Source organism: Musa acuminata, chromosome BXJ3-9 (genome assembly GCF_036884655.1).
Source record: "Musa acuminata AAA Group cultivar baxijiao chromosome BXJ3-9, Cavendish_Baxijiao_AAA, whole genome shotgun sequence".
Taxonomy (NCBI): domain Eukaryota; kingdom Viridiplantae; phylum Streptophyta; class Magnoliopsida; order Zingiberales; family Musaceae; genus Musa; species Musa acuminata.
In genome coordinates, this window is record NC_088357.1 from 3,283,775 (window position 1) to 3,400,613 (window position 116,839).

The 116,839-nt window shown below is 38.5% G+C and overlaps 14 protein-coding genes and 2 long non-coding RNA genes across 26 annotated transcripts; 6 read left to right on the forward strand and 10 right to left on the reverse strand.

The window, feature by feature from the left end:
* Nucleotides 1-9,790: 9,790 nt before the first annotated feature.
* Nucleotides 9,791-11,603, forward strand: LOC135649488 (uncharacterized). Its single transcript, XR_010501280.1, has 2 exons — nt 9,791-10,815; nt 11,105-11,603. It is a non-coding gene; the product is annotated as an uncharacterized LOC135649488 (long non-coding RNA).
* On the reverse strand, nt 11,412-15,411 carry LOC135649489 (uncharacterized). The gene is made up of 3 exons (XR_010501281.1): nt 14,713-15,411; nt 11,684-14,186; nt 11,412-11,544 (listed from the first exon to the last, which is right to left on the reverse strand). It is a non-coding gene; the product is annotated as an uncharacterized LOC135649489 (long non-coding RNA).
* A 2,698-nt stretch (nt 15,412-18,109) lies between these two features.
* Nucleotides 18,110-25,835, forward strand: LOC135581940 (nitrate regulatory gene2 protein-like). Of its 2 annotated transcripts, none has more exons than XM_065168896.1 (7): nt 18,110-18,134; nt 18,209-18,292; nt 19,412-20,555; nt 20,720-20,794; nt 21,014-21,228; nt 22,219-22,442; nt 24,817-25,835. In XM_065168896.1, exons 3-7 carry the CDS (start codon nt 19,430-19,432, stop codon nt 25,496-25,498), a joined length of 2,322 nt encoding a protein of 773 aa, XP_065024968.1. In that variant the 5' UTR covers nt 18,110-18,134; nt 18,209-18,292; nt 19,412-19,429; the 3' UTR covers nt 25,499-25,835. The 2 variants fall into 2 exon arrangements, with proteins under 2 accessions (XP_065024968.1, XP_065024969.1); XM_065168897.1 differs by having other exon boundaries at nt 18,112-18,130.
* A 273-nt stretch (nt 25,836-26,108) lies between these two features.
* LOC135649924 (probable steroid-binding protein 3) lies at nt 26,109-28,652 on the reverse strand. Its single transcript, XM_065168898.1, has 2 exons — nt 28,141-28,652; nt 26,109-26,682 (listed from the first exon to the last, which is right to left on the reverse strand). Exons 1-2 carry the CDS (start codon nt 28,455-28,457, stop codon nt 26,421-26,423), a joined length of 579 nt encoding a protein of 192 aa, XP_065024970.1. The 5' UTR covers nt 28,458-28,652; the 3' UTR covers nt 26,109-26,420.
* Nucleotides 28,653-29,964: 1,312 nt separating this feature from the next.
* On the reverse strand, nt 29,965-38,066 carry LOC135649179 (guanylate kinase 2, chloroplastic/mitochondrial-like). Of its 2 annotated transcripts, none has more exons than XM_065167333.1 (5): nt 37,764-38,066; nt 33,655-33,786; nt 33,225-33,416; nt 31,015-31,369; nt 29,965-30,232 (listed from the first exon to the last, which is right to left on the reverse strand). In XM_065167333.1, the coding sequence occupies exons 1-4, from the start codon at nt 38,049-38,051 to the stop codon at nt 31,031-31,033; spliced, it is 951 nt and encodes a 316-aa protein (XP_065023405.1). In that variant the 5' UTR covers nt 38,052-38,066; the 3' UTR covers nt 29,965-30,232; nt 31,015-31,030. The 2 variants fall into 2 exon arrangements, with proteins under 2 accessions (XP_065023405.1, XP_065023404.1); XM_065167332.1 differs by having other exon boundaries at nt 29,965-30,266.
* Nucleotides 38,067-38,544: 478 nt separating this feature from the next.
* Nucleotides 38,545-47,703, reverse strand: LOC135649178 (uncharacterized). The gene is made up of 13 exons (XM_065167331.1): nt 47,502-47,703; nt 47,317-47,383; nt 46,203-46,313; nt 44,356-44,551; nt 43,614-43,699; nt 43,192-43,387; nt 42,389-42,500; nt 41,520-41,647; nt 41,171-41,377; nt 40,920-41,029; nt 40,569-40,698; nt 39,261-39,410; nt 38,545-38,986 (listed from the first exon to the last, which is right to left on the reverse strand). The coding sequence occupies exons 1-13, from the start codon at nt 47,590-47,592 to the stop codon at nt 38,765-38,767; spliced, it is 1,806 nt and encodes a 601-aa protein (XP_065023403.1). The 5' UTR covers nt 47,593-47,703; the 3' UTR covers nt 38,545-38,764.
* Nucleotides 47,704-52,854: 5,151 nt separating this feature from the next.
* LOC135649989 (calmodulin-binding protein 25-like) lies at nt 52,855-53,340 on the forward strand. The gene has a single exon (XM_065169013.1). The coding sequence runs from the start codon at nt 52,855-52,857 to the stop codon at nt 53,338-53,340; it is 486 nt and encodes a 161-aa protein (XP_065025085.1).
* A 1,286-nt stretch (nt 53,341-54,626) lies between these two features.
* Nucleotides 54,627-59,646, reverse strand: LOC135648285 (UDP-rhamnose/UDP-galactose transporter 6-like). The gene is made up of 6 exons (XM_065165784.1): nt 59,194-59,646; nt 57,735-57,928; nt 56,225-56,409; nt 55,934-56,134; nt 55,594-55,755; nt 54,627-55,270 (listed from the first exon to the last, which is right to left on the reverse strand). The coding sequence occupies exons 2-6, from the start codon at nt 57,862-57,864 to the stop codon at nt 54,941-54,943; spliced, it is 1,008 nt and encodes a 335-aa protein (XP_065021856.1). The 5' UTR covers nt 57,865-57,928; nt 59,194-59,646; the 3' UTR covers nt 54,627-54,940.
* Nucleotides 59,647-62,618: 2,972 nt separating this feature from the next.
* Nucleotides 62,619-65,638, reverse strand: LOC135581947 (ethylene-responsive transcription factor CRF1-like). Of its 3 annotated transcripts, none has more exons than XM_065167706.1 (4): nt 65,408-65,638; nt 65,043-65,301; nt 64,880-64,948; nt 62,619-63,785 (listed from the first exon to the last, which is right to left on the reverse strand). In XM_065167706.1, the coding sequence occupies exon 4, from the start codon at nt 63,685-63,687 to the stop codon at nt 62,806-62,808; it is 882 nt and encodes a 293-aa protein (XP_065023778.1). In that variant the 5' UTR covers nt 63,688-63,785; nt 64,880-64,948; nt 65,043-65,301; nt 65,408-65,638; the 3' UTR covers nt 62,619-62,805. The 3 variants fall into 3 exon arrangements, with proteins under 3 accessions (XP_065023778.1, XP_065023777.1, XP_065023776.1); XM_065167705.1 differs by having other exon boundaries at nt 62,619-63,860; XM_065167704.1 differs by having other exon boundaries at nt 62,619-64,948; nt 65,043-65,197.
* Nucleotides 65,639-65,783: 145 nt separating this feature from the next.
* On the reverse strand, nt 65,784-69,857 carry LOC135649401 (ubiquitin-conjugating enzyme E2-17 kDa-like). The gene is made up of 5 exons (XM_065167707.1): nt 69,725-69,857; nt 69,548-69,627; nt 68,562-68,689; nt 66,593-66,697; nt 65,784-66,172 (listed from the first exon to the last, which is right to left on the reverse strand). Exons 2-5 carry the CDS (start codon nt 69,615-69,617, stop codon nt 66,029-66,031), a joined length of 447 nt encoding a protein of 148 aa, XP_065023779.1. The 5' UTR covers nt 69,618-69,627; nt 69,725-69,857; the 3' UTR covers nt 65,784-66,028.
* A 77-nt stretch (nt 69,858-69,934) lies between these two features.
* On the forward strand, nt 69,935-74,043 carry LOC103997005 (exosome complex component RRP41 homolog). The gene is made up of 11 exons (XM_009418116.3): nt 69,935-70,130; nt 70,217-70,263; nt 70,379-70,439; nt 70,745-70,783; nt 70,876-70,943; nt 71,401-71,479; nt 71,557-71,593; nt 71,736-71,852; nt 71,949-72,034; nt 73,313-73,402; nt 73,650-74,043. Exons 1-11 carry the CDS (start codon nt 70,074-70,076, stop codon nt 73,695-73,697), a joined length of 729 nt encoding a protein of 242 aa, XP_009416391.2. The 5' UTR covers nt 69,935-70,073; the 3' UTR covers nt 73,698-74,043.
* A 1,168-nt stretch (nt 74,044-75,211) lies between these two features.
* On the reverse strand, nt 75,212-83,712 carry LOC135581952 (G-box-binding factor 3-like). Of its 3 annotated transcripts, XM_065169033.1 has the most exons (14): nt 83,569-83,711; nt 83,370-83,469; nt 81,181-81,257; nt 80,644-80,694; nt 80,488-80,565; nt 78,407-78,487; nt 78,140-78,205; nt 77,827-77,975; nt 77,636-77,693; nt 77,487-77,535; nt 76,946-77,208; nt 76,453-76,530; nt 76,226-76,351; nt 75,212-75,815 (listed from the first exon to the last, which is right to left on the reverse strand). In XM_065169033.1, the coding sequence occupies exons 3-14, from the start codon at nt 81,238-81,240 to the stop codon at nt 75,600-75,602; spliced, it is 1,275 nt and encodes a 424-aa protein (XP_065025105.1). In that variant the 5' UTR covers nt 81,241-81,257; nt 83,370-83,469; nt 83,569-83,711; the 3' UTR covers nt 75,212-75,599. The 3 variants fall into 3 exon arrangements, with proteins under 3 accessions (XP_065025105.1, XP_065025107.1, XP_065025106.1); XM_065169035.1 differs by lacking the exon at nt 83,370-83,469 and having other exon boundaries at nt 83,569-83,712; XM_065169034.1 differs by lacking the exons at nt 83,370-83,469; nt 83,569-83,711 and adding an exon at nt 82,751-83,340.
* A 4,106-nt stretch (nt 83,713-87,818) lies between these two features.
* Nucleotides 87,819-91,920, forward strand: LOC135648607 (cytochrome B5-like protein). 3 transcript variants are annotated; one of them, XM_065166445.1, is made up of 6 exons: nt 87,819-88,041; nt 88,910-89,002; nt 89,079-89,116; nt 90,332-90,409; nt 90,492-90,583; nt 91,518-91,920. In XM_065166445.1, exons 2-6 carry the CDS (start codon nt 88,924-88,926, stop codon nt 91,582-91,584), a joined length of 354 nt encoding a protein of 117 aa, XP_065022517.1. In that variant the 5' UTR covers nt 87,819-88,041; nt 88,910-88,923; the 3' UTR covers nt 91,585-91,920. The 3 variants fall into 3 exon arrangements, with proteins under 3 accessions (XP_065022517.1, XP_065022516.1, XP_065022515.1); XM_065166444.1 differs by having other exon boundaries at nt 88,924-89,002; XM_065166443.1 differs by having other exon boundaries at nt 87,821-88,041; nt 88,896-89,002.
* Nucleotides 91,921-93,722: 1,802 nt separating this feature from the next.
* On the reverse strand, nt 93,723-96,577 carry LOC103997008 (F-box/kelch-repeat protein At3g61590). The gene is made up of 2 exons (XM_009418124.3): nt 95,959-96,577; nt 93,723-95,189 (listed from the first exon to the last, which is right to left on the reverse strand). The coding sequence occupies exon 2, from the start codon at nt 95,153-95,155 to the stop codon at nt 93,947-93,949; it is 1,209 nt and encodes a 402-aa protein (XP_009416399.2). The 5' UTR covers nt 95,156-95,189; nt 95,959-96,577; the 3' UTR covers nt 93,723-93,946.
* A 1,091-nt stretch (nt 96,578-97,668) lies between these two features.
* Nucleotides 97,669-104,836, forward strand: LOC103997009 (protein SCO1 homolog 1, mitochondrial). Of its 3 annotated transcripts, XR_010501012.1 has the most exons (9): nt 97,669-97,821; nt 98,397-98,475; nt 99,382-99,558; nt 101,152-101,242; nt 101,952-102,164; nt 102,892-102,981; nt 103,180-103,312; nt 103,872-104,045; nt 104,593-104,836. XR_010501012.1 is itself a non-coding variant. In XM_065166442.1 (8 exons), exons 2-8 carry the CDS (start codon nt 98,413-98,415, stop codon nt 104,693-104,695), a joined length of 870 nt encoding a protein of 289 aa, XP_065022514.1. In that variant the 5' UTR covers nt 97,669-97,821; nt 98,397-98,412; the 3' UTR covers nt 104,696-104,836. The 3 variants fall into 3 exon arrangements, 2 of the variants coding, with proteins under 2 accessions (XP_065022514.1, XP_009416401.2); XM_065166442.1 differs by lacking the exon at nt 103,872-104,045; XM_009418126.3 differs by lacking the exons at nt 97,669-97,821; nt 103,872-104,045 and adding an exon at nt 97,848-97,900.
* Nucleotides 104,837-106,318: 1,482 nt separating this feature from the next.
* On the reverse strand, nt 106,319-115,519 carry LOC103997010 (uncharacterized). Its single transcript, XM_009418128.3, has 14 exons — nt 114,847-115,519; nt 114,653-114,739; nt 113,900-114,009; nt 113,736-113,786; nt 112,814-112,985; nt 112,372-112,692; nt 111,999-112,202; nt 111,413-111,898; nt 111,101-111,307; nt 110,442-110,630; nt 109,222-109,385; nt 108,900-109,052; nt 108,009-108,087; nt 106,319-106,981 (listed from the first exon to the last, which is right to left on the reverse strand). The coding sequence occupies exons 1-14, from the start codon at nt 115,240-115,242 to the stop codon at nt 106,544-106,546; spliced, it is 3,057 nt and encodes a 1,018-aa protein (XP_009416403.2). The 5' UTR covers nt 115,243-115,519; the 3' UTR covers nt 106,319-106,543.
* Between the last annotated feature and the right edge of the window lie 1,320 nt (nt 115,520-116,839).

A 116,839-nucleotide genomic window follows, 5' to 3' on the forward strand; every position in this document is an offset into this window, starting at 1 on the left:
AACATCACCAAGCAAGAAGTTTGATAAGTTGAAAAGAAAAGAAAATATTTATAGATTTTGAACACCGTGAGTAGAAAAACTTGAAAAGTTTGAAAGTTCACGTAAAAGTTTAAAAATAAAACACTTACCGATATTGAAAGATGATTATTCTTTTGAATTGTTTGGTTACAAATGGAGTCAATATCGTTTATATAGTGCAAAGGCCAAATACAAAGGGAATGAATCTATTAAATGCATTAAACGACATTCATATTTCAATTCATAAATGTAGCTCATTTATAAATATACCTTGAACTTATTTAAATGATTAAAAGTATATCATTCATTAATAAGTTCATAATTCCTAACATGATCTAACATTGTTAAATGATCTTTTTCTTCAAAATAGGTTAAAATTTGTCATTTTCTCAAGGCTGGACTTTCTCTTTATGATTTGGACTTATTTAAATCATGTTAACCATTTTAGGTTCTCATTGCATCCATAGAACCTTGATCAAGTCGTGACCAACTTGTTTCTTTCAAATGACTTCTAATAAATAAGTTAAGATTTTTTTCATCTTTTTAACCTTAGCTCTTATCATTAGTCCTCCATGAATAGTTAAAGGGTCTTTGACTGTGATCAATTTGTTGGTTCATATCATTCCCCATTTTCTCAAAATGATTCGTCCTCAAATCAACACCTTCATCACTTATATCAAACAAAAATAAATTTGAAACATTAAAGGTTCACACTAAAATTGTCATACTCACATGATAGTTCCAGTTTGTATGTATTGTCATTGATTTTTTTTTAAGGATACGAAATAAACGATCTCCTCTTGGCATTAGTTTAGACATCATTTGGTTAGGAAATCTTTCCTTCCTCAAGTATACCCAAACCCAATCATGAAGTTCAAATACTACTTGCCTGTCAATTGACCTTTACTATACTATCATTCAACCATTGTAACTTGTAAGATTTTTTATGTTTGATAGTAGGTAATTTTAGTTTCTCCACGAGCAAGGTATCTAATATATTTATACAACTTCCACTATCAATAATCACATTACATAACTTGTTAGCAATCAAACAATGAGTATGAAATAGTTTTTTATATTGTTCATCATGTTCATCATTTTTATTTTACAAACTAAGTATGCATTGAACAATTAACTTTTCAGTACTAGCATCCTCTGGAATGTCATCATCATCCTTTCTCTCACTTTCAGATTCCACAATCCCATCTCTCATGATCATCTATCTCTTATTAGGACAATCACGTGCCACATGTCCATGACTAAGGCACTTAAAATACATAATACCTCTAGTTTGATTATGTTGATTCTTACTTTTACCTTTACTGCTTAATTCATTTTTGCCTTTAGTTTCATCAATTTTAGGCTTAACAATGAGTTTATCATCCTTTTTACTCCAATTTGATTTTCAAAAGGTAGAACCCCAATAAGGTTTTGAATCGTACATTGTGCTTTTTCTTTTGAGTTGTCTCTCAATCTTCATGCCCACATTCACCATATCATCAATCTCCACATAGTGTTGCAACTTCATAAGATAAGCAATGTTTTTATTTAATCCACTCAAGAATCGAGCCATGGTGGCGTCACGATCTTCCTCCATATTAGTTCTTGTCATGACTATCTTTATCTCCTTGTGATATTCATCAACACTCATTGATGCAAATCCCTAAAGTAATGACTAGAGACAAATCTCCTTCTCATGATTTGTTTCATCTCCAACCAAGTCTCCATGTGCCTTCTATCATTTCTACACTTGTCTTCACACAATTGATCCCACCAAATAATAGCATAATCATAAAATTCAACTGTAGCTAATTTTACTTTTTTCTTTTCGGAGTAGTTGTAACATTCAAACATTAGCTTTACTTTTCGTTCCCACTCTGAATAAACATCTGGATTATTCTTCCCTTAAAAATGAGGAATTTTCATTTTGATGCTACCTATGTTTCTATCCACACTATTAAAACATCTTAACCAATTAGAGTAACTTAGGTTATCATCCAAGCCATTTGCACCATCATATTCATCATTGACAAAAGCTAGTTGTCTCTCATGCTGTGGTTCACCTTGCAATCTATTAATTGCATCATCATGCTTTTCTATATGATCTCTTACATCTCCTATCATTTTGAAAATACGTTCAACTCACTTATTTATCCTTAGACATGTTTAAAACCTGAAAAATAAAGTTAGAACAGCCTCACCAACACTCTCTCACATGTTTTATTCAAGATTTGATTCACTCCACTTGTGTTTCACACAATTTTTGACTTTTCTCGATACTAATCTCATCACTCTTGTCTTTTACCTCTCTTGTTTTATTCTTAGATTCTTAGATTAACTAAGGTACATAACAAATAATTCAAATTATGACAATCAAGGGTAATGAAATTTGGCAGGTCTAAAAGCAAACAAAAGGTAGGCCAGGCAAAGATTATAATTCAAATATCAAATGAATAAATAAAATTTTGTAGGATGAAAAAAGATTTTCAAACCAAAATAAAAATTCAAATAAATGAAGATAGAATTATGTAATTTATAAGAATTACAATCAGCAAATATATTTTTTAAATTATAATCTCTTTCTTTTTTTACCTTTGATTTTCTCTTTTTTGACTTTTTGATTTTTTTTTCTTTTCTTTTTATACTATAAAGTGTGAAAAAATAAAGAAAAATAATAATAATGCAAGAAGCACAACAATGAAAATGAAGGAAGAACAATAATTATAGATATGATACTAAAAAAAGAAAAAGAGGAGAAAAGGAAAAGCTAAAAGATAGCAAATAAATTGATAGGAAAACCTCAACCGAGCTTTGCTACCAAACGATGAAAATCATCGATTTAATAGCCATATACCTCGATAGCTAAAAAGCTATGATACATATGAAATGCAAATTGATACCCTCCAACAAATTGAAATAAAATGAATTGTTCAAGATTGAAGTAAGAGAAAATATTATAATTACTTTATTAATGGAACATCAATTAAATAATTAGAATAATACTTTGATTCTCTTAAAACGTCATAATTTAATAAGTTTGACAAGTTGAAAGGAAAATCAAAGATTTTTGAGTTTTGAACGTCATAAGTGAAAAGGTTTATAAATTTTAAAGTGCTAGTCATATTCGTCTTGCAAGCCAATCATGTAAATGATGACACGTGTGAGATGATATGCACTCTTTTTTACTTATTATATTTTTGAATATTTTATCATTGTATATTACTTGTTGCATATATATATATATATATATATATATATATATATATATATATATATATATATATATATATATATATATATATATATATATATATATATATATATATATATATATATATATATATATTCATGGATCAATATAGTATGAATCGGATCATGATGAGATCATGATAATGAGACCGATTCACCTTTAAACACAAACCTTAAATAATCTCAATAATAGGTTATTCGAGAGGGACATAAAGATAATCAAATAGATTAGTGTACTATACACTCGTCTATATAATGGAGGCGACTGGTCTCATAACTGCTCGTGTGGAGACACTATGGATATAGTACATGTGCTCATTAGAGATTGAGTTTACTAATTGATTCGCTCAAGGAATGCTCGATGGTTGATGATGCTTTATTGTCAAACAATGATTCTACCGTCCCAATGATGTATTTGGTCCTTAGACTTGAGACACCAGTGATGCTAGTCATAGGTGTCCTACAAGCCAATCACGTGAGTGATGACACGTGTGACACGACACACTCTTTTTATATATTATTATTATAGTATTTTTTTACTTTATAATTGTTGTTGTATATTTTAACATGCACTCTTTTTGCTTATTATTATTATTATGACATAGTGGCCTAGTAAATCCACATTCGATGAATCGAGTAAAATATTGTGGAGATTAATAATTCACTTCGTCAAAAAGCGTCATGATAGGTATGACTCATGACTAGCTCGATATTGGACCTAGAGGGTCACACACATATGATATGTGTTACAACAAGTAGAGGTTCAGATATGAGATATCCGTTAGAGCCCCTATCTTACTAGACATCCAATAAGCCCTTAAATTATTAGATCTTATGGATAAGATCAAATAAGAGCCAATGAGAGATTATTGGATAGAGATCCACTAATCTAAGATACTTGGGTAGTTAGATGGAGATCTAGTACCTAATATGGTAGGATCTATTAAGGTTATGTTGACAAGGGGCCTCTATAAATAGGAGGGAACCGAAGGATAGTCTTTTTGGCTGCCACCTCTTATTCTTCTCTCCCCTTCTCCTTTTCAGCCAACAGCTCCTATTTGTGGCATGTCAATATTTGGGTAGAGGAGCATCTTAACAACCCCTACGTGTGGATCACCACTAGAGAGGAGGAATATATGATCTCATAAGTGGTTTTTAGTTTTATAAGTTTTTGTGTATCAATCTTTACACGACGATAAAATCTTTTTGTGAAAATCTAAAATTTTTATTTTTTGTTCTTTTACTACATATGTGATGTTACCTCTAGATTTCCTTACATAAAATTCATGCAGAAATATAAAAATAAAACACTCACTAGTGTTGAAAGATGATTATATTTTTAAATTGTCTGGTTACAAAGGGAGTCAACCTTGTTTATATAGTATAAAGGGAATGAATCCATTAAATGATATTCATATTCTCAATTCATAAATGTAGATCAATTATGAATATACCTTAAACTTATTTGAATGGCGGAATATAAATTATTTATGAATAAGTCCATAAATTTTAATATGATCCAATATGATTAAATGACCTTTATTTTTCAAAATAGATTAAAATTCATCGTTCTCACAAGTTTGGACTTATTTAAATCATATTGATTATTTTATGCTCTTCTTGTATCCATATAACCCTAATTAAATCTTAACCAGCTTATTTCTTCTGAATGTCTTCCAATAAATAAATTAAGACTTATTTCATCTTTTAGCTTCAGCTCTTGTCATTCCTCTTCATGAATAATTGAAGGTTCTTTGACAGAAACTTATTTCATCATTCATACTAGAGGTGGACGCAGGCGAACCCCGAAGGAGAGAAAGAAGAGGAAGAAGAAGGTGATCTCTCACCGAGAATCGATATGCAAGCTCTCGAAGCCCTTCGGTAGGGACCAGGTGATCGAGCTCCTCAAGGAGGCCGCCCTCCTCTCTCGCATCGCCACATCTGCTAACTCCGACCTGATCCACTGCAACATCTTCATCCATGGCCTTGGTTGGGATGCCACCACCGAGGTCCTCTCCACTGCCTTTTCGCTCTATGGAGTCGACGAGTGCAAGGCCGTCACCAACTATGCCATTAGCAACTGTAAGGGCTATGGCTTCATCCTCTTCTAAACCTGTGCTGCTATAAAGCAGGAGCCCTAGAAGAAAGATCGACAACTGCATTACCTCCTACCAGCTTGCCTCTTTTGGCCCCCTGGGCTCCCAGGGTCCCATCACCGAGCTCACCGACCGTAAAATCTTCGTCAGCAACATCGACGACCACGGGGACTCAAAACATCTACATGTCTTCTTCACTACATTTGGGGAGATCAAGCGGCCTTTGGGGTACAACGAGACCACAAGCAAACCGCAAGAATACACAATATTCATCTACAAGACAATCGAAGGTTGCAAGAAGGTCCTGGAGGAGCCGAAGAAGTTTTTTTGAGCGGTGCGAGTTGGATTGCTAGAGGGCATTCAAGGGGTTCAGGCCAAAGAACCAGGTAGTGGGGATTGCTAATGTGGCAACGACGGTAGCAGGCGAATGATCTTACCATAACCTAAGCGATTCAATCTTTAATGGGACTCAATTCAGTGGCAGAATTAGTGGGGCACTATATCAACTTAATATTTTAAAAAATTATATTGATATTTCTTATAATTATTAAACTAAAATATTTAGATTCAATTATCCTAATATTATTGATTTTATCAATACAAAATAAAAATAATAAAAAAATAATTTTAATATTTTAATTGATGATGACGGACAATGATGTTGTTGGGAGACACGGGTGACTATTTTAGTTGAGGAGAATGACGACGAGAAGCGAGGGTCATCTTGCATTTATGTCGATGTCGACATAAAAGTAGAGCAACGAAAGGGTTCTTACCTTTTATTGTCGTTCTTTTTATCTACGATAGTCACCTATGGTTCCTAGCGACATCGTCGTTCGCCACCACTATATTAATCGAAATGTTAAATTTATCTTTTTATTATTTATTTTCGTATTTTCATTAATAAAACTAATGATATTATGATAAATAAATTTAGATGTTTTACTATAATATTTTTTTTTTAAATATAGAGATTAAGATAAATATAACTAATATGTAATTAGTTCGACAGAATGCTGGGATTAGAGTGCTAAACTAGGGTGCCAGTGGCTATAGAGATGTCACCATCTTTGAGCATGAGTTGGCCAACTCTACCAAATGAAGTTGGATCAGGGTTTGTTGGAGGCAAGTGTGGAGATAGATGAACAGCATCAGTCCCAGTGCGATTGGGAGCTATCAATCGCAAGCAGCTTTGCAAGGCTTGGGAGCTTATCAGAACAGTTATCTATGTCCATCAACAGGGATGAGTTCAGAGTCTGGCGGGGCGGTAGGTAAGATCTTCTCAATTCATGTGAAATTTGCTTGTTTTGTTTGATTAATTACGTATCTTTCACATTTGCAAATTCTTTATAAAATGTTTTTAAAAAAAATTAATTCTTTATAGAAAACCTCGGTAATGGTCAAGAATAATGGAAGAAAAGCAAAGATTTCTGAGATATAAAACGAGTGATACACCGAATCATCACCCACAGTGACATGAGTAAACCATTCTGTCGAGATAGATGGTGATTATGCTTTTGTCACCTGTATCTATCTATCTATCTATATAAACATACATATGTTGATCGAATACTACTAGATGGTGAGGAACGATGGGCACAGCTTTGTATACAAAGATGATAGGTATTGGATACTCGGGACCACAACTTCCCTTTATGAATGCCATTTATTAGTCATTTTGTGACTTTAGGATGCGTGTTCCGGTGAAACTAAAGTTCACGGGGCACACGAAGCTGGAGCCTCGTCATCGAAGAAGAGGTAACAGTTCAAGAAAAAGGTAACTCAATGCAAGCTGAGATAATATTATAACTATATTCTCTATAAGTCAATAGAATATTTAATCCTTTTCGAAAGGATGACTTGCTTGCTTGTTGCGTATGAAGAATCCAAGCTACTAGAGTAACTAGATAAGATACTAGTTCGTCTTATTCGGCAAATATGAAGTAGAACTTATCATAAATGATACTATTATATTCCTACTCTTGGTAGAAATTTCTTCTTTTATGATTTGTGTCATAAAACGATGGGATTAAGCTTGAGGAGTTGGATTTGTTGGAGAATTTTCACTGATGTGAAATACTTGCTGCATGAGTATGTCTCAGGATGACTAACAGTGGAGTTCAAATTTGTAGCTTGGGTTGGTCAGAGTTTATTGTGAGGCTGGCCAGAGCATTAAGACCTCGCGGCTGAAGCTTTATCTGACCTCAGAAGTCTCTGAGGGTGGCTCTAATTAAGGCCGCCATGGATGTTGGGCTTCGGAAGGTAAGCACCATCTGGAGGTACAAGTAAAGAAGGTGAAGAAGGAGAAGTTAGTCTTTGCAAAGATGGATTATTTAGGTGAAAGGTTGTATCGAGGAATTGGATGGATGGATGGTGGGTGGGGCCTTCCTACGTTTTCTATTATAAATAACCACAAAAATGGTTGACGAACCCACCGTATTTATCCCCAAAGTATGAACAGTAAGTCGACAACAGAACCACATAAAATGGTCCTCGAGAAATAAATAATTATGTCCTAACAAACACAAAATTATATATATATATATATATATATATATATATATATATATATATATATATATTCCCCAAAAACACCAGACGACCTTCTTAACCTGAACCAGCGAGGCAACCGAACAAGGCGGCGCGACGGAAGGGGAAAGAAGTCACCACATCCACCACTGAACATAAGAAAGCAGCACGGCGGCGGAGTCGTCCATGTCCTCATCGCCGTCCGCATCGTCGCCACCCTTGACGGCAGCCGGTTCGCGCTGTAGCAGGGTGTCCCGACACAGCGGGCACGTCGCCCGCCGGTGCACCAGCCAGCGGTCGAGGCAGCGCCGGTGGAACAGGTGCTTGCATCTTAGCTCCCTGATCTCTTCGCCCTCCTCGATGTCGGACAAGCAGAAGACGCACTCCGCCGGCTCCTTTTGCCCCTCCGACGGCCGCTCGTACCGCGCCGTCAGTAGGTTGATGTCGCAGGGGTGCAGAACCTGGTTATGGCCGGAGGGAATCCGGCGAAAGCGGGAGCCGGGCGGCCATGTAAAGTGAGCTCTCGCGTGGAGCTGAACGATGGGCGTGAGGAGGATCCTAGTGAGAGAGAGCAGCAGGTTGGAGAAGGGAATCGAGAGAACGGAGATCAGCAGACAGAGCAGCAGTCCCATGATCACATCCACTCGGGAGTTGGAGGGAATGCGAAGCACAGGCACCGAAACTGGTATTTATAGTCGAATCTCACCTTCATCTTTTACGCAAGTATGTATACACGTACGTATAAACGTACATTCTTTCCACGTACTTTTGGTAGCGGTTTCCTGTTACTAAGTCTCCAGTCAATATAAACTTCACATCACTTCATTAAACGAGATGTTGTTGCAGGTTCTGACTTGCATCGGATGACAAGTGTCGATGAAGTTTTGACTCGGGACGTACACATCAACCATTAAACCGGAGATGGAAACAAAGAGGAGTCGAATCCACTTACAACGCATCACAAAACGGGGAATCGACCGCACTTAAATGCAGGTCAAAGCCATTGGTAAGGCTTTTAAGATGCGGACGCAATGTTGACACCTGTGAACGTGAGTGACACTGTTCTTATTGAGATCCAAAGCTCACAGTGAAGTCTGAAGTCGGGATGAAACGAGGGAGTAATTTGAGGCGATGATGTACCGAGAAAAGGGTGCATTCAATTGTGTGATGTGACATTGGGCTGTGGCCTCATGCGTGAAATCTGCACTGTATTATGTGACGATGTATGTGAGAAACAAGAACGCGAGAGGTGGATGTGGACCAGTATAAATGAACATTATGTTGGTCAACATGCTAGCTAGGTGCCCAACAAAGACGAAACCTAGTCAATCGATTACTCGAATTCTTCTCTGAGTTTGAGTTGCGTGAGTGCTACAATAGGAATCGAACGTGTAGAACAATTCTGAGACTTGCTGCGAAACTGTGCGATTAGAATAGCACAAACAGTTTCGAATAGTGCCGATTGCGAACCCGTAGATTGGGGGGGGAGGAACCTTGCTTTGGTTTTAGTGTTGACCGTGAAGTCAAGCACTGTCTTAATAGTGCTTGTAATGTAGGAAAAAGGCTCCTTGTTTTGGTTTTTGTGTCGACCTTGAAGTCGAGCACTGCCTTTTACTTCTCTGTAAGCTAAAATAAACCCTTAGATTCCCATCATATTTAGTTACCATTTGAAATCTGATTCGATAGATTTTATATTAAGAACATTATTCAGATGAATAATTTGATTGATGTATAATTTCATGATTTTTTTTTTTTATCATCTACATATTCTTTAGTCTTCGCATTTACACAGTTGTTGTTGTTATTTTGCACAATGAATGGTTAAGAAGAATTACAAAAGCATTTCTATCTATTTAGTATTGTCGAACATACAGAACACAGACAAAGGGAAGGCGAGAGAGAGAAAGAGAATTTTAATGATGTATTTAGAAAGAAATGCCACCTTATTTCAAAGATCATGGTGGGACGTGTAGACCAAACTTGTTGTATGAACTAAGCAAGAACATGGGATTGCACGTAGTTGGATCTGGTCGAAGGTGCGAGGTGCGTTTGAATCATCACATCATTTGACCTTGGCAACAGCAAAAGCGTGCCCCCAACTCTCACCAACCAAAAGAAAGCACGGAGTCAAAATATACATATATTGAAAGGTCTTATTTCCGAACAGCATAAAGGAAAAAAAAAAAAAGAGTATTTAATCCTAAGCAGAAACTTCAAGCCTCAGAATAGTGTCCTTGTAAACCTGCTAAAAGACACCAAATCTTAATTGTCCTTTGGGTTTTAGCTGCAGCAGATGGCGTCAAGATTTAAGAGAGAGAGAGAGAGAGAGAGAGAGAGAGAGAGAGAGTTTGTGTTGCATGTAATCTCACAAAAAAAACTAAAAAAATTATCCTCAATTTCTCCTCCCATATGCTTTTATAGGTTGTAATCACCCGATTTTTTTATTACAGGACTTAAAGATCTCATCAGACGAATTTTTACGCCTAAAAAAAATAGTACGATAACAATTCACCTTAAATTGACGATTCAAATTCTTTAAAATGTCAGCATGGAATAACTAGTAAAGATGTTAATTCTTGATAAAAAAAAATCTTAAATAAAATCATTTATTTTTATAAAAAATAAAAAAATAATGAATCGGACAGATTGTCTATCCTCTACTCTAAGGATCATTAGGGGGTTAATTTTCTCTAATCCCAAATCATCGCTAGCCATGTTGCCTACTTCTAGAATTCAGAGGCTAATTCTGGTCTTCATTTTTGGCCTGTGATGATTCCCTGACCATTGACTTTGAAGCATATGACTTGTAGTTCCTATTCCTACAAATAGAGCCTCAGCTACATCAACTCCTAGTTTTGCCAGTTTCTCCATTAGGGACTCTTCCTGCTGTTAATTCTGTTTCAGCTGTAGGTTCCGATCCAAGGTAAGCAGATCCCCCCCTTAAATTCATGAAAACTGGCTTGATCTCAAAGACACAGATTGTTCTGATCATATAAAATTTGAGATTCTGATCAATCAACTTATTTGTGACACTGATTTTGCTATATTCCCTTCGAATCTGTAGTCCTCTTGTTAGCACAAGGCATAACCTACAGTACTTCCATCTCTTCTTGAAACTTCAGTAACTTATGATAAGCTCAAATCCAACATATATTACCAGTTGAAGACCTGCTAACAAGATTATTTTCCTTGTTTTTGTTCTCTTGAAACAGATACTAGGGAGAAGAGTAGACATGAGTACTCATTACCTTGTTGCAGAGGGAGATCAGCAGCAGGTATCCAGGCATGATCATTTTCAAAAGCAGCTCAGCTCCATGAAGAAATCATGGTCCATCGATTCTCTTGCAAGCCTTGCAGAAGGAGGCAAAACCTGCATCTGTGCACCGACGAAGCACGTGGGATCGTTCCGTTGCAGGCACCATCGCCACTCCTCGAGCATCAGCCTAAGCAGCCAAGCCCAGCCACCTGCACCTGCAAAACTTTCAAGCTCATTGGAAGTTAATGAAGCTAAGTAACAGATATAAAAGAGATGTTGATCCTTGTTATGGTTTTATACAGATTGAAGAAGATCGCTGAGATTGGTCTGTTAATATTACTTACTACTTTTGATGTGTGGATACCGGAGATTGTCAGTAAACTGTGATTGCCTTATCTGTGTAAGAATACATGCTTATGTCAAAAATAAAACAACACTCGTGTGTTAAGTTTGAATTACTTGGCCATGGCAACGCTATATCATTAATGTTTAGTAAATAGATGAATAGTACAATAGAACTGATACAATAAGTTACCTGAGCATGTGGTGGCCTCACAACATGACTTCAAATGCCAGCCATTTGGTATGTCACATGATCAACGCTAAGTGCAGTTTAAATCTGAACCTCAGCTGAAGCAGAAATATTTTACTCCACAAGCATACATGAACATCGTAGTACAATCAATTAAGCAGATGTAAAAATCTAAAAGATATTTTACTCCTCGTTTCAATATGGCAAAACTACAAAGCCTCTTGCACGACTTGAAGTTGGAAGAATTGCAATATCCTTGTCCTCGATGTTTCAACAGCTTTAGTTTTTCCAAAGCTACAAGCCATTCTCAAGGAAGCGCAAGGAGCAGTGTGAGCAAGCAATATAAACGTTCTTCAACTTCCATTATTCATGTGGAGCTAAGTCCATTGTCTGGATTGGGGGAGAGGCAACCTCAGAGAATGCCAGAGTAGGACTGAAGCCATTGGATCTCTCATAAATCTCTCTGCACTCTTGACAAATGGCACACAAGTGGCAGAACAAATATGTGGCCAAGTCACCACACAGTGCTTCCCGGAAAGAAAATCAAATTAGAAATTAGACTATATTGGAGAATAGTCATCTCAACACTTTAGAAGGAGTATCAAGTATAATTAAAATAGAAAGGGGCAAAATAGGTCATCTCAATAGTATTAGTTCATTGTTTGCAACAACACTCTAGATTTCATTTCTATACAACCAAATATCAGAAAAATGCAATGAAACTCTTAAAATCTGTTCAACTGTCAAATTTTCATGAAAAAATTAAGCCAAACAATAACCTCATAATGATTCAGTGACACATTCATGCCAAAAAAATCTGCATCAGAGCATATTATAAAAACCATGTATTGGTGTTATAGACTATATCCATTCTGGACCAAGAAGTACAAGGACAGCCTTATGAAATCACAAAGGAAGATATGAATTGATTAAAAAATCATTTCTATAGCAACTTTTTTGTTGTTGCTTTGTTAAGTAGTAGGATCACTAGAAAAATTAAGCAAACCCTGAGTCAAAAGTCACTCAGACAAAACAACTTGGGCCACACCACTTGCACTGAGATTTGCTACTGGAATGGGGTTGTGAAGAGATAGAGAAAGTATTTCATGTAACTTTTTGGTATACTCAATGGAGTAAATATACAAACTTATTCCACAAATGTTTTCAAGGCACTGGCACACCTGCAGATTATACTTTGTCTGTAGTGACTTGCGGTATCCACATGCATAACAAGCAACCATTGATCCTGGTACTCCCGCAAGTAGACCTCTGGTGAACAGACAGCAGAGACTATTGACAAGACCCCACAAAATAAAATGGGTTATGCATGACCCTGCCAGTGTTCCAGATCCCAGGAATTCTGCATTTTTCCCATACAGGAAGCATGGACATACAACACCAATACAACCTAAAAGAATCAAAAGATAAATAACTGAAACAACTTTTTGGCTACTTGTGAATAAGCAGCTCTTATCAAATGCAAAAAGAATCTTCCGATAATGGTAAAGAATCAAATAATATTATAGCTAATGTAGGTTGTATAAACAAACATACATAATGAAACATGATATATGTTCTCATAGGATGGAAAGCAAACCAATTTTGTTTTCCAGTACTTATAAATGACAAAATAAAACTATTTTTCTACGGAAAATAGTATGAAAGCTTGATGACATGCTTATTATCATAATAAGTAAGTGAAGACATACAATAAAGTTTTCCTAATTTTCAGAGGACTCATTCCAGGAATATTTTCTATGGAATAGCAAATGTGGTTTACAAACAATTTATCTAAAATCTAAAGCCTTTCAAATGAAAAGGTCACTCAATGTGCTTAAATAAAATTGAGAATGCTACAGTTTTAAATTTTTATTTTGTTCATATGATTGCTTGAAAATCAAATATTGTTTAAACTTTAGTCATTTTTTATTTAGAATATTTAAATTTATTAAGGTACAATTTGGCCATATCATCTATATATGATAATGGTGCACGGAAATAACCAAAATTTGTAGAGGTGAAGTAGCATGGATTGATACCTTCCAGAAATTATGTTTTCGTGAAGTGTCGTAGACAAGCCTTACTCCTGCATGCACATAGACAATAAAGAAAGACCCAACTGCTTGCATAACTAGCAATACAGCATAGTGGTAATTAATTTGAGCTGAGTCTAGAATCCCTATCTTCTCAAACAATTTCTTTTCAAGAGCTCTAGGAATACTATTATGTTGCATTAAATGAAAAAATTGCACCTTGAATTCTTTTTCTTCTGAAAATTAAGTCAGATGGCAGAAAGTAGCATACAGCTCTGCAAATCATCGAAGCAAACACAGATTCCAGAAGACCATTATGTCATGTCCTGTGTTACAGATAGGTGAGAAGAGGAACTTGCATTCACAGGGTTACTGTCAACTTCAGCATCCTACTGATGTAGAGGAATATATGGAGGTGGAATATAGCTGCCTTGCCCTTTCATATTCACTGAAGGATGATCACAAAATTGTTTCTGATACCGATATCAAATGAACATCATCAGAAGATTGGGAACACATTACTGAACTTAGATTAGCAGATTAGCTGTGTGATCCATATTTACATATATGACACAAAAATTAAACCAGAGAGTCTTTCTTTATTTCATAGTTTGTTTTCCTTTGGTAAGAAGAAGCTTAAAAGATTGAATCTGAAACATACTAAAGAACGGTCCAAAAAAGGGCGTCACTCTACCCCGCGCCCTATACACAGCCACATAAAAACCCCTTCTTTTGCCTCTGATGGAAAAGAAGTGAAGAAGGACGAGACATTAAATCCCCAAAAAGTAATCTTTAGCAAGAAACAAAAGCCGTCATATTTCCATAAAGTCAAAGAAGGAATATTCAGCTCAAATCCTAAAAGCGCGTCGGAGAACCAAAGCAAAATTATCGAATAGAAGTCGAAACCTACAACGATCCTTCGAACGACCCACGGCAATCCCAAAGATCTTAACAATGTGCTGATTTCTAAAGAAGCAAAGGCAGAAAGAGAATACTTACCGAAGAATTGATCAATTGGCGAGGGCTTCCACGAATTCAAAATGAAGCTTCAACTGGTCTCCTCCCCTCCGTTCCAAAAGCCGAACTTTTGTTTGGTTCTTATTTCCCCGATTAGAAGAGAGAGCAAAGAATCGAAGTGGTTATGCGGAGAAGGCGGCGGCTGAGATTACGTCGAGGTGTCGTATCTGAAGTCGCGCCGGAAATTACACGCAGACGCGACAAATTTCGCGGGCTGTTAGAACACATGCAAACACAAGAGGGCATATTCGTGGATATCCATCTTGTTAGGGGCGTACTCGTAAAGTACGAGCCCATTGCTGGCTTCGTCCGACCGACGGCACGACAGCTGCAAGCATTCTCCCTGCCCTCTGGTTCTAGGGTTCGACTTCGAGGAATACAACGGACTGGGCGGTGAGAGAGAAACCCTTTTGTATGATCGAGACCCATGAGCAGCTCTCCGAAGATTTAAAGTAAATCAAGAAAGACGCGAAGGGTTCATCCATATTGAGGTTGATTTCAGCGAACCCAACAAGAATCTGGTAAGTGTGATGGGAAAGAAAGATGATATTTTGAGTGAGAAAGAGATGTTTTGTTGGAAGCATTAGCCGTGGATTCGTGAGAACATTGACAAGATGTGATCTTTAGGCTACTGTACGTTTGGGATTCCTCTGAGTCTATTTGGCGAAGACTCATTGTTTATAAAAGGATTCCACCCGCCCCAAGCATGGCTTGAGCATCAGATGGGGCAGCTTTTAGTTGATTTCCTAATGTTCTAAGCATAAGAATAGTTTAACCTCTATGACTTGTGAAATCTTGGCAGTTTATATTATATTACATATCTATTGCAAATTCAGGTGTAGATAACTAAACGTCTATTTGCTTGAATTTGTTTGTGATTGATTTAGATGTTCCAATGTGATTATGATACCAAAACAAATTGCATCATCTATTTAAAGATCATTACCTTCGTATTCTCACTTGAACATTTAGATCAGAATGTGGAACCTGTTCTTATAAACGAACACATCCTCAATCATTGGTTCCAAGTGCACTCTGAATAGTGCAATGAGGACTATATAGGCTTGTCTCTTTTACTGCAAGGAACATATCCTCTTTATGCTGCAGGAAACAGGGGAGGGTTATGGTATAAGCATCAGCAATAAGGGTTGTTGTCCCTATGTTTGGGATTATGGATTGCCAGCAATACAATTTGAGATGTATAATTTACATTGTTTTTTGTTTATGAGGACATGCTAGCTTGCTAAATTTATGCAAATTAAAAAGTTTGTAGGGCATTGAACTCTCAATATGTGACATGTAGCATGAGACGCGAAGGTTAGATGGTATTATTATGCACGTCGATGACCACGTGCCTCCATTGAAACCATTTTTTATTATTTTGTTTATTTAATTGAACTTTTTGAAATCATCACTCCGCGAGAAGTTTCAGCTCCTGCACAGGGTTTATCATGTTCTTCCATGCGAATTTTCCTTTAATAAGCATACCCATGGTGATAATCTTGTTTCGCCTTTTTGCAGATTTTCCAGTCAAAAACATACAAATGACATGCAGTTGCCTGTAATTTTGAAGCTTTCAGGAGCTGGCTGCCTGTTGAACTTATCTAGAGGACTCGACACCATAAAAGATTTTGAGGTCCTTGGTGGTCTCATGCCAAATATATATTGTCAGGTGGGCCTTCGGTTGTTGAAGTAGGCATGCTTGTTGCGTAAGCAAATAGGAAAGGGAGAATTAATGCTTGATATGTTGGTGTATTCCATTGTAGAGCAAATCTTGCAAAAAAGGCTCCTGATGTTAATTTCAGCCACTGGAAGCCTCTTTTCCATAGACTCTGGCTGCTGTTGCTGTTGCTGTATCTGCTGCTGGTGACACTTAGTCGATGAAGTTATGGTATGGGCAATCTTTATTTCAACCACCAGGCTTCATGAGTAAGGTTTTTGATTTGAGAGCTCTCATTCTTGATCCAACAGCCCTCACAACCGCAGAAGTCGTAAACAACTCATAAGTGGATAAGGGAAGGGCTCTTAGGTAGCATGGACCACAGGTCATGCATACATCTGCAGATTCTTACAGAAAGATTCTTGGGTAAGCATGACTCTTGGACATGATGAGGATTAATAATTGGACATGCTTGCGTCGGCCCTCAATTGCACTTGAGCTACTTAGCATAAGGTTTGTCTTAAAGCCATTCTTTATCAGCAAATGTAGAGTTGACCATGCAACCTATCACTAGAGTGCAATGGAGCATTATATTCATCGTCATACTGTCATCATCATTGCTCATTACCTTCATATTTTCTCGATCAGGGGAAGCTGGGATTATGACACTAATGATGAGAATCCTGGTTAAGATGATCATCAGTATTATTCATTACAATTGTATCTCTCAGACCTGGGGAGACTTGGATTTGCCGTATGTCTGTCATCTTAAGACCAACATAGGAAGAGGTACATTGACTGGGTATAATCATGCAAACAATTTTTGTTATATGCTGTATTTCAAGTACATTATGGAGAGTGTACATAAGCAAAATTATATATCCTGTGGTTTACTTATCACCATCTTTCTGGCTGCTCGAGGATGATTGCAGGCATTGTTCAACTTCTGCTGCTGGACAAGTGGACCCAACCTAGATGGCATGAACAGATGTTAGTTTTTTTCACGAGAAACACATCATTCAGTTTGATTTGAAGACTGCTTAGATCTTTCTTATACTATGTTCTTGATCCCATGGGACCAAAACTTGTCTGGTTCTAGGAAGCAACTCGCATCATAAGATTACAAAAGGTCATGTATCAGTCAGTATCCATTAAAAAGAAGTGACCCATGTATCAGGATCTCTAGCTGCGGGACTCAGTGCCATGTCATTGTCTTCTTCCCCCACCAACTCTCTCCATCTCAGATCGTTGAACCTTTTACTGTCACAGACAGCATGAACGAAGAACAATGATAAAAAAAAAATGCAGGTGACTTGGAACTACATTCTGTTTTGACCCTACAGATTGCAAAGAAGGTATCAGGATCACCCACGTGGGTGTGAAGGCCTGTGAAACATTTTTGCGTTCTAGGGTTCATACCCATGACTCAGACTCCAAGATCACAGAGCTGAAGACAGCCAAGACGAAGGCCAGGTTTCAATGGTCTCATAATGAATGCACTTATTACATTGCCATTTTACATTTTCCATTAAATGGTACCATCTTTTAATGTGCATAAATGCCGTTAGTGAATATTCAAACTAATGATTTCAAGCAATAATTTATCTTTTTTTGATGGAAATTTCAATGGAAGAAAATTGTGGAGGGTAAATGTGGAATTTCACAGTGGCAAGTTATATAACCCCGATTGCTTTCTTTTTCTTCCTTTCTTGTACGACCGTATTAGAAGAAGGGTTAGCAGTGGGTTTCTCTCTCTCTCTCTCTCTCTTCCTTTCTCGGCCACTGAGATCCTCCTCTTTTTGCATGAATTCCAACCAGCCCGATCGCGAAGATTCTGCTTTCGTGGGATCCTGTAAAGATCGCTTCTTGAGCGCAACACGTAGCGTCTCCCTTTGGCCGCAGGTGGGCGTGATTTTCTTGACTGACTTCGATCATTGCCTGTTTCATGTGTTTTTCCTCTTCTTTCTATTCGGACGGTTGTCGGAGGCATTTTGGTGACCGATTTACAAAGAAGTTGGATTCTTGTAGTGTTAGCGTCGACCATTTCTTTCGTAATTTTGGATATCAGTTTGAAATTTGGTTACTTTCTATTAGGTTGTGCGAATTTGTCGTCGTTTTTACGTTTTAATCGCTCGGGGTCGAAGTCTTACTGTTGGTATTTTGGTTCTGAGACGCGCAAAAGGGTTAATTGTTCTTGAAAGTTGTAGGACTATTAATCGATTCTGTGCCCTGGATTTGAGTCAACGAATTATTAGGCTTGCTTTCGCGTTTCCATTGGAGTCAAAATCTATCTGTTTGTGAGAGGATGACCGTCGAATTGGTACTACATTTAGTTTTCATCGTTTAAGCTTTCTTCTTTATTTGTAATAAAATCATTCGAAAAATGTTTTTGTCTTTCTTTAATGTGAATAATACTTTAATTGCTTTATCTTACTCAATCTTTGGGTTCAGCCGTGCGCCTAACTCGGTGGTTGGCTGTTTATCCGAGTTGGATAGCTTCGGTTTTAACGAATTTACAAGCGAATTATAACTATGTTTTGATCGCATGCATTGTTCTTGTTTCCACTATGGTCATTTGTATTTCATTTAGTTGCTTTACTGGAGTCAATTATAACTATGTTTTTTGCTTTTCATACACTTCATTCGGTACCCAGTTTATGTCCAATCTGCTTGATTTCTCTTGTAACATGTTTCTGATTTAAGTGAAAAAATGTGACAAGGATTGAAATTTATCTTCTTTTGGCTTACATTAAGAGTCTTGAATGTGATGTTCCATGATGTAGCCATCAGAGAAAATGTTACTGGTGATGACTTGTGTATGGTCCGTTTCAGTAATAAATGTCAAATATCACCTTGATATTTGAAGTTCTTGTTTTATTTCATAGTACCTCTCCTTTCTATGCTACTGCTAGGGTTATTAGAGCATCTTTCTTTGTTACAGATGGATAGCCTTATACACAAGTATGCTATGTATGTATACTGTTGATTTGTTGCTAACTGTATGCTGGAAACTGGGTACAGTGTTGTGTTTTTTAATGAATGGGGGCTGCAAACTCAAAGAATGAAGAAGACAAAGCGCTTGTTCTTTGTAAAGAAAGGAAGCGGTTTGTTAGACGAGCTCTTGATGAAAGGTGCTCGCTTGCAGCTGCTCATGTTTCTTATGTTCAGTCTCTCAGAAATACTGGAATTGCACTTCGAAAATTTGTAGAGCCCGAAGCCCCTGCCGAGTCTTCCTTGTATACGTCAACATCTGCAACACCTGAGGCTTTTGCTTTTATTCATAAGCCTGTTTCCCACTTCTCGAACTCATCTCCATCTCTTTCACAGCATGTAGAGACAGCTGAATCATTTTCTCCAGTACCTTCTCCCCTCTCTTCTGGAGGCCTTCATGTAAATCATATGAAAGCCAGGAAAACTTCTTACATGACAGTTAAGGAGAAACTTCCAATTTCAGCAACAGCTACTCAACGAACCTCATCCACCACTCCGAAGCACCTAGTGTCGGGATTAGATGAAACTTCGTCCTCTGAATCTCCCTCGACGCCCCCGCAGGCACAACCATGGGATTATTTTGGTCTTTCTCATCCTATCGACAAAAAACTTTCCTTTCAGAACAACAGAGGATTGAACCATGGTTTTGATAATGCTGATGAAATTAGTTGTCTCGGGGAAGAGGAGGGAATACCAGAATTGGAAGATGAAGGAGACAGAAGAGCCTCCACGAATGAAAAGAGTGACTTGGACTCAGAAGATGATTTTGATGAACCATCAAATGAAACCTTGGTACGAATGTTTAAAAATCCAAATCTCATTTCAGAACGTCAATTACAAAGTGAGTATCCAACCAGACAATTTATGAAAGATATCATTTCTGAAGCTAAGCATCAGAATGGGGATAATATGAAGCTCATAAATGGTACCTCTGAGACCTGCGAAACTCCTGAAATGACACCAACAACAGTGGAACCTGATGAAGTTGCAGTTCCTATAAATGCAAAGGCCAAAGAATCTGATCCACAAATTAAACATGACTCTAGAGATTTTTTGTCCTGCATGAAAGAAATTGAAGAGCTATTTATGAAAGCTTCTGAATCTGGAAGAGAGGTTCCGAGGATGCTGGAGGCAAACAAAGTGCAATTCCGACCTTTATTTCCTGAAGAAAAAGGTAAGACAATAATGTTGATCTTTTAGTGCATTCTTTATCTTTGCACAAAATTAACAAACAGATTTACGGCACTAAATGTGTTGTTTTAGTTCCTCCTATATTTTATCACCTTCTTTGTTCCATTATAATTAAATAGATGATTTAATATCAAGTGTTTGATGCAGCTCACAGATCAAAGGCATCTGCTTTGTTCACAAACTGTCTTGCTTGTTGTAAAGAAGGAACATCTTATCCTCAGGGTAGATCTACCTTTCCCTTTATTTGAGCTTTGTTCTTTTCATCTATGACTGTCACAATCTAATGAGTCGATATCTTGCATCTCTCCACGATTGGACATCATTAATGAACTCTGGTTCTGATTGTGATTGTGGACTTTCATCATTTTTTTCCATTCTTTATGGGTTTGTTTTTAGTTTTTCTGATGTTTAAGCATTTAATATCTTGAGTTTATATTGCAGTATATGTTACAAATGAGATGAAGTACTTAACGTGGCATAGGTCAATGTCATCACTCTCATCATCATCCAGGAATTTTCTTGGCCCAACAGTAAAAGATGATACAGAGGACCTGAGCAGTAGTCTCTTTGGTAACATGTACATGAATTCAGGTAGCCATGCCTCAACATTGGATAGGCTATATGCATGGGAGAGAAAGCTTTATGATGAAGTTAAGGTTGGTAGTCGTTTAAACTTTATACACTGGTAAGAATTCATAATTTTATCTATTTGCATCTGTCTGGTATCCGTTGATTGTTTACTCGGAGGAAGCCATTTTAATTCACCATATAGGCATATAATTCAGAATACTAGGAATGAGTAGAAGGGAAAGAATTGCTGTTCCTGGTCATTGAAAAGGAAGTTGCATTACAGTTTAATACACGATCATCGAAACTGCACTTTTGACTGTCTATATTTACTAGTTAGTAATCAGGACACCATTTATGGTCAAGTTATATGTACATCTGGTTCTTTCATTTGCTATATCTTACTGAAAGTGGACTGGATGGGAGGCTTGTATTTTTGGTATTCTCTGTGGCTAACAATATCTTTTCCAGAAATTGAAGGGGGTCAATAACTAAATATTTTCTGGTTAGTGATATATTTCTGAACCTTAACAGTATTGGTTTCATAGACTGAGTCTACAAATTACTTCGTCAGTATTCTTTTTTAGTTCAACGCATGTAGGTTGACGTGGACGTACTTCAAATGCTTAACTATTTACTTGTGTTTGTTGACATATAAATTGTTTTTTATACGTTATGGTTCACGGAAATGGACTATCCAAGGATCCTGCTCAGAATTATGTATCTAAATTGGAGGTATATCTTGTGTTGTTTTATTTATTAAAATAATGGTTTACTAATCAATTAACTAATAATCGTTATCCATATATATAGAAGCAATTTTACTTCTTGTTGTTATTTCTATTTTTGGAAGATTGTTTTTTTACTTGATATTGTTAGTCCTTACAGATGTTCCAAGACCAACTTTTCATGCAGATCTGGCACTTTTCTCTTACAGAAACACCCTCTAATTGCCCTTTTCTATGACCTGTATAATGCTGCTCTTGAGTTCAATTTGCTTTGCTCTTGTAACTTCCTATATTGTCTAATCTATTGCTTTGGTGACTCATTTCTGAGTGTTCTATCTTTTTGCATTTCAGGCAAGTGGTATTATACGGAGGGAGTATGACATGAAGTGTAGGCTTCTACAGCATAAAGAGTCCATAGGTGAAAGCCGAATAAGTGTTGATAAAACCCGTGCTGTTGTTAAGGACCTTCATTCTAGAATTCGTGTTGCAATCCAGAGAATTGATTCAATATCAAAGAAAATAGAGGAGATAAGGGACAAGGAACTCCAACCACAGCTGGAGGAGTTAATAGGAGGGTATAATTTCTTCACCATCTCTTGTTATGACATTATAATCATTTTCTGCTAAAACACACGTAAACACTCAAACTATATATATTGGCATGTGCATGCCTATTTGCAATAGTATCATCCTGTTTCACCAGTATCAGCTATAATAAGCCCAAACATGTTAGAAGTGAATCAAGTTTTAGTTGGATCAGTTGATATGCAAAAAACCAGTCTTGGAAGACTCGTAATCAATAGGTGCAGATCGACTACAATATGCTTCTCCCAAACATACCAGCCGATATTTGCCAGTCAAAGCTCATACAGAGGGTGGCAGACTATCCAACTCCCTTTTCAGAAAATTATTTTGTTTGGATGAGTGGGGATCATGTGATTTGCTGGAAATAGGAAATTCTAAATTGGTCTGAAAGATGGTGAGATTTGATTGACCAAACCGGGCAGCAAGAGAGAGAATGTGAGTGCCACATATTCGATGCATCTCAATTCGATCTCAGATGATGTGTATGATTATGGACCATAATATCAAGTTGATTAAATAGGTAAGGTTATTTTGTTTTGTTATGACCAAAGTGGACAGTACAAGTCCAGTGATGTATATCATTTTGGGTCACAAATTAGTTCGTTGGCTCTATCATGTTATGAACCACAGGATAGAGGTGTTCCAAGATTAAGATGAATAATGGGTCATTCTTTGAATCAGAATTGTTCACTCCCCTCAAAGTCATGTTGATTCTACTGCATCTATTATACAAAAGTAGTGGGTTTTGGGGTTTTGATGCATACGTCCTACCTCCAGGAATAACCTGATAGTGAGGTCCTCTTGTAACCATACTTAGTACTAGCTCACATAAGTTGTGTCAAGATATCATTATATATGTTAGAATTACTTGGAGGTATTTACTACTGTAGTTGTTCTTATTATATTTTATTCTTTAGATTCTGAACTTTGTTGTGTTGATTGAATTACTTAGTGGCTGTATAGATGTTTTCCTAGCACCCATATAGTGCCTAGTACTATGGCTGCCTGTCTACTATCCCATCATTTTCTAAAACCTTGGCATACGACTACAAGGGCCAAAACACATTTTGAGAACCTTTATTGGTTATCAGTCATATAGATGGTAGTGGGTCGGGTTTATGCAAATCTCACCCACTCTATTTTGTCTTTTAGTTTGTTCTACATCATATTACTGGTTAGTTGCATGATGAGCTGTCAGTAACATGTACAATTGTTCATTATTTGTTTCTAAAAAAATACATTTATATAATTGGATTTAGATGAGTATCAGCAGGAGATTATATGAACAAGAAAATTGGTAATACATTGATAACCGTAGTTAGCTGAGTTCACATGCCCAAGATGATATTCTCTCAAGTATCTCTGAAAGTCCGTTTCTGCACTAACCACCAAATTGTGCTTCATACTGACTAGCAATTTGATTAGTTTGCTATTTAATTCCTCCACGAATTTTTTTGGAAAATTTAGCACACCATTCTTTCTAGAATGGCCATTTCATGATTCCCTAAAGCTTTGTGCTAGAAGCTTTAAGAGAGTGTACATCACCTCTTTTCCTGCTTCAGTGGTTTCCTGTGGAAGTGCGGCAGTATGGGGTTGGTAACTGAACCAAACCATTCATGAACATCTAGGGCATGGCTCGGTCCTAGGCTCAATTAAGCTCAGTTCCCATGGAGCACTACAGTTTCAATTTCTCTTGAAATGTCATTCTCATTATTCTTATTCATAGTACTTCAAATTTCGATGTAGTAGTACATTTTTGGTTCTAGTTGGCCAGAAGGCTGATGAGGGCCACATACTGGTAGCATGAGAGAAATTGCAATCTGTCAAAATCATTTTATTGCAGCATTCCCCTCTATTGTGCAAGTACGTAACTCTTGATAGATCTTGTGCTCTTCCGGCATCTTTCTGAACTCATAATTTGTATTTCTGGATTTTTTTTCCTTGTAAAAGGTTTTGCTTCTGTTTTTTCTTGTTGATCATGATAACCATGTTTTAAGAACAGTGATCTTTTTATATGGCAATAAAACTCTAATGTTGATGATTATGCTGTAAAACAATATCATGTGAAACAGAAAAAATAGGGGTCGCTGTTGACTTGGGTATATATGCATTGGCTTCTCTGCAGACTGTTTTAGTAATAAAGCAACTAGAACAAAAGAAATATTGAAAAGTTCTTTTACTTATTTGACTTGCATGTTTATCTAATTGTTTAGCACTATTACTTTCTGTACCTGTCATAATTTGCAAAATGCTTTAAAATGTTCATTGCATTGTCAAGTTCCATATTCACTTTTGCTGATTAGCCATGAACTTTTTGTTCCTCTTTTCATTTGGTTGAGTAATAGGCTCTCTCATTCATTGCAGCCTAACTAGAATGTGGAGAACGATGCTTAACTATCACAACCATCAATACAGCATTATCTTGTCGGCTAGCAACAATGGAAGCACTAAAGTTTCAGTTCGATCTCAATGGCAGCATCAGGCCACATTTCTCGAGTTAGAGTTGAATTCTCTGGGTTCAAATTTCACAGAATGGATGTCAGCACACAAATCCTACCTTGAAGCCATCAATGGGTGGCTTCTTAAGTGCATTGTCTTGTCACTAAAGTGGAACAAGTCATCGAGGAGGAAGCCCCCCCAACCGTTCTCCCCAAAGAGAGCCATAGCTCCCCCCATCTATGTTACTTGCCGAGATTGGTTGAATATACTAGACCAATTGCCAACGAAGGAAGTGGTTTCTTCCATAAAAGATCTGGTAAATGTGACGACCCATTTCTTTCCTTGCCAAGAGAAGGGTCATGCAACTTCAAAGTTGTCGTTCTCATTACCGCGGAAGGCAGAACAGAAAAAACTAGGAGAACATATTCAGAAAAATGATTCGTCTGTCGACTGCAGTCTGAACTATGACCACCTGCAATCGGCTCTCACGATCTTCCTTGATAGGCTAAGGAATTTTGCGGAGTCATCAGTTTCAAAGTATGAAGCTCTCCAAAAATCCATCGAAGAGGCTCAAGCCGCTTATGAGAGAAGTGAGTTGAGGACATGAAATCTACCTCTCTCCTGCTTGATACAATTCCCATCTCCAAGAAAAAGATCAAATTTTCCTAAATAAGTTAGTTGGTGGTATGGAGTATACGTAGCAGAGCTCCCTTTGTACATCTGTTTTGGGAATAAAGGAGCTCTTGATGGTGTTTAAGTAGGATTTAATCACACCATCAATGTAAAAGTGTAATGAAACCAAGTTTAGCTGGACATAGGAAAATGGAAGATGTTGCGTTAGTACTGTTCACATGATGTTCTCATGGGTGAAAAACTATCACAGTGAGATCACCAAGTGAAATCTGCAATGCTTAGTTTATCATCAACATGTTTGTGCTATGGAATTGCTTGTTTTGATGAGGTAAATATTGCGCAGGTTGTCCAAGATTGGGTTGTTCACCCTCATGGGTGGGCAACTGTACATATGTATGTTTATATATATATACACACACAAATACATATATATGAATATATGTACATGTATATATACATCAACTCCGATGAATAAACTAAGATGACAATAACAAGATTGTTCACATTCCTGTCTTCAGTATCTTATCGTTCAAGAAACACAAATGTCCAACAGTGAAAACCCATAAATTGCAGACAGAAAGCAGTAAAGGAAAGCTGTGTAAGAGTTTCTCCTATTCTCCAGAGGAGAAAAAACCCAGTCATTTGATCTACATGGAGGACAACTGTTGGTAATAAAGACACATAAGGAGAATGGTAAATGAGCATACATCCAGCATCAAGTATGTAACTTACAAACTATACCACACCCATACAAGAGCAGTTTATTGCAACCAGTATATACCATGGGAGTCCGTTGTGAGTTACTTCAAGTATTATACCTGCAAGGCCTGATTATTTTGTGCTTCTTATATTCCTGCTGGGATATAAGATTTAAGATAAACTCACCGCTTTCGTCGCTACTCATCCTGGTTCCTTTTGATTTGATCGCTGCTTTCATTATCGTCTCCAACTTTCGATTTTTCAGGGACAATTTGCCCGACCTTGACATATTTCTCCTTGAATTTCTCTTCCCAGTCATGTAGGACTTCAAGCTCGGCTTCACTCAGATCTTCCAGGTTACTGTTGATATCACTGGGATCAAAGGACATAAGAGCCAAGGCCCGACTTGTTTCTTTTCCTGCAAAGAAGGCATAAGGCCCGCCGGGTCCATAAAATAACCTGGAAGAATGAGGAAACAAACAGGTGTTAGTTAAAGGTGCATGCTAGTAAACTTTTAAAGAATATAGTAGGAAAATTCTAGTCACAGCTAAAAAAACAAGACAATACATGGTCAAAATCAATTAAAGAAAAATGGATTCCATAGAACTTATTTATTTTCTCCTTGCCGTGCCTTTGTCAGGAAAAATTATTAAAATGGCAAAAGAAGAAAGCCACAAAGAATGCCACTCTATTGATCTGGTGTATCTGAAAGTTGACCATGGTACATCATTTCATTCTCATCATGAATTCAGAACAAATGTCATGATCCAAATAGCATCCTCGAAAAGATGAGTCGACATCTATCTCTGAATATACACATCAAATTATTATCTAGGCTCAGAAAGTATCATTATTTATTCTCCAAGTAAGGCCACATCCTCATTATTAGCATCTTTTAGTTCCAACTTAAAGAAGGCCTAAAGATATGGATCACTCTTCAGATTTACCTCCAGATCATAATAATGTTGCAGATGCAATACAGACATGGAAAGCGATCAGGCTTAGCATAACTTCATAAAGCACCTTCATACCATGCAAGATAAGCTTCAACTTGATTTTTATTGACCGCCATTTCTTCACGTATTTAGCTAGAAAATCTGGGAACTAGGAGGTGCTAATGGCTTCATATAGAGTAAATTGTCCTTTGTAACATAAAAATCTCTGTCTGATACTCTGTCGCATAGTTGATGACTATTTGTTTAAGGCTCCATTCATACTCGGGACAAAAGTAAATAGAAGAACAGATCTCTTCAGAGTTTCATATGATTACTAACCAAGCCTTACCTCAAGCATTCTTCAGAGCGAGTTGAAACTTCCAAAGGCTAACTTAGTGTGGTAAATTTAGAACCATTATGAACTACATTTGAAGAAACAACAGTTCAAGTTCCAACATCGGTTAGGTTCAGTGAGGTCCAGGATGCACCAACCTAAAAAGTCTAGAATTCAGATATCGTGTGGCTTCGTGCTATAATCTTATCATGGGACAAACAATTTACTGAGTTGGATGGAAATAATTAAGAAGCAAAGTGAAACAGTGACATCGTGGTCATCTTTTAAGTCAGCATTGAAGATTGTTGGACCATAGATTAACATTGCACAGAATGTGTCGTGATATTATCAGACGACAGAATTAGATTTGAAGATTGGATCCAGAAAAGAAGCACTTGAAGAAACAGGGTAAATGCCTAAACCATCTTTTAAGGACTACTTAACATGCTTGATTACTTCAATTAAAACAAGCTTTTGAGTATCCGTCTGAATGCGAAAATGGAAATGAACCTTATCATAAACCATTACTAGATTTCTGTTTCAGTCTAAAAAGATTTAGTAATGGAAATTATGCAAGAAACTTAAAAGGAGAGAGAATTGAATCTTCAAGAGAGACTTGGCGGCAGCGTCGATCTTTGGAAATCGTACCTCCCCATGGAGACGTCGTAGACTTGACCCTTGATCGCCATCAAGAGGGGCTTATTGGGGTCGGATCCGTCGTACGCCTTCAGCTCCTCCAAAGTGATGTCCCCCATCTGGACCGGCTCGGGCGGAACAAACGGCTGCATCGCCGGCGGGGCCGGGGGCGGCGAGGTCTTCTCGGCGGCAGCGTCGTCGGGGTAGACGAAGAGGCTGGAGACGAGGCGGTAGACGCCGAACATGAGGGCGAGGATGGTGAAGAAGGCTGCGGGGGAGAGGCCCGTGTAGGCGTCGATCGCCGCCACGACCGTCGAGTAGAACGCCATGGCGAAGGGGAAGGAGGGAAGCTGCGATCCGGATCGAGACGGGGGTGGGGAGAGGTGGGAGATAGGGCTTGGGATCGAAGGGGTGGGTGGAGCTTGGAATGAGAGCAAAATCAAATGGAAGTTTCAAGCTTCGTTCATAGGTGAGTTGGTGAGAGAGGGGCGGCGTAAGAGGCGTGGGATTGACTCTTCGGAAGAGGAGTAGATGGCCAAGCATTTTGTGACGTTCGCGTAGCGGCTTTTGACAGTCAAACTATTACAGACGAATTGACCAAATACCTGACAATGTTTAGAATAAGACGGCTCGCTCCTATAAATACCGCTTAATTTTAAACCACTTATAATTCAAAAAGATTAATCGTTCCAATCCGACTCTGTTAATTCGGATGGGAAGAGCGAATTATATATATATATATATATATATATATATATATACATATATATAAATATATATATTTGTGGATCTCTATTGAGTTATTTAAGCTGAATTGTATTTCGCAGGAATACATATAAAGAAAAAAAAAAATGTTTGATTGGATCTGAAATAAATTTGATTATTTTTATCGTTAATCGATAGGACTAAATTTATGGGATCTATTTGTCGTCATTCATATGTACATACATGGGCTTACGAAAGGGAGGGAACGTTTTGATGGGTGATCACAACTCAAAAAAGTGTTCCCAAGAGTGGCTCCCACGTGTGTGACATCAAAGAAGGAACATAAAAAAGCGAATGCTTTTGTAGGTGGCAATCACTATCACTAGAATAGTTGTCATTGCACTCTGGTTTCTCAATTAGATACAAGGCTTTGGACTAAGAGTGCAGGGGCGATTTCATGTTTTGAGGACTCTAAATTCACCTCACCTCATGTAAAAGCTACTTCTTTGAGAAGAAATGCAGATGCCTCTCACCACTTGGATGCCTGTATGGTATATTAATTGAGACTAAGATTAGAATAGATTATTTTGATGGAGTCTTTGTAGGTTTCTACCTTCAAACCATTTGCGTCTGAGAATTTGCTTGTACTCGGAAGTGTATCTTTAAATTGGCCAAAACCAAATGTAGCTTTACCCCCTGCAAGCAGGGACATTACTTTTGAAAGACTATAATTTACCATTTATCTAAAATCAATTTCCTGATGCATAATTGATGATAATATTTGCAGCTAAGTTTCAGAATTTGAATTAAAGGCAGAACCTAAATATAAACTTTGCACAGTATATTTCTGCTCGACTATAATCAATTTTTATTTATCATTTCAATCATGTTGATATAGAGAGGTAATAGTGCCAAAATAGTAATATATTTCCCTTATCAGACACAAGGCATTTGGCACACACAGATACAGCATGTCCAGTGACAAACACACAAAGGATGGCAAATTTGCTTCCAAATTTTGTGTAATCCATAACGGTCATACGGATAATGAACTTGATTTGCAAATTTCTAATCAAAGAAATGAAATATTAAGCACCTGATGAAGCACAACACAAATTTAGGCATGAATGCTACATCCAAATATACTTTATTGGTGATCATAAGATTAGTATGGTCCTCCAAGATTACTTCTGAATGAAGATACAAGGTGATTATAGAGTGAAAATAAGGATCAATATCCACTACACAATCAAGCCAATTCAAACTGAAAATAAGCTAAATTCAAAGAAATGAAGTTTACATGTGAACAGATGTAATGTCATAAGTGTACCTCTTAGAAGAGATATTTTCTGAATTTCCAGCAACAGCATCCTCTCCTTCTTGAATCAGTGAATATGCACTGATTAAATGTTTACACAATGAGAATTCAAGATCTATAAAGAAATTTGAAATGTCAATCCTCCTATGCTAGTAAGTCGCTATCAAACAAAAGTTGTTTGAATGTAGATCAGATATTGGTGAAACAATATTCATTTGCATATGCACTCATAATCAGCAGACAGACATGGAAATCAAACAGACTCTAAACTCCATAACTGTATTTGTTCAAAATGAATATGTATATAAATCAGATACATAAGGGGAACGAATCTGAACCAGATTTAGGGTGGATGTGAATATAAATAGTGCATTATTTGATTGCACTAGCAACAACTATTACGGCAGTAATTCAAAACCGATCAAAGATACTTTTTTGATTAGAAGAGTACAAAACAAATGAAGAAAATTGTAACTACATAAATTTGTGTTACTTTCACATATACTTGGACATAAAAATTTAAATGTCCCAATGGATAGAACTCAACCCTACACATCCATGTTTTAAAAAGTTCAGATACCAGTATCACTATGGTGATCGACAGATTTAGGTTACAAAATCCAGGCTCCACTCAAGCAGAAAAACAAACTTGGATCAAAATTAGATGGAAATGTGTTAAATAAATAGTTCTCAAAGTATGTGCTTACATAACAGATTTAAATAGTCAGCTCTAGGTTAAAAAGCTTGAAAAAAAAAAAAAAAAAAAAGCTTATGAAAATTTATAAAGCATATTAAAAAATCAGAAGCTATGATCTTGCAGAAAGATACAATGCGTAGTGAAGATGAAAGGAAATATTGCATACCACTTGAATGATTGAATTAGATTTGAACTTTGCGCTGCCAGACTCTAGCCTTCTCTGCATCAATGATGGATTCCACAAGTTTAACTGCATTGTCAAGTTTCCCCTCCGCATTAACAACTACATAGTCAAATTTTCTCATGTGCTTGAACTCCTCCTTAGCTGTGGAAATTCTTACAAGAAGCATTTCAGGTGTTTCTGTATTACGAGCTACAAGCCTCTTCACAAGTGCTGCTTCACTCTCTGCAACCAGAAAGATAAAGACTGCTGAATCACCCAGTATTGACCTCAACGTGGCTGCACCTTGTATATCCACTCTCAACACAATGTCAAAATCTTTAGCCATGTAGTCACGAATCTGGAGACAAAGAAGAGGCAACCCATCAAATTAATGGACAAATATCATCACAAGGCATGAAAAATTGGAATCCATTGTCCATGTATGTGTGCTTATGTTGTGTGGTTAAGAGAGTTACTGTAATATTCATGTCATGATCAACGCACATAAATGAGTACTAACAAACTAAGTGTATGTATATCAGTCCATTGATTCATAGAAGAAAAATATGGATGCAATTTTGCCTAACTGGTAAAAAACATTATTTAAAAGAGAACTTTCTATACCTTCTATTGTTACATGGGAATCAGTGAAGCCAAAATGAAACAAAGAAAAAAGTATTTACTACATGTTAATACATGAAATCTACTTTAATGTCATATCAATCCCTCAAATCTTTGTATTTGTATACAATTTCAAATCCCAGGGTAACTTGTATAATTAAATTACTTTATTAATCTCATTTTCAGGAAGCAAGGTTTTTCAAAATTTATCTTCATCGCGCCTTGACCTAGGTCCTTTTTTTCTTCAATTCACTCTATCTCTAACCCATTTTGACATCCACCACCAGCAGGTGTAAGCAAAGGAACTGGTCAAACCGAGAACCTGAACCAAAGTGGTGCATTTTCTACAGTTTGGTTTAATAAAAAATATAGTTGCATCTTGAAGAATTATGCTCTATGTCATTACAATAATAATATCAATCATAATACTTGCAAGAAATTTGTACAGCTTTTTTAAAAGAATCAAACCATGTGAATCCCTACCATCAGCCGATTCCTCACAAACAGAAGATTTTTCATCCACCTGCAACCACCTTATGAAAGTGGCTCCCAAGAGCCAAAGGAAAAAAATCATATAGAAAGGTCATGAATTATGGGTAGATGAATACAGCGAAATCATATAATTACCAGGTACGAAGGGCATTATATGCCCTTCATATGAAATCTCTGCCTCATCACAGGTCTAATTGACCACAAGGGTTATCGGAGTGTTACGCATTTAGAAATGAGAAGAGATCAACATGTACAGATATAAGGAATCGAGATATTACTCTACAAAGACATTAATTCCAAACCCTAACTGCAAAAAAAAAATAAAGTAAAAAATTGAAGTTTCTGACCAAAGATTCAACTAAACTGTATTTCTTGGAATATAAGTAAAAATGGCTTTTGAACAAAAGAGGTATCAACAATGGCAGATGGATGAGAAAATGCATGACAATGACTTATAGTTCTGAATTTTCATATAGGAAAGTGGCATAATAGACAGTAGGTATATGCTACATTAGTCTTGATGGTTGATGTGCCATTACCCCATATAACTTGTAGTCCTGGATTACCATATAGAAAAGTGGCACAACAGAGTAAAGATATGCTACATTAGTCTTTTTGCTTGATGTGCACAAAGATGTCAGAAATGGAACACAAAACTTATGTTTCAGTTTTGAAATATTTTACAAACAACAAAAGAAATCAAATTTGGGGAGAAGTCCACATCAGACATGAGAAATAAACATCTCATAGACTTATCTTACAGATCCACCAAGGACCAAGCCAATCAAAATGTCATCCCCAATGATGACTTTTAGGTAGAACACGTTAGGCAAAGTGCATCATACATCTGTTAGCAAGCATCTGGTGCAACATACACTACTTTACACTACACACGTTAGATGGCTCCCTATTATCTGGAAATAAAGAGACCCAACCCTTCTGTCAAACCTAGTAGGAACCTATTATTGCCTAAGGGAAAAAAAAAGGATTTGCCCGTATAATTTATATGATTATGGTGACTCTTCTTGTTGGAGAGTAGATGAAAATTTACAATAGGATGTGAAGTCAGTATTCCATCAGATCAAAAAACTTTTGTGTACCTGCTGTTTGGGAATACCTTTATAGTCACCATAAACAAGAGCATATTCCAAAAGCTCACTCCTTTCAACCATCTTAAGAAACTCCTCTTTGGTAACAAAATAATAGTCCTTTCCATCGATTTCACCAGGTCGTTGTGGTCTGCTGGTCGCTGTCACGACAAAATGAATCCCTTCTCGAACTTCTAGCAGCCTCTGTTAAACAATACCAAGTAAGGATTGAAAAGAAAATCTTACACATTAGCCAAATAGCCCCAACAAAAGTTCTCTTAACAAAAAGTAATTTACATAAAAAAAAATAAAAGTCAAGTTCCAGCCCGACCCATAGTAACACAACAAAATCCTTGCCAGCCCAACTTAAAGGTAGACTCAATAAAATCATACGACTTTGGTATATACAAAAATTAAAATAAAAAATAAAAAGCTCTGTTACCTTGATAACTGCATCCTTGCCAACGCCACTTGGTCCACTAATAACAAGAACTATAGGATTTGGAGGTGGTGATAAAGGATCTGAACTGAAAGGTGTACCTAATGCTGCTTCAAGGCCCTTGTACATTTCAGCCTAACAAATACCAATAGATACGGCATTAGTTTCACATATCAACCAATACATAACTGCAGCAAGCATTGATACAAAATCTAAAACAACTATTTGCATTTTCCTAGATGGATTCAATTATATAGATAATGATGCATCTTGTCTCAAGAATGGAGACTGACGACGTCAGCGTCTTACGTACTAAAATCCATGGTTTGCAGTACCGGTCCGACAGGCTTCCGGTACGCGGACCGCCTGTTACCGGTCCGGTACTGCAGCAGTACTGTAGCACTGTAGCACTGCTACAGTGCTCGGCACGCCTGAATATACCGCTCGGTACACCTGGGTGTACCGAGCGGTATACCGTACCGTACCGGTACCAAGCCCAGGTCGAAACTCCGGTACAGTACGGTATTGCGAACCTTGCTAAAATCAATTATGTATTTATGTCAATGAATCTAATGGTGTGATCAACAATATCACCCAAGAAGAACCTAAACAGAGAAATCTTATCTCATATCATGCACGTCGTCACGTTTTATGTTCTAAAAGAAACTTGCGAAGACATGCAGCTGAAACCTAAAACGATGGAAGAAAACAGAAGCCGCGACGAGGACCAGAACCAGAACCCAGACAAGACCACAAATTTGGAAACAGGCTGATAAGACCCTAAAGTCTTATCATCGCTCTGATACCAAATGATAAGACCCTAAAGTCTTATCGTAAAAAAGAAGAAGAGAAAGGGGATGATCACTTCGAGGGGATCGGCCTCCTTGATCGCTTCGAGGGGATCGACCTCCTAGGGTTTGTCAAAAGACAGAATAGTATTTTTTATAGATCCCTGAAAAGAAGCAGTTACATCCCTATTTATAGAGTTCCACCCAGAGTCCATCAGGACTTGAACTCTAATAATAAGTAAATATTAAATAAACCTTTACTTGACTCTAATTGAACCAAACCGACTCAATAAATAACTGGATTAAACAGACTCAATAAACATTATTCAAAAGCTCAGAAAAAGGGTCATAACAGTTCCTCCCTCTTCAAATCAGCCTTGTCCTCAAGGCTGAGCAGCATCAATCTCGGGGAGCTTGTCTTTTAGCACTTCAGTCATAGGCTATCTGCAACGCATCACAACCCGTTGATCAAGTAAGTATGGTCTCCACTTTTTGACAGTATAAGCAATAGGTCGATCTTTCAGTGTAGTAATCGTTGTAAGAAATTCTTGGCCTCTGCTATCATAAGTTAAAATCCGTCCATCAGCTTCGAATATATCACATCTTTCAATGTGATGGGCTAATTGGGCTGCAACTTTCCTGTCCATAAAATTATTAGTGCTATCTGTATCAATCAAACTAGTGACAGGTTGATGCTTCAAAGTTCCTCCGATTTTCATAGTTTGTGGGTTAGTGTAGCCAGCCAATGCATGCATTGTATGTGTGATGGCTTCAATATCTTCATCAGTTTTCATACCTTTATGATCGGAGTCCAACTCTTTTACTTCTGGTTCCTCTCTAATTGGCTCAATCATCAGAAGTTGCCCTTGTTTACATCGGTGCCCCATACTCCACTTTTCATCATAGTACAAACCCTTTGTTGATCTTTCCTTAAGTTCTTCTTGGGTTAGTCTTCGGGTGTCAAGGCTTTGGTTGGGAATAGATAGGGCTGGTGGCTTACTGATCATCTCGTTATTGTCACTTCTGTTTCCATGATTTTCCCTGTTGATTTTTTTTTCATGTAGATATGCGAATGAAATAACAGCTATCATAGTGCGAGGTTGACGAGCCTTAACTTCACACCGGATCTCTGGAATAAAACCTTCAATAAATGTATCCAGAAGTTGTCGTTCCGACCAGTCTCTAGCTTGATTTGATAATCTTTCAAACCTACTCTGATATTCCAACACTGTAGAAGTCTGACAAATTTTTTAGAGTTGTCCATCCACCTTCATGTATGAGTAGATTGTGTTACAATCTTGGGGCCCTTTTCTAGTATTTCCAGATCTGTGCAATGTAGAACTTGAGCTCCCACCTTGTTGAAATTACTAAGGCTCACCAGTTAGTCCTTTTTGAAATCATTAAGTACTTCTTGTAACCGGTTCTCAATTCTAATTTCCAATGCTTCCATTTGTGCTTTCACTGAGTTATCGGTGGCCATTTCGTAAGACTACAAATCTGTAATCTCAACTCCTATTTTTGGTGTTGGTCAAGGGCATCAATCACTGTCCTATTTGGTGCTGCTGTTGTGACGCAGTCGGTGGCAATACTATGAGAATGAAGGGTTGCTGCGAGGATGCAGGGATGTAGCTGCGGTCGCCGCGTGAGAAGCAGCGATGCTTGTTGCGGTCGCTGCGTAGAGGGATCGCTATTGCTGAGGGCTTAGAGGCAGCGATGGTGGTGCGGCTAGGGCAGCACCGCCAAGGGCTCACCGCTGCGATGGCTGCGACGGTGCGGATGGAAGGCAGCGTTGCTCTGTTTCTATCACACTGCGGAAGGAGGCGCTGGTGAGAGGCAACGATGCTTGTTGCAGTCGCTGCATGGAGGGATCGCTGCTGCTGAGGGCTAGGAGGCAGCGATGGTGATGTGGTTGGGGGCAGCGCCGGCAAGGACTCGCCGCTGCGGTGGCTGCGATGGAGGAAGAGTTGCTGCCCTGTGTTTTTGTCACTGTGTGAGATGAGAGCGCCGAGGCTGAAAGGCGACGGTTGTGACTGCTGTGACCCAAGGAAGCAATCGCCGAGCAGCCGGGTTGAGGCTGCGGTGATGCCAACCAACAACTGCAGCAGCGGAGGCAGAACAAGAGGGAGGTGACGTTGAAGCGGCCGGGGTTGAGGCTGTAGTGGTGGCAACCGGCGGCTGTGGCAAAGATGCAAGGGGGCTGCAGCAACGGTGCAGATGAGGGGGTTGAGGTGAAGGCTGCGGTGGCTGGCAGCAGCAGTCGTGGCAGGCTGGGCGGCGCGCAGCGTCGTCGCTGGCTGGGCAGCAGTGGCGACGGTGGTGGCAACCGGCGTTCGCAGCAGCAAGAGGATTGCCCTGTTTCTCGGTCATAAGGGGGCAGAGCAAGGGGGAGTGGCGGCGGTCGTTCTCGCCCGAGCCAGGGGGAGCGGCGGCTGGGAGGCGAGCAGCGGTCGCCGCACAGTGGCTGGCAGTGGTGGTGGGTCGGCTGGAAGGCGACGGCGCTCGAGGCGTGGCTGCGATCGACGAGGGGCTGCGGCAACAGAGGAAGCTCTGTTTCTGCAACCGCTGCAAGGAGGGGCTGCGGTGCCGGCGGTCCTTCTCGCTCGAGCGAGATGGGGACGCGAGGAGAAGAGGTCGCTGGCCAAGTGATCGAGCGGCCGCGATGCGGCTGGGAAAAGTGGTGGTGACGCGGCTGGGAACAAGGGCAATCCGTGAGTTGCCCTGTTTCGGTCGCCGCGAGGGGGGCGACAATCGGCCGCTGCGGCTGCGACCCAAGGGGAGGCGGGCGGCGGTGGAGAGGCAGCGGTGGTGGCGCGGCTGGGAGCAGCGTCACCAACGATCGCCGAGGAGGAGAGGTCGAGCGGCTGCGCTGCGACGCAAGGGGAGGCGGGCGGCGGCAGTAGGGCTGGGATGGACGCTGGCAGCGTCGTCTCCTGGCCGGGGAACAGCGGCGGCGGCGGTCGCCGGCCGGGAAGCGGGGCGATGGTGGGCGCTGGCCGGAGAGCAGCAGCGGCGGGTGGGTTGGCCGGAAGCAGGGGTGGCTGCGGCTTCTTCTTCCTCTCGTGTTTCTTCTTTTCTTTTTTTTTTTCTTTCTTCTTTTTTATTTTTTGAACGAGATGGGGCAGCGAGGAGGTCGAGCGGTGGTCGAAGGTCGCTGGCCGGGGAAACAGCGACAACGGTGAAGAAAGAGTTGCCTTGTAGTGGTGGTGGGGAAGAAGGGAAGCAAAGGTTCCTTCTCGGTTGAGAAGGAACAACGTGCGGGGCTGCTGGCTTCACCCTTTCTCACAAAAATCAATAAATAGGCAAAGAAAAAAGGGCGACGCGGACCTTGTCGGAGGTAGGGGGAGGAAGAGGCGCGACAAGCGGCCGCCGACCATCGTCGGTCCTGGCAGCGGAGCCAAAGCCCACCCCTCGGAGGACGCCGAATCGCCGGTTGCAAGCGAAGAACCACGGAACAGTAGGATTGGCTACCGATCGGTTGAGGAGAGGCGGTGACATGGGGAGTTGGGATCGAGAGAGGGAGGCGAAGAGGCTTCGGAGGAACATCGGGGAGGAGGACGAGGAGGAGAACAGTAGCTCTTTATTGTTCGACTTCGAATCCTTTCCACTCGCCATCTTACGGGCTTTTAAAAGATGCCCCCGAGCAGACCACGTGATCTGCACGGGATGGCACCGTGAGTACTATGGTGCGGAAGCGGTCTTAAGCAGCTTTGTGTCGAGCTACTTACAAAGGACTTGATAGCTCCGTTATTTAGGCCACCAAATCAAGCATATTATTAACTAGCATAAACTGAGCAACCTATAAGCCGCCTAAAGTCATAAGCCCACACCACCACTCTACCAGGATATTAAAATGCAAAGAAACAGAATCTTGTTATTGGATTTAGGTTACTGATGTTTTACGTGTTTGTTGCATAAAAGAAATAGTTTTCCCTCAACAATCTGATGATTTATCATCCAATCAATTATTAATATATGTGAGAAGAGAAGAAACTACAGGGCTGAAGAGAAATCTTACTGTGAACACCACCTCATAGTGAAAGAAGCACAAATAACTGTGTCGAGAGATAACAGTTGGGCCTGTCGAATCCGACCTTGATCAGATACATCTGGAAGCAAAGCTTTATTATCGAACTTGTAGCAAAAAAGGTAAATTCTAAATGGAACTGTGCCATATCAATCCTCTGTCACGAAAACTCAAAGGACAAAAAAGAGAAGGGAAGCAGACTTTTAAATGTAGCAATTTTCTTTCTCCAGACGATCGGAAACAATAGGAGCAATGAAAATTTAACTGAGTGATGTCCTTTACCCATCTGCAGGAGAACAGCTTAACGCCATAACCTGCTGAATATACCTTTCTTGTCTTTCTTCATTCTGTTTTCAAGCGATGGGAACTCAATTGAGCTGTAAGCAATATCTAGAACAATGGGATTGCATGGAACTGCTTGGAATGGTGGTGGAAAACGCTCTATGCGTGGAACAACTTTGGAGTTGTGATCTCCAACCGCTGACTCGTAAACATCAAGCATTTCAAGAAGAACCTTATCTTCCTGCAATGAAGACAAGCCACCAAGATTGCAGAGTTTGAGCAAATATATGACAAGAAATAAACTTTGTGATATGTCTATGTCTACATGAATCAAATTTATCAACTGAGGATCTTCATTTGAGGGAGATATCTTTAGATGCATCTTACGATTTCATCTGTAGGTGGCCAAAACTCATTGCACTTAAAATTTAGTTCACCACAAAGAAATATCAAATTTGTCATAGTAAGTATTTTCTAAATCTGTTGTAAGCTTACGCATACAGTAAACTATATACCTTTTTCTCCTGCCCTGTCAATGAGATGGTTGAGACTCCTTTCGATAGCTTTTCTGGAATCTTCTCTTCCTCCATAATGCCAGCTGCGTGTTCTATACAACTATTTGATCTACAGTTGTCAGATAGGACCTTCAGATCTTTAATTAAAGTCTGTCAAAGAAAATGTTTAACAAGCAAAACATGCAGAGATTAGAAGAAACAAACATTCCTGGAGAAAACAATATCTAAGTTCAAAATTTTACTTTTGCTTAATGGAAGATTCTCTTTCAAATGTCATAAAATTGTGAATTTATATAATTTTATTGGTTTATATTAGACAATCAGAAGAAGAATTTCAATTCTGAAGCAAGCTAAACATATTTGGCGTGATGCATGGATTGGTACATCATTTAGGTCGGAGTATGATGGTATATAGGGTCAGATAGATTCGCTACAAAAACTTGATATCAAGTCAGTGTATATGGAGATTGGTCATGACAATTGATATCAAGGTGGACCTTGTATTATACATATGTGGTGAATAAGCCCATTCAAGACAAGGTTATCCATGAATGGCACAAGATAGAGCTAGCACTAGGCCATGTGCCTCGCCAACCGTTCAGTTAGTAGGTCCATTGACCATATTTTCATGTTACTTGCCGCAAATCACTTTTTCTGTTGAAATAGAAGCTTTACCACTAATTATGCAAAGTAAGAACAAACTAAGCACCAAGCATGCAATATGAAAATAACATTTTTGCCTTAAAGCACAATGCATCCTAGCATTTGTTGCATGTGTGCGAAGGAATAGAACAGCCATGGAAGCATGTTATAGTCCTGCACTTCTAGTGGTTCACACATTTTTTGCAGTTATCTTCAGTTTCAGCACAAGGTGTTGCTTTCTAGCATTTGTTGCATGTGTGGGAAGGAATAGAACAGCCATGGAAGCATGTTATAGTCCTGCACTTCTAGTGGTTCACTCATGTTAGCATTTGTTGCATGTGTGGGAAGGAATAGAACAGCCATGGAAGCATGTTATAGTCCTGCACTTCTAGTGGTTCACTCATGTTAAAGCACAATACATCCTAGCATTTGTTGCATGTGTGGGAAGGAATAGAACAGCCATGGAAGCATGTTATAGTCCTGCACTTCTAGTGGTTCACACATTTTTTGCAGTTATCTTCAGTTTCAGCACAAGGTGTTGCTTTCTAGTCTTAAAATCATTCTCACTATATAACAACAGAAATTTGTTTACTTATATAAAAGATGACATTACAGAAAAACTATAGTAGCAACACAAAAACATGTCACAATAACTAAGGGTCACACCTGATCAGGATTACTTGTCATTTGAAGCTTCTCTAGGGCAGTATCCCCAAGAGAACGTGCATGGCAAAACAACAAGTACGCTTCAGCCCTTTTACCAGCTGAACTGTAGGATTTGGCTAAATAAAAACACCTGGTATGTTCAATGAAATTAGTCTAAAAACAATTTAAAGGTAAGATTCATTTTCATGGCACTCACTAATAACATAATAAATAAAAAAGGTTGACAATAACATAGAGAAGGAGCTTGAGCAAAACAGATGGTTCTAATCTTATATAAATAGGTAACAAGTGATATATTTCATTGTCTATGAAAAATCACTAAAATCAATTACAAAGGTAATGACGACTAACCGCTCAGCTCGAAACACTGTACCCTTAATCACACATTCCTCCACAAGTGCGACTTCTTCTGGGTTCCTGTCCCTTCCAGAACTGACTAAATCAGATAAATCTAAGGTATTCTGCCGGTAAATAAAAGGAAAAATAACAGATGAGTTACACTTGCACAGTGAAAAGATCATTTAGAAAAAATTGATACAATGTTTAGGGGAAAAAATGGTACAACAAAGAGATCCCGCAGAAACTGAACCATGGAACCAAACCTGTATTAGAAGATCATATAAGCGAACAAGTTCCTCAGGTTTTGTTACTTTGTCACCCTTGTCATCACGTTGTTTAGTGAATTTACTTTTAGCAATGGCAACAAGCAACTGATTACGCTCTATTGTACGCTGTCCCAGCACAGCACTTACTGCTTTATCCAGACCATTTAAATCATCTTTTACATTCTCAGCGTTGCCTGCAGTAGCCTAAAATCAGAATAACGTAAGGTGCATTATTTATAGAACAACAAAAAGACCCTACCTCTTATATAGTTTGTGAATGGGTTACAAGAAGAAAGAGCAAACAAGAAGTTATCAAGTCAACAACAACTGCTACTAATTATCATACCAAGTCATTACGAATGCAGCTTCTAGCATCATGATATGCAGAAAAAATTTTGTCAAACATGGCAAGCTTCTTCTCAGCTGGAAGCGAATCTGATGCCGAACCATGTAGATCTTTCTCTAGCTCCTGAGCTGGTCGAATTTTTCAAGTAAGAAGAACTTCAACAAATTATCAAGATCATATGAAGTAAACAAAACAACAAAAGTAACCGGTATAGATTTTGTATACATTTCCAAAGAAATACAGTAATCTGTAACATCAAGCATGCTAATTTAGATATCCTTCTATATATATCCATGGCTCTACACTACACATCAGGCAAGCTTGCATGGGCCTCTGTAACAGCATAAGAAAATAAATACAGATATACATAATAGTAATTCATATGTATAGCTTAATTAAAAAAACATTAATTACACCTCAGGCATGCTTGTATGGGCCACTGTGACAGCATGAGGTAAAAAATACAAGTATTTATAACAGTACTTCATATGTATGACTTAATTAATAAAAACATTATATGCATAGATACCAGAGAATTAATAAATGCCACCATGGCAACTACATAGAAAATTAAAAATCACAAGGAGTGTTTACTATTTACCAACAAAATAGATAATGTTACCATCAAGAGATATGATTATATTTATCTCTATAATCTTGTTAATGAAAATTCTATATGATACTTAAGCCTGGATCACTGGAGCGACAGAAAATCAGTTAAGCAACAGAAAAATGTCACTAAACCATGAATCAGGGCATATATATGATCATGATAGAAAATATCAAGATACAATAAACGCAAACAACATGTTCCATCATCGTTTCTTCATCAATACCCCATTTCTTAAACAAAAGAAATAGTCACAAACCTTTCAAAATGGAGACACGAGTCTTAGCATTATTGACAGGGAACCTATGTCCAAGCCAGTAGAATTCTGTCATTGATGCTGCTTGTTGCGATCTTGCCTCAGCCATAACAGCCTAAAAGTTACAGAACATGTGAAGATACCTTCAGGAAGTTAAATCAAAGCTGATTATATTAGTGACTTGCTAGTATTGTAACATGCTCATTTAACAAAATGCTCTCTGTATAGAGAGTTTTCACTCAACTAACAATCTTCAAAGCAAATGGAAAAATGCCAAAATGATTAGAGAACTCCACAAGAATAAAGAAAATTTAAAAAAAAAAACTCAAGTTACATTGTGATACTATATTCATCATAGGTTCCATAGACTCAAACAATATTTTTACCTATTTTTAGATAAATTTAAGACTAGGAAAATGTCCACCTTCTCAAATATACTTCCACAAATTTCAGTCAAATGGATCATGTCATTCTACCTAGTCGAGGTGCCAATAACAAATATATAAAGTTATAAACTCATACAAGACATCATATCTATTAGATTACAAATGCATTTAATACAACTCAACAATTCACACCTCAGAAGCATCCTCCTATTAGATATACCAAGTAAATTCTATTACAATGACAAAGTGTTCCCACACTTGAAATCAATTGCAACTACATAACTGACAAATATAGAAAAAGTAAGGTTTTGGTTAGTTACGAGTGAAATTTCATACATTAACACACAATGTGCATGTACACACCAATAAAAGAGAGAATAAGTTTTAAATTATAAGCAGGACATAGGGGAAAAAGCCTACCTCTAACTTAGATTTGAAGAGATCTAAGGCGGGTCCTTCCAGTTCTCCGATGTCCATAAGCTCTGAAGTTTGCAAGTTTGATTCACCTACCTTGTGCAAACAATACCTGATGCTTGGTTCTAGTTCTTCAACACGTTCACGGCATAAAACTTGATTTTCTATGTTCCCATATTTTCCAAGCTCTTCATAGACAGCCCTTCACAGCAATAATTCATTAAAAGCTGCCAAAAAACTAATGCAACAAGAATAAAGAATTAAAAAAATCTATCATAACAGATCAACCCACACAAGCAGCAAACAACATTCAGCATAAACAGAGAAATAAACTGAGCTTAGTACCATCTGTCGCAACACAGCAGGTACCAAGATATCCCATAGTTCAGAGTAAAGGAAACTGATTGATATATTTGGTAATAACGCACCTTGCATTCTTGAAATTCATTAATGCACTTTGCCAATTTTGATCTTGTTCAAACAATAGAGACCCTTTCATATAAGAAGCATATGCCTGCAAGACAAAAACTCTGGCACTTTTAGATAGAACTTATCTTCATCCCACTGATTATAATTTAATAACTAGAATAAATAAGGTAATCTCTGTTGTCATGGAGTGTATTATTACATCCTTATAATACAAACTAATCTCTAATGAACCAAAACTCTACATCAGTAATATGTTATTATCAAAAGGGAACTAGAATGAATGCAAGCGAAAAAACACATAAGCATAGCAGGGGCAAGGTTTTAAGACCACCAATCCTGATCCTGGTTTTTAGAACAGATGATATGGCAACACTAAGTGGCCTAAAAAATCAGATTCTCTGTTTCGTTCCCTTTTTTCCATAACAGCTCAAGTGAAAAACAAAAACTTACAATAACACACTGCATTGGCAAGAAAAATATTAACACAAGAATCATCCTTTCATGACACAAGGCCACATGAGTACCTCTTTAGTATGATTTCATACCATGTCATACCAATTGGCAGCTATGGACACAAATTAGGCCAGCCATGAGTTAGAACAGCAAGCACAGCAGTCCATGACAGATATATAGATATGCATGTATAGATCTTGCTATTTCATAGCAAATATGCCTTCAAGTAGCAACAATATTTAAAAAAATGAAGCAATAATTAGACAATATAGTTGGTGGAAAACATACCTCTGCTTCAAGAGAAGTTCTAGAATCTCCTTTGGCAGCACAGAGTTGTGCAAAAAGTGTTGCCCATTTAACTGCTTTCCTTAATCTACCTAGCAAGTGAATGCGTTGGCGAGAATTTGGTCCATCAGGTAACTGTTTTTTCTCCATGGCATGGCTCCAAGCTCGCTCAGCCATATAGAGAACAATATGGAGAAACCTATTAAAATGACAAGTCACAGTTTTGTACATTTGCCATCCTGTATTTTCTAACAGCCCCAGATAAACTGAGCCAATGCTGATGTCATTTGATATTTCTAACAAGTACTGATTTAACTTAATTATCAAACAACAGTGACAATTGATTTAAAAGCCTCCTAAGTTACCAAGTGGTCTCAATGGCCAGGACAAATGTACTTAAAAGCTATTGAAGGGTGCCAATCAAAATGGTCTCCAAGAAGGCATGCACACACATATATACATAAATGTGGTATATGTGTGTGTATGGTATTCTACTATACATAAATGCATGCAAAAAATGGTTAAATCAGCTGTAATTCAGAACAACGCTAAGCAATTAAATCAACAGCCAACCTCAAGATTACTTAAAGTTTAAAAAAGAAACTCAGGCCACAAATTTTGGTGGTCATGATACGGCATACAAATTCTGATGGAAGATGGAAAGGTATATATAAGCTATCAGGAATTAGGAGTATATTTCTAATGTCTGTTCGATGCCACCAAAGACTAAATACTAATGAACAAACAAAGGATGTACTCTAACTAGCAATCTCTTTCATTACAGTGCCATAAGCTGATAATGCAATCACTATACTGAAGCAGTACATACTAATCACCTCAGGGATTAAGTCATGATACTTGGTGTTTGGAGTCAAATCGGAGATAATTTATTTGTTGACAATCAAATCAAGATACAAAAAAATTAACCTTGTTGACAATTACTTGGGAATAAGTTATGAAATATTGTTCAATGAAGTACTACTACATTAAATTTCTCTTTTGTTAAACAAGCACTCATATATTTCTTTGGCACATTATAAAAAGGCATTGAATAGTTTAAACTCTGCCATTACTTCCATAGAAAAGTGAACTCTGGTGTTATCTACGTAATCTAAAATTTTGACTTTCATATTGCAACTCTATTTCGTTCATTTTTCATGAAATTCACTTAAACTAGTTAACTAGTTAAAAAATCATCTCTGACAACATATTTTTGACCCTGCCTGGATACATGTTGATATAGACACATTAACTTACTGACAAAGATTTATTTCTGATAAAAACCTACATAAACAAGCACAATGCATCTAACCAACTAGTTAAAAAACCATTTGCGGTCAACCACACTTTGGACATGAACAGTTACATGTTGATGCAAAGACATTAACTTGCTGATATAAATTTAATTTCTTATGAAAACGTGCCCATACAAACAAAACAAATTAAAGCATAGTGTACTACACAGCAAGATAATAGAGAAATTCTAAATGGCAAGAAATTTTAGCCTAAGTATTAAAAAAAATAAACAGATATCGATTTATAATTTGTTTGATAATGGCTCTTCCCCCAATTTCAGATAACTTAATATATCACACACCATGAAGGACAATTCTGAGACACTTTTTGCATCACACCATACAAAATTTTAATTTATGTACCTTATCTAAAGAAAATGTATTAAACCTCAAACTGATAAGAGAATGTATTACATGATATTGATAGATCTCATAGTATGATAAATAAAGAAAGACCTTTATCAAAGAAAATAACATATCTAAAAATAAGTAAGAGAACAGAAATGTATTCTTCAACTGGAAGCATAAGATGCTTCTAAGACAAGCGATGCAAACCTCACGTCAGTGATAGTCGACTCTGTTATAGTCTTCCGGCTGTATTTACCACGACCATGTGTAAACTTCAATGACTTATACAGCCTTCTCAATCGTGCAGTACAATATCTCCTAAAAGACCAAAGATTCTTCTTAAAACAATGTATATACCAAAAATATATGGCTTTGACTGATATCATAAGAGACACATGAACAAGAGAAGAACAAAATAAAGGATGATTATAAATCCAGTGTGTCATACATTTATTAAGTCAAGATGAATATTACAGAATTTATAAAGTACAAAGTTACAAAGAATGTGCAAAATTCATGAGAAGCATTGATCTAAAATAACTCATATGTATGTTAGCTAGAGCTTTGAACAAAAAAACATATTATGTTTAAGTAAATAATTGGAGATTACAGAAAACTATTGAGAAGATAGAAGAACAGAATTGTAGCATGAAATGGAAGATATTCCTATTATTAAGATAAAAGAGAAGTTCAGATTAATTAGCATGATTGAAAACTAAGCATGAATTTAAGGCCTGCCATCTTTAAAAAAATCATGTTTTGGGTACATTTCACAGCAAGGATGTGGACAGTAAAATATCCAGGATATTAGCATCTTACCTTGAAGAAAAGCAAAACAAAACAAGCTGACAACATAAGAAAATATCATGGTCAAGGCTAAAAGTTATGAAGAACAATTAGACCGTGTAGACATTATTCTTACTCTTTTTTTCCTTTAATCCTTTAATATATCATCCCTACAGCAAATCTTTATTTTTTCTTTTATCATCTGAGCTTGTTATAAAGAGTAATGACTGCCATCTTGGCAGCTCGATTTGAATGTCGTTACAGTTTCAACCATATCTTATGGACAAAAACAAAAACTACAGAATAATGAGAATGAAAGTTAATAGGACACAGAATTGATCAATACGGATCTTAGATCATATTAACAATATGATAGAAATAATTCGCTTCATCCCATTTTAAGATTCTAATGACGTCCAGAGCAATTCGCTATGGTGAATCAAGATCCCTACATACATTAGATCAATCAAGAACACCGTAAACTGAGGGCGTAAAGAACTTGGTTTGCACTCATGTGCGACGAAAGAGAACGCACCTATAGCGAGTGTAATCTCTATGCCTCAAGCCGTGCTGCATCTGAGCGGATTTCACGAGCTGCAACACTGAGATCACAAAACAAGCACCCCAGTGACCAAAACTCATCGAGGAGCGACACCTCAAAACCGACAAATTATCACAGAAAGATCGCAGATCCAAGAAAGTAGGAGGACGAGTGCAAACCGTTGATGGGAAACTTGGTAATGATCTGCTCCGCAGCAGCCGACTTGTCGCCGTCGAGCTCCATCACCGTCGCCTCGTCCTTTTTCGCCATGTTTCGTCGAAGGGCCGACCGGATCAGCAGAGGGTTCCTCGAATATGAGTTAGGGTTGTGGGGAGATATGTTACGCGATCTGCCCGAATCTTTTAACCGACGCTATAACCTGCAAATCGGATCGGGTTTATCAGTAAATCCGACCATGACCACACCGTTAGATCGTAAACAGACGGTTAGATCTTTGAATGGGAGACGTGGTCATGATTTCTCTCGATCAAGGATCCGATCCACATCCGGTTCTAATAAATCGTGAAAATATCCCCCAAAAATTGTTCTTTAATCTAATTTTATTGTTTTGATTCGTAATCAATAAATCATGAAAAAATTCAAATAAATTTGTAATTATATCTAATTTTCATATTCATAATTGATAGTGATAGAGAATGTCAATTTGTAATCAATAAATCATGAAAAAAAAATCAAATAAATTTATAATTATATCTAATTTCCATATTCATAATTGATAGTGATAGAAAATATCATTGTTCATCATGCAAACATCACATAAGACTCGTGGGAGCAAAAGGTTCAGATCATCTGTCACTCGTTTGTCACATCAATAAGAGTCCAGGGATAGTTCAAAACAATTACAAACTATTTTTCCTTACGAAATATTCACGAGAATATTTCCTAAAAGTTCAAGGAACAATTTGGGATGGTTACAAATCACATCATCCATAAAAATATTTAAAAAATATTTTACCTTTCAAATATCAAATATAAAAATACATCCTCAATTCTAGATACAAACGTACTGAAATTAAGAATATAGATCTATAAAAGTTGACATCGGAACTTCATAGACACCTTGGTTACCACTTCGAATAATTTTACGCATATAGATCAAAACCACGTCAAGTAGACAAGGACATCAAAAATATTTTTTCTCAATAAATAGAACCATGAATCATTCTAATGCGACGGATAACTCTCCTCTTTGTGTTAGAAAGATACAATAACATAGTTATGAATGCACACATATATATATTCATATGTTTCTTTTATTTTTTCTCCATCCTTCCTTCTTGTAGATGGAGATGACTTGTTTGTAAATAATAAAAATGGCGTGCGAATCAAGAGAATCGTGACCGATAGCTATTAAACTCATGTGGTCTCATCAAGCACATTATTAGTTCCCCTCATGTGTTTCCTAAGCCATTCAATTCTGTACCTTGGCAATGCCACTATATTGGCGTTTATTAAAATGTGACATGTTTCTCACGTGACGAAGAGAAAAAGGTCGGTTGATATCTCGAATTCAATTTAGCTTGATCATATTGATTTAGGCTACAATAATTAAATCCCTTCGATGCAATTGCTTATTCGATGCTTTGTAGTCGGTGTATATCGTGTGATTAAGTATACCCTTTTTTTTTTTTTAGATGACACCTTTTACGATGGTTTTTAACTATATAAATACATATTATTGTAGTTATAAAAGATATTAATATATAAATAAAAACTATAATATATATATATTATGTATATATTGATATGATAGAAATGACGTGGCGAATACGTTAACCCCACGGGGGTAGTAGGTCTTGTTATTCGAAATCCAGAGGGAGATATTTATGAACACGTTCCCTGCTTCTTCATCATCAAGATAACTAATAATAAACCAGAGTAAGAAAATATATGACATGTTTAAAATTCAATAAAAGTAAAAGAATAAAAAGTTTAAAGGTCTATGGTTGTCAATCCAGTCAATGATGCGTAAGAAGCTCATGACCCCACCACCACCATGGCTTCATATTAAGTAGAAGTAAAATAGATGATAGATAACATCCCAACATTCAGCATTGAATAAGTCTCTCAAAAGGATAATACGACAGATCGATGCACTATTCAAAACTTGCTAAAGTGATCCCCTACATTTATCAAAAGGGGTCACCATAGAAATCCTAAATCAAACCAGCATTAACAAATGCCAAATAGCAACTATATCCGGAAATAATATGGATTGGAAGAATTATGAGATATCTAAATTCAATGAATTTGGTCTTTAGACTTGAGATACTAAGGATGTTCTGTATCAGTACTCTACTCTTTGATACCGAACTTATATGTTTGGAAGTTTCAAATCTAACATAGTCGATCATCATCGGGAGTGGTAGTCAATTTTAAAAGGGATATTGAGTGTCGATAGAGGATCATTCGCTCTCAGGAGGAATATCTCATTTATTCTTGCTCAGATAAATCCCTAGCTATGGTCATTCGGATTGAGAGAGAAAAAGTTATGTTGGAGAATCCGATTAGAGCGAGACTCGAAAAGAAATTGTATGAGCCTAACAGTACCATGCTCGGTATACGGTATCTGGGGTATTAGATGAATGATGGACTATAGCTTATATCGTTTAGGAACTACTACGTAGTGGCATAGTACGTCCGTAGTCGAGTAAATTATTATGAAAATAATAATTCACTAAGCCATAATGAGTTATGACAAATATGACTCACAACCAGCTTGATATTGGCCTAGCGGATCACACACATATGGTAGACATTGCGATGAGTAGAGGTTCGGATATATGATATCTGTCGGAGCCTCTATCTTATTGGATATCTAATAAGCCCCTAAATTATTGGATCATATGGATGAGATCTAATAAAAGCCAATGATAGATTATTGGATAGAGATCCAATAATCTAATAAACTTGGATAGTTGGATGGAGATCCAATATCCAATAGAGCAGGACCCATTAGAGTTAAGTTGGCAAGAGGTCTCTATAAACAGGATGTCTCTATAAATAAGAGGGAACCAAAGATTCATAGGCTAGAGCATCTTTTGGTTGCCAACTCCTATTCTCCTCTCCCCTTCTCCTCCTCGAATAGCAGGTTTAGAGATTTAAGGAGTGTCGTCGCAGCCTTGTTGTATGGATCACCACTAGAGAGGAGGACGCTTGACCTCCTTCATCCTCTTCTATAGATCTGTAGGGATTCAGGAATATACGATCTCCCTAGGTAAAACGTAATATTTCATATATGTAGTTTTCGGTTTTATAAATTTTGTGTATTAATCTTCACATGACGATGAATACAATTTATGCAAAATTTGAAGATTTTATTTTTTATTTTTCCATTACGCATGTGATGTCACTCCTAGATTTCCTTACATGAAGAATCATATATGTAAAAACAAACTAAAGGTCAGACAACTCAAATAAGACCTTGAAAACAAAATTCTAATTACTTACCTCGAGGAGTCGGGCTTAGTCCCGTATTGATGAGCCATTGCTTACTCATTTGGAGGATTGTAGTGGACTCGTATAGGGCTAGAGATAGTTGGTAAAATTTCTCTTTTTTTGACTTGTGCAATCTTAGAGCGATATTAAAAAATTTATGGATAGACTAATCTAAGTCGATTGGCTAACTGTTCCTCAAAGAAACAAAAAAAATATTTTTTCTTACAACACTCACAAGAAGTTGAAGCGCCCAAAACCATATAGTTGGGTTGAGCTGAGAGAAAATAAGTCAACCCCTTGAAACATAAGCTATAGCAGGCTAGTAGGAGGATTAACACCGGAATAATATAGAGCCTTTCATATCCCTCGATGATTGTTGTAATAAAGCACTATGAATTTCACACAATCTGGGTGAATGAGAACTTCAAGAAGTTGAAAGCCTCGATAAAAATGGGGTGGAGGGAAAAGCAAAGCCATGCCTCTAGTGCACCAATGCTCGTGCAAAACATATGACGCGATACGTAAGATCGATCATCCAACTAAGTAGGCACAAGCTCAAACTTGATCAATATATAATACACCCCTAGAGAATCTCCAGGTCGAGGGTCGATATTATCGAGTTAGAATCGAAGGGCTCTGCCATCGATAGTAAAACTGCACCACATGATGGATTCACCTCCGAGGGGACAATCTCCATCGGTATGACTAACTTGGCACCCTCCGAGGATAAGTATTTTGTCACCAATACCGAGGGTGTTGATGGAATCAGTGACATATTCAAGTCTGAGATGCTAGAAAAGGAAGAGGATGATATCTCGAACCTTTATTTGCCGGAAGAGAAGTGCTAAGTCTATTATCTGAGGATGTTCAAGCTGTAAGCAGAGGTGAAGAACAATAATAACCAAAGGCTCCTATTTATATGAGTCGAGAGCGACGATTTCACTACCAATTTGCTTGTTTAATTCTCAAATGTTTCGAAGAAAGTGGGAAACATAACTTCATCTAGTGTTGTTTGGGATGCATGGTGCAATCTGTGCAACTTAATGGTAATTCGAATTATTAGAAAGTTCATGTTGAATCTACTATGATCCATGTCAAAGACATAATGCACAATGTTTATGCCACATTAGCTTTACAATAGACGGGTACGATACATAATCAATTGTTAGATCACCGATCAGATCTATCTGATCCACTTGAGATTGGTTCCAACAAGAACCAAGTTGAATCCGATTTGATTTTCAAGTTAGACAATCATATATATATATATATATATATATATATATATATATATACATGAAAACACTAAGTATCCCACACAGTCATGAATACACTTCGTTCCAAAATTCCTATAAATTCAAAGCTCGAATATTATTCTTCCAATAAATTCTCAAACTAATGAAGAATAAAATCGACCATCCCGACGCACATCAAGGATTTACCAACTCACGGATCATTCCCAGAGCTGAAGGAAGCCAAACAAGTGGGCAAGTCTCAGCTGACACCCAACACCTCAAAGTCAAAAAACACGGCCTCGAGCTGCAACCATGGCCTCTGCCACAGGGATGCCCGAGAGAACAAGCCATGAAAGACACGCTGTACCTACTTCCTATGGTCATGAAGCACCGTTCGATGTAGCTAACGTGAAGCCGACGTCCTTTAGACACGTTGAATGAGCGATTAATTGCTGCAAACAAAAAGCAGGGATGAATGCCAAGTCAAACCGAAACGCCCGAGTTATGTCAACCTTCTCGTACGAAATGGGTCCCGGTGTGGGACGGAGGTAACTAATGGCTTACCGGGCTCGGAAGAACTCAGCCCCAGAAGTCAGCCACATGCTTGGGTACCCAGGATGTGACTGCGACTGCTGTCCTATGACAGCCAATCGATGAGAGGGTATAAGCAATTGGTTGGTTATTTCTTAAAAGGCCAAACATATCTGGGTCTTCACCACTCGTAACGCACAAGGCAGGATCTATATAACCCCCCTCGTTCCCACTCTCTGCACTCCTTCTCAGCTCCTCCTTCGTCTCACGCTTGGGAGGCTCGTCTCCGTCGTCTCAAGCTGTGGCCATGGCGGAGGACTGCTCGGTTCTCGATCCGTGGATGTACCGCCCCTACACCTGCAACTCCGAATCGGCCTTCGCCGGTGAGAACGACGCCCTCACCAAGGCCCTTCGGATCTCCCTCTTCTCGGAGTCCGCTTCCTTTGCCGCAGGCGACCCTTCTCGCCGACAGGATCCGCTCACCGGGCGGGTCTCCAAGAAGCGCAAGTCCCGGGCGTCGAAGCGCTCGCCCACCACCTACATCGCCGCCGACCCGGCCAACTTCCGCGAGCTGGTCCAGCGGATCACGGGGACGCCCACGGTCGAGCCAGCCGGGGAGCAGCAGCATCGGGCGGCGGCCGGGCAGGGGAGCCGCCTTCTTCCGTCGCGGGACATGTCATCGTTCTATTTCGACCGGGCCAGCTTGAGCCGGGGTGAGGTCGATGGCCCGGTGCTTCCCGAGTGCGACCCGTTCTCTCTTCTTCACCCGTTCGACTCGTGGGGGGTGATCTAAGAGAGATCAGAGACGATCTTTTGACAGACGTCTGATGGTCATCGGACGGCTTTGGACTATGTAGCTTATATAGTAGAGTAGTTCCATTAGTATCTCTCTTTCTCTGTTGTGGCTTTGCAGTGATGTTTGTTTACGAGAGAGCATAGACCACTTCAATTGAAACATATTTAGATATCTTGGTACTTTTTATGAACTCCTGCTGTGAATGTGGCCCTCAATATATAACAAAATCAATAGATATCGATTCGGGCAATGAAATAAGATTTATGCAGCTGGATAATTAATCGATAACTAAAAATAAATACGATATCAGTAAATTTAGGGGATGGCACTCAGCGTTGAGTGTCGGCGGAGCGGCCGACAAAAGCTTGGTAGCTGACCGGTACGAGGACGGGAGTAATTGCTGCTGCGGGGAGAGCGCCACATTGCAGCGTCAGGATGTGTGATCTGGTGGTGGTAGGCGACAGGGTGGACTTTGAAGGTCGAAGTCTCGATCCACAGATACCTACTTTGTCTTCAAAGGAAGAAGAAATGCCGGTGGAATAGCCGGCCGACATTTAAAATAAAAATAAAGAAAAAAAATGATATTAATTAGGCGGAGATAAAAATTGGAGGAAGTGGGGTCCTCCAAAGATGACCAGATCACAATCATTTGCGCTAAAAAATACTGACGTGACATGATGAGCATCAAAATTGAGTGATCGATCAAAATGACTAATATGTGTGATGTCGAGCGGGGAAGCCAACGATCGAATATCAAGGATGATAGAATGGAGGTCTCAATGGGCCACGCTATGGATTTGATGCAGAAAATCAGTAATCGGATATCAAGGATGATAGATTGGAGGTCCCCAGTGAATCACGCTAGTGGGGTTGACAAGACGAAGAGAACCGGAAGACTCCAAAATATAATTAAAATAACGGTGAGCCAGTTTCAGTCTCTCCCGTCATCAATTCTAAGGAGTGACAAGGAAAGCCCCCTTCCTAAATGACCGCCGTTGTAGACGAATCCACCGGCCGACATGCTACTTGAATAGAAAGCCCCCTCTCTTACTTGGTTGACTCAACTGTCCCGGAAGTGATGAGTTGATGTCTATCTCTGCAACTCCAAGCATGGGCACGACTTGACGATTAAGCAAAATCATCTATGGCAAGCATCCAATTAAAAGACCATTTTAAACAACACCACCTTAAGAGCACAAAGCATCACTTCTCTGAGCAGTCCAGCCATAACTCTGACGGTCTTTGAAACTCGTCGATGTTGTTTTACATGGCGGCACTGATGATGAAGTGGTGGTAAGTTGAATCTGCAACTTACCAAATACAAAAGCATATATGATGGAAGCATACATCTGTCACCAAATAGGGTATACATCCATCAGTTCTTTTCATAAACCAGAAGATGACCCAGTCAATAAATTAATATAGATGTGTAAAGAAGAAAACTATAGAGCCTCCGCCAGCATCACCTGAGGGGAATTCCTAAATTGGTAAAGAGACCAGGGAAATAAATCCCCAACTTCTTCCAAATTTTACTGCAACACAACTTAAATATTCAACCTGTGGGCAATGATGAAGATGGTGACAAGTGAAGGGTAGCTTAGACTTCGTCGTCACGGTCTCCTGTTTCTGAGAGGAGCCCATGCTTCTGAGATTTGTCGACGGGCAATGAATAAGTCCGTCGCTCTTTTCCACCTGGTTTTGATGATGCATTTCCATACCAGATCATGCCTAAAACTGCCAAGATCATTCCAGAGATCACGTGTAAATTGAGGCCCTCTCTTCCGAATAAGAAGAAACCCAAAGTTAGGACAAGGATTGTCTTCATGTGCCCAAGGACTTGAAATGACACTGCCGTGAATCTTCCAATACAGATGAACTGGCTAAGGTTGGTTCCCACAGCAATGGTGCATGACAGGACGATGAAGAACTGTGCCACACAAAAACATAAACAGTATATATATATATATAAAGGACGAAACGTAAGAGAAAAATCAACCAAAATGACATTTTTCTATGCAGTATTAGTTCACATGTAAAGCATGCAGCAAGGGCAATCAATCACACAAGCCAAATTACAATCACAATCAATCACACAAGCCAAATTACAATCGAGGAAATCAAAACACAGTACGAGTTGCTATCAAATGGGAAAAGCCAAGCTTCATAAACATCATGAATCTAATAGAAGAAAAAATATACACGAAGCCATAAATGAAATACTAAAGTTCAAAAACACCATCATAAACTTACCACGGCAGTCACACTGTAATCAAATTTGTCCACCCTTTTGTTTGTCAACCAATAATCAACAAAAGGCCCTAATATCAACAGCGATGCAGCCTGAACTGGAGCAGTATGCCCGAGAAGGTTGAACGATCCAAGTGAATATTTCTTTTGAAGAAAATGCACATACTACAAGAAACAAGTCACTACAGAGTTAGAACTTAAATGGAACTGTTTCTATTTACCTCAGAAGACAAGTGCCATTGGCTTGGAAGTAAATACAATGCAGCACCAATGAAGTATGAAACATTTTCTATTGAGCATGTCTAAAGAAATGCAAAACTCATATGTTTATCTATTTACTCACATATTGCTGTAAAGCTGTGCTCCAAACCGCTATGGTAGCAGCTATCAGCCCTCTAGCATTTACGCTCACATCAGTCACTGTACAAATAGCAACACCTGCCAGAACCACCACTATGCTGAGCTTTGTGGCCCTTGAGTAATGAATTTTGTCAAACACAACCTCGAGAAGACATGATACGGGAATCATAGACAGCTTTGCAATCTGTAATTGAATTACATAAATAAGTATGCCGATTTGTAAAATTATTTATCATACTCAAGACAATAATTATAGTCTGTGACCAGAACGAACCTGATAAAATCCGACGGAATTCCACATTAAACTAATATTCATCCCAACGATAGATAAGTTTGCAAAAAGGACAAATTTTATAAGGTTAGATAAAGGTAAATGAGAAGGCTGAATGTATCCAAGCCACCTAAATATAATAGTCAGGAGCGTGGTTGTCGCAAAATGCAAGCCCGTTAATGTAGTAGCTGCAACATAAAATATAATGCATCAGGTAAAACCAGCAACAAAAAGAAAACCTTAATGAGTTTATGGAAATCAAATAAATATATAAATTAGATATAGCCTATGGAGCCCATAAATCTGAATTTTTTTACTTTATATTTGCTTTGGATTTCATTTCAATGCCAACTATGAAAAACAATTCAAAACCAAAATTAATGGAAAAACCCATATGCATAAAATGGGTTTAGTATATTATAGCACTTAGCCACGTGATGGAGGATCTTAGAACCATAAATCAATATGAATTATAGAAGAATGTGATAGCAGAAGTAATGAATAATGCAGATTTTTGCAAGAGCATATATAGAAAGTTCACATGTTATCTGAGAACTGGGAGTGATCAACAAGTCCTGAAGCTAAGAATGCAGCAAAGCTTACATAATCTACAGGAATCTGTATCACTTAATGTACCACTGTTTTAAAGTTATATTTGATGGTACTTGCCTCACAATGATTTATTCTCAAAAACCTAGAGTAGAAAATAGCTATGATCAAAACCAATTAACAACTCACTAGAATTGGTCATAGCTGGAAAATAAATGTACAATTAAAATGCATGGGCAGAGAGGACATTTACCAACTTGAGGCAAGGGATAAGATATGACATATTTGGCAAATTAAGAGGAAATGTAAAAAATTCTTTTTTGATGAAGGTAATATTTACAGAATGCAATTCATGATGCATTACCCTCAAATAGTCTTTCACCAAATACCCAATGGAACAAGATCCAAGAAGTCAGCAGAAAATAAATGATTGTGGGCATCACTAACAAGTAGATGTCAGTACACAGGTAGACATCTTTGAGCGAAAAAAAAAAGAATGGAGGCACAACTTTTGTGGAGCTTCAGCAGACAACTTCAACTATCAAAATGCGCTGATGCAAAAAATAAATTAGCTACGGCCATGCCATGATAACCTTCTAATGATCAAAAGAAACCAAGTGGTAACTGATGTTCCACAAAACAAGCGAACAAAAGTACTTTAATACACTAAACCATTTGAGTTTGAGTGAGGAAGCAGGACAACCACGAGTTTTCCAATGCCAATGTCGGATAAACAAGTTGTTTCAATAATATTGTCAACATACATTCAAAATTGTTATAGAACACTACAAACAATCTGTCAAATCCAGTTGCAAAAGGTTCATCTTATGCCATTTGATACTAAGCCAAGTACTAGGTTTCCCCAAAGGAAAAAAGGAAACATTTGGAGTATATTAAATCAGAGATACATTAAAAACAGTAACAAAATAGTATTGACCATAAAATGAATTTATGATGGACTTACCAAATGTGAAGCGATGAGTAGCCATTAAGGCCTTATTGACCATAATAATTCCAACAGATGTCACAATATTGAACGTCCAAGCAGCTACATCTAATGCTGCCTTCCTATCAGCCTTACTTGCAGGTGCCATTTTTTTCGGGTTATGTCAACTTGTCACTGCACTTACTCTCTAAGAGTCCAGGTAACAGTTTGCACTGCAACAAGAATCCTTCTACATCAGAAACCAACAGCAAAAGCAATGAAAATTATCTTTTTGAAATTATAACAACATTGCAAAAGGTTTTTCGGGCATTAAACATGTGAATGTATAAATAAGAAATGTTTTGGCAGTGGGCTCAGCATATAGCATACCCGACCATGGTAACATTGTTAGATTGTTAGAACGTTTGAATTGCTAAAATTCAGTACATAGCTTCGATTTATCAATTGTTATTGCTTTTTCTACTAAGTGATAATTAAAAGAGAAAACGTGACACCTAGAATCTGCCTTATTCTTAATTTATGCATTCACAATACCCTGCAATCTTTTGTCTAGAAGAAGTTCTTTCAGTTGAGTTGGAACTGAGATGAAGTAGTCCAAATGCAGTGGGGTGACAGAAGCATCATCTCTTGTACTTCAGTGCCTTATCATGAAGGTTAATTTCTTAACAAAAATAGAAATATAAACTATTAAGAAGCAGTAACACTGAACCTCTAACATATGTCATTGACCACATATAACGGACAAAGAGTAATTAGCTTTCATGTACAAACAAAATAGTATTTTTAAATACTGGAAATTAGCATGGTACAACATTATGAAGTGAACGGATCTTAGTTTACATCCCCAGATACAACAACAGTTTAATCTTGACAATCCAAGTTGACAGAAACTTAAGGGCAAAAACTTAAAACCAACCTTCAAATGTCTGTCAACATTCTTGCGGTATTTATTAGTATAAAATCAGTAACTACCTACGACTATATGCATATTAGAAGGAAAAATCAATATAGTCAAAATGAATCGTCACTTATGAACTCATTGATATGCCCACGAAGTAAGAGCCCACCTATCAACATGCCCTGATAGTGACTGTTTAACTAGAAAAAATCCATTGGCTCGGTATAAAGACCTAAAAGTCGAATACTGATATCCCCTTTCTCCTCTTTTTCTCACTCATCTGAACTAACCCTTGGTGCCTTCAGATGCTCCACAAACCCCATCTCTTTCTTAGATCTACAAAAATAATCAATTCGGCGGATCTATCATGACGTCAAGAAAACAATTCAGATCAAAATGACTACATTCTAGAGAAAATTCAACTGCTCGAACATGTAAAAGCAAACTGAAACCTCTACAAAGATCGGCATCTAACCAGAGGAAACTGAAATGGTCCAACGCAACAGCCACACTGACTACGATTATACGCTATGGATCATTAGGACAAATATATCGGAAAATGCAATAGATCCAACTCACCGGACCGGCCAAGAAAGATGAAACCCTAGCTCAGGCAGATCGTAGATCCGAGCCACCAACACGGTCGCATCCGATTGGGAATGAAGCGGATCGAGCAACGGCACCAATGCTTCGCATATCACATGCAACGAATCGATAATACAAGCAGATCGGAGAAGACAGTAGATCCAAATCACGGGATCTGTCCAAGAAAGATCAAACCCTAGATAGGCAGATCACGGATCCGCGCCTACTAGACCGACGCACTCGATCCGAGATAGCCAGATCGAGAGCGAACCGACCGTTCCGATCCGGACCGGATCTGGGGTGCGTCGGAGCAGCGACCGTGAGGAAATGAAGGAAGAAGCCTTCTTCTGCTCGCTCCTGCTCCGTGGTTTCTTCTCTTTCCCTCTTCACTCCAAAATGGCCTCCGATACGAGGAGGAAACGCCGCTTGAAAGAGAGAGAGCGAGAGACAGTGAGGCCAATAAAAAAACGAACCGGAATATATAGAACACCTGGGCACGTGGCGGCACGTGACGACCTGTTTACCTCTCAAACTAGGGGAACGACTCGGCCACCTACCAGTGTCGAAGCACGGGGGCCCCACCGATCTGGCTGATGATCTTGACCATCGAATCTCTTGATATCGTGGCACGAACGAGGGTGTTATTAACGGGTAGTTACGAGTCGAGAAACAATTAGGGGGGTTATTGGGTTGGGTTTGAGTTGGATGCACCGACGATCCGAAAGAAGAAGCTTGTGGATCCAGAATAAGGATCCGCAATTGGCGCTTCTGATCGGTATGATTTATAGACAGGAACTGGATCCGGCCCGATAAGCTTATTCATAGAATGCAATGTGTCATGTCATGTAGCTCTCCCATCAACACGCCGAGACAACACACTGATGCAAGTCTTCACTACAAATGAGGACGTGGGTGAACATAACAAGTAGTGATATAAATATTAAATATAAAATAATATAAATATTAAATATAAAATAATAGCTGTCGATCATCTGAAAAAATAAATAAATTATATAAATATTAAATATAAAAAATAATATATATGAAATGATATAATGGATATGTAAGCTACCACATGATAACACATGACTAATATACTGATGGTTCGAAGTTCTTATCGATTAAATACGGTTGACATATGGTGATTCTATCCGAAGATGCGTGACCATCATGAATAGTACATAGTTGAATGATCCATCATTCAAACCTCGTGATTAGCTTAGATAGATAACATGGACTTCAGGAGCGATGAGTATCACACTATATCCTTGCTTATAATGTTGCACATTCCTCTCTTGGTTGACGATCTCAAGTGTAATTGTTCTTGAATCATGAGATCTGTACAACTTCTCTTTCGACGTCAATGACTAATCCAAATAATATGAACTCAAGAACTAATTTGATTGTCAGAAAGGTATTGATGAGAATACTCCCAACCTAATTCTTCAGGTCGATGTTTCGAAAAAAAATGACACCTGTGTACTTAGTTTACAAGCTAACACTTTTGAGGCTCAATCATCAAAGATTTATCTTTTCTAGTTATAACATATGAAGAACTAAACATCTAACTCATAAACTTAGCCAGAATTTGAATGGATGGAAAAGTCAAGAGAAATAAACTCAACTAGAAAATGAACCTTTGGATGCATGCTTTTAACCTTATGACAGCTCTGATTCCACTGGTTACCGATCTCTTTCAAAAGATGGGAAGTCACCAAGCATTGCTGGCCTTATCTGCTATAAAATATAACATGTTGATGATCAGCTCAGCAAAGTTAGATCCTTATGCATGCAGTGAAGAAGTTCAAATTTCAGAACAAGCTTTGGGTGCAGTGAAGAAAAAGGAACCTTTGGATGCACACTCACCATTTCTACGAATGCTCCTACATCTCTTTCAATAGATGGGAAGTCACCAAGCACATCAGCTTAGTAGAAACTTTCCAAGGTTGGCATGCATCAGTGGTGATCAAACATAGGTCTATGCATAATGACCAAAAGATAAAGATTTAATGTTTGCAGGAATTAGCAGATCAGTCTTGGACATAGGGGATCACAGAAAGAGAGATCATCGTGTCACTAAAGTGTTCTTTTCTTGAGGTTGCTGTATCTGGACATGTTACTGAAGGGTTGAGAACCATGGATGAATCTGATTCTATATCCTGGCTTCTGTCTCCAAAAGCCTGAAAAGAACTCATTGAACAAGCATCATCATTGCAATTGGTCCAAAGATGTGCATCATTTGATCTCATCATAAGGGTACCTAATTAGAGTTCTACTAGAAAATGTTTTCGACTATATTATCAATTGAACATCTCCTTTTGAAGAATTAAATTTGAGTAAATGCTATAATCTAAAGGATAATGATAGGAAAAGTACTAACACTATCAACTCATCCCATCATGTGGGCCGAGCAAGCCACGTAAATAAAAATATGAGAACTCTCACCAACTCCATGTAGTCGTCGACAGGGGATCAACCTATGATCCCTGCTTGTCCCAACTTCCCGAAGAAAGCTTGCAATGACCACTCCTTGCTAAAAGGGCCATACACCTGCCATACCACCCACCTCTCTTCCGGATGATTGAAGGAGGGATCACTCCTTGCCTAACTCAAAGAAGTAAAAAGCCTAACATGGAACATCATTTCAGGGGCCCTGTGTCGACACCAGCCTTGGGTCGACGCGTTGATAAGTTGTCTCCATTAATAAAACCCAATGAGCAGGATAGGGGGACTCTCACAAATCCCCGTTCTCATCATCAGGTGCCTAGATATAAAACCCAGGCCCCAGGCAGAACAAGAGTAAGCGGGTGAACACCACACTCTTCTGAATATAGCTAACTTATTCTTTCCCCATCTCTTTGACTTAAGCATCGAAAGGGCCACGTCGAGACCACCCCTGACGCTGACCTGTCATGTAGAATCCCTGACTTAGCTGAGGAGCCATTGCAAGATAACTCTCACGGACAAGACGAGCCATCTTCCCAAGATCAATTTGCCCCCTCTATAGACAGGAAGCTCTTTACGCTTGTGCCTCAGGCTAGCTCTCCACAACAGTCCTCCGTATTAGCTCCCCAAGAAAGACTTGCACTTTCGATATTGAACCGAGCTAAGTTTACTCGGCTTCAGTGTAATAACTGATACAAATGCTGGCACTCTGGAGATATGCTTATGTTGTTCTACCACATCACCGATAATATGGTGGTCTTGGCAAGGTTTTCTTGTAGATGACTGTGCTATTGGATCAAGCGTCACAGCCACAGTTTGCTGCTCAAACCTCGGCACTGAGAACTATCATCACAAGAAGAAATCAATGCTGAAGCTGACTGTAGTTTGCTGCTAAGACCTCGGCACCGAGAACTATCATCACAAGAAGGAACGAAGGTTGAAACTTGACAGCTTGGAACTAATTCAGTGTTCACTCGCAAGAAGAGCACAAAGCTTTCGACATGGATACTTTCTTGAATTCAAAGTTTCTGATACAAATTGAAAGGGAAACCACAGTGACGCACGATCTAAGAACACAACAAGGAGAAGATAAATGTCGACCGCTTCTTCCTTCCGTTAATAAAATCGGCGGCAAGATCGGCGACTTAAAAGAAATTTGACTCAGAATATGGCGGGGAGGGGTTCGAGCGGGAACAGATCGCCGATGTCGTGAAAATAGTCGTCGTCTTGCCACGTGACCGTCCCGAAACCCGCATCCGACGCCGAGGAGGACGCGAGCATGACCTCGTTCGACGTGTCAGCCGCCGAGGCGGAGAACCCGACCCGTGTCGTCCTCGCCTCGTGAACCCTCGGCTCCCACGATGAGAAACCCCATGAATCGTGATATAGCGGCGCTTCGTCGAACGGTACAAACTCCTCCACCCTGCACTCCGGAGACCAGAACTCTGCGTTGAAGTCACTCCCTTCCTTTGCCTCCTCCCCGGCTGGCCCTTCTTTGGCGCAGCATGAGGAGAACCCTCGGAGGACGGACGTCGGAGAGGACAGGCTGTGGGACTCATCGCCGGAGTCGTAGCCGCCGGAGACTAAGGTGGGCATGGCCTCCTCCTGGGTTCGAGCGGGGGCAGTGGAGATGGTGGACGAAGAGGGAATGGAGAAGTTGGTGGCGGCGCCGGGACCGCGGAGCTGGCGCGCCGCGCAGTCGTAGACCATGGCGGCCTCCTCGGCGGTGTCGAAGGTCCCGAGCCACAAGCGGACGCCGCGCCACGGGTCGCGGATCTCCGCTGCGTACTTCCCCCAAGGTCGCCGCCGGACGCCGCGGAACTTGGTGCTCCCCGTCTGCGCGGGAGCCATCTTGCCTCGTTCGGCGGAGGCCTTCTTCCTCGGCCTCTTCTGCTTGTCACCGAAGGAGTGGCAGGGCTCGAGCCCAATCTCCCTCACGAGCCGCCCGACGCGGCGGCCGGAGACGCCGCACTCCTCGTCTCCGGATGAGTCGGTGGCGTCAGGGTCGGTCCAGAAGATGCGCAAGGTCCGAGCTTTCGTCATGGTCGGGGTCCGTCGACGGCCGTCTCCACCGTAAGCGACGTAAAGGAGCAAGCATGAAGGCGTCTTCACCAAACCTTCTCTCCTTTCCGCCGAGCAGGCTAAAACCCAGCAGCATAAATCGAAATCCACTCAACGAAACAGAGCAGGAAGCGAGGCTAAAAGGAGGGATTCCACTGAGATTTTACAAGGGAATAAAGAGTTAAAGATGGTGTCTAAAGGAGCACACACAACCACAACGGTAAACAAAGATAAACCCAGGGGAGTACGGCCACTGGTAGAGAGAAGGGCAGAGAATCTTCGAGTGGTCGATGGGAGGAGGACGAAAGGCAAAATATGCGAACTTTCGAGGAAAGTAGGAGGGAGACCAAGCGGAATGCAGACTGGATGGGAAGCCGTGGTACTGCGGGAACCAACAGCAGAGGAACGAGAAGCAGAGCAGTCGCCAGCGCAAACGCTGTTGCTTTGTACTCTTCTGCCGCTGCTATCCCCATGGGAACAGAGACATAGGATGTGATGTTTTCCACGATGTTTTTGCAGGGAGGGAGAGAGAGAGAGAGAAAACTTTGGGTTCGGTGTTTTGGATGAGGTGGTGGTGTCCTCCGGCCGTCGGACCAGAAACGCCCGCCCGCCCGCCCGCCGGTATAAAGTGTCACATACAATTGCGTCCACTATACAACGGCTTATGAGTGGAGTCCATTCGGGGTGAATGGATGTTTGCTGTTCGTATCAGGTCGTGGGACCCTTTTCTTGGGACCAATGGGACAGCCTTTTAGACAAGGGACGGTACCCGAGAGAGGGGTCACGTGAGGGGGCCCGACCGGCAGGCACCTGTTTGCTCGCTCATCGCCAGGGTTAAAGAATTACGGTCAAATCACCGGGGTTAGCCACGTTGACCCCGCCATGCTGTCTTAGCTGTCCTTGTCACGGTGAAACCCTGACATAAGGCGGGCACACTCGGGGTACGGGAGTCTGTATCGGAAGACAAGTCGTGACTTATCTCCGTAGCTACCTAATCAAATCAATTTCGATTTTGACCAAACCCAGTAGTAAAAAAGAAGGTCCGATAAGCTTACTGGTATATCAACCGATCAACGGTTCATATGATTTGGGACAGAAGTATGCGGAAACGCGCACAGTAGTCGTGGAATAGAAAAGTCAAGGTCGATAATAACATCTTTAATACTAATCTTACCTCATCAAAGAGGAATCGGTCTATTTTGAGCTCCGTTCCGTTTCGGTGATCCGTAGACGTATTGCTTTGCTGGAACGAAAAAAATAAGGAAGGGTTTAGAAGGATTAATAAGTACTGCAACGAACTAAAAGATGCTAAGATTGATAGAGAACGGTGGGCTTACCAACGGTTACGTGGAGGAAGACTCGGGAGGTCCTTCGAAGCGGCGGCGAAGGAAACGACAAGACACGAACCGCGCCGGGCAGGCCTTGGTTTCCGCTGTGCCGCTCACGAAGGACCTGCCGTTGCAGCTCCAGCCTCAACAATGACTCTTCTGGTCTGTCTCGCAGGAGACAACGAATTGGTTACTGAAACTTGATTTGTTGCATAGACTATACACCGAGGAAGATTCAAATTTGGAAAAGGATGACCAATGCATCGAGCTAGAAAATTCAAGGTTAAACTAGATTGTAATATTGCATCGAAGCTTATATAATTCATGAACAAAAGTTGACTATATTGCCAACATTAAGCTGCATTAGTACGTACCAACAAATTGACTCTTGTTTCCGCACGTTGGCTTTATCCTGCAAATTATTGCATATAACATTACGGTAGTAAACAATATAAAGATTGTTGGTAGAGATACACCGTTCCCAGAAATTAGCCTCCATCGCATCCAAATCTGTTTTCACTGAATAATGCTCATCAACGAATAGTTTTCCTTGCATTCAAGTCTGCTTGATGTTATAGAGACAACACAAGTGTCACCGGATCATCAGCAAAGAATCGGTTAACTGGGTAAATGCAAAGAGGGTTGCTGTCAGCATTACTCACGCTATTTTTTATTTCTCTAAAATTAATATAAATAAATTACCAAGATCACAGCAATTGGATCCTCACCTACATGCCATTGAAAGATGCATGAAATAGAAGCGACCAAGTCTTTTACGATTGACGTACAAATTACCATATAAACAATTATGAAGACAATGTTCTCTGATGAGTTTGTTGAGGCTTTCCTCAGTCTTTTAGTTAACCAAAATCCAGCAGATGCAGATTACTTCAATCTTACAAATAAGTCTTTGCAAAAACAGACAGACAGAACACAGCCACTATAGATGACAAATAACCGAAAGCCCCACACACTCTTTCGTTCGCTCAATAATTTTAGCCCATTGCGTACCTCTGGGTCCAGCTCCTTGCCGTGGTCTCATACTTGGTCCTGTCTGTCTTGTACATATGGGCGATCTCTGGAACCAAAGGGTCATCTGGGTTTGGATCAGTCAACAGGGAGCAGATTGACAGCAGCACCTGTAAAGGCACAATAAACCAGTTCTTATGATCACGTTCTTCAAGCAAAAATAGGTAGGTACAACCATGAGGATTTTGGTACATGACTTACAAGATTTTTCTGCATAATGCAAAATAAAAGACAACCAATCTCAAAAGGATAGGATCTATATTCCATGAAGCAATCACTCAATCAACTAACAGGAAATTAGGCAGCACTAAGAATGGCTGGCAGCAAAGTTCTAACCAACTTCTGACATTCACAAATAAACCGAACCATTATTATGTTTATTCAGTCTGTGTCAAGCACATGGTCCTCTGTGGTTTTCTTTGTTATATTCATGAATTGTGGCTTGTCCTGATCTTACAGGGTATTACAAATCTTATTATAATAGAGTTAATAGATGTTAGCATGATCAATAGAAGGAAAAGAACTGTAACCTTGGAAATAGTTAATGCAGGGCTCCACTGCTCCTTTAAGATGTCCAGACAAATGCTTCCGTTGCTGTTAATATTTGGATGGAAAACCTTTGTCCTGAAAGCAACCTGCAGAAGGCAAACTCAATCAGTTGGAGTCTGTCATATAATGTTTATTAATTCACGAACAGTTCAATCGGAATTATAGTGTCATGATGTTCAACTAAAGCACATATTCTGCATAAATAAAAGAAGCGAAAATCATCCACAAAAGGTACACCGTGTCCTTTTATCTTCTCTATAAAACATTTTACTTGGAGACAAGTGAAGCTACAATAAATAGACGACTCTGTTTATCATCTGAAAATTCAAAATCCTTCATTCAGCCCCCAGTGGATCAAGCCTGCAGGTAAACATTTGATGTTCTCATTGATCCAGCATTCACACTATGGTTCTCTAGACATGTTGTCCTAGAGCTCCGACATAAGTTTTGCCCATAATTATAGGAGAAGGCTGTGCACTCTTGACCGGAGAAGTGGGTGGTAGTACATCTATCACGAGTCAAACTTTGAGCTTGCAATTAAAATTTGACCCCAAAGCTCCTAACATCTTATAAATTCTTGAACCTTTGCTCCAACATCATGTAGAGAGGTGCCTCCACTTCAAAACATTCTTGAACCTTTGCATGTGGGAAACAAGACAATCAAACTATTCAAGCAGACGATGAGACAAGTTTATTGTTGATTATACTAACAAATATCCTTTCTAGATTAGACATACAATTGCCAGAAACTTGGGTCTCAATCCTGAAGCCTGATATTTCGGTAGCCAATAATCATATCAACTGTTAAAACAAGATCCACTATGACTATTAAACTCTGAAGAGTATGCCACATATTATATCCTAAACAGAACTTAGGTTCTCATATATAGACTAGAAAAGACAAATTCAACAGCTTTAGTATGGCTTGTACTGTACAGTGGTGTTCAAGCTTCAGGTTTGGCTCAGGTTATGATCAACACAAGGAATCTAGAAAGAAGTTTGAACATGACCTAGCTTTCCAATGCTTGGAGCAACAACTTATCATGATCAAATGCACAAAGGATGAGTTTAATTATGGTTTTGTTTGGTACATTACGGAAGTATTTTCTCATAATATACCCCTCACAAGTTTATATTTTTGTACTTTCCCCACTACAACTAGTATTTGCATCAATATCCTCCTAAGCATATCATATTTGCATATATGCCCGTTCATACAAAAGTTCTTGTATGATATAGCATTAACCCATTCATGGTTCATTTTAAACTGGGCAATTATACAATACTGCCCCTGGCATGACGTTGATATTAAAATAATATTGTATTAAGGCATTAGAGCAAAAGTTCAAGCAATATGATTGTCCTTTTGCTAGTAGTAGTAACATGAAAACTCTACACTTAAAAATGGAAGGTTGTATGTAGGACATTCACACAAGAAGTGAGCACAAGTGTCTCTACATAACCTGGCTATATTTAGGGGTAAACTATATAATCAAACATCCCTAGGGGCTCCATCCTTGTCCCTCAACCCTAATAGACATAGTGTAGTAAAGGATTCTGTTCTAATTCTTCTTTTTCTCCAGGTTCCAACATGCAGATCAGTTCTTCTGGGGATTTCCCTACTCTGCTAACACTATGATCCGGTCAAGGATATGGATGTGGCCATTTACCACTTGTTATGGGAACATCAACAAACCAATAAGAATCCACAAAAGAAATACATATGTCAAGAAAATAAAAAATTCTTTGCTTGTCTTTCAATCTTCCACATTCTCACAATAGTAAAACTATTACAAATAATCGTGGCTCCCATATGTTCGTTCTGTCTCCTTACCAAATTGTAAAATCAGATATTTTCTAAATATGACTTTAGTGACAGTATATATGAAAAACTAATCATAAAGTGGAGGACAAATGAAAACAAAAATCATTATATGTTAAAACATATACCTTGGGCGGCTTAAATGGATAATCTGGAGGGAAGTGGATGGTGACAAGAAATACACCTCCTGCATATGGACTGTCTGGAGGACCCATTATTGTTGCTTGCCAGTGGAACATGTCTTCACCTACTGGGCCTGTATGACAACAGGTCGTTCAAACTAGTAATATGAAGCAGAATTATCATTTGAAACTACATACACGAACTAATTCAGGTTTGAAACAAACACATGATTCTGAAGCCTACCGAGTTCACTCACAAGAAAACCAAGTTTACAAAAGTTGCAGCAAGAAAAATACATATTGCTTTTACTGCAAAATCAACTAATGAAAAGAAATCTTTCAAGCCTTAACAGTAGAAGTAATTGCCCTCTATAAGATTACACCCGATATTTTAACATCATTCCAATTCCCATTCCATCTAGGAAATGATGACAACCTTGTTGCATGAGATGGGTGAATCTTTTCCATGAAAATAATCTACTTTAGCAACCAATGATAGACCAAAAACTGGAATTATCAATCTGTTTAAAACAGCCATGATGTTTTCATTTATCTTAAGGTCACTCGTGCTTAGCTGAAAGCAAATCAGATGCCTTGAACAGTCAGTTATCCACCATGGATATACGATCTCCTCCAACCCAATTCGAGATGTAAGAAACGGATATAGTCTAACAAAGCGGATGATGAGATGTAATGGGAACTTCCTTCACCAGGCATACTAATCATACAGAAGCCTGATCAAGCAGGCTCCAATTCATCCCCATGATCAGCAGCACTACATGAAATAGAAAGGGGGCAGCAGAGGGTCAGATAATTTGAGATAGTCTGAACGCATAAGAAAATTCCAGCTAGCATGAGTTATCGCCGACAAGAAAGCGCAACAGGATTCAGACCTAAATCCTGAAGAAACTGATATCGCCACAAAAAAGAGAGGAAAATCGCATACACACCACACAAGAAATAAAGGATAATCGAAGGGAAACCAGAAGGACCTGCACTGCAAGAAGTCGGGGGATCCTTCTGTAGATCCTTCAGCTCCTTGATGATCCGCCTCGTAGCCATTGCCGATGACCTACTCGTTCCAAAATCCCCACCGAAAATAAAACAAGGAAATAGAGAAGATCGACCAACAAAGAAAGATATACAAGCAAGAGCGAAGAGTCGCTTACTCGCGTCCCACGATCCTCCGATTCCTCTTCCCTCTTTCTTTCTCCCTTCCTCTCTCTCTCTCTCTCTCGCCTTCGTTGCGGTTGGAAGAAGGAACGGCGAAGAGGAGAAAAGCCAGCGGCGCTGCGGAATTCGTACGCGAGTGTTACTTTTATGGTCCAGTTTGCATCACGCGTCGTGTGGACCAGTATCGATCACATGTTTTGCACGTGATTGATATAACGTCTTCCCGTTACGAACGAGTAAATATCGCACACCCGTTTTGCAAGCGTTGTCGTCGAATCAGAACCCTAAACCCTAGCGTCTTCCGTCTCGCGCTCCGGCCCCTGCGAGTTCACGGCGACGCGGCCGATGGAGTACGTTGATTCCCTCACCGGGTTCAGATTAGACGGGCGTCGTCCCAATGACGTACGAACCTTCGATCTTCTTCTTCTGTTATTGATTGTTTCCGTTCGATTCGATCTCGACTCCAAGATGGCTTCTTGCTGTTGCAGATGAGGCAGATTCGTGGGGAGATTGGTGTTGTTGCGAAGGCCGATGGGTACGACTGCCCTTTCTCTTCAGTTTTCTCTTTTCATGCTCTTGTCGTTGAGAGTTTATCCGAGAAATGACGTATGAATCGTTGACGAGTTTAAATATTGTTTTCCGAGATGCAGTTCTGCGCTTTTCGAGATGGGAAACACCAAGGTCATTGCTGCTGTATATGGACCAAGGGAGGTTGGAATACTTGTGTTCCTTATTCGTACCTATCTCATTCACTCTTCATACCATGGACTTCAAATTTGTTGTTTTGGAATATTAGTCTTGCTTCTTGACTTGTTCGTCTTGCTTACTGGTCGTTCTTCGTTATTTTCTTTTCTATCCACGTTGTTAATTATTCCAGTGACATTTTAGCTTTTAGACTGCGAGGATACATTTTCAATTCTTGTAACAGAAATATATGAATTTTACGTTTCAAGAGCTGCAATATTCCATATCAAATTCTGAACAATAAGTTTTCTGTGGTCTGTACTCTGTTTTAGGTCCAAAACAGAAGCCAGCAGGTTAATAACCAGGCACTGGTTAGTTTAAGTTTATGACCTTGTCTGATTGTTTCATGTGTGGTGTTGGTTTGAGGTTCTTGCATCTCATTCTTTCCGTTGAATATCTGCAGGTGCGCTGTGAGTATAGCATGGCTAATTTTAGCACTGGGGATCGTGCAAGGAGGCCGAAGGGTGACAGGTACCTTGGCCTTTAGATCAATTATAGTGCACTTCTCTTTCCTATCTGAAAGTTACAGTTATCTGCATGGTTGCAAGAGAGATGTGTGACTTTAGTATTACTACCAGAAACTGCAAATCAATTTGTTGACCAACATAAAATGCAAAATTTTCCAGTTTTCTTAAGTATTATATAGGAACCCCAATTTTAGTCCCTTCATTCTCCATTTTCCTCTTTTTGAACTCTCTGAATTGTTGATAAAATCTAGCCTAGTGGTAAGTGTTAGTTTCTTCATAATTTTCATATTGTTTGATACATGTTATCGTGGCTACAATGCTAGTTAGTAAACTTGAACATATTGTTAGCTTCATCGTTTGTTTGATACATATTTTTTGTGGCTATAATGCTAGTTAGAATACTTGAGCATGTTGTTAGCTTCATCGTTATCCAAACATTTCACCTTTGTTAATCATGACAGGCGGTCTACAGAAATATCTTTGGTTATCCGTCAAACAATGGAAGAATGCATACTAACACATTTAATGCCACGTTCGCAGGTCATTTTCGTGGAATACATTTTATGTATCTCTTTTTAATATCTTTATTTAGCATTTCATTAAATCATTTCTTGCAGATTGACATTTTTGTTCAAGTTCTACAAGCTGATGGTGGTAGGATCCTTTTTCCTGAAATTTATTGGATTTTAAATACATAATTATTTATTTATTTAGCTTCATCATTTACTATCATCCTTTTGGGAATTTGGCTATCAGCTACATCTCTCAGGTTATCTACATTCTATCTTTTCTTTAGGAACTAGATCAGCTTGCATCAATGCTGCAACCTTGGCACTGGCTGATGCCGGTATTCCTATGTGTGATATTGTCACATCCTGTAGTGCTGGATATCTTTCTTCCACACCTTTGCTTGGTAGGACTCTCCTTAGCTTTAAATTGCTACACTTTTCCAAATGAATCATAATGTCCTTGGTCAAAAAATTGAAATTGTTGTTTGGCTTGTGGACAGATCTAAACTATATTGAAGATAGTGCTGGAGGTCCAGATGTTACTGTGGGAATTCTAGCAAAGATGGATAAAGTGACTCTTCTTCAGGTGTCCAAGTTAATTTTTCTGAATGCAAAATGCTGCACATCTAGTTCTATGATATTGTGGTTTCTTCAGCTCAGGTTTCTTGTATGTAAAATAAAATTGATTTCTTTAAATTTGCAACAGGTTATAAATAAAGCTAGTGTGTTATTTGACTGATTTTGTTCATTAAGACATGGTTTTGCAAAAAGATATCTTTTTATTGGCCAAAGACAACTGCAGTCTATATTGCAAACCTTCATAGAAGAATAATAAAGTGCATCTTGATGTTGTTTTTGAGTAGATCTAAATTTTATGTGACCTCAAGATGGGACTATAATGCAATTAAAGTTTTCATTCAACTTTATCTTTTAGGTGAAGTGGATATTCTAATGCATTTCAATTTATCATGCGACCATTTTGGCATTTGTTGTTTTTGTTGGAAATTATTATAATTATATTGAGAAATCTTTTTATCTAAAGTCAAGATAATGGAGGCTTTCCAGATGATACAGGTTATATTTTTCTTTTCAGCTTTGCCACCTGTATTTAGAGTCTACTGGCATGAGAAACTCTGATTTGTCAGTGACAGTAGTTTTGTGCCTGCAAAACAAAGATATGCATGCCCATATTGGACTTCTTTCACATGTTTCTCCGTTAAGCTTAGTTATTTTACTTTTCTACCTTGAATTCTTGGAAGTATAGAAAATTTTGATTTTTTTTTATTTGTAACAGATGATTAGGAAAACACGTATCTGTTTATGTTTTGTCCATTAAGCTTTCTAGCACTTCTGTATTTGTGGTCGACTTTACAGCTAACCTTTTTATTGTTTGTTCGAGCATCCTGGGGTTGTTATAGGATTTACATTTCTTAATAAAGAATACTACTAAGCAGAGACATTTTTCATAATTTACATTTCACAGTGTTGTGAATGAATAAAAGCATGATGAGTCCCTTCTTCTATTCTTGTCTTTCTAAACATGGCAACACCCTGTTAAACCATCACCCCTAGTGATATGCTACAACTCATGCCCCAGGTTCCTACTTCCTGCCACTAGTTTTGGTTAAGAATGTGGAATGTACATTCATCGAGTTTCTTGCTGGTATTTGGATGTTTGACTAGGTGTTGAGTGTGAGAAATCGTGACACAACTAATAGTCATGACATTCTGGTGTTGAATGTCTCTTTTGTGTATCCATATTCATATTCAGACTTTTATGCAGGAGCACAGTGTTTTGCAAATTTGTACCCATATTTTCTTCAGTTTATACATTTGACTAATTGTCATGCTGGTTAAATTTCAGATGGATGCCAAACTACCAATGGATATATTTGAAAATGTTATGCAACTTGCAATTGAAGGATGCAAGGCTATTGCTCAGTACATACGAGGCGTAAGAGATTTTGCAATTTCTCTCATGCATCCAGTCTTGCCATGAATTTACTTATGATTACCAACTCAATATTCATACATTTTCACTTTTAGTTTATCATGCTATGCAAGCTTCTTAGAGTAAATTTGTGTCTTAAATGACCTTGCTGCTAAGTTCTCCCTATACCATGCTTATGTAAAATGTTTGTTGGTGGTTAGTCCTTTTCCCTTTCATTATATACTTACCGTGTTGGCTACTCCTGTACCAGGTTTTATTAGAGAATACAAAGCAGCTGGAGTGTCGCAGGGGTGTTTGAGAGGCTACTAAAAACTGTTTCTAAAGGCTATTACTTCTGGAATATAAGCCTTGGAATTACTCCAACTCAAGTGTGATTAGGAACTTGACCTGCAGCAACACCACATTACCTAGGAGGACACTTCTTCCTTTCCTTTAGACAGGCACTAAGATCAAGCTGTTTGTCCTGCAAAGATGGTGGCACAAGAGGGAGCATGTGTGGTTTGTATGACTTGGAGTTTTGGGTTAATTGTCGCATAAAACAAATGTTTTGTGATATAGCTCTTTAGACTTGCTCATCATTATTCTGTCATGTGATTTGCCACCAAAAAAAAGTAGAAGAATGCCATGGAAGCCATCATAAGTTATTTGTTGAGCGTTTTATTATTTTTTGAGTTGAAGCTAGCAAATTCATTGACACTTATTATGCAAATATTGAGCCATTATTTACATAAATATGTGGTGTCCATTTAGTGCTTGAATAAGAGTAGGAGACTTATTGTATGCTTTGGAGTAACCTGCAACAACCTAGGTTGTATGTTTCGGAGGACTTGTGCAGCTGGCGGTATGTCAACTGCATCCTCTTGAGATCACATCTCCTCTTGAGATCACATCTAGGTTGGCGGAAGAGACGGTGGGCAACTGCCTCATCTTCCGATGATGTAAAACTATTGAACTTGGATATGATTTTTTTTGTTGAAATGAAATGATCTTATTTTTTCGGATCATTACATATAATCATAATCAAGGCTCGTAATTTCAGTTCGTATCGAGGTACGTTCAAAAATGATAAAAATAACTCAAAAATATTTTAAAAATAAAAAAAATTAGATTATGATTTTTTAAGTTAAAAATAAATATAAATTTGGTATAATTTTAACGATAATAATATAAATTAAGAAAGAATGATGATATTTTTTCGTGTTTTGAGGAGTAGCTTTGTGGTATGTTTCAAAGTAGCTTTCGTTAATATTGAATTATCTACAAAGAAATGATTTAAATTATTAGATTATGCTATGTTTCAAACCGTTCATGTTGAGTTCCATAATCTGAATCTTGAATGACATGTGTAGGATATTGTTTGTCGATCCATGCAACATCGTCAAATTATGTAGATGAGACCATCGACTCCCCGACGTCATTACTAGTGTAATTCATATCGTTGCTATGTCTCTAGATTGAGCAAATTGTTAAATATGATTGAAAATGTGTTTCAACGTTCGACTTGATTCTTTCCAATCGGTCCTTTATTTTTGCACATGGACGAACAAACAACTATCATGATAGAGTATTTTTGGTTTCTCGAACAGTACAGGTCGATATGATGAACCCTGGTCATACTATCTTTGATCATATCGCTTTGTAAAATAACAAAGAAGAAACAAAATAACAACTTTGTTTGTAAATTATCTCTTTGATCAGTACCTCCCAAGTTGAAGATAAACTTTCAAATGTGATCCAGGTACAATGTGACATTACAACATGAAAAAGACATACTGATATGTTAGAGCACCTCTACACCACAACAAAAGAAAATAATACCAAGTTCCTCACTTAAGAAACAAAGTGAGTGTAGTCCAGACAAAGACATGCTCATAAGCAAGAAAAGCAAGTACAGTTGTTTCTTTGTTTATGATCTCCAACAACATGGGTTTCTAAAACTTTCCAACACCATGAATGGATCATAAAAGTTAGCAGAGCAGCCTGAACAACCTAGACACAAGATTATACAGTACAAGTCGTCATACTTTTTCGTCATCAATCACAAAGCACCATGCCAGCAAAACTCCTGGCCTTCAATCGGTCATGTCTACCAAGTCGATAAGCCTCTTACATACTACCTAAGCCAATCGAGCCTAGTATAAGGTTAGCAGTACTTCTGTGCTGAAATTTTTTCCAAAATTAGAGATTAGTATGATGAAGATCAGCTTGCGGCCACGGCATCTCTTCGGGGACTGTTGTTCAGGAGTTGGTGAAGCTTCCCACTCGACTGATCGCTACTGTCACCATCTTGCTGGGTCATTCTACTGATCGAGCTTTGGTTTTCTATCATTGATAAGAAGTTCTCGGCAACCGCAGGCCGGATTCTAACACCCATTGTGTTGCCAACATGGTCCGACTGCACATTATTCAGTTCCTCCTGTACAACAAAGAAAGGCAACGTCATTGTTATTCTTGCCATGCCAGTCACAAATTAATTTTACATATATTATAATTAAAAAAAATGTGTTCTCCACAGTTGTTGGGTCAGGCATTGATGGGCTTCATATGTATATATCCCGATATCAGACTTGCTATCAAGCCTGAACCTGAAACTGTCAAACTCAGCTCCAAATCAGGGTCGTACTAAAGATTTGGTCAAGGTCATAGACAGGATACCACCTAGTTTTTCGTTGTTGGCTACATAGAGTAACCTAAAAAGATTAACTACATCATGCTAGTCATCTTTGTTGTGACACCTGATGGTAGGTAACTGCCCATTATATAAAGAACAGCTAACAGTAAGCCTAGAGCAATCAAATTTAGAATTCTTAGCAGATGAGACAGTACCATTAGAGCAGAATTTTCCAATCTCAGTTTATCCGAATTCTTCATTAGGCAATTAATTTCAGATCTGAGACTCGTATTTTCAGCACTGAGAGTCTCAACTTTCGCAGAAAGTTCCTCAGTTTCAGCCTGGAATGCAGATATTGGAACTTATAATGAGGTTAAGAAAAGAAAACAGAATCAAGAAGACAGATAAAGGCAGCATCCTCAACTCTGGATAATGCCAGTACCTGTTTCCTTAACCTTGATCTTCTAGCAGATTCTCTGTTGGATTGTTTCCTCCTTTCCTTTTTTAGTTCTCTTTCATCCTGTAAAAAAAAGGCACATCTAAAAGTTAATAAACCAAAATGCCATGTAATAAAACCACATCCACTTTGGTATGTCTATCAATGAATCGGTGACTATCCCATGCCATTCGTAAGTCCATAACCAACATAAGATTATATTGGCAATTCATACATACTAATATATGCCACAAGGAGTCATGATGAAAATGCTATTACTGTGAGTAAACCACTAAAGTTAAAAACAATAAGATTATTGTCTTCAAGAGATATTGAAATTACAGCAGCTAATTAAATGTTAAATGAGAAACATGATGAAAAAGCAGGAAAGTACCATGGTTAAAAGACCTTCACATTTAAAAGAAAAAAAAAAGGAATTCTAATATCAATACAGAAAAATAAAACCTAATAACTTGTAAGACTTGCAGGGTGAACATGCCTGCATTCGAAGTTCAGGAGTTACACCGTTGTGACTGGGAAAAACAGCACCAGTTGCCACAGGGACAGGTAGGCCGATAGCTTTCATTTTGCTGGCATTGGAAACTCTAATATCCATCCCTGCTGCTGGGACAGATGAAGGAATGTTTCCTACTGGTTTTGCTGTGATAGCAGCTGCTCCGGTAACACCTGCAGCTGGTTTTGAGGATGTAGCTGTTTCCTCAGTGTGACCAGGATTAACCTGTTCGCTATTTGTGGCATTGTCTGTAATGAACCAAGAAAGTTCCTTTTAGACATGATCTATGTGTATTTTCAAGAGAAATTGGGATAATATCTTTCAAGTCAAACATTCAATTGATCAAAGAAAACAAAAGTAGTTTTATGGTGACCAATCATCAATAGCTAACTCATGAAAAGCATGTGTTGTTTCCAATATTTTATTTAAAAGGGATTAATCAGAACGAGATACGAGTGTTAGTGTCTGAAGCAAACTCATTTAATTTTAATGGATCATGTTTTTAGCATTCCAAGTGTGGACGTACCTGAGGATGGTACATCTTCAGATCTTCGCTTTCTTTGGTCTTTAATTCCCTAAAAAGGTAAACCACCAATTTAAACTAGCAGAAGAATATCCAAGAACATATCCCTAAACTATTTGAAGAAGAGAAATAGGAAGAGCTAAGAATATTACCCCTTCTGCATTATCTCCATCACTTCCATAACTTGAGCCTTCTGTGCTATTATACTCACTGGACAAGTAGCATATGATAGAAAGCATTCATCAAGATCAAAATGCCATCCCGAAGGGCATATCAACAACTTCAAGAAACAATAACAAAAATCTGCAAATAATTTTAGAACTGGATGAGCATCTGTAACAACCTGTTCCCATCAGCCTGATCTCTGTTCTCAGTGCTGCCATTGCCCCCAGACAATGCAAGGCCATCAAGCCCTTTTAGCTTTTTCACCAGACGTCTATCTTTATTCCTTGGTGACTTGGCAGGCATTTCTACACTCAATGGAGTTGCCATCTGCAACAGAAGTGGTAGTAAGATCAAAAAGTGGCCTCAAAGAGTATCTGATAAGTGAATCAGAACAACGAGAGTATGCAAAGAATCGAGGTTTTTGTTGGCGTTGATGTAACTCAGATATAAAGAATACATTAAATCAGATTCATCGGGTCAATGTAACCCACCACTACTGCTTCACTTGCTGCAGGAGATGGAGATGGTGCAATCCCTTGACAATGTGTATGAGAACTCTGCATATAGTAAATCAATAAGCTCATTTAACATACTTCAAGTACAGCATACTCAGATCCTGCATCTTTTGTGACTTATATGATATACATCCTGAACTAAAAATAATTTAAGGCAAAATTTTATGAATCAGTAGAATTCATTCACTAAAACCGAGTTTGTCAATATACTTTGAACACATACGACAGTATCTTTTGACTTACAAGGGGTACTGAGGCATGAGAATAAACTCCTCCAAGCGGATAGATTGCAGTGTATGGTGACCCAAAAGGAGGAATCAGAGGCTGCAGCAAATGAAGAATATATCAATTCCACATTACCAAAGCTTGGTCTGGTGCAATACACAAAGGTTCCACACAAAACAGGATCCATGGAGGGTCAGCATTTTTCCTGAACATAGAGAGGTTATTTGCATGATCAAACCCTTGACACTTGGTTACAATATACCCATAATGTACTTCCTATACTTATATGGTTATACCGACTGCATGGCATAATTTATGTGGTTTACATTTACCAGAGCTGAAATGATTCTGGCCTATTGCAGTTATATGTGTTGGACTAATTGACCCTTCATTACTAGATTTTTAATTTGTGGAAATTAACTTTTCTCTATGTGATACCGACGTACTTGTCGATGAGCCAATCATAAACGTCAAATTTTTTTAAGGTGTTTGTTCGCTTAGATCCTCATGTAACATGTTGCAGCAAAGGCTTCGAATGGCATTACAAAACTATCTTGTAATACTGATACATTTACACGAACATCTTCAAGTATGTCTAGATCTGTCTCCATCTTACAGTAACACCACCTGATATCAAATGACATCCTCCTCCAGAGACCTAAATGGTTCCCCCAACTAACCACTGCTATTTGCATCAGCCAAACAATACCAGGACTATGTTCCCTGTGTAGAGTGTTAGCTTTTATAGTGCAAGGTGAATCGCGAATCCTGACCATTATTACTTGTAGACATCATAGATCATCCTATAGCCAGATATTGTCACCTTTAATCAGTATTTCATTCCTCCTAGTACCATTCCTCATCAAGAATTCACTTTGTGATGCATTGCTCATCTCTCTCACACTTGAGCTGAAAGGGATCAACCTATGACCTAATCAAGTTCAACACTTGATTTACTTAGCCTGCCTCAGATCAATGCTGGTTGGCATGCCTAGTAATCTGCAAAACTCCAAAGGTGCCCTCAGTTTCTCTGTTTGTTTTTATCTTCTTTATGTTACTTAGATGTGTAAATTGTAAAAAGTGCATACTCCTTCCAAACAATTTTGGTGAATGAAACTTGTAAGTAGCTCATGTTCCAAGATTTCGTACAATCATATGCAAACTTTCACTGTAATCAAGTGAAAAATCAAGTCACAATCCATTGTCCACTTTAGGACCTTGCCAAGGCCCATATATACACTACAGTCCATTCCAAGCACAGTGTCTGGGATGATGGTTCCACATTCTACTTGACCACCCTACACCCTGTCTATTGGGCCACTAATCCATAACTAAGACCCCAGATTAGCTCTAATATTTTTTTATTTTCATAACTCGAGTTTAAAACTGTATGCACTTTGTCCCATAAAAAAGTATTCAGAAATTGTTCATTACAGATAGGCAATGAATCACAAAACTTAGTAGGTAGTCCACGACTCCACATACAATGTAAAACAATTCAATCAAATGATCAAAAACTTTGTTCATGATTAGCCTCAGTTGTAATGTATATGGTCTCATTTTATGCATGTTCCCCTCTAGATCAGAAGATGTGAAGGAATCTTTATGTAGAATATAAGGTGGGAAGATGCATGACCCCATCCCATTTTTCTCCCCCAGATTATATATATCAAACATTCTCATTACATTAAAAAATGGCCTAAATGATTAGTGAAGTAACAAAATTTTTGAATTCAAGTAACCATTTCCTCGTCTACAAATGGTTCGAGTAAGTTGCCATAAAACTGGTGATCCCAAGGTCTCCAAAAGGAAATTAGCAAAAACCAACTATTGATAGGGTAGAGCACCTAAAGTCTTGTTGGTACATCTGGAGGATAAAATATTCTTCTGACTATCAAATTGAAGGACTTAAAGAAAAGCCATACAATGTATTTCTTGAAATGACAAAAAAAAAAAGGAGGAAACAGGGATGCCAAGTGTAATAGCAAGCAACTGAAATAATGATATTATCCTAGTAGAAGATGTGATAGATTTCATTGCACCAGATCTTTCCTTGGCTAATTGGCCACAATGATAGAAATAACAAAAAGTTTGAATACCTGTGGGCCCCACATGTATGGATGAGGTACATGGCCAGACAAATATGTAGGTGGTATCATTCCATGACCATAATACGCCTAAACAAATCAAAAATTGTTATAAGTTTTATGGTAGGACATGAAAGAAAACAAACATAGGAATCTAGTTGTACTAACCTGCATGGTTGCCCAGTCAGCATATGGAGGATTTGCAGGTGTCTCCCGTGACTTCAACAAAATAACACTAATAAATAAGAAGCCACAGAAAAACAAAGAAAAAAAACAAAGAAACTATAGTTGTTTTCATGTTTATTGCAACAGCCATGGAAAAATCATTTTCCTTAAGGGTAGGCTGCAACTGAATCATCAAATTGCAATGAAGCTAAGACGACACCCTATGTTCTATATCCTTTCTGGTGTAAACTCATGAAGATTTTCAGTGTATATCTAAGGAATCACCATAATGATGCTTGTATTAACTTAAAGTAAGACAGGTGTGCAACTTAATATTTTATTTTGAATACAATGGACATTTTTGTTGCAGTAATGCTTAAAAGCAGCAAACTGCACGTCAAGAAGATATGCAGGATAGGATGCATATGAAAATCAAATCATGTTCAGTCTGTGACTCTCAGAACTGGTAAGTACTATAGCCACCATGCTCAAACAACATACAAAGAGTGTAAATTCAATTATTTTGACATTTGTGCCCACCTGCACAGGAGAAGATGCTTTGTTAGACTTTGGGGGAGTTGCAGCTTCATTACTTGCCATGATAATCAGTCACACACCTAAACAAAGTGTGTCAGAAGAATCATTCTTTGAAGAAAATTGATGTCTTATTTAATCATCTCACTTATTAATAACTCTTTAAACCAGAAACTTGTAAATTTCAACATGGGAATTACACAACTGACATGTTCAATAGCAAATATTGTAGCACCTGACGTGCCTGCTTATGATGGCAATTAAATTTCCAACCACATATATTTAACAGATATACAAAAATTAACATGAGTACTCATAGGATTTAACTCAACCAAGAATAGCTAGTTAATTTTACACACAGGCGCGCGCGCACACACACACACACACACACACACATATATGTATATATATATATATGACGATTTGGGAATGGTCATCTTCCTCCTAATACATGGCACAAGGTTGGAATTTGAATCACACCTAAAGACATTGTCACCTTTCTCAAATATCAACAGAGTCATAATGGAAACCCCTGATATCATTGTATAATGAGTGGGAGCATTAAAAACTATAATTCAGAAGAATGGTTCATAATCAAGAGGGAAATATTCATGTTGGTAAGTATAAAGTTTGTGGTTGCCTTCAAATTTTCAGAAAGTAGAGTTCATATCAAATAAATAAAAGCTTGACCCAGTGAGAATAACAGAACTACTACCGTACTTTACATGGGTACCAGGAAACTGTTATGAGTATGATACGAGTTCAAAGCAGCCCAAACCAACAATTTACTTTGCATATATAACCCAATTTGAGAGTAAAATGACAACAGCAAAGGCAACAATGAAAGTGCCAAACAATAACTGCCATCAATAAACATGAATAGAGCAAACAAAATTTGTATCAAAGGCTTTCGAGGATGAGGAACCATCGTGGCTGCTAAAACCAAGTTGTCTTTTTCAAAACTGAAAAAAACACTTTCAACATTCTTATTCATGTTGTAAACCATTATCCTTTAAACAAACTTCCACTGATCGAAGAAACTTATCATATCTTGATTCTTCCCACCTCTAGTCAGTACAACAATACTCCCCAGCATATATATGCACTATCAAATATCAAAAGCTGCAGTTGATTTCTCATGAGGCATGCAGCATATATAGCCAAAATATCATGCCCATTAAAACAGGAAGCTTTAGATGTTCTGATGACCAGTTGCATCAGGGACTGCCCCAGCTACTAGCTATTAGATTCATCCAGAAAAATTATTACAGACTTTATAATTAAAAGAAATATAACACCTTATAAACTAACCAATTTCCTCAACAAACAGTTTTTTCCAATTGTTTTCATCGAACTTCTTGTCACATCAATTTCCAAACACAAGCGTTAATAATCCGTTTTCTCTCCATAAAAAGAACGAGGATAAAGGGAAAGAAAAAAAACACTTCTAAGCAATTAATTTGATGATGGACCAAAGTAAACTATGATCTATCACCAGATGTTTCATGGGCGCCTAGGTTTAGAAAATAATCGAAGGTCAAGAGCGTCTTTTCGTCGGAAAGAAGTATGGACCGACCTGTAAAGTGGGAAGGGTCCGAATCTTGGACGGTCGCTGATCACTTCCGATACCAAAAAGACAGATGTACCCAACGAAAGAAGAGAAAAAACGAGCTTTTGATTAATGGGGGCACATAGAGAGGAAAAAGGAAAATAGCACCCTATCGATCTGCAACTCGGAGCGAGTCTCTTGACCCTGCTCTGTCGCTGGAACGAGGATCGTACGTCATACTGTCCTCCAACTGAAGAACCCGTGATTCCCGTAATGTCCGCTCTCTTCTTCCCCATCTAACCACATCTTTTTCTCGCCGCTCTTGATTTCCTCGCTTTCTAGCCTCCCTCTCGAAGAAAGAAAGAAAGAAAGAAAGAGTATCCTCATATTTTCCATCGAAATATAATCTTTCTACCAGATCGCGAGAAGATATAAAATCAGACGTCCCTCCGGCAAACAGAAGGTGGAATCCAACGTTTTCCTGTAATATCTCATAAAAATACGATAGGAAATGATAAATTCCGCTCACAAAACGATAAAAAAGGCAACCAATTGCAAGCGACGACGCGACGACGCCGTAGCAAGCGACGACGTTCAAGGCATTCCATAGAAAAATTGGATGAAATAAGCCATCGATCGCGCGTACCTCGAATTTTCAGCCACCGGAGGCTTTCCCAAAACCCTGAAGCCAACAAGTCGCCGCGTTTTCGCCTCCGGAAGCCAAAAAGAAAAGAGAAAAAGAGGAGCTAAAAAAAAAGGTCGGTGAGCTCCATGAAAGTCAGCGGCAGGTAAAAGGGTCTCAAAAGCGGAAAACGCCCTCTCGAGGAGTAAAAAAGCAACCGAACCTTAATGCCGTTCGAGCTCCATTAGGCCGTAAAGGAAGAGCAAAAGAGCTTCCTCTGTGGAGAATACTGGAGAGCCGAGCAAGGGAGGAGACGAGACAGAGAGGTGGAAGGCCGCGAAGGCAAAGGGGAAAGGAACCCCGCGCCAAGCCATTTGCCACCTCACGATACACGTGTCGAATCGGGATGCACGATATGGTCGAGCGCGATCCGCAGTCCTACACGGACGGGCACAGCCGATGCCATCAGGAAAACCACCCGCACACGGCGTTTGGTGGGTCCCTGACACGGCTCCGATTCCCCGGCCGTGGGTTTTGGCGTCCGCGTTGGAATCGCACGGCTTACGCGGAGGCAATGGTGGTCGTTGAGTTGGCCGTCGGTGCCGGTGGGCCCCGCGAGCACATACGAGCCCCGACGGGACGCCCTCGAAACCCAACCCCGGACTCACCCACCCACGGCCTCCTCCGCGGACCCCACAAAGTCGCCGGTGAGTGGGGCTACTTTTTGTGGCGCCACGTTTCCTGGTGCGTGCATCGAGGCCACAAACCCGTATCTTATTCTACGTTGGACCACAGCCACCGGACACGCGTCGATATCATGAGCAGTCTACGCGACGTCCGAGAGCCAGGTTGCCTCGCGGTCACGATGCCGCTGATATGGCGGCCCGGTCCGCTTCGTTGATTCAGACCAAAGCCACATGACGCGTCGTCGGGCACCCACGTCATCGCCCTTGGCAGTTGAGGTCCGTCGCGGGGCGACTTGCGGGTGGGTTTGGTTGGTATGGGGGAATGAATTGGGTTGGAGACGGGCCTCGCGCCCGGAATAAAGAAAAAGCTACAATGTAGATATGATTATTTAAATGCCCCTCATTTATTTCGGTAATCACAAGAAATCTAAGCCGTCGTGGGGAAGTGGGCCACGATGACCTGTTCACGAACCGGGTTAGGTGGCGTACCGGCGAACAACGTGATCCGTGTGGGACCCGATGGTGAGGTCAGCCGCTGCCTCTCGGGTGACTCACGCGGGTAACCGAATCGAGAGCTCCTTTTCCCTCCTGAATCCGGAGAAAAGCGCGGGACCCACGGCTCGATGCCGCGCAGCCACCGAAGACCTAGATCAACGGTCGCGACGGCTAACGGAGCCCTGCGAGCAACGGCCGCGATGCCGAACACGCGGCCGGCGCTCTGACGGGGAGCCACGTCGGGCCCACCACCACGACGAGGACAAGCTCCCGTCGTCCTTTACCAGCACAGTGAAGGACGTGGATCACCGCCCCGTTCACGTGGGGGCAGCGACATGGCGGACTCCCGTTGGCCCGCCTCGTCGCCATGGATCTCGAAGCGTGGTGCGCCGTGACGTCACCATCTCGTAGGCCCCGGTAGGTGACCGAAACGCCAGCCGTCGGATGAGGCGGAACGGAGCAATCCGACGGATGGTTGTGACCAGACGTGCCGGTGGGCCCCGCGACGGTCCATGAGCCGACTCCCGTCCCTCGTCCACGAATTATTATGTTGCCGGAAGAGATCTGGGCGTAGGCCGGGCTGTTTGGCGACCGACGGCGACGAGGGAAATGTTCGTGATGAGAGCGGTAGGTCCCCGTGGCCGGTGGGGTCTCGCTGAGGAGTGTTTAGCGGACGTTGGGTCACGGAGATGTTTCCTGTCGGGGGACAGGCAGAGGAGCGGCGGGGACACGGGCAGGAGCCCGACAAGGTGACGTGGTCGCCGGGGAAGGGCATGTGAAGTGTGGGCGGTGGAGTGGGGCCCGCAGATACGTGAACGTCAAGCGAAAGGCGGCAGATGGAGCGAAGCTGTCAAAGTGGCACGAAAAGTAATACGACGAGAGGAGCCGCACAATGAGTAAAAGGAGCAGATTTTTACGTATAAATATAATAATTATTGTTGGCAACAAAATTGATTTTTTTTTTCTTTTAGATTCTTTGAGATATGAGATCAAATGAATAAAATACGTAACCTTCCAAGAAATCATGAAATCATTCACGAATTGGGTACATAAATTTAACTAATGATGCAGAATTTGTAGTATATTTTGAATAGGAACGTCCTCTTCTCGAACTGTAGCTTTCTCACTGTTCGCTGACATCGCCAACCCAACTGCCCCAGCGAGACACCACATTTACATGGATTCACCAATCTCCTTGTGGCAAAATGGATTCTTCCTGCGTTGACTGGTTGATAGTGTGGACAACCAAAGTGTGCTATCAAAGCACAAAGCCATCGCCAAGGTGGAGCTCATAATCTTATCGATCTAACCTATGCTACTGGAAGATGTTAGTCATCATTCTTTTGTTGTTTATTGCATGTCTACTTCACGCTACAACTGCTCCAAATCAAGATAACATGAGTCATCAAAGTAGGGAACGCCCACTCACACAACAAAGAATGTCGAAAGATCCTCTTATGATTCTTTTTCCATCCTGCTAACTTTCTCCTTTCATGAGGAGACTCTTGAAAATTAACTTTCCTCTGATGAATGATTCTTTTCTTTTTCTTCTACCTTTTGGGTTTACACAACTTGATGATAGAATATCTTATTACCTCATGTGTCGTTAAGGTTATACAGGTAAGAAATAAATAAACTTGGATCGATAATATATATTTAGGGGGCGATCCATGTATTATATACATTATGTATGTATAAGGCTTACATGGATAGATCAATATTTGATTGTTAGTTGAAATATAATTAAAATTGATGATCACTAAAAACTCATTTATAGAGGATACAAAGGTAGTGTAAAAGCATATTGATATTCGAGTTCTAAGGTTGATCTAATCTTACCGGTCATCATTAAAAATATTCATTTATAGTGATAAGGCTAAGAATTATTTTGGATAAATTATTTAAAAATAACCAATATTATTCATTTCACAACTAATTTAAATTGAGACTCTAACAATCTTTATGAATCTTTAGGTAAATATTTCGTAGTTATTTTTATTTTTGTATTTACGGCTCCTTATGATAGAGAATAATCTAACAGTCAATCTCATCTTATCAGTTGGGCATCATAGAGGCTTCAACGTGGAAGACGAAGGCCAAGTCACTCCCCACGAGATAATGACATAGAAGCCATTTGAGTTGGTCTTGTCGGCCTCCGTGGATAACAGTTTACGGATAGTCATTTGAGCTTGTCTCCCCTCGGTTGGTTTCTATGAACAATAATACATAGAAGATCATTTAGGTTTATTGTCTCCATGAACAAACCACTAAGGAAAATGTGTTACGATCATTTCATGGTTATTCCTCATGGACAAAACGCTAATGAAAAAATATTATGAAAAAATATCAAAGTCGACCCCGACGTCAGCCCAAGGGTCAAATCTATTGACATCTGACCCCTTATACCATATTTCATCACAAAACTAACTTGAGTATTAGAGAGATTGGATTAAGAAACACTATTCGACATTGACTTTTGTGCAGAAACCCATCGAGTAGCCGAACCCCACTTCAATTTAGTCTCGAGAACACCTCAGATAAACAGATTCCAATCGATAATCATCTCGGATCCATCTCAACCACCTTGGTCCCCTATCAATCAACTCGTAAAATAATCGTTTCTTAAACACCCTTACACCTTCGGGTCTAGATCGAATTGGGCTAACTTACAGTTGACAATGTATTTTCTAAAATACCCTCTATAACCTATATAATATAATCACGATTTATATTAGTTGAATTCAGTCAAAAATTATATATAATGACCCATGTCTATTGTATTATGTTAAATTTAAAAGATATAATAATACAAATTAAAATTTTAATTGATAGGACACTTATAGTAGCTAAAGAAGATTAATTATAATGATTTATATCCGCGTGACTTTTTATATTTTGTTTGTATATATACGTAAATTTAAACTTAGGAGAATAAATACAAAAATATAAATATACGATCCGCTAAGAAGGAACACAAACACGGCCGTATGCGAGTACGACTGAGACGGAGTGAGTTCGGATCCTCTTTGATTCGTGCGGATCGAAGTACGCCTCCAATTCGCCTTCTCAACCCTTCGAATCTCCCATCCTAGCCGTAGGGGTCCCAGCGCAACAACCCGATCGTGTGATTGTCCGTCTGCTCCGGTCTCATCGAACGGGCGACAGTTATCGGGTAATCGGACCCGTAAGAATCGAAGCGAACCCTACTTGATGCGGGTCCGAAACGGCGAGACCCCCGAACGACCCTACTTGAGGTACGACTTTGCTGCCGACAGAAGCGACGGACCCCTCGATGTTCACCACGTCAGTATGTCAGGACCGAAGTTGTAACATCAGTCGTGTGTTGATGCAGGCCCCCGGTAATCGGAGAGTTCGGGTGATGTGTTCCAACCCCGCAGCGGCCGCCGCCGTTTGAAGAGGTGCCCACGGACACCCACGACTCCCTCCTCCTCTTCCTCCGTGAGTTGCTTGTGCTCTTTCAGATCTCTGCCTCGTCGTCTCTTCCGATCCACTGGGTACTCCATTATCCTTTCAATCGTCGATTTCTTCGCCGTTTTCTCTTTCTTTTCTGTTCTAACCTTCGTTGTCATTTCGGTCACGAAAGAAAAAAGGTCTCTGTTTTATTTCTCTTGAAACTTGTAATCCTTTTAAATGAGATAAAAGCGAAATACAATAAGAAGAAAAGGTTAAGGAAAAGGCATGGGAGAAACCAAGGTTTGGCAACGAAGGGAAAGGTGTGGGTGTGGGGAGGGTTTGCATTGTAGCTGTGCGAGGAGGTTCCAGTTATCAAATAGATAGATTTGGTTTGTGCGCATCGACTACTTGTGAACATGCTGGTGTGAAACTAGGGCACCATTAGAATAACCAGGGTAAATGAATGGATTAACCTTCTTAACAGCTGCATTATGATGTACCTGCTTTGCAATGCAGCTGTGCGAGGAGGTTCCAGTTATCAAATAGATAGATTTGGTTTGTGCACATTGACTACTTGTGAACATGCTGGTGTGAAACTAGGGCACCATTAGAATAACCACGGTAAATGAATGGATTCACCTTCTTAACAGCTGCATTATGATGTTCCTGCTTGGGTTTCCCACAAAAATTTTCCAATATTGTCTCTGGATTCTTGATGCATTAATTGGGTCGTTACAAGTATGTCATTTTGATAAGTGATTTATCTCATGTTGAATATCTAGTAGTTAGATGAGTAGGCTGTCGGAAATCTTTCTAAATCAACTCCGGAGTGCACTCATGGTAAATTAGTAGTTGATGTGGATAATAACTTGCAGCTACTTGATTAATCGGAGTACATGCAGTATTTTGGTCATTTGATTATCTCACTTGTAGGCTTAGGAGTGTATTCTTTTAGTTGTTGTTTAACAGGGAGACTTGTCCAGATGGAGTTAATTGTTATAGCAATGATCCTGCTTTTGTTACTGGGAGCTCTTTTTGTCATCCCGAGATCAAACAGGAAAGGTAACTTTGTAATATCCTTTTTTTTATAGTCATCTAAATTATGCAATGCTGGAACTTATGGACTTACTTTGTGTAGGTAAAGCTCGAGGAACACATCCAAGTGTGACGACAAAGGTAATGATCAGTTTTCTTGACATGATATTCTAATTTCCCTGAGTGTCCTTCTAAGTATTTAAAGAACAACTTTCTTAACTATAAACCTAATCATATCTTTTACCGATTACATCAATTTTCTAATTCTTAATTTCTTATAATTATGAATGAATCACATTGTCTCGAGGTATAACTTTTGTCAACTCTATATAGGGGATGCTTTAGAAATCTTTTGTTTTTGCTAATTTATTGCATGTTTAGTAACTCATGATTCAATAAATTCATAATCCATGATCTACTTATTCCATTTAAAGGTGAATAAAAGGATGCCCATAAATATGTAGTAGTCTATAAATTTCATATGAGAGAAAATTTGGATGCTTCATAGACTACCTTATATTTGTCAGAATTCCTTTTTCAACTTCAAGCGGAATACATAAGTCATGGATTAACAATTGCCAAATTTAAGCGGAATATGTAAGTCATGGATTAACAATTACACATTAATTATGGGACTTTGTCCTCTAGGCATGTCGTCATAGCATGAACATTTCTTTCTCCTGGACTCTTCCCAAGTATTAGGGCTGCTCTGTTGTTTATCATATCTTCTAATTTGCTTTTAGGTATTTACTCAAGCCCTTGCTTACCCAATTTTGCCGTAAGATGTTGAACACCACAGTTTAAGGGGTTGAGGACAGGTTGCAGTTCGTGAAATATTTGTCATATTCTTGATTGTGTTTTGCTTTGTAGGTGGCTTTCAATGAACATAGAGACTTGTAGTTAATATTTGAAACTTGTAATTGACATCAATATGTCGGTTCAATGGAACACATTTTATTTCTACACGTCTTTTCTTCTTCCCCTAAATGAACTCAATTAATCAATCTTATAAAAGAGCATCATATTAGTTGACAGGTAGCCTTCATGTGGCAATTATGTTGGTACTTTTTTCAGTTAAAAATTATAGGAGCAAATGATAATGATCCTTTCAGGTCGTCATATGTGAGCTGATTTCTTATTACTGGCCTTATCAACAAGCTTACCTTCAGAAAATCTGTAAAACCCACCCCTTAACTACACTTCTCTATTTCCAAAAAATACAGCAAGCTTTCTCTATTTCATAAGCTGTACTGATGCTCCACTTTTTGAATGAAAACTAGAATTCAAATATTTTCTTAGTTGCTAATAAGTTTTTCCTGCAACTAATTATTATTTTCTTCGTGTTCTTTTACTTAGACGATAAGAACTTACACGAAGGAGGAGGTTTCTCTTCATAATACAAGGACAGATTGTTGGATCATAGTCAAAGACAAGGTTGTACGATGGAACCTGCGTCGTTAATTTTTCTTGGTTTTTCCCAACATATCATGAAAATTTTATTAAATTCTACATGTAGGTGTATAATGTCACACCTTATGTCGAAGAACATCCTGGAGGAGATGCTATACTAAACAATGCTGGAGGTGATTCAACCAAGGGGTTTTATGGGTTTGTACCTATTATGCAACCTATGATAATATCATTAAAAAAAAGTTGATTATTCTTTTGAAAATGACCTTTTCAGATTAGTTAAGAGTCTTTCTCTGCTGCAGTATTATCTTTTCAATCATATCTGACAGTTTATGTAATCTGCTTCGCACTGAAACTGTCGATTTAAAGCAGGTCTTTTGTCATTTCATGCATCATTCACAATTCCGGAACTCTTTTCTTCATCATCTCAAAATTCATAGCTGCTTGTCTTTTCAAACATTTTAACAGATGATTCCTAATGCCAGCTTGACTTTTTCTTTACAATTTTTTTGTGTGACATGCTTCTGTTAGAATATACCAAATACAACACGGCAACAAGCTCTCATGCCCCCATCTAGTTGGGGTTGGTTTCATGGATATTGTCCTGCCATTGAGCTCTTGGAATACACTAATAATACCGAAAAAAAAGAGAATATTTGTCTTGATTGATTGCCGGCATGTTTCTTATTGGAGTTCTGGTTATGAATAGTCTTGTCTATTATCCTTGGATCCCATATTAGTAAAAGAGTGGCACAATATCTCTCTATTTATGTATGTCTGTGAGATATGCAGATTCTTCTTACATGATTTTGCCAAAGGTAGTTATTAAATTTCTCAAAGTTACTTAATTTTGGACTTATTGCATCCGATAAATTCTAGTTCCGTTGTTAGTTTTCTTAATGTTTGTACATTATCTCCGAAGAAACGATGTTGGGGAGTGACGCTGGCCAATCAGTGTGGTGTAAACTAATATTTCCTGCCTGAGATTCAGGAGTAACTGAACTATGTGTTCACATGGCATCAATTTATGAATGTTTTTATCACGTGTATCTTTCTCCCTTTGCCTTTCATATGTGCAATTGTTATTACTACTCTACTAGATTGATAATGCATTGTTGGTCTGTAAATACAGGCCACAACATGCCACTCGGGTCTTTGACATGGTTGACGAGTTTTATATTGGAGATTTGAAGAATTGAAAATGAAGCCATTTGGCCTCTACAAATTTGTCTGGAAATCTGGACCATGTCCTACAACTGGTACTTAGGTTGTTGTATTTCCCAGAACTGTGGCAATCTGTTGAAACCCAGTTTTGAGTTTCGAACAATTTAGTGATATTCCAACTTTCCTTGCGATTTACAAAAAGACAGTATCTGCGAAATTCTTGTAGACTTGAATTTGGATTTGCAACTTGAGAAAATTGACCATCAGCCAAGCTTCTAAATTTTTTTTTGTTTGGTTAGACAGTTATAGAAATATTCTCTGTAAGTTAAACACCATTACAAGATTGAATTCACAAATTACAGTGTTTTATTTGTTCTTCTTTTCCTGTTTGTTGTGACAAAAGTTTGTTGGATAGGTTTCTTTTTCTTGTTGAGAAACCATTGCAATTACATGGCCAAATATAGTCAGGATTAAACAAGGATTAACAGAGGGTTGCTCATGATGCATAGTTGTACAGCCTTAACAGCACCAAAAATTTGAGAATTATTTGACAGATCATGAATGTCTACTTGCACTTCAACAATTTCCTGTCATTATAATTTCACCACTAATGAATCTATCTTGAAAGGGCAGATTAGAACTTGTGTTAGCTGTTTGGGATTGTCTAACATGGACTAATTCATTTGAGGACTCACTTCTCTGTGGTGCATCACATGGTGAGCACCTGACTTGTGGGAGCTCAAAGTCTCCACCTTGAAGAAATTACTGATTTCAGCATCCAAAAAAGACCCCATTGAAAACTTTGATACATTATATTATATATATATAATTAAATAGAAAGCATTTTGTCAGCTAACACCAAATGCCATACCATCAGCCATATATATGAACTCATGTGCAGGTGCATGATATTCATCATCTCAAAACACCATGTAGAAATGAAGAAATGGATTTATACTTGCAAAAGTACAATCTAGACACTTAATGTCTAAGGTAGGTGGGATGCTGGGATCAGACAGAAAGTCTCAGCCACCAGCTGACATCCATTGATCAGTAACTTGCAGCTGCCCAGGGCTCCACTCACAGTGCACACAAAAGCAACCATATTGGCATCAGCTGTCACAGTCCTCCCTGCCAAACCTTTGACAGATAATGTTGGCCAAAGAATCAACCTCTTCAGATGCACCTCTTTTGTGGGTACAAGCAATGGGGAGCAGATGAGAAAACTTGCTTCCACCTCTAGCCTCTACAGTGTCCTTTTCATTTGGCTCCTCTCTTCATACTTGAGCTTTCAGAGTGAAACTGACCATCATGCATCATTTACACTTTGGCCAAGACAAGAATCTGCAGGTCATTTCAGAGGAAACTTGAGCTGCATCTAGCACTTACCATGTCTGCTCAAGATGGACATAAATCAGATTCAGACAGGAAACCCATATAAATCTTGGTTGTTGTATCTTTCAGAGGGAATTTGTGCTTCCCTCTTGATTTTGGCATTTCAGCACAGGATGGACATGAGGCAAATTCAGACAAAGTGCATCCATTTGAATCTTGGTGCATAATAAATGTTCAACTTGGTAACTCGCAAGTCCAATATAAATGAACATCTGATACTACTAGTCTACTGTGCAAGTTGTTGGAACCTATCAAAATGATCTGTGCAAGTCATTTGTAGATCTCCAGGAAACTTGTCAACTTTCATTTGATAATGTGCTGCTAAAACTGAAAAATAGATATGCTCATGTACTAGATGCAGTCTCCAAAAAGTGAAGCTATATTATGTTAAGCTGCATGTTAAGATCAGATTCAACGGATGCTAGTACAACAAGTTGAGGCACTTGCAAGTGTAAACCAATGAATCCAGTAAGAATCCAATTGCAAGCAAAGATCACTATGTATGAACCTAAATTAGACAAAAATGTCTACATATCCTGGCTCTTTTTGAACAGTGTTCAACTTTTGGCAAATGTAGTGTAGAAAATTTTCACTTTTTGGACCTTGAGTATAATAATAGCCCCAAAAGTAAGCCTAAATCCTAAAACAGCCACAACATCAAATATAATGCAGTTTGTCACTAACAACTAAAAGAACAATAGAAGAAATAATAAGCAAGGCTAAGGTGCAAATTCTGCTACTGATGACAAGCAAAGCCAGCACGCATAAAAAGCCAAAAGAAAGAACAAGATGAAGTAGCTAAATACATCAAAGGCAGAAGATCTTTTTTCAGGACTGTCATTTTGAACATTTGTCATTACATATGTCGCTTGTGCCAAAATATGTGATCAAGAAAAAGAACAGAAGGAGAGAGAGAGAGAGAGAGAGAGAGCATCATATAGCACTTGATGAATGATTCTTCTATACCGAGAAACCAGCATCATATCAAGAGAACAGAAGACATCAGGAGACGGCTTCAAGCCTAGGTTCAAAGCAGAAACCAGTAAAAAGCTGCAGAGGAAATCTTTTAGTCACTGGACACTTAACAGACCATTTCCACTGTTTCTGGCTCATGTCAAAAACAAGCAGAGCAGTAGCTCCATAGCTCTGTATGTAAATCAGATCTTCTATGCCGCTGCTTGCAAAGACATCGTCCAACTCACCAAACCCTTGAAAGAACCTGTGAGGCATGCGAGCAACCTCCTGCCACTCTCTTTTATTAAGTTCCCAAATTCCAATCCCTTTGATGATGTCGGGTCTGTCATATTTTGCAATTCCACCAACCATCACTAGCCTTTCTTTGAGGTTGATCAGCCGACCACAGGTGAGAGAACAGGGCACAGGTATTGACATACACATCAAAGAAGCATGAGATGATCTGGCTAAGAGATCATACATGATCAGGCTATGTCGGAGGTCAGCATTTCCAAGAACGCCAGTAGAATGAATCAAACAGTACAAAACTCCATTGCAGATCACACATTCATCACCTCCCCTCCATCCCGACAAAACCTCTTTAATGGAAGAGACCCATGATTTGCTCTCTGACCTGTATATGTGAATAGAGAAGTCCCACACTGAAAAATCGCCAGGCACCTGTTTAGATTTCACCACAACTATAGTATAATGGTGAGAATTTCTGTCGACAGACATGGCAAGGGAACTATAATCAGGGAACTTAGCACCCGGAGGTTCCAGAAGCCTCTTGCAGTCTTTTGTAATTGGGTTGCAAACAAAAATACGGCTCCGGCTATCATTGTCCATGAAGCAAACTAATCCATGGGAAGAAGAAACAAACCAATTACTTTTCTCAATACAAGGGAGATCGATGTTATACCATTTCCGAAGAACTGGGTCATAAGCATAACCTGCTGCTGCCTCATTACAGGTAAACATGAAGTACCATGGCATCTGTGGTAACTTGTTGGCCCGTATAAACCTCTTGGAATGGATGATATGATACCACCTTTTACACACAGATGTAGCCCTGATGGTGCTGGCCATGGGAAGAAATGAGAAGATTCTCTCTAAAATGTCATAAGGAAGAATGCTATCCAAGGAAACAGTAAATTCTTCAACTCCTTCATTACCCTCAGAAACAGGTCTATTCTCAAGAACCTTTCTTCCTAAGTGGATAGCATACAGTGATTCCCATGATGCCTCGCTCTCCATGAGAGGAGACACAGCAATAGAACAGAAAAAGAACCTGAAAGGATGACAGAAGATAGGCAGAGAAAACAGAGAAACAGGTGATTAGATTAAATTTTTTTTAGATAAGCAATCTATATCGAAGTAGGAAAGACATAATATTTGTTCAAATCATAATCTGTATCTGCGAAAACCATAAAATTATAGAAAGACCACCATAACACACACCCATAAATGAACCCAAATATTCTCGAAGCTAAAAAGAACAAGCTTTTTACAGGGGAATTGATCATATAAACATGACTATAAGAATCATAAGAGAACAAAACAATGGCAAGAAAGACTGAAATTGACACAGAAAAGTTCAGATCAATGCATCAAGATCACATCGAATTTTCCCAGATGGTAAGAAAAACGGCATACATACATCAACAACCATATAAAGCATGAAGATATTGTCAACCTAATTTACAACTGGACCAAGTCACCTCCAAATAGAATCAACATCCAATGTTTTAACATGTTCGAGCAACAAATCAGAAAAGTTTACCCTAAGCAAACATTGATTATTCCAAGAAATTGCTATGTGTAGAGTAAACTTCAAGAGACAGCAACAACCTACTTTACGAATTAAATCATGCATGATGTTGTCAAGAGAATTGCCGATAAACCTAACAAATAAAATACATGCATAGCTTCCAAAACACCGGCAAGGGAACTTCTATTCTCTAGCGAAAAAAGATGGTAAGTGTAGATCGATGGACAACAAGGCATAATCGAAAACCTAGAGACTGGAAGAGAAAGAATAAACAAGTTTCATGCCATACCTCAATCGAAGACGAAAGCAACACCAAGATTCGAAATTTATGGTTCCTCTCACCAAAATACCCCACCTTTCCCTCGATCCTCCGAATCTAACGAAAGCTCCCAGCCGGTCAAAGTAATGGCGGAGAGATGCCGTTCACACGAACCAAACAGACGCTTTCACCCATGGACGGGAGAGAGAGGGATGGGAAAGGAAGGCCGTATGGGCTTCCGAAGTACATATCTCACAGCTTCGGATTCGGTCGAGGCCAACACCACCATAAAGAAGCCACCTTTGCTTCGGGATCGATATCGGAAGAGGCCGAGGGGCGGAGAAGAGACAGATGCAACAGTGCTCTGGGCTCTCTGAGAGCAAACAAACAAAACGACGGGCAAAGGAATGCCAAACCGGAAGTGGTTTTCTTCAATGACCTTTGGATTTAGCAGCGGATGGGTGATGGGAGAGCGGAGAAGAGAGAGAGAGAGAGAGAGGTGGAATGGCCTTTTGTGTGCGCACATATATATTGGAAACCTAAGCTTTTTTGGCCTCACTAGAGGAGGATCCAACACACACAATTATGTGGAGTTGGATTTCCTCTTGAGCTCTTTCCCAAACTTTTTTTGACCTCATCATCTTCCTGCCAACTTTCAATCAGTGTTTTCTGGTTGCTGAATTAGCCATAGCTTTAAGAACATCCTCATGGCTTTCCATCTTACTACACAATAATTTGCATATTGAAGTGATGCAGCACTCTGTTTCTCTCAACATTTACTTTTTTATTTGCTGGTGTTTATATATTATGATGGAGGAGGAAACATAAATATAAATTTTATTTTTTTGAGAAGAATTGTTCGCAAACAAACAATTTCAGCGAGATAAAAAAAGTAGATTAGAGCAACCATAATGGTTATGCCATTGAAGATATCCACGTTTCATTCCTGGAAGGATGAAGGTGAAGATTGCCGTCTCCCCACATCGGGTGTTAATGAGGCAACTGTCACTGTTTTCAAGCAAAGAAGCCACGAAACTTTGGACATATCGCCCCAGCAAGGCTTCCGAAGGTCACACCGAGAACTCTCAGCTTCAGCTCACAGTGGCCACCTTGCTCTTTTGGTGTGTATGGGACAGAGTGGCCCTTGTCTCTTGGATCTTGCACCGGCGTGAGTTGGTTCCACTGATGCTAATAATGCCATGTAGTGGCCCCTGCAATACCTCACCAAGTGCCACAAATGCCGTGCCAACTCTGGCGTCGTGTACTCGTGCCAGGTGCTTCACCAACCCCTTGCTCTTTAACATGTGATTCTCTCACGACTTGCGTCGAACAGGTTGTGTCCATCATGCTCCGGCCACTCCGCATTAAGTTCCTTTATCATCTCAGGCATTTACTTTCGTTCCTTTTTGACAAACGAAAAAAAGGAAGTTTTGTGATTCACATGATTTTATTTATCACTATTATCATTTTATACTTTTTTTCCTCTTTATTTTCTTTTCTCTTTCTTTCTTTCTTTTAGCCTTTCTCTTAATCAGTTTTTACATATATATTATTTAAAAATTTGGAAATAGCATTATAAAATTTAATATAGCATATTGTATTTATCTCAATATCTCTCTCTCTCTCTCACACACACACACCTACTCGAGATCTGATCTGATCCGACTGGACTTCAATTTTGACCGTCTGATCCAACTCGATCCGACCCGAAACCTGATAAACAAATAATACCGTAGCATCTACCGTATCCGGCTGGATCTTTATCCACCGGCCACGACCCGATCCGAAGCGCGCTCCTCCAACAACCCACGGGCGCCGCCTCGTTGGCTCTACGGAGAGAAGGGCTTGCACGCGAGAGAGAGATCTTGGCCATCTCTTATAGTCATCTTCGAGGTTGGTTCTTTATCTTCTCTCGCCTTTCTTGCGTTTTCTTGCATCTTCTTGCCGTTTATTGTGTTTGTGGAGATTCTTGGTGGGTTAAACCTCATTTCCTTCGGTCGATCGTACTCATGTTGAACAAAATGCAGTTTGATCTGTTTTTCTTTTTGGTTTTCCCTCCTTTTTGTGCTGGTTTTAATTCGTTTACGTTTCCTTGAGATATGTTTGTGTACAGGAAAAGAAGGCCATCGTGCGAATGACCATATCAGTCCTAGAATTGGCCGATCGGGTCAGATTTCCGATCGGAGTTCGGATGAAAATGAGATCGGACATGGATCATGTTTTAGCGTATCCCATGATGGATTTCAGGGTTTAGGGCTTAGGTTTTCAAGATTTAGAATATTGGGGTTATACATAGGGTTTAGCGTATCCCACTGATTAACTGTCGTAAAATCCTTAAGTTTGTAGTACTTGTATTCGTTCTTACCTATTTTTATTTAACCTAAAAGCTTTAGTTTATATTTCACTCATTTTCTATGCTGCTGAGTGCTGAGTGTGATCAACATATCATGATATCTAAACATTTCCAGGATTTATTTAAAGTCAATGAGCAAGATTAAGGGACTTAAAGCTTTTATTGGTTTGATTACTCATGGACGACATTCTCAGGTGACTTTACATATGTAGCTCTTCACCTTTATAATCTATTTTGCTTGTGTAGGCATTCAATCTTATTTTGAATTTCATTCATACACAAGACTAGGTTTTCTTCATTTCGATCTGATTAGTTCTTTATTGAAAACATGTTACCATAACATGTGCTGCTTGCCAGTTGTATCAATAGTAAGATCACTGTTTTAAAAATACCTTATTTTTTCAATGTAATACTTTTATGTTTCCAACAGAAGAAAGTTTACTGCCAACATCTATATTGCACTAGTGGTGAAATTGGCAGGATCAGGAGATATGAGATTTCTTTTGATACTAAATCATAAAAGTTAGATTATTACTACCTTTGCGCTTTTTATCTGTTTAAATGTGCTGAATTTGCTCTTTGATTTTGACATATGATATTATTTTAACATATTATGTAGGCATGAGATATAAAGCTTTTTTCTTGTTGATCTGATTAATCTCCTGATCGGTTCTTGTGCCCTACTAGGTGCTGTTTTGCAGTGCATCATACTAGGATTAGTATGTGGTATTTTCTTTATGTCTATTTGAGTTGCATAAGGTTTATGATCTCCATATGGTACATTATGTTTTTGGTAAAATAGTCAAATGCCTGAAATTGTTACAATATATATGTTGCAGGTCTAGCAACTTTTTTGCTTCCAGAAATTCTGATAGCAAGTTTGATATCCTCATCGTTTACTTTTCAACAATATATTGATTTTGTTTATCTAAGGTTGAGTAATCAGATACGTATGGATGCAGCAAGTGAATACCGACTCTAGTATCTAATAAAGTTAATGACTTTAAGTACTTGCAAGTTGTAACAGTTTTTGCATCTTTATTGTTCATTGTTTTCTTTTTTAGTTGGTGTGATGATTATTCTGTTCATTTGTCCTACAGAATACGATCTTGTCAAGCGCAAACAGGACTTCATCTTTCTCTTATCAATGTCTGGTTAGATCCGTTACAACTTCAGAGCACACAAATGGGAAGATATCAGCAACAGTTGCTTCTGATGAGAAAAATGGGACAGGGGATTCAGATCAGACTGCTTCTCAAAAGCCTGTTCGAGGAGGGGTGACTAGTACTATGCATATCTTTTTTTAAATGAAACAGGACAGATTTGATGACAATAGGATTGAACTATCTCTATCTGTTTTATTTAAAATAGTAGTAATTAATCACTTATATATCAAACGGGGCCCACTTTTCTTAGCAGGATTTTTATTGCCTTTGTTCTTTCTTTTGTAAAAGGATTTGCTGTGCCCAGTAAAAATGAATCAGGGTCATCAAAATTAAATGCTTATGATAGCAACAAGCTAAGTGATAGCTTGTTTATTGTCATTTATACTTGTTAACAATTAATTCTAACTTTTAAGGATTAAAAATTTGGCAGAAACATTTATGCAAATTCAAACTATATAAAGAAGAAAAGGCAAATGGTCCAGATTTATGCAATATGGGTGTACATTCAAATATATCTAGCTGAAGGATATGTGTAACAAAACCATACTTTTAAATTTTTATTCTTCGTGGGGATTAGAGTTATGCTCTATGTGACAGTTATCATAGAAATTAGATTCCTATCAGTAGAGATCTGTATTTCTAGTTTGTAGATGATCATGGAAACATAAGTTTTGAAATGTCAATATGTCATGATTTATATCCAAGTTTGTCCAAAATGGCTGATAATTGACTATGACTCAAGTTATTGGGGCATACCACTTAAAGCAAAATGTACGACAACAGTTTGTGGCTTATCCTTGTGATGTGAGCACCTGTCCATTCATAAAACGCTTCAACTAAGGTGTCAATACAGGTCTGTGATGCACAAGGTGTTGATTCTCTATTTTATTTTATATGCCTTTTGATATGTTATATGTATTGATTGGAGAATATTCAAGGTATGAATTGCTCAGGAAAAACCTAGTGGTAATTGATAGTTTGATACGAAAAAGATCTACAAGCTTCATCTCGTCATGCAAGAAAGAAAAAAAGAATGTTACGTGTCCAGGTCTCTTCAGCAGTGTTTGATAGAAGCAATGAACCCAATGAACAACTGGTGTTCACCTAGTTTTAGTTCTGAGGTGTGATTTGATTGTTAGTTGGTAGAAGAATTCTCACTTGAACTGTTGGTCATAGGATTGGTCACTCAGTAGCTGGAATGAGTGTGGAGGAAATGGATAAGAACTTGTCTGAAATGCATTAATATTTGCATCATAAACTTTTTAAGTCTGGATTCTGGAATCAACCTTATGACAAAATTAGCTAGTCGCCTTCAGATGTCGAGAATGTCCTTTAGAGAAAGGGTACTTCAAAGAAAGACCATGTTCTGCCTTGCTTATGCATTATTTTCTTGTGGTATGCCTAACATGTCAGCTTATGGAAGGTAGCCATACCTTTGTCCTTGTGCTTTACCATCCTCTCTTACACTTTGTTCTTCTATTAGAATGACAATAACCAAGTGCCATTAATATATATTTTTACCTATATTCTGCATGTAGGATACTTTTGTTTCTTTACCAGCAAATCTCATATTAACAGTATCTTTGGTTCATTTTTTGTCTCCTAAATGTAAAATATAGTCTGGTTACATTCCAACTTCCAATATGTTCTTGAATATCTTCAGGTTACTTTATCTATAGTAATTCTCTGGGATTTATATTGCAGCCTGTCTCATGGTTGAGCCTTGTTTTGCTTATTGTCACTGGAGGAGGATTGATAGTTTACTATGACAAAGAGAAGAAACGACACATTGAAGGTAGTTTCCTGCTGAGTATGAGCATACCATTTACTTTTTCATTGTTAACTGGTTGGCCACTCAGGCAAGAGCCAACAAAAAATCTGGTCCGTGGAGGAATTCATCTCCTCTGGACTCCTCTAGACTTAGAGTTTTTGGTTAGCGCTGACGCAAATGGAGTTATTTCTTTTAGGTACCATCAGCAAAGCTTTTTAATTTTCCTTTTGCAAAAATATTTTTTAAAAATTTTTCATTTTGCAAAAAATATACTTTTCATTGTTTTGCTAACAAAAAAACACATTCTTGTTTGAGTCTTCCTAGAGATAGGGAATGCATATACTTGAAAATTTTCCAAGTAATTTCTACAGCTGATTCTCTTATTTCAATATGCAAATCAATTTTCTGCTATTCTTTTACATTTCTTTCTAGATCTTTACTGTCATTAAGACTAATTCCATGGTTTACCATGGTAGCACAATTAATCTAAGGTATATTGTCCCACAGATGGCTTTTCCAACAGATGGTCAAAAGGACGATATCAGGGCCTGAATACTGTTTTTTTAATTAATGGAAAACAAAATTGGAATAGGCATTTCATTATCACTCAAGAATTAAATCACATATTTACGTCCCACTGCAGAAGGGAGTATATACTTGATTGGCTAATTCCTTAACATACCATCTTTCTTTATTCTTAGGTTAGCACATTTTGTTGTTTTTTCACTTGCAGGACTGAAGACTTCATCAAGTACTGTGAAACAGGGACCATCTGTGGGAACTGCTGCTATTGGTGGTCCATTCAAGCTTGTGAACCATTATGGCAAAACGGTTACTGAAAAGGATTTTCTGGGGAAGTGGACACTGATATACTTTGGATTCACATATTGCCCTGATATTTGTCCTGATGAACTCCAGAAATTGGCTGCTGCTGTCGATAAAATAAGTAATATACTGTTAATTTAATGCATAAGCAACTATTGGGTTAATTTCATATGCTTATATACAACATTGGTTGTCCATAGTTCTAAAAATGTCATTGGATTCAAAGATTTATGCTTCATATTAATTCTATGAGATAATCACATCCAATGTTTTAAATATCAGTAAAAATATTGGTACCATAATCTTCTTGGGCCAGTAAGTACCGGTTGTATCGTATGCCTTTGTACACGTGAAAAATACTGGAACATGTTTAATATGTCAGTATAGACCAGTTTGGTGAGTGCACAAGTATTGGTAAGTATTGACACCTGCATGTTGCAGTTGGTAGGCCATGATATTTGAAATCATGGTTGCATCTTGTTATAGAATAGCGGAAGCAATTCCTATGATGTTCAATTGTGATTGTGATAATAGTTTGTGGTAAGATTTGAAACTTCCTTGCTTTATATGTGGTCACTACTCACTAGTCTGTTATCAAGATTTTATAGTAATTGTGAGATTGCTAATAATACAATCTTATGAGAATCACATTAATATGCAAATTTCCATAGTAGTGTGTCCTTTTCATCCATTGGCATTTTTGTGCACCACAATGATGTGCATTTTTGGTTATACAACATGGATGTTGCACTTGGATCTATTGGTGAACTAATCCCTTTTCGTGTGATTATTGTTTTTATTTTTAATAATTTGACTATATGAACACTGATTTCTAGTATATTATTCAGAAGCAAAGTCAGGGATGGAAGTTGTACCAGTTTTCATTTCAGTTGATCCTGAGAGAGACAATGTTGAACAAGTCCATGAATATGTGAAAGGTGCTTTATCTTGATTCTTTAGTTTGTGTGACTGGAAGCAAAATGTTATTTTGTTCTGTTTCTTCATTTCCTTCTTCTGTTGCCATTCACATAACATAATGTGTTTCCACATTATCATGGATCAACAGCTCTGTCTGTATTCTATTATTCATGGATTATATGATATTGTAACCCACATGTCTTTACTTTGGATTGCAGAATTTCACCCAGACTTGATAGGCTTAACTGGTACAGCAGATGAGATAAGACAAGTTGCTCGTGCTTTTCGGGTCTATTACATGAAGACAGAGGAGGAGGGTTCTGACTACCTCGTCGACCACTCTATTGTTATGTACGTATCGCTGATAGAACCTGTGGGTTCATTTCATTTTTGAAGTACAGATGCCATGCTGCATTTGACATGCTGCAATTGCTAACTTTATGTTTACTAAATTTCTGACTCTGTTATATTAATCATTTATAAACAATAATTGCAAGTTACAATGGCTTTCATCATTATGTTATATTGTTGGCTGATTTTGAACATGGTTATTGGAACCTGACTAGATATCTATCTGGTTGAGCCTCACTGGCCAGATTGATGAGTCAAAAAATTTTAAAAATAGAAATGTATTATATATTATGTTAAAAACATAAAAATAAAGAAATATCACAAAAATAGAAAAAAAAAACATAGGAAAAAATGAAAAAAAAAAATCTTAGGCATTATGTGTTATGTTTAATAAACTTAAGATAGTAACTTTAGTTATGTATTATATAATACTCCAAAATTTAAATAATATTTCTAACATTATCTATTTATATTCTTAAAAGATAGAATCCATTCTTAAATATTCTTAAGTATTTCTAACATAACCTATTTATAATAATATTTACTCTTTTTTTTTCAGAAGCAAAGATGAGGATGGAATCCGACCAGCTTGTTTTAACTTGGCTGGTTGTCATGGGTCATGAAAAACTCATCCAGTTCAATTGGTTCAGTACAATATTCTGACATCGGCAATCTAATTAATAAAATGAATTGGTCATAGGTCCGGTTCCCAGTTTTCCGACTGCACCGGCAGGTTGGGTCTTGATGTGATAGCTATATATCTAACTGCAAGCATTTTGGAAATAGCTTCTGTCATGATGTTTTCTGCCTCAACATCTGTGGTAGTAAACAATCTTCTAAAACAAGTTGCGTTGATTGATCCATTTTCCTTGTGCCCTTGCATCTTGATTTAGCATGATTCATGAATTTTTAGATCACCATGGTATAATTAGGTCCATTTTATACGTATTAAAATTAACAGGCTGTGATGGTCCTATCTATGTTTTAATGTTTTATGGTATTTTTATCCATTCAGTATTGGCTTGACTCATAGAGATAATTAATATAATTGCTTTGATGTGACCTTATATCTTTTTATGGCATTCTGAAGTTATCTTCCCATATAAGATTGTTTTGGAATTTTAGGTATCGAGTTTTTTTGGCTCAATTGTTTTTTCTTTTTGTGGACTTAAATCATTTCTTTACCATGGGCTGAAGCTTGTAATAAGCTGTCATAGACCCGGTAACATGTACTGGCAATTATTTCTTGTATATTGATATTAATTCTGAACATCCTTCAGGTACTTGATGAATCCGAACATGGAGTTTGTCAAATTTTTCGGCAAGAATTATGATGCAAATGCACTCACAGAAGGCGTGATTAAAGAGATCAAAGCCGGCTGACATTTTTTTTTTGTCCCCCGACATGTTTACCCAAAGTGGATATGTCAATTTTGCCATCTTATATTTTAACAAATCAGATGTAGTAAATATGATGCTAGATTAACTTAATTGAGAATGAAGTGTCGGTCATTGTTGTGCTCATGACATCTGCAAATGCTCCAATAATGAAACTTGTCGACGGTACAGAACAAGTAATTGATACTGTTGTGCTTGTAAATTCGACCTTGCTATCTGATGCTACCTTATATGCTAACATAACAGATACTTTGCTCCAAACGTGAGAAAGTCGTTCATGTGTTGGTCATCAAAATCCAACGGGCTAATTATAGAAATCCAATCCAACTGGCTAATTATAGATTATTCTTTGTAGTTAGATATCTTAAGTATTTTTCATATACTTAAAAAAAGTTATATTGATATTCTTATAGTTACAAAACTAAAATATCTTAATCCATGTATTATAATATCATCGATTTTATTAATAAAAATATAAAAATAAAAAATAAAAAAGTAATTTTGATGTTTTAGTTGATGGTGACGGATTGCGTCAACGGTGGCAAATCCAGAGCAACAATGGAGCGATCTACGATTTTGTTATAGAGCAAAGTTTGCGTCATGGAGTCGCGGAATCATCAAGACCCTTATAGTTGGCTCCCCTACTTGCTTTCTAGAACGCTCAATAGCACCTCTGCCTTGCTCTTCCCCCTCGTGCTCACCCTACTATCGTCGTCAACTAGAGCCCTCACAGTTGCCTCATTCCCGTCCACCTCTCTGACATCCTTCATTGTCTTATCTTCGTTACTCTTTACTAGGTTAAGTAGCACACCTATAGCATTTCCCCTCGCCCTCTTACTCCCCCTAACCGCTAGATCTATCAGGATGTTGGCACCATCGACCCTCCTGAATGCCTCCACGTTCGTGTCACATCCTACCACTAGGGTGATCACTATTGTCGCGTCCTCCACCAACCCCTCCACCCATCTTTCACCACTAGTGTGAAGAGGGGTAGCATGGTACCCAGCTCGACGAGGATGATGCGATTGAACGGGCATTGAGCGCATCCTTGATGGACCTAGTCGGTGCGTTGGAGGCACCTAAGAGGTCCACGACGGCAACAATAAAGGCCTTCTTTGAACCGATGATGGAGCGAAGGCGAAGGGCAACAACAAGGGCGTTGAGGTGTCGATGCCAACGATGTTACCATCTATCATTACTAACTAAAATATTAAAATTACTTGTTTGCTCTTTATTTTCGTTAGTAAATCTAACATAGTTATGATAAATGAATCTAAATGTTTTATTTTCATAATTATCATAATTATAGGGATGTAAATATAATTTTTTAAAATATAAACCGAGATGTTAAAGGTAGCTAACTATTACACTGCACCTCAACTACTGATATACACAAATTTGAAATCCCCGATCACTTTTGAAGGATTATGTTTGTGACCGATGAACGTCTATTATTCCCTTTCCAATGGTAAATTTTCCGGCTCAAAATCTCCCGTAGGAGCCGACTCCAGTGAACGACGGCTTGCATTTTGCGCCCTATTAAAGGCATCCGTGATGATCTAACAAATACTTTACCAATCAGTAGAAAGTACTTTATACACGGATAAGTTTCAGCAATATCTCCCGTTTAATGGTATATATGATGTTAACAGACCATACACCTTATACACCCTGTAGAGCTTGGATCTGATCCAAGAATCATCTTTAATGCCAAAAAGGAAGAAAAATGAAAGACTGCTTTATCTTTCTTTTCAGCCAAAAAACAAGACGGAAACAAAAATGACACGAATGGGGCAAAAGAATCACGAGATATCCTGTAAGATCCAAAATGTGTCAAATAGTTCCAGAAGTGTTCCGGTAACCAGATCTCTCGGGTGGTGGCTTTACGTATCTTCCTAGTGTTTTTTGCCGTGCCCGTTTCTTTATTCTTTGAATTCTATCTTTCGTTTCTTGTTTCTTTCTTTCTTTTTGCCTCTGCTGCTTGTTCATCTCTCTCTCATATGTCCCCTGCCAGAAGACGTCGCCTGTGGAAGGCCACAGCCACCTTCGGTCTGGGTGATCCGCATCGGCTTCTTCTGCAAGATCCTCATCCATGCTCTTCAGTGTTGAATATGAAAACCACTGGATCCACATCTTACCTCTCCTGCTCTTCGGCCTATGATATTCCTCCATCGATCCAGATTCGGGGTCGACATATACCATGTGCCGTGCACTATGGTACGCCCATACATTCACGAGCAGCTCCAGCACACGAGCATAGCAATGCCGGTCCTGTAAACATGAAACGTTTGTATGAGATTAATACCAAAAAATGCATGCAGAAGTCAAGAAAGATTCAGGTTTCAAATGCACTTAAAAGATTCTTAATCTAAACATAAATGATAAGCCATCACACCATCATCCTAGTCTTTGGAGATGCACTTAAAGAATAAACAAGAGTAGCTCAATAATAATATTAAAGAGGAAGATAAAAAGCAAGATCAACTTTTCAAACTTGTGGCCTTTGTCATTGTGTTGTTAGTTCGGGACCAGGTGTAGTAATTGTACTTCAAATAGATCAATAAACAATCAACCGACAGCTGCAGTCCCTTAAAAAGTGGTGACAAAGGAAGGAAACAGAAATGCCAAGTGTGTGTGTGTGTGTATATATATAACGCAACAAAAAAATCACAAGAAAAAATGTGAAAAACACCCGTCAATGTGAGATCTAGAGAGAGACAATATATTCAACCATATCCTACAAACTGAAAGGATGTTTATGTGACTCGACCCATAACACCCAAATGACATGGAGGGAACTTTATGTGATGCTAAAGCCCATAATCAATCAATTATGATGAAACTTTTCAGTTAAAAAAGAGATTGTTAAATTAAATGCAACCTAAGGTTCTCTCACATTGTTGTAGCATGGGACACAAGATATATGCGTACTGCTTCATAGATTGTTATGTGGCTGTCTGTATATTGATCACCTACACGTGTCTGACAGAGATGTAATTGTTATTTTTTTCTTTCTTCTTCGCACATTATAGTCTCCTCTGCAATGACCATTAAAAAAATGTCCTGGCTCATTTTTGACTGTCCTATTATAATTCGTTTCCAAATGAAAATGAGCCTAATAAAAGGTTAATAAATAGTGGAACAACATGCCTCCATGACACAAATTTCCAATATGGGGAAAGTTAGAAAAGTAGCATGTGCACTATCAAAGACTTTCTCCAATGAGCAACTGGATTAAGCAGGAAATGCCCCCCTGACACTAAGAACAATTGATAGTACTACCATGAACAAGTATTACCTTAGATGTACTCAGGTAACAGCTAGCACTTTGATGATGCTCATCGTACATCTTTGTATCCATTGCATCTATGAACATTCTGAAAAAGACGACAACCAGATTTTTAAATGTGTGAATATAACTAGCAAAAGCAAATACATATATTCATAGACGTATTCTGTGTTGCAAATCATGGATATGCTGGTTTATAAAACAAGCTTTTTTTCTCCCGTAACACCATGTAATTAAGTGGATTCTAATGAAAAAGTAGTTGGTTGGAATAACAAATCTCCTTGACAAATTGAAAATCAATATCAACTTCCATTCTTTAAAAAATGTGCTAGAATAGTTTTTTTTTTGTCATATCTTTGATTGGAAGTAGTCACACATAAAACACACATTTCATAATCACTGGATACCACACTCACTGCAGCTGTCTAAATAATCAGAAACAGTTCCAACTTATCAGATGTCAGCTCATTTGATGGTCACATATGAGCATGCATGCATATATATTTCAATCTGGTAACAGAGTTCAGAAATCAGAACGATTATTATAGTTGCACAAAAAAGTTGGCCACTTCACCAAAGGCGCCATAGACACCTCAGACACTCGAGCATATACAAGCACACTACCAACACGTATGGAAGGAAACACGAGCCAATTATTATGGAACGGGCAACATCTGGACATGTTTTCAATCTTTTAACCTAAGCACCGAGGAGAAACCATGGTTTTCTCCATCAGTGAACATCAAAAATAACCGTAACAGGAAGAGCATGCATAGAGAAGCACACTGTATTTATTTTTGATCCATGCAGTTGCAAACTTAATAAAGTTCATAAATGTATGCAAGTTTCAGTTCAATCTGTAAAACTCTTGTTCTGAACTATCAAAACTTAAAATCTTACCTTGAGAACATGACAAACTCCAGGAAAGACCTTGTCGGCAAAGCCCAGCTATGCATCACGGACCATGAATCACCATCATCAGGCATCTGTGGCAAAGAACTCCAATCATCACCTACACCATACATCCTTCGAAAAGCCTCGGAGACAGCGGTTCTTCAAAGAAAAAATTAGAGGAAAAAGATGAGTTGTTTTTACACATGTATTTCTCATCCATATAAAAAATGTCTGGATTTGTTATTCTTGTTCACCACTCTTTTAAAGAATTGTATAAAACATTATTGAGCTTTTACAACAAAAATAGCATGTAATAGAAGTATCCAACCTGCAGTTACCAGCATTTATGGTATCGCAAAACCTCCAAAAATTCAGGTTCTGAGGATTTCTTGGATCTTTATCCATTCGGACCCAAAAGTAAAGGGCATCACCATGGGTTTGGTGTTCAATGGCCTCCAGGAGTTGAGTCTCAGCTTTTCTAGACAAGCTGACCTGTAGTCAAGCGTCACAAGTACCAGATTCAACATGGACTGTATGCTGAATTGCCGATCACAATTATATCATTTAACAATCATAAACTGCAAATAATGGATTCAAAGAAAAATGTTGGTCATTGACTCATTAATTCAGTTGCTCTGTGCTTCATAAACTAACACAGTACATAAATCAAATATATGGTCAGCCATGAACTCAGATGAGACTATAGATGCTTCAGCTATGCAATGTTGCACATTATGTAATTAGTACTTGCAAGCATGAATTAATTTCAAATATAGGGTCAGCCATAAACTGAGATAAGACTGATCTAGATATATAGACAAACTCTTTAAGGAACTAAAATTAGAAAGGAACCAACCTATGTCCTTAATAGATCAGCGAATTCTTAAGGAAATTTATGAGAAGGGAATTTTCGTACATCTTGAAACTTTATCATGTATACAATGAGCCTAACGAAGAACAAATCAAATTGCTACTAGGCAAATATGGAATAGTGCAACATGGATCTATAATTATATCAGATCCAGTTGCAGTAACAAAAGTAGTATCCCCCTTGAGGCCCTAGAAAATTATTCTGATTTCAATGATTTGATCTTTATAGTCACGGTGCTAATGTATAAGACTTGCAGGCAGTCTTTGACTGGAAACCAGTATATCCTTGCAGTGAAGGTTTCATGGGCCTATGCAGAGAAGTCAAAGGTTAAAAAATGAATAGCCCAAAGAACAAAAACTGCATTGCTTACTACATTGAACAAAGAATAACTATCTGATTATCTTATGGTGCATTGTGTTTTAGAGGCCTATTCCTTGTAGAAAATGTTGATAAAGATTCTAACACAACACAGATCTTTGTAATAGCTAATTTGATCCAAAAGTGAAATAGTTAAGGCTTAATAACTCCTCGTACTGCATTGTGACAAGACAAGATACAGCAGAAGGGTAACGAAAAAAATCATTAAAAAATCAACCATTGATGTACAAAGGCTTTTCTACATCAAATTCGAAAAGAGTGTTAAAAGCAAGTGTAAACAACATATAATATGCACGAACCTTTCTAGCTGAAGCTCTCCAAGATTGAAACGCAATCCAGGCATTCTTGTGTATACTGTCAATTTGGTAAGCCAAAGTGAAAAAAGCTCCATATTCACCAAGCACATCTCGGTAATATCCATCACGGAGGATTGGAAGATGAGAAGAAGCATCTATATCATCAGCTTCAGGTCTCCGACCTACAGAGGACTGTTTAAGGAACAGACAGAAAAAGACTTATTAGAATGTAGCATTTTGTTTGGTTGCCAGTCCATATAGTTAAGAGAAATACAAGTGTTTTTTTTATCTCATAAGCTATTATTAAGCTGGTTGAAATTTTATGGAGACCACCCACTACCATTTACTATTCATATTTCTAACTTGTTCATCTTCATGTGTATGGCAAGCAATTTATTTCTGAGTTAATGTTGTAGAATATCCGTGCATCCTAACCAGGGTTAAGACAATTATCTGATTCTTGCACACATTGATAGTCTCATCAATTCTCAAGAATCCCACATTCTAATAAATGATATATATTACTTGTGTCATAAATATGGTATAGCATGATGACCGTACTTTTCTCATTCAAGTACGACTTCAATTTTGCTTCTGAAATTCCAGCATTACTCTTTAGTAGTGAGGTTTTCTCAATAAAAAATGATATATTAATAACTTACAAGGCTGATTCCACGATAAAGTGAAGTCTGATGTAGAAAAGGCCATGTTCCCTCACCAAAATAAGGTTCATATATACATAGAGGCTGACCTGTCCGCTCAAGCTCCCTCTCATCTCTCTCATGCAATTCATTACTTGCTCTTTCAGCTCTCTTGACGTTCTTGTAAACTTCCTCCCATAATCCATGAGGCTGATCACTTCTGTCCAACTGCATCAAGTTTCAACAGAATAAAACCTTGAGGGAGAAGTGATTCAAAAATTAATGTAAATTGTCCAAGTAAAAGAGTTAAAACAAAATGAAGACATTCGCTACCTCCTCTTCTGTTATTTTTCCAGCACCCATCATCTCAATTTTTTTCTCTTCCTCCCATTCTATGGAGATCAATGCTTCATCAACCTTTGATTTAGTGTTAGCAGAGCTTTGCATTTGACTATGATTCCACTGCTCCTCAAGAGTATCTAAATATTTATGGCTTCTAAAACTGCTATTTAGATGGTCTTCTCCTCTTACATTGGCAAACAGTTCCCACTGCCATTGCATCTTGAATTCTGGAGGGATCTGTTCAACAGCCTTAGGAGGCATAATTTCTGATGGAAACCTGAGAACTTTTTCTAGCAATGATACATGGCCTTGAATAGCTTCAGAAGCCATGAGGTTTCTGGCATACCCTTTCGCAACAGATGCAACTCTCTGAGCAAGTAGAGATAACTTTCCATTTGAAGTTGCTTGAAGTAGAATCTGAGTAAGCATACTAATGTTCTCCTTTGGAAAAAGATATCCATTGACTTTATTATCAACCTGGGCAAAAGCAGTATGGCCAGCACAGAATTAGTCACTGAAAGATGTCATAGCCAGATAAAAGAAACAAAAAAAAATTCTGAATATTAGTAGTAATTACATATTTCCTAATCATGTTCAGATCAGGAGCAATAATTAACTTCCCCAGACTCATAGATTGCTTTAGAATATTTGGAAAGGATTGCTCCTCAAGAAATGATCCATATATTACTAGGTCTGCTACACCGAGATATCTGTTAGTGTCACCATTAATGACAATATGTTCCACAATGCTACCTGGGTAGCCAACCTTTTCAGCAATCACCTGAAATTGTGAAAACAACACTGAATTTCATCAAGAAAATTACAGATAGGAAAAGATTTTGAAACATGAAAATTTTCGTTTTTAAGCAATAATGTCCATCAAGAAGAAACCAAAACAAGCAAGAATTATTATACAAAAGAAAAAAAGAAAAGGAAATACAAACCATTACCTCAAGAGCCTTCTTGTATGCACTAGTGAAGTTCCAACCCAAAATGTGAACTTTCAGTAGTGAATAAAAAGAGTTTGAGGAAGGAAACTTTTGGAGCAGTGGTCTCAATGCTTCCAAGACGAGGGCATGCTCTAGCAACATGCCACTATATGAAAATTGACTGCCAACAACAACAATGAGAAAGTTGTCTGATGTAGAACTCATACTCTCTCTCAATATATGGTCTTTTTGCATGGCGACAAAATTATCTGCCTCCCATGCTTCAGCAGGAGAACCAGGAATAACCATAAAGTTACCCGTATCAAATGTTGAATACATCATCTGGAAGCTTAGAAAAGGCCAAAAACATTGAGCATAAATAAACCAAAGAATCCCTTCACTGACAAAGATTTAGGGAGTCAAAATACTACGAAGCAAGTTGAGCATCAGAGAAATGTATTACCGGCATGGAATGGGTCGGAAAAACAATAACGGTAGCTCTGCTGAAAACTTGCTTCCATTCATTTACAAGCTGAAATTGTCCATTCTTAGAATATTCAACTAGACGAAGTGCAGGGGAACTTTCATGGATTGTCCATATGACAGGTACAGATCTGAAAGGCTCCTGCAAAAGACTGCATACTAGTGCAAAGGTCAAGCTAAAAGAATTTTTTAAATTAAAAAATAAATAATGTAAATATCTAAATATACCATCAGACACATGAAGTAATACCACGTAAATGTAGCTTTTGTTTTGTTATTTTCACAAGAGTGTCATATTAACCATCCAATTCACTATAGTTCCTCTTACAGAGACTGACAACATTTAATATATGCTTGCAATAAAAAATAAAACACACAACAACAACACCATAACGTCCCAACTATTTGCCACTTTGGACCACAAGTAAAACTAAGAGCAGGAGAGGGAGAAAGAGAAAGAGAGGTGAACAACATAAACAGAGTATGACTATGCCTTCAACCCCCCTAAATTCATAAAATTCCCTATTCTTCTTTTATGAGACCCAAATCACCAAAGCATGCTTTGGAAACATAAACTTCGTAAGTACACAATATTTTGCGTCATGTATGCTGTATTATGTCAAAGACCAAGAAAAGAATAGTAAGCTTTAAATATGGTGGACTAACAGGCATTTAAATTTTGATTAGACCAAGTGATCAATTCTGTCCATATATTGCGACAAGAAGGTGCAAGTTCACAGGCTTGATTGTTTTTAGCCCTTGTAAAGTCTATAAAACAAGCAATCAGTTAGCTCTTCTACTTGCAGATATAACAAAAAAGGTAATAAACTGATTGTTGATGACAGAATTCCATTATAGTCAGAAATCATACAAAACATTTGTTAAGGGAAAATATACTTTACCATGAGAAAACAGGTCTCGCCTGAATAGAATTCACAAGAATGCCATTGTAGCTGCATAGAAATGTTACAAAAGATCTGGTTAATTGAATCAACTGAAAGCTATGCTTGAACTCGCCAAGTTAAAAGATATTTCAATAACTTCTGCATCAACTTAAATCACTTACTCTAACCAATCTACAGTGGTTTCTGGATTTGTTACAATAGGCAGGACCTTAACGAAAATTCCCATCGACCTCCACACAATGCGAGCAGGCCCATCATGAAATGAAAAAACCTACACCACATGTATAACAACATAAAAGTGACATGAAACCCTCTGCTACAAATCTTGTTAGAAACACACAAAAACATTACCCAAATAGGGCATTTCACAAACCCAGCAGATTATTTTCAGGGTCAGATGAGGATTTCATTACAGTATTCATGAAGTGGTACATGGCCAGGATGAAATAGGCATAAAGACTGGAAAAAAGATTCACTGTCTACAGTGCTCTTTAGCCTGGTCCCTCTTGGATCACACTGACATGTACTTTAGAGGGGCCAAAAGGTTCTGTTTCCACTGGCCAAATTTAATACGTGGTGATGGAATAATTCAGTTTTCACTTGCAAAAATAGACTTCCACGTTCCACATTGACATACTAGAGTTTATACAGCCTCAGTGGAAGACGGAGGGATGTGTCATGAAATGAACAGCATCATCGCAAAATATGGCTAAGATTTAGATCGGACTACGCCAGCTTGAAAATGAAAATCACATTTTATATTTTATCTATAAAATTTTCCTACGTATATTTAAAAACCCTTTTGTAAAATTATTATGAGGAGGTTAAAAATACATCAATAGCGTCGAAAGAAATTGCGGTTCTTTTCAACCAGAAGGCCAACAGAAAAAAACAATATCTTCTTCACGGCTAACCTGAATGTCAAACCCACTTTCTTTCAGAGCAGCAGCAATGCTAACCATCTTGAGCTGCATGGCATCCGGATATAGATCCGGAACAACCTACATACAGGACTCATCACTCACAAATCACGCGCAAAATCACGAAGCTAGTAAAAAATTGTAAGGAAAGAAAAAGAACCAAGAACTCGACAAGAACCGAGACCCACCACCGCAAGCTGCGGATTCCGCAGCGGAAACCGCTTCAGCGGTTCCCCAAAGGCCATAGCCGACGCGTTTGCTTCTTGATTCTCCCGGTCCAACCTCTGGACCAGCTCGGTCGGCACGAACTTGATCCCATCCCCGTAGTCTAGATCACCAACCCCTTCAAGAACCGAGCCCCACTGCTGGGGCGGGCCCTCGACCGCGGAACCCGGGAGGAAGGCCTGGAACAGTACGACCACGAGGAAGAAAACGGCGACCGCTAAGGCCCAGTGTAGGTAATGGACCTTGATGAGGAAGCGGGGTACCCTGGATCTCAACCGCGGCCGTCTGCCGGCGGCGGACGAAGAGTGGAGGAGAGGGGCGGTCCGCTTCAGGGGAACGCCCGTCTCCAAGAAACCCATCTCATCAATGGCGAGGGCATGCAATAGAGAGAGGAGAGGAGGCTTATCGCTACTCGATCTAAAGGGACGAGAAAGTGGAGAAGGGGGCTCGTGGATGGGATCAGGAAGTAGCCGTCAGCAAGCGATCAAGAGGAGGAGGTCTTGGTTTGAGAAACGGAAAAGCAGTCGGCTGAGGTGGGAGGGCACCTCGCTTTCGAGAACGAAATGGCAATCTTTGACAGCTAGCTTTGATCACACGGGAATGCGAGTTTAGACAAGCAAGCTTGGAATTAGGAAAGGAAACGACACTGGCTATACCCTACCCATTGAACCACCTGCATTTATATTGGTTAATATTGTGGCTCATCGGTGAACCTGGTAGGTAGTGCAATCAGCAGCGCGGTGGAAGCCTGAGTTGCATTGTTGCGGTACGTAACGTGACGAATTAAGGGCAATGACACTGGCGGTGTGCTGTCTATATATATATATATATATATATATATATCAATCGACATCCCTATTTTATTTTTTCTCAAACACCCTTCATTTGAAAATACCCAAAATACTCCAATAAATTTTTCTATCAAATTTTCTTACTTATTTTTTACTAATTTTAAAAATATATCAACCAACAAAACTTGTTTAAAATCTAAATAGTTTCTCACTATCTCAACCCAATTCTAATATTTTAGTCAGTAATGATCTTGTCTAAAAAAATTATATAACAATAAAGTGAGCTACAAAGTTGAACAAATAACAAACATTGATTAAATATGAAATAATCGTAACTACAAACAAACTTAATATCATAATACAAAATAAGAATATAAGAGTTTATAGATACCATCTAATTAGATACAGAATCATAAATATCATTTCAATCAAAATATATTTGATTCACAATAAATAAAATAAAAAAATAAATAAAACATATGATGACATAATAAGTATTTCGAAACATATCAATGACATATAAAATATTTTGAAACGTATCTATGACACATAAAATATTTTGAAATATATCAATGATCTATGAAATATCTTGAAGTATATTAATGACATATAAAATATTTTAAAATATATCATATATCAATGAAATATGAAATATTTTGATATATATTAAAAAATAAATATGAAATAGAAGATCAAATATCATATTTCATTTCATTCTTATCCAAAAACATATATAAAACATATAATCGAAACTTTCGATAGAAACAATAAAGAATAAGACAAAAGAGTTGGAAGAAGAAATGATCCAATAAATGAAACTTTTTCTTATTGATTAGAACATGTATTTTCCTTTACATCTTCAATTATTTGGTCATCAACTTATATTTAGATCGAAATTAGTTCTCTCGGTGCAGGAGATTAGTTGCATGCATGTCTCCATAACGTCGCATAAAATAAAATAAATTAATAATAATAAAAATAGTTCCGTTAGTCTAAAGCACATCGGACATACGTAGACTTCATCCGTGAAACGGGTTTATTTCCCTTATTTTTATATATTTCTTTAATTATCTACTAGAAGAATAGTGGAAAGTATATTGTCATGACAGACATGAATTGAAATGGATTGCAACGTTTATTTATTTATACGCACACCTAACATCCT

Coding starts and splice junctions, on each gene's coding strand:
- LOC135581940 (XM_065168896.1), top strand. CDS start 19,430: ATGGGGGCTGCAAACTCAAAGAATGAAGAAGACAAAGCGCTTGTTCTT. Junction 20,556..20,719: donor TTTATTTCCTGAAGAAAAAG/GTAAGACAATAA, acceptor TGTTTGATGCAG/CTCACAGATCAAAGGCATCT. Junction 21,229..22,218: donor AGCTTTATGATGAAGTTAAG/GTTGGTAGTCGT, acceptor TTTGCATTTCAG/GCAAGTGGTATTATACGGAG.
- LOC135649924 (XM_065168898.1), bottom strand. CDS start 28,457: ATGGCGTTCTACTCGACGGTCGTGGCGGCGATCGACGCCTACACGGGC. Junction 26,683..28,140: donor TACGACGTCTCCATGGGGAG/GTACGATTTCCA, acceptor TCATTCTTCCAG/GTTATTTTATGGACCCGGCG.
- LOC135649179 (XM_065167333.1), bottom strand. CDS start 38,051: ATGGCGAGTGGAAAGGATTCGAAGTCGAACAATAAAGAGCTACTGTTC. Junction 33,787..37,763: donor CTCCCCCTACCTCCGACAAG/GTCCGCGTCGCC, acceptor GGTATTTGTTAG/GCTGAAATGTACAAGGGCCT. Junction 33,417..33,654: donor GCAAGGATGCAGTTATCAAG/GTAACAGAGCTT, acceptor ATTGTTTAACAG/AGGCTGCTAGAAGTTCGAGA.
- LOC135649178 (XM_065167331.1), bottom strand. CDS start 47,592: ATGGCGAAAAAGGACGAGGCGACGGTGATGGAGCTCGACGGCGACAAG. Junction 47,384..47,501: donor TACCAAGTTTCCCATCAACG/GTTTGCACTCGT, acceptor TTGTGATCTCAG/TGTTGCAGCTCGTGAAATCC. Junction 42,501..43,191: donor TCTTCAAATCTAAGTTAGAG/GTAGGCTTTTTC, acceptor TGTAACTTTTAG/GCTGTTATGGCTGAGGCAAG.
- LOC135649989 (XM_065169013.1), top strand. CDS start 52,855: ATGGCGGAGGACTGCTCGGTTCTCGATCCGTGGATGTACCGCCCCTAC.
- LOC135648285 (XM_065165784.1), bottom strand. CDS start 57,864: ATGGCACCTGCAAGTAAGGCTGATAGGAAGGCAGCATTAGATGTAGCT. Junction 56,410..57,734: donor TACTCATCGCTTCACATTTG/GTAAGTCCATCA, acceptor TTTATGTTGCAG/CTACTACATTAACGGGCTTG. Junction 55,756..55,933: donor GCACAGCTTTACAGCAATAT/GTGAGTAAATAG, acceptor TGTTTCTTGTAG/TATGTGCATTTTCTTCAAAA.
- LOC135581947 (XM_065167704.1), bottom strand. CDS start 63,687: ATGACGAAAGCTCGGACCTTGCGCATCTTCTGGACCGACCCTGACGCC.
- LOC135649401 (XM_065167707.1), bottom strand. CDS start 69,617: ATGGCTACGAGGCGGATCATCAAGGAGCTGAAGGATCTACAGAAGGAT. Junction 68,690..69,547: donor CCCGACTTCTTGCAGTGCAG/GTCCTTCTGGTT, acceptor GTTGTCATACAG/GCCCAGTAGGTGAAGACATG. Junction 66,173..66,592: donor CTGCATTAACTATTTCCAAG/GTTACAGTTCTT, acceptor GTGCCTTTACAG/GTGCTGCTGTCAATCTGCTC.
- LOC103997005 (XM_009418116.3), top strand. CDS start 70,074: ATGGAGTACGTTGATTCCCTCACCGGGTTCAGATTAGACGGGCGTCGT. Junction 70,131..70,216: donor ACGGGCGTCGTCCCAATGAC/GTACGAACCTTC, acceptor TTGCTGTTGCAG/ATGAGGCAGATTCGTGGGGA. Junction 73,403..73,649: donor TTGCTCAGTACATACGAGGC/GTAAGAGATTTT, acceptor CTCCTGTACCAG/GTTTTATTAGAGAATACAAA.
- LOC135581952 (XM_065169035.1), bottom strand. CDS start 81,240: ATGGCAAGTAATGAAGCTGCAACTCCCCCAAAGTCTAACAAAGCATCT. Junction 78,488..80,487: donor CATACATGTGGGGCCCACAG/GTATTCAAACTT, acceptor CATTTGCTGCAG/CCTCTGATTCCTCCTTTTGG. Junction 76,352..76,452: donor GATCAAGGTTAAGGAAACAG/GTACTGGCATTA, acceptor TCTGCATTCCAG/GCTGAAACTGAGGAACTTTC.
- LOC135648607 (XM_065166445.1), top strand. CDS start 88,924: ATGGAGTTAATTGTTATAGCAATGATCCTGCTTTTGTTACTGGGAGCT. Junction 89,117..90,331: donor ATCCAAGTGTGACGACAAAG/GTAATGATCAGT, acceptor TCTTTTACTTAG/ACGATAAGAACTTACACGAA. Junction 90,410..90,491: donor GGATCATAGTCAAAGACAAG/GTTGTACGATGG, acceptor TTCTACATGTAG/GTGTATAATGTCACACCTTA.
- LOC103997008 (XM_009418124.3), bottom strand. CDS start 95,155: ATGGAGAGCGAGGCATCATGGGAATCACTGTATGCTATCCACTTAGGA.
- LOC103997009 (XM_065166442.1), top strand. CDS start 98,413: ATGAGCAAGATTAAGGGACTTAAAGCTTTTATTGGTTTGATTACTCAT. Junction 101,243..101,951: donor GAAGAAACGACACATTGAAG/GTAGTTTCCTGC, acceptor TTTCACTTGCAG/GACTGAAGACTTCATCAAGT. Junction 103,313..104,592: donor GTCGACCACTCTATTGTTAT/GTACGTATCGCT, acceptor AACATCCTTCAG/GTACTTGATGAATCCGAACA.
- LOC103997010 (XM_009418128.3), bottom strand. CDS start 115,242: ATGGGTTTCTTGGAGACGGGCGTTCCCCTGAAGCGGACCGCCCCTCTC. Junction 112,203..112,371: donor CATACAAGAAGGCTCTTGAG/GTAATGGTTTGT, acceptor TCACAATTTCAG/GTGATTGCTGAAAAGGTTGG. Junction 108,088..108,899: donor GAGTTTGTCATGTTCTCAAG/GTAAGATTTTAA, acceptor CGTCTTTTTCAG/AATGTTCATAGATGCAATGG.